The sequence below is a fragment of the Bidens hawaiensis genome, unplaced genomic scaffold (genome assembly GCF_021521415.1).
Source record: "Bidens hawaiensis isolate Kalapana, Puna unplaced genomic scaffold, B.hawaiensis_p1.1 tig00001143_1, whole genome shotgun sequence".
Lineage (NCBI taxonomy): Eukaryota > Viridiplantae > Streptophyta > Magnoliopsida > Asterales > Asteraceae > Bidens > Bidens hawaiensis.
The window spans coordinates 758,544-902,722 of record NW_027491065.1 but is presented as its reverse complement, the minus strand read 5'-3'; the positions used below and the strand labels follow the sequence as shown (position 1 = coordinate 902,722).

Here is a 144,179-nt window from a genome sequence, read left to right as displayed (position 1 = left end):
GAGGAAATGAATATTGTTGAAAGGGTTGGATGAAAAAAGAAATGAAAGGATATGGGAAGCATCCCCATCCGATCAGACTACATGGAGGGGTGGGGTGGGACCCACCTTTTTAATCTTGGCCACTCATTTGGAATTCTGTAATCTGGATAATGTTTTGGATAATCTGGTTCAGTTCGTTTTTCGGTTAAACGTTTAATTCGGCTTAAAACGAGGTTAAAACGGTAGTTTTTCGGCTAAAAAATGAAATTTATATAAAACCGATTTAGAAACTTTAAAAACTTAAACCATGACTTTCATTAACTTAAAACATCATATTATTAATAATTGCGCATCTTTTTCGGCTTGATCGATCGTCTCTTGCTTGGTTTGGTATTAAAGGTTTCGTTTAACGTACCGACGTACCATTAAATCGAAATTCTTTTTCTGTGCTTTAATTCACTTATCCCGAAGCTTTAACACTTCGTAAACATCACTACATATCATATATCTCGTCTATAATGAAATCCTCGATTCATTCGGGCTTCAATAACCGTTAATCGGTTAATCGTATTTCCAATACGATTAGCTGTATAATCGAGTATAATCCGTAATGTGAATCATACATACTCATATAAATGCATTATAATTCATATATTCATTATCAAATACACATAAATAGTATATACCGGCTAGGGTATACCTGAATTTGCCGGAATCGTTACATTTCAGCAGTAGGTTTTGGAGCTGGTTTCGAGAATGGTTCAGATTATGCGATTTCAGGGGATGGAACGGTGTATGGTTCTGGGACTTAGTTTGAGAGAGTAGGTTCAGTTGGTGCTGTAGTAGGTGAAGGATGGATAGGTATGTCTTGTTCAGTCGGCTCAGTTGTGGCAGGGGAAATACGAATGTCAGTATTATTAGTTAGCTCATGAGCTTCTTGACCAATTTCATACACAGTCTCGTCAACTACCACCTGTGCATCAGCAGCATTATCAATAACCATCGCATCTCCTCCATCGGCACCATCATCATCATTATCATCACCATCATCAACTTCCTTATCACTGTTGCCAGGGGTCCTCGGTACATCAATGGCACCCAGTGCAGGTACGAATAACCATGGGAGTACATCCCAGTTATCATTCTCAATGAAGTTACTCTGAGCATCCTTCATACGTTTGCATATGTTTGAGTCTTGCAACTTCAAAACCTGCCATGTTCTTTGAATGTCTGGTAAGGCTCTGTTTATTAATATTTGAAGAAACCTTGGATACATCAAAAATCGTTGAGTAACATTCTTCTCTGCATTGGAGATCATCCCTTGAAAAATAAGTCTTGTAATGTTGAAGGGTTGCTGATAAAGAATGGCGACAGTGAGAGTCCCAAGTTCTCTGCTCAATAAAGTCCAAGTTCCTCTCCGAGGAGATAAGGACTGGATTACGTGATGAATCCAAAATCTGTAGATTAATGGAAAACTTCCCTTTTGGAACTGTCCTTCCTTAACGCCTCCCTGATAGCCCATAGTTTCTTGATAGACTCTAAGTAACCTTGGGACTGAGTAGGACGGTTGATCCTCAAAATTGTCGTGAAGGTCTAGTGCAGCTCTGATTGAGGCTTCGGTTATCTCAATGTCATGATTTAGAATGGACACCTCAATTCTTTCCCCATTTACGTCATTGACATATGTGGCAGACCCCCAAAAATCTGAAATATGATTTCTGTATATTGTGGGGTCGGTAGTTAAAGCCACCCTCAGATTGGAGTTTCTCAAAAAGTTTGTCATTGGCTCCAACTCACGGTTGTCATCAACTATCTCCAATCGAGCACACATATTATGCCGTTTTTCGAATTTGAAGGCCATCAGTTCTGCAAAAACAAGAAGATTTGTCAGTACACAAAGTTGCAAAACTAATATAGGAGAATAGATAGATGATTGATGGCGTCTTCAATTAACATGTTCCGTAGTAATATGCGTACCTGCAAAACAAGTAAACAGTTAGTCAATTTGTTCAATTGGAAACCCTAATTTCAAAATCGGTGCGACGATTATCAAACAGCGATGTCTTACCGAAGTCGAAACAGAGCTAATGGCTATAATCAAAGTGAAATTAATGACTAATAGACCAGCGAGCAAGAGGGAACTAGCACGAGCAAGAGGGTTTTCGTCTAGGTTTAATTAGAGAAAAATGTGTGAAAAACTTTCTAAGTCCCCTTTTTATACCTAACGATTTGGTGGTACAGTACCTTGGATTGTCAACAAGCACACGACAGTTGTCATCTAATTTCAAATTTACATGTACCTCCCTTGCTCGAGTATACAGCCAAAATAAAAGTTGGGTCCCCCTGTACACAAGGACATGGTAGAATGCTTGCTCAAGTATACTTAGAAATATATCATGTTAATTCCCTATGCTCGAGCTGCATTCCCGTGTGCTCGAAGTACAGTGTGCTCGAAAGCCTTAAAATCTTTCCTAATCCCGCACTCGAGCACAGGCATCTGCTACCCTAGTGTGTACTAAACTCAACCATCTCTTACTAAGACACTTAGCACAGACCTTGCTCGAAACACTTAAATGTTTCCTATCATTTAGTACTCGTGCTCATAAACCTGTAATTGTACTTACTCATGCAATCATGCTCGAAGATACTTAGTAAAATAACAGAGTATATCTTCGTGCTCGTAGATCAAAGATAACAAAACACTTCAAAAGCAAGCTTGAAGTACAGTCTAATTCCTAGATCATACTCGAAAATACTTAGAACAAACACAGATAACACTCAATATCATTTGCCTAGAAGTTAAGACAAATATCACACTCAAACTTTGCAATAATTAGGATTACAAGTTAATGAAATCATTCCGTTTGCTTAAGTTTGGGTTTGAGGTGAGTAAGAGATCAAATTCCAGTTCAAAAAATTGTTTCAATTCATTGGAAAGATCTCAACATGGGATCAGATTGTCTAATAACTGTCACACCACTTCATTTTTAGCCATATTATGACTTAAGTCAGGCTGACATTAGGTGTATGCTCTTAGCATGATTCTTATGACTTTTTGTGATATACTTAAGATTCAATTGGTTGCTTGAGTAAGAATGGTCACATTTTAGACTTTAGTTGCTCCTTATCTCTCCTCAAAGCGTATTTAGCTTTCTCCAAATCACCCCGAATTGACTTCAACCCCCTGATGCGTTGGTCAAAAATAATTGTTACTTGTCCGAGCAGTTTATTTAGTAATAAGATACTTAGATATCAGACCATAAGATTGAACGTTGGACTTACAAGCCATCTGGACTTACATGCCTTTCATTCAGAGTGTTTAGGACTTATTTGAATGCCCCACTCTTGTAGTTCTTTTAGATCCCCTTAATATCATGATACATTTATTTCTCATTAATTATTTTGAAGCATATTTCATTTTCTTTTTCAATCTTTTTCACTTGCTTCAGTTGCTGTTTATAAACTTTCAAATATATATATATATATATATATATAGCTATTTAGTAGCTGCTCATAATTTGATAAACTATTTTTGGTAGACCAAAACATCAACAGGCTCGTGTATGATTGGATAATTGCCTTTCTGCCTATCACTAAGAGAGATGTGCAAGAAAACATACCTTAGTTTTCAAATGAATCACCACATCAAACTTTGCATGATTATAGTGTTTGTATCACATAGATCACTACACTCATGAGAAGAAGCTACACAAATTGTCAGTTTACTGAACAGAAATCTTTTAAGCCTATAATCCATGAGTTAGGTGATTAGACAATATACTATCATTTCCCATTTTAGTTGGATTCAATCTCCACTTCAAAAACACGTTTCACTTCTGATTAGGAACTTGGATAATGTTATCATCTCTCTTGTATGATCACCAAAAACCGTGTTGCTTAATCAAAAACTCTTTACCATTTAAAAACCATTTTCCTTTTGAAAATTCAGTTTGAAGAACATTGATTTTAAAGATGGTGTTGTCATTTAAGCATTTGTAATAAAGCACAAACTTTCACAGAATCAAAACACAGACTTTCAGATAACACAGAAACAACAAAGCATCACTTAAGTCTGTCGAGTATGCTCAGAACTTCATCGAGCATGCTCAAAAATCTATCGAGCAACCTTAGAAGTGAATCAGTTTAATGATTGTGCTCGAGAAACTTAACTTTGTGCTCGAGCAGTAAGTTACAAGGAATAAGTTTATCCTAAACTTCCAAGTATGGATTGTTTGTGCTCAAAGAGCATTAAACACCCATCTTCCATAGAAGCATGCTCAAAACACTTGTAAAAGTTTTCAAGACTGCTTCCATGCTCGAGCAGTTGAGCAATGACATCTGTGCTCGAGTGACTTATATTCTCTCACTGAAGCCTATGCTTGTGCTCGAAGAGCAATAAGCACATCATTAAACACAGATTCATGCTCGAAGTACTTAGGATCATAAAAATTCATCATGCAAGCACAGATCAAAATACTAACAGCTGTAATTCTCAAGATTAAAAGAAATTCCACACAAGAACAGTCACAAACATGATTCATGCAATTTGAGTAATCATTTAAGCATAGCAATGTTATCATGCAAACATTCAAAGTGAATAACATAGATCATCAGTAAGCACCTCACTTAAGCACACATTCTAAATTAAACCTCATAAGCATTAATAATTCCTAGGCATTTTAACAAAAAGTGAAACCTGGTTTATCTAATGGTTTGGTGAACAGATCAGCCAAATTATCAGATGTGTCTACCCTTTTCATTTCTATAAGCCCTTTTTCCTAACAATCCCTAATGAAATGATGTCTAATTTCAATGTGCTTAGTTTTAGAATGTTGGACTGGATTCTTAACAATAAACATAGCAGCAGTATTATCAATTAAAATAGGTGTGAGTAAGAAATTCAGACCATAATCCAGCAGTTGGTTTTGAATCCACAGAACCTGTGCACAGCAATCAGATGCAGCAATATACTCCGCTTCAGCAGTAGAGATTGACACTGTGGTTTGTTTCTTGCATTGCCATGACACGAGTCTGTTTCCAAGAAACTGACATCCTCCTGAAGTTGATTTTCAACTCAAGTTGCAACCATCATAGTCACTGTCAGTGTAAGCCATCAAATCAAAGGAAGAGTTCTTTGGATACCAAATTCCCAAGTTTGGTTTTCCTTTCAAGTATCTGAATATTCTTTTCACTGCTAGCATATGTGACACCTTGGGATTTGCTTGAAACCTTGCACAGACACACACAACAAACATAATATCTGGCCTAGATGTTATGTGAGATACATCAATGATCCTATCTTGGCCCTATATTCATGCTGGTCCACTGGCTCCACCTTTTCATCAGGTACCATTTTCTCATGTGTGTCCATTGGAGTTGACACTGTCTTGAAGTCTTGGCACTTGAACTTGGTGAGAATCTCTTGTACATATTTTGATTGATTGATGAAAATTCCATCTGTCTTCTGTTGCACTTGCAGTCCAAGAAAGAAATTCATTTCTCCCATTAAGCTCATTTGGTATTTGGACTTCATCACTTGCTCAAATTCTTTGCACATTTGTTCATTTGTTGAGCCAAAAATGATGTCATCCACATACACTTGTAGCAGTAGCAAATCTTTTCCCTTTCTTTTGTAAAACAAAGTCTTGTCAATGGCCCCTCTACAGAAACCATGTTCTAACAGATGGTTAGAAAGCTCATCATACCATGCTCTTAGTGCTTGATGTAGTCCATAAAGTGCCTTGCTGAGCTTGTAGACTTTGTTTGGATGAATTGGATCTTCAAATCCAGGATGTTGAGTGACATAAACTTCTTCATCTATCTTTCCATTCAGAAATGCAATTTTACAAAGCACAGTTTCATTCTCAGTTGCCTTTGATATAAAGCATGAACCACCTCTTGAAGTTGCAGTATTCATTCTCAGTTCATAGAGGTTGCCATTTCTTGGAGCCATCATCATAATCATTTCAGTTGGAATCACAAACTCTGGCTTCAAAATCAGACAATGTTCATCATTGAAGGCAACCTTGTATCCCTTGTCACACACTTGAGAAATGCTCAACAAATTGTATTGTAGTCCTTCAACATGTAGAACATTCTCAAAAGATACTTTGCCATTTGTGAGTGTTTCCTTTCCAACAATTTTTCCTCCATTTTCATCACTCTCAAATGCAACTGGTCCCTCATATTTCTTCATATAATTAATCAATGCAGACTTGTCACATGTCATGTGCCTTCAACATCCACTGTCCATATACCATAAATCATTGCTACTCATGGTATGTTTCTGCACACACACAAAAGAAATCAGTTTGATTCTGAGCTACAAACTTCATCAGTTTGTAGTTCAAGGATAGTGGAGGATTCATCAGAAGTTTGGATTGGAACTGGTGGTGGATCTTCATATACGACTTCACAATCTTCATCAGTGTCGTATTCTGATCCAATGTGCACTGCAGACACTTTAGTGCAACCATCAACTTCCTCAATCACCTTATCCTTCCCTTCTTCTACTTCCTTCTTTGCCTTCCACTTGAATCCTCTTGGTCCAAATCCTTTCTTCAACAGAAACTTCTCATCACCATTTAGAACACCTGGTCTCCACTTTGCTTTTTCTTCATTTGGTGACCTTTTGTTATTGTCTGTTGTTGTCAGGAGTTGGTCATCTTCTTCGATTTTCAAAATTGTTTGAGCCTTTGTTCCAACATATGCTGATGGTTATTGTCTTCATATGGGTTTTTATTTCCATTCAAGTATCTCTCATACATTTCTTTGTAGCTTTTCATGGCATAGCCACTAACCACATCTGGAATTTCAAAAATATCCTCAAGAACCCAGCAAGAGTCAGTATGATGCCCATATGCATCACATTTCTTGCAGAATACTTTAGCAAAGCTTCCCAAGTCTTCAAGGATTTTCTTCTCCTTGATCTTGTCACTTGGTTTAAGGAAATCAAATCCTAAAGATGTCTTTGGATTCGAAGTGTTGGAAAAATCCATCTTGATTGGCTTGCTGAGATCAATTGCTTGTGGACATTTTTCTTTTACAAAAGCAATTTTCTTCAGCTTGGATGGCAACCTTGAAGAACTTCCATCTTCTTCTTTTGAATGTCTTCTTCTTGGAGAATAATCCACATCACCAACATCAAATAATTCATGATTAGAAAAGACTGGGTAGATTGGTGGATGACTCTGATCATAAGAAGATTTCATTGGTTGTTCAGTTTTCTTCTTTATGACTGGCTGTGGTTCTGTTCTCTTCTTGATGACTGGTTGTGTTCTAGCACATATATCAAATGAAACATGCTCTCTTCTCATTCTTTCGTGGTGCCTTCTTACCTGTGATGTCATAGGTGGAAGAAGAGGAATTTTGTCACTTTTCTTCTTATTTGTTCTTTTCTTCTTCATCCCCTTTGATGACTTAGAGCTTCCACAGCTACAATTGCTTTCTTCAATGGAGTATTCACTCCACTTCTTTTTCACTCCTTAAGGCTGTTCATCAATCACAGTGTCTGACTTATCAGGCTGTTTCATCACAAATTCTCCATCCTGATCTACAGTCACATCATCATATTGCTTGATAAATTCAGGCTTATCATCAAACACATTTTTGAACTGGTTGAGATACTCACTTCTGCTCTCTTTATCAACTTTCAAAGGGTAACTGTCACAGAATGGTGGTGGCACCTTCTTGTACTTCTCTTCCTCTGTCATCCTTTCAACATGACCAATAATGTTTCCTGTAGAAACAAGGTTTTTCAAAAACTCAATTTCAATCAACAATTCTGCATTCTTGAGTTTTTCTTCAGCAAACATCTTCTTTAATCCTTCTATTTCAATTCTCATTCTGGATTGAGCTTGATATGATAACATACAATCATCCTTCAATCCCTTGATTTGACTTTCATATGTAACCTCACTATTCGCATACACATTCAGAAAGACATCCTTCCTTCCACACTCAGTTTTCCATTTTCCAACCTCCTGATTTAATTCATCAATTTTAGCAAGAAGATCAGAAATAGAAGTGTCAGAATTTACCTGAGTGTTGGAAGATTCAGCCTTGTCATTTATTTTGGCCATGAATGCAACATTTGCCCTTTCCAGCTCAGCAGCATGATTACTCCAGTCAAACTCTCCATCCTGAGCCACCCTTGCAACAGCTACATTCCCTTGATCCCTTTGCTGGTTCGCACCATTTTGAGATGGTCTTGTTTTGATTTGTGTGAACCTACATCTGATTATTTCTCTAAGGTTGAAATATTTGTTGCTGGGTTCTATTCTGATTTTGATAGGGATTTTGATTGGGCATTTGATTCCTTTGCTGCTGAAAGTTTTGGTTCTGATTCTGATAGAACTGATTCTGGTTAACTTCATTCCCAGACTGCCTTGGCATGTTGTATTCCCTTGCAAAGTGTCCCGGTTGTTGACAGTTATAACAGATGGCTTTGGATTTGTCAAATCCAATCCTTTCATTTGGTCCATTGAAACTTGTTCTGCCAGTTCTGTTATACAACCTTTTGCTTCTTACTACCAACATAGCCGCTTGCCATTTGATGTCCATATCTTCTAAATCATCAGCATCTATATGTTCTAAGTCTTCTTGCACGATGCTTGTGTTTAACAGATTCTTGGCCACAAAGGCATGGTAAGACTCAATGAACATTGAGAATAATGCCTGGTAATCTGTTCCTTGAGTTGGATTACGTTGTGTGAAAGTAGACTGCCCATTTCCAGTAGATTGATTTTCATCTTCAATCAGCTGCACCATGAATCTTGACTGACTGTTACAAGATGAGTTTGCTTCTGAAGGTTCCTCAATGATAGGCTGTTGATTCTTGACTGAGAGATTACCCATGGGTGCCACAAGAGCATTTTTCATTTGAAAGCTTGGCTTGTCCTCTCGAATCATATGGTTTTCAATCATTTCATGTTCAGCAGCCTTGAGGAAAGCTATCACATCATCTAACTTGAAGTTAGGAAAGTTGGCCTTCTCTTTGATGAACTTGCTGGCAGTATACCACTCGCCAGATAGAGATGACAAAAGCTTCTTGTTAAGATCAAAATCGGAAATCTGCAAATCAGTGGTCCTAATTTCATTTACAATGGTCATGAACCTTTGTAACACTGACTTCAACCTTTCTCCTTCTTTAAACTTAAATCTGTCCAACTGCTGCTTCAGTCGGTCTTTCTTAATGTCTCTCAACTTAGTGTTTCCTTCAAACATTTCAATCACTACATCATACATATCCTTTGCATTTTTATGATGATTTACAGTGATTAAAATTTCCCACGAAAGCCCCAACTTCAGCATTGACAGTGCTTTATCATCCCTCTTTTTCATTCTCAAGTCAACCGCAGCGTTGTTGTTTGGAGCTGCTGAAGGAATATAGTTCCCTTCATTGATAGCCATCCAAAATTCTGGATCGTTATAGTTCATCGCTGCTTCAAATAGTACCTTCCATTTTATGAACATCTCTTGTCCAAGCAACCTTGGAATCTTGTTGGTTGACACTTCCTGGTCTTCCATTTCACCAGATCTGAGTTTTAACTTAGCAAATCACAGTGATTCTTCAAGCTTCTTCACAAACCCTCAGTCCCGTGGTCTTCAGTGAGCTTACTCAAGCTCTGATACCACTTGTCAGGACCGTCCGTCGGGTGAAACCTTAGCAAAGGTTTGACAAGAACACACAGACTCAAATATTCAAAAGACCGATTGAATATCCCGGCGGAATCAAGATATTCAATGATTGAGAATGAGGAATTGTGAACAGATATCAAGCACAAAACAGTAAATGATAATCAGTAAAGGATTATTCAAAGACAAAGATTCACTATATTTAATGATACGTCAAAGGTACAGTGAATGGAATGTCGAGGGTTTTGTGTGACGGCGGCCGTTTTTCCTAATCAGTGAGTGCCCTGCCAATTCCATCTCGAAATCTGTACTCTAAAGGTACCCTAGGACGTCTATTTATAGACTCTAACTTTCCTTATATAAGTCCTAGTCATTACATAATGAAAGATAAATCTAGGTGTGCTCGATAAGTGTCTTCGAGCAGAATTTACTTAGAATATATTCTCTTTCAAAGAATACATATTCCCTTCAAGTAAGCTTCATTCCTCTTGACTTGTCCATGCTTTGCTCGAACTAGTCCATCGAGCAAGCTCATTCTTCTTGATGTCTTCAGCTTTTCTTATTCAGCAATCTTTAGCATTCTCGGATGTAAATCTTGCTCGGTAACTGAACTGTGCTCGAAGTCTTTGCTTAGATTCACGTGACATCCTCTTATTGCATCCATGCTCGTCCCCATGTGCTCGATCATCCTGTGCTAGTAACACTTGGCTGGAACTTGTATGATCAAGCTGTTTGCTCGATTGGCAATCCATGCTCGATAGAAGAATACTCTTGCTCGTTGAAGTGTAGCCTGCTCGAAGCCTTCAACACTTAGAAGAATCAACCATTTAAGGTTCAGAACCTTGCTCGAAGTAGTAAAAACCATGCTTGATCGTCTGGGCTTGCTCGAATTCCATACTTAGCCATTTTTCTGAGGAGGTTGAGAAGATTCCAATCTTCCTTGTAGAAAATCCGACCCAACAGATCTTGTTTGTGGTTGTGCCTTTATGAAGACATGTGTAAATTATACTTTATGCCTTAGGACATTTTAGACTCGTTTAAGATCATATATCCCTTAAGGTTATACATTTTACTTGGGCTCTAAGCCTCGAGGTTGACATTAGGCTTACTATTGAATGCCTTGATTATCCATTATTTATAGATTGAATGTGGTGATATTGTTGGTTGGATGTTCGAATTAGATGTTTGTATGTGTGTATGTGAATGTGTATGTGTTGGTAAAATGTGACCGGGTCAAATATATTACTCGGGGAAGACCTGGGGTGAGGAGGCCCGTGTTGCATGTTTATGACGCGGCTGGGTCAAATATATTACTCGGGGAAGACCCGGGGTGAGGAGGCCCGCCGTTCTATAAACCGTGGTCGGGTCAAATATATTACTTGGGGAAGACCCGGGGTGATGAGGCCCATATCACGTGTTTGGTATGTTAAATTGCGACCAAGTCAAATATATTACTTGGGGATGACCAGGGTGAGGAGGCTCGTGTTGCGTTACGGATGGATGGTGATCTTGGCCGGGCCAAACTATACGACTCAGGTTCTTAAATCCTGTGGCGGGCCCTGAAAAGCCCGTGACGGGGGAGGCACGTGTGGCATGATCATCATCGGATGTTACGTGTTTGGGTTGTACGTGTGCTCGACCCTGAATGTTATACGTGGATGTTATATATATATATATATATATATATATATATATATATATATATATATATATTGTTATATATATAGGGATGTACTTAAAGGATGTTTATATATGTATATTTTGTATATGTACATATGTATGAGAATGTTTAGTCTTCGGTAATGATGACTTAATGAATGTACTCTTTTTATTTTTAAAGTTTTGGTATGACTATCATAATTTCCATTACTGATATTATTTATTTAAAACTTGAACTCACTCAGCTCAAGCTGACTTTGTGTGTATGTTAGTGTGAGTTTCAGGTTTAGAGGAAGATGCTTACCGCTTGGATGTGCTCGAGACTACTCGAAAGGTTGAAGGCATTTCTGGTCGAGAATTTCCAATAAAACGGATATCTTGGTTTATAATTTTATATATGTTAATATATGTTAAAACAATCATGTTGATTGGATTACATCGAAACAGAAGGCAAGCGGGCAACAAGCTGCGCCGCTACCCCTTTTTGAATCGCAAACCCCTTTTTAAATATAACATCGAAACGGATATTATATTTATATTTGATTTTTGGACACTTGTACCCCTGTTTGGGGTTTTCTTTAAATAATTACACTTTTTCCGCTGCTATTTACTCTAAACTTGTTTTAAATAAAAAAAATGAATCGTTTGGTTTTAAATTTTTGTGAAATTGTGGATGTGATTACCAACTGTAGGATTCCCGGGATTTGCGGTCTTACACAATTGGAAGGAAAGAAATTTCCAGGATATATTCAATGCCTACGGCTTTGCACTGGAATGGGAGCTGGAGTTCCCTGCTCCTGGGTCGACGGTTGATAAACCGCCCCAAAGAAAGATTACAGTATATGCCGACTACTTCTCTCTTGGGAATCTCCATTTTCCCATTACCAAATTTATTAGAAATATACTATTGAGGCCTGCAATCCATCTTTCTAACTGCACCTGCTAGGATTGATGAGAATATGCCATTTTGAATTCTGTTGTTGGGCGCACAACGTTGTTCCTACATTAGAGAAATTTTCTTTGTTTCATAAGTTGACCATTTGCAGCTGATGGATCAACTGTGTCCCTTCTGATAAAGGGGTGATTGGGATAGAATCTCTCCGCAGCGATTTGGAATGCTGAACAAAGTTTTCTGGATCCGTGGGGATGTCATCTCCATTTCCATGACCCGCCATTCACCTAATGCAAAGCTGCAGGACCTAACTTTTGCATCTCATGAAGGTTAAGGCTGGTATAATCTCCTAATCCACACGCCAACGCCTATGCGTCCTATTAATGAGGCCGCATTGGTGCGTGCAAGAATGAGCCGTTTGTGGTCTTATCCAGACTTTGTACCTTACTACCGGAAGACCAATGGATGTAAGTGTTTCTTATTGTTCTACTTTGACAAGTCTCCATCTGACTTCTATTTCTTATGTAGCTGAGGGAACAATCCTGGCGGTACTTGTAGATGATGTTCCAGGATGCATGAAGCACCGCCCACGTGATAAGAAGGCTCTTCTATTTCTTGATAATAATTCGGGACTATTTTCTTTTTCCCAAGACTACCCACCCGGAGCCCGTGGTCTCCGAAGCGATGTACATAACGAGTAAGAAATATTTCCATCTTTTGTCTTTATGAGTTTTTATGCCTTTTTCTAACAGTTTATAGATTCTTCGGTAGATGCTGGACGGAAGAGGAACGAAACATCTGTCTCTACTGACCAAAGGCAGCAAGCCAAGCCTAGTGCTAATCCTTCCGCTTCCGCGAAACCACATCATGAAAATCAAAAGGAAAAAGCGGAGACTGACAACCAGGATCCCGATCAATCTTTACCACCTCCGCCCAGGAAGATATAGAAGATCATTCTTCTTGATCGGATAAAAAATGTTTCTTCCCAAACCATTCAAGGTACTTAAATGTTTCAACTGTTTTTTATGTCTTTTGCAGATTTTTACTAACATTCCTTTTAATATTCATGTTAGATCCTGTGCAGAAGCCAACTTCCACTGTTGTCATCCAGGACTCGTTCAACTCAAAGTTTCTATTATTGTTGATTCTTCTTCTGATAAGGGAAGGTTCCAGAAAATACGGCTGAGCAGGTGTCCAACTCTGATCTGAATATCCTTGACATGGATATTCCGGCTTCCCCGCCTCACTCTCCTCCAGTATTAAAAAAGGGTGAAGGCGGGTCTTCACATGCTGCTAGGAACCCCCCTCCCCGGTCTTCTCAATCAAATCCAGAAGAGGAGGTAGGGTCCGGATTTTACGAGGTCTGCAACCCACAGGAGTATTTTCTGGTCCACTAACCTGGGTGGTCGCTTACCCAAGGCTCGAGGTTTACTAACGCTGAAACATGCTACAGCAGCGTTCCTCCTGTGGAGCGGGTCCATCAACGTGGTCACCCCCGCCTTGAACTTGCCCACGCCCATTGCTACCATATGGCTAATGTCGTGTCCACTGGACAAGAGATCTATATTGAATGGATGGAAATGGGTGAAGAATGGGGTGCCAGTGAGGAGAAGATGAAAGTGCTCAAAGAGGACGTTGAACAATACCGCCTGGAAGCCAACACTGCAAAGCGGAAGCTGAAGGACGCCAAAAAAAGTTCTGGAATCTAAGAAAGCAAGGCAGCCAGCGGCTGCAAAGAGTTGGGAAGAGGCGTGCCAACAACGGAACGCTGTCTTAGAAGCCGCCCGCACCCAAACTCGTGCCAAGGAAGCTGACTTCGCCAAGGCGGAAGATGCCAAGGCTGCATTGGAAAAGCAAGTGGCTACATAGGGAAATACAATCAACTCCTTGCAAGCCGAGGCTTCCGAATAAGGCAAACTGATTGAAGAGCTCACTGCACACAACATCAAACTCTTCGTTGAGCAAGGAGAGCTCAATCAGAAGGCCGAGTAGGCCCTTTATGAGAAGAATTGGCTTATGAGCCATGGTCTCCTACTAGTACAGAATAATCCTTACTTTTTCTATTTTTTTCATAAGTTCTAACCATAACTTTTTTGTTATATGCTATCAGACATATCCACGACGGTGCAGAGTTAGGAAACTACCTTGTTGAGCTTTTACACGCTTCGAGACAATCTGGGCGCAAGACTGGTTTCCAGGAAGGAGTTTCCTTCCAGCGGGAGGGACGACCCGTGGAAGAAATCGAGCTACATGGACTGGATTCGGAAGGAGAATACAACGCCAAGCTACAAGCATTCGACGAGCTACACTTCGAAATCCAAGATGTCATTCAAGAGTTTGCCTTGCAAGATAATGGTGTCCAGCAACTCCAAGAATTCTTTCAGGATCAGAATTAGTTTTTAAATTACTATTGTTCTTGCTATGCAATTAACAATTGTAACCTTATCCCTTTTTGTTGATACACGTTTTGTACGTCTCAGTCTTTATCAGGGCATTAATGTAATTGGTTTAAAGTATAGGGATCTAAATGTAAATATGGCTAAATGGGCCATTCGCTCTAATGTAATGTTACATTCGTTACCCCGTAACGAATGTAACACATTCGTCTAATCTGTAAGCTCATTCATTAACCCAGATTAACGAATGAGATAACGAATGAGGGCTATTCGTTATATGTTAAATGTATTAACGAATGAAGAGCTCATTCGTATGGTTTAATGTAACGAATGACACATTCGTTAACTGTTAAGTTAACGAATGTGGTCATCCCCTATATATAGTCTGTAAATTATTCATTAATGTAAGTTTCCAGTTTGTTTTAATCCTCTCTCGTTACTCTGCCAATTCATTCTCTCATATCATTCATATCGATCATAACGTATATCAACTTTAATCATATACCTAAACATCATGTATCGTCGTAATCATAAGGTCTAGATCCTTTCCGTGCTCATCCAAGTACTTACAATTGGTATCAGAGCCATGGAGCTGATCTTCGATACATAATCAAGTTAAAACCATAATCAATTGATCAATTTCGAATATGAATTGATTGATTTTGTGAGTTAATTAAAGTTCAAAACCAGAGACTGGTTATTCGTTAAATTGAACCTGATTGAAGAATGTTTGTGACTTCGGACATGGCTAGATAGGTTCGGATTTGGTATTGGATTGTTTTGATATAAGTTTTAAGTAGTTTCAGTAAGATCGGATGAGTTCGAAGTTGAAATTGGAAGTTTGAATCGTTGAAGACTTATTCGTTAAAATGAAGTCTTATTCGTTAGGATGAAGACTGATTCGTTACACTCATTCGCTAAGACCTAACCGCTCATTCGTTACAATTTCAATCTCATTCGTCACCTTATTCGCTAAGATCAAACCTTATTCGTTTAACCATCTTCGTTAAGCCTGATTCGTTAAGCCATATTCGTTAACTTTCATTCGTTAACGAATATCTTAGACATTCACTAAAGTAATCAACTTTTAATGAATATCCCATTCGTTAAAGTATCTCAGTTTTAACGAATATCCCATTCGTTAAAACCCATTCGTTACTGGTTCATTCGTGTGAACAGTAAACTTTGTTAATCCCTAAAGTTTATCAGTTGGTTTATCATGGCTGCTTAGAATTCATCTTATTATGAGTTAGCGTCACAGAACGTCTTATTGCAACAGATGCTGACGATGGATAACGAGATAGGCAGTCATAATAAATGTCCCAAGTTGTTGAAACTATCGGACTTTGCCCGTTGGGAACCAAGATTCCGTGCACATCTGGGATCCGTGCATCCTAGTAGTGTTCGTTTTCTTGATGATGTTTATGTTGCACCACTGATCAGTAATGACAACACGAGTTGGACTCCGAAACCTTTTAAAGAGTATGAGACACATGAGTTGAAGGACTTTGAAAGTGGGACGAAAGCATATTCAACACTCACTATGGCTTTACCGGAACATATTTTTCATCAATATAGTACGATCAAAGTCTGTGCTTCACTGTTTACTACCTTGAAAACAAGAAGTTTGGGCAATACTCTCGAAAGCAAGAAGACTTTAGTGAAATTCCAATTCAGAAACTTTATTCTGATGAAAAATGAAACTGTAGAATAAATGATCAACCGTTTCAGCCACTTGATTGTTGAGATGTCTTCTGTTGATCTTGAGCCAATAGAACAAGACAAGATTGATACTTTGAAGAATGCTTTACCTACAGACTATTCGACTTTCCTGTTTGTGCTTAAAGAGAACGGATTCTTTCAGAAACCTGAACTGACTGCTATACAATTCATTAACAAGATCGAAGAAAGGGAATTCGATCTTAAATGTCAATCTACTTTGAAAGAAAATCAAAATCAGCAGTCGTCAACTCAAAACCCGTTACTTTATGGTGGTGCATTACCAGCAAATAATGCGACAAGCTCAGTGCCTATTAATGCATTCTTTGCTCAATCCCAAGAGGATCCTAATGTAAACAGTCCCCATAATGTATGTTTCATGGTGAGTGGTGCAACTGGAAACTCAAATGCTCATACATCAAGCTTACCCAAGGTTAATTTACAAGAAGCTGAACAACAGTTCACTTTTGTATGTGCGTTCATGACTTCATATGAACAACTGGTGGGAAGTAAGATTGCTACGAGCGATCTCACAGATGAGGACTACGATCAAATCGACCCAGATGATCTTGAGCTTATGGATTTGAAGTGGAACATGGCAATGATTGTTCGAAAGGTTAAAAGATTCATGCAACGAACGGGAAAAGATCTTCCCACGTTGAATAAAAGGGATGGGTTTGATAAGTTAAAAGTCAAGTGTTATAATTGCAGTGAATTTGGCCACTTTGCCAAAGAGTTTGACAAGCCGAGGAAAGATTATTCTGGCTCACGCAATTCTGACCGTTCTTCTACAAAGTCTTCATCTGGAGGAGATAAAAGTAACACTGCTGGCTCTGGTGATCAAGACAAATCTCCCGTTACTCAAGCTTTATTAGTAAATGACGGAGTTGATTGGTCTTAGCGTTTATTGGGAAACCAGGCAAACGTTGCTATCGTTGAGCCTGTGAAGAATTTTGAGGATGCCAGTAGCGATAATGTATTGGAGAGTAGTGATTCATCTGACTCGGAGACTGACAGTGATCAATCTCTATCATCTCAACCAGAATCAACTCCTGAGAAAACTAAATCTTATGCCTGCATGGCTAAGATTGATGAGGTAGGTCCTATACCTCAAATTAATGTAAATGAACCTGCATCAATAATGGTGGATTGTTCTACGTGTGCTGTGTTAAAAGCCAAACTTGAAACAACATTAACTCAAAACAATACATTTACTAATGATTACTTTACGATCAAGGAATGCTATAAGCAAAAGACAAATTGCTTGAGCAAGCTAATCTGAAAATTCAGAAATTATCAGATAGTAATCATGATTTTAAAGCAAAGGTTCATTGTAAAATTATTGAAGTGGATCAACATTTAAAGAATATTCTTCGTCTCCAAACTTGCATTTCCCATCTCGAACAAGAAAAAACAGAATTAAATCATAAACTTAGTAAATTCATAGATTCTTCTTTTCTGTTGAATGAAATAATCGAGGTTAATCATTCACATAAAAAGAACGGAAAAGCAGGTTTGGGATACGTCGAAATTCCTCCTCCATTTAATCAGGATTACAGTAGCATTCCTAAGGCAAAAAATTCTTTAAATATGCCTACTGATAAACCTAAAAATGTTGATTCATTTGAACCGACTCGTGAACCAGTTAATATTGAAAGCAAAAAGGTATTTACCAAAAATGAAATGGACAGTTCAATCGAGGAGCTGACTGAAACAGATGTGATTGTTAAAAATAAGGACATTCCAATTGACAATCACATTCTATGTGAACCAGAAGATTTTGAAAAAGCTGTTTATGGTGCAAAATCCTCAAGTGTTTCTTCAAACATTACACGTGTTCCTAAGGATATTCCTAAAGTAATTCCAAAGGAACATGTTAATGAAACTTCCACAGACAAGCTTTCAGTGTCTGATGAGGAATTAATGTGATTCATTAATCCTCCACTGAAACCTTCAACTGGAAAAGTATTTAAATTAAAAGGTCTCTCAAAATTGTTCTCAGACAAAGAAGTTCCATTGAATCTTCTTAAACCAGAATTGATTGAAAGTGTATTTCAAGATGAAACTACTAAAATGACTGAACTTGAGAAGAAATTCTTTCAATCAAAAACTAGTAATGTTCAAAAACAAAAAACAAATGTTTTCAAACCTACAAAATTCATAAAATCGTCAGGTTTGGAAAATTCATCGAATTTGACAAATCTTGAATTTTACAAAACGAAGAAGGGTTTAAAACATGAGTCATCGAAGAATGCCACTTTTGAGACAACTAAATATGATGATCTTAAAACTTTGATATCACAACCGACCGGTACATCATCACAACAAAGTTTAGACTTTCGACTGTGTTTCAAGTGTGGTGAACCGGGTCACGTTTTAAGACGATTCAAAGAAAAGATCGACAATATCAAAGATTATTCAACTTGCAAGACTAAATCTTTTTCAAACACAAAGGAAAATCAAGTTGATGATTCTATGATAATGTATTCAAACATCAATCCGAGGAAAGTAATTCGGGTTGATGCACTTAATGTATTGAACACATGTGTTGATCATGCTCAACCCATCTGTTCAAACACAGATTCGGAAAGAATCCGTGATGGTTATCTTAAAAAGAAAACTAAGAAAACTGCCACTTATTCTCAAGTACCGAATACGTGTGTTAAATTATTAAGTTCTTCAAAAGTTTCAAAGGGAGAGCCCAAGACTGAGGCTTAAGCTGCCTTTTTGGACTAATCATTTTACTTGTTTGTGTAGGGTACATCTAGGTCCGTATCAAGTCAAAAATGGATATTGGAAGCGGATGTTCTTGGCATATAACCGGCAACCTAGACCTTCTGAACAACATTAAAGATATTCAAGGGGGTTATCTGGCGTTTGCTGGTAACCAAGGAGGAATGATAACAAAAGAAGGGGAAGTTTCAAACGGTAGAATAACTTTTGAAAATGTTAATTATTGTGAAAAGGTGGATCACAATCTGTTGAGTGTTTCACAGATTTGCGATAAGAAGTTCACGACCATATTCACCGACAAGGAATGTGTTATTCTTCAACCGGGATACACAATTCCAGAAGACATGGTTGTCATGCGATCACCTCGATCAAATGATATTTATGTACTTGACATGAGTTACGATGTCAAAGTTTCGCCCTCATCTACTTGCTTCGTGTCTAAAACAACGGAGAAAGATTATATTCTTTGGCATAAACGCATGGGACACATTCACTTAAGAAAAATGAACTTTTTGATGACAAATGATTTAGTGAATGGAGTGTCCCTCAAGAACTTCAAATTTAATGATCATTGCGTTGCATGCAAGAAGGGGAAACAAAATAAGAAATCACACCCGACCAAATCACTAAACGATATCGTTACTCCTCTTGAACGACTTCATATGGATCTCTTTGGTCCAGTGAACCGTGCTAGCTTTGCTGGAGATTTTTATTGTTTGGTTGTGACGGATGATTTCTCTTGTTACTCGTGGGTGTTATTTATGGGATCGAAAGATCAAACTCCTGTGCTAATTCAGAACCTTATTACAAAGATCGAATCACTTTACAAACGGAAAGTGAGACGAATTCGTAATGACAATGGAACTGAGTTCGGGAATAATGTATTGGATTTCATCTGTATACAGAAAGGAATTCATCAGGAATTCAGTGCACCTTATGTTCCTCAACAGAATGGGGTGTCTGAACGAAAGAACCGTACGCTTATTGAAGCTGCACGTACAATGCTGGCTGATTCAAAGCTACATATTCAATTCTGGAATGAAGCTGTGAATACCGCTTGCTACACATTGAATCGCGTACTAACGGTAAAGAAGCTCAAGAATACTAGTTACGAGCTTCTACATAATTGTAAGCCGAACTTAAAGTATTTGGAAACATTTGGGTGTCCATGTACTGTGTTGAAGAAAGACGTTGGAAAGTTCGATGAGAAAGCTTTTGAGGGTTACTTCTTGGGTTATAACTCTCCGAAGAAGCGGATTTTCAATCTTTCTTCTGGTTGCGTGGAGGAATGGTATCACGTTGATTGTCAAAGTTATACGACTCCACCAACTGGTACAGGTCCCGATTGTATGTTCGACTACGATCGATTATTTAATTCATTTACATAAACAGTTAATGACATACCTGAAGGTTTTCCTCGGTTGATGCAAGTGACTCCCCTAATGTATCTGAAATGTCAAACGATGTTTCTGAATTTTCCGATGATGCTGAGTTTGTTGATTCATCATTTGTAATGGTAGATGAAGCTCAAGAGACTACCGAGCCTATTTTAATCAGTGATGATTCATCATCTGTCTCTTTAGATACTGCGAAGGAGAATATCACCAATTTGGGTGATAATGTATCTGTTCCTACGAATCCTACTTTACGGATTCATTCGCAACATCCACAGGATCAGATAATTGGTGATGTAAACGACGGGGTTCGCACAAGGCACCAATTGGCTAACATATGTGATGATCAATCTGATCATAATGTATCTCCTACTGAGGATTCGATTGTTTGTGCTTATGCGGATTTGCACTCTTCGGGTATCCTTAGTATCGCACAATACACCTGCTTTCTATCACAGATAGAACTGACAAGTGTCGCAATGGCACTCAAGGAACCATCATGGGTTGAAGCTATGCAGGAGGAGCTGTAATAGTTTGTTAGACTGGGTGTATGGGACTTAATCGACAAACCCGATCGCATTAAAAAGGCGATTCCTACAAAATGGGTTTTTAAGTGCAAGAAGGACGACCGTGGGGTTATCATGCGAAATAAGGCGCGATTGGTCGTTCTTGGTTACAATAAACAGGAAGGCATAGATTATACAGAAGTGTATGCTCCGGTGGCACGACTGGAGGCTATACGAATCTTTCTTGCCTATCCAGCCTACAAAAACTTCAAAATTTATCAAATGGATGTGAAATCGGCATTCTTGAACGGAGCAATTCATGTAGAAGTGTACATGAAACAGCCTCCTGGCTTCGAGGATCCAGACTTTCCTGAGCATGTTTACCGTTTAAACAAAGCTCTGTATGGTTTGCATCAGGCCCCGAGAGCCTGGTACAGCACGTTGGCTGACCATCTGATTGAAAGTGGATTCAAGAGGGGAACTGTGGATTGTACGTTATTTTACAAGAATATGGGTGATGATCTGCTCCTCGTCCAAATTTACGTGGACGATATTATTTATGGTTCAACAAACAATAGTTTATGCGAAGAATTCGAGAAAACGATGCAGACAAAATTCGAGATGAGTTCGATGGGAGAAATGAGTTTCTTTCTGGGTTTGCAAGTTCACCAGTCTGACGCCGGGATCTTTATCCATCAGACAAAATATGTGAATGATGTCTTTAGCCGATTCAAGATATTCGATGGCAAAATTCCCTCTACTCCTCTTCCCATGGGTCACAATTTATCACCGAATGATTTAGAGGATACCGTAGATCCGACCCTATATCGAGCTATGATTGGATCATTCATGTATTTGACTGCTTCTCGACCGGACATTATGTTTGCTGTCTGTGTGTGCGCTAGGTATCAATCGAGTCCCCGAGTGACTCACCTGGAGGCAGTAAGGCGTATCTTACAATATCTGAGGGGAACTCCAGACATCAGGTTATGGTACTCCAAAGACGATTAGTTCGATCTCACCGCCTTTACTGACTCAGACTATGGAGGTTGCAAGATCAATTTCAAATCGACAACGGCGGGATGTCAATTCTTAGGAAACCGGCTTGTTTCCTGGCAGTGTAAGAAGCAGACAACGGTCTCAACTTCAACAGCCGAAGCGGAGTATGTGGCAGCCTCGAGTTGTTGTTCACAGGTTCTCTGGATCCAGCAACATTTGCAGGATTATGGTTTGAAGTTTCTTAGTACTCCTATTTTTATTGATAATTCTGCTGCAATCTCTATCACCAAAAATCCGGTTCAACATTCAAAAACAAAACATATTGATATCCGTTATCACTTTATACATGATTGCTATGAAAAGAAATTAATATCAATTGATAAAATTCATACGGATTTTCAAAAGGCTGACCTTTATACCAAAGCTTTTGACAAACGCGTTTTCAATACTTGCTTGGTATAAACGGTTTAAATCTTTCATAGAAATTCAAAAGCTTGGTTAGATCATTTTTTTATGTTATTTCAATTTTTACTGTTTTTAGGGCGGGAAAATAGAAAAATACAAAAATATTGTGTTTTTGTTTGTACAGAAAAATTCTATAAACAACAAAAACATTCAAATGTTGAAAAATCCAAAAACATTTAAAAAAAAAAAAAAAAACAGGATGCCTACACTACAGCCAACGACATCTGTTACTCCTGTTACTCCAACACCGTTTCCGAGGCCTGAGCACTCTTTTATGTCATTCAGTCGTCCTCAGGGTCCTATGCAACCAATGCATCCTAATTTCTATCACATGGCTCCTCATGCTCAATGGTTTCACATGATGAATCTATTGCATTTACAAAACACTCAAATGCAAGCAGACAGAGCTGCAAATGAGCTAGCGCAACGGAATTTGCTGAGGCATCTTCTATCGGCTCAGCGTGATAATAAGGAACTTCGAGCCCTAGTTGCTGCTCAGGGGGAGAGGTTAGACAAACAGTATGAGATTATTCTTCAACTGACATGCAAAGAAAATGAATTAAAGAAGTTGAAGAATAATGAAGACGATCAGGATGGTGCAAGGGGTGGGGTAGATCAGCAACCGGGCGGAAGTTCCACACCATCGGCGGGTAATTAGACTGATGCGAGTGTTGGTGGTGGGTCTGAAGCTAGTAATCTACAGATTGTTCCATATAAAGATTACACGAGAGCAAAGCCAATAGATGTTATTCCGGCTAACATAATTCTGTTTGTAGGAATGGATGGGATTGTATACAGTATGGTGAATGCTGATGAGATTGAAGAAGGTGAATTTGTTGATCATTCTTTAACGAAAGAACAAATTGCCTTGCTTCTGGATCTAAATGATGATGAGATTGAGGAATTGGGTAAGAACGTGGATGTGGAGATGGAAGATAGTACTGATACAGGTATTCCTCACGGGAATGTACCTGATTTTGAAGAAGTGGGAGTGGAAGATGTTACCGCTGAAGAATATCCGGAGTTTTACACAGATAATAACAATGAATCGGGTATTCCGTTCTTTACAACTGAGCATTTCAATGCGGCAGAGCGTCGATTACAGGAAGAAAAAAATAAGTTAAAAGCTCCAGAATCGAGCCATGTGTCCACTATAGAGAAGAAGCGAAAACGTGCTTTAGATGGTATGTTTGAGCATAACGTTGAGAAGATGAATAAGATGATCGAGACTTTCAGATATCATGACCGAGAAGATGTGAAAGTTGAGAAAGCTCGGGAATCTGCATACCAGATGAAGAAGTACAAGCCTACTAAAAACGTTAAAGGTGATATGGTGGCCTGGCAGTACGATTCAGATCTTAAGGTATATATCATTAAGTAGGAGCACGGTATTTATTATTTCAAACGCCCACACGATATTTTATCTATGCCTCGATGGGATGTACAAACCTTAGCTAATCGTCCGTTTGTTAATCGTGGAGACGATAAATGGGCTAGCTAGTTCTACTGGCAGTTATTGCATGAAACCCGCTTTGGTTTCAAATTCTTCCAGCCTCAGGTGCCGACACACAAATATATTGACGAGATAGATGCACGCACGGGATGGAGGAAGTTAATCTTAATAGTGAAGCCGCCGAAGACGATGAAGAGGGTTCCGATGAAGATATTCCCTCAGAGTCTCTTCACCTCACTTAATTATTGGTATTATGATAATCGTACAGGTGAAGAGGTTATTGTTTATGGCCAGGGTTCACGCACGAAGACATTACGTGTAATTGATCCGATGTGGCTGGTCAATCTATCTGAGTCTGACAACGACGCTTTATTCACAAGTCAGATCAGATTCGCTAATGTAAAGGATTATGATCTTGCAATGCAGTTTCAGAGGGTTGTTCGTGTCTACTACGCATACAAGATTCATAGCTGCGTTGATTGGAAGACAAATATGTTTCAACGCTAAAGTATGATAAAGAGCTCGAGACGAGGGGGAGTTTGTTGATACACGTTTTGTACGTCTCAGTCTTTATCAGGGCATTAATGTAATTGGTTTAAAGTATAGGGATCTTAATGTAAATATGGCTAAATGGGCCATTCGCTCTAATGTAATGTTACATTCGTTACCCCGTAACGAATGTAACACATTCGTCTAATCTGTAAGCTCATTCATTAACCCAGATTAACGAATGAGATAACGAATGAGGGCTATTCGTTATATGTTAAATGTATTAACGAATGAAGAGCTCATTCGTATGGTTTAATGTAACGAATGACACATTCGTTAACTGTTAAGTTAACGAATGTGGTCATCCCCTATATATAGTCTGTAAATTATTCATTAATGTAAGTTTCCAGTTTGTTTTAATCCTCTCTCGTTACTCTGCCAATTCATTCTCTCATATCAGTCATATCGATCATAACGTATATCAACTTTAATCATATACCTAAACATCATGTATCGTCGTAATCATAAGGTCTAGATCCTTTCCGTGCTCATCCAAGTACTTTCACTTTTTTGTAAATAAATAACAAGGTTTTAACATTTTGTCTAGCTGTATGAATAACATTATAAATGTTTTAGGTTAAACCCACCATGTATTCAAAACAAAGGATTAGCGTATAGATTGCTGACACGCAGGTGATCATACGCCATGAATATTGCACTCCAAATCCGTAAAAATTTAACATGTATGTTTTCCATGCGTGTGGCACATACGCCATAAAAATTAAAATTTGACACGCAAGTCAGAGTTCCAACTTAATTGAATAACTATCACGCAGGTAGTTATCCATATTGGAAATATGAAAAAACTCATACACGAATAAATGGCACGTGAACTTTTCTTTATATTACACAAGGTGACTTTCATACATAAAACAGAAATTGGCATGCAGACCAAAAACAAAGGCATGCAGGCCAAAAAGACAATTGGCACGCAGGCCTAAAATGAAAATGGTAAACAGACCATCATAAGTAGCACTGTTTAAGTCGTGAAACATTCCAAGTTCTCAGAATCAACGTTTCATCTAACTTCTCTAATTCGTATGCATTTTTTTCTAAAACCGCGTGAATCTTATAGGGTCCTTCCCAATTTGGAGCTAATTTTCCCTGAAGTTCAGCATTTGACGCTTCGTTATTCCAAAATGCATAGTCCCCTATATTACATTTACAAATTTTCACCTGCGAATCATAATATCTTTGGGATTGGCGTTTGTATTTGTTTTCTTTAATTGATGCCAACTCTCTTCTATCCTCTAGGAGGTTTAGATTTAAGCGTAACTCCTTCTCATTCTCGATGGTGAGGAGTGTTCGGATGGGACCCCTATTTCGGTCGGAATCAAGGCCTTAGTACCATAAGTAAGACTGAATGGCATTTCGGAATTACTGGTCTTTTTATGGGTTCTATGAGCCCACAAAACATGCGGAAGCTCATCAACCCACCCGGTCATTTTTGTGCCCAAACGCGCCTTGATTCCGTTTTTAATACTTCAGTTCACTCGATCCACCTACCCATTTGATTGCGGGTGAGCAATTGAAGTAAATATCTGAGTGATATGCAACTCAGTAATCCATTCTTGCAGACCCTTGTCCACGAACTGTGCCCCATTATCACTCACAATGGTTTGTTGAAGGCCAAAATGGCAGATAATAAATTTCCAGGTGAATTTCTTAACACTCACAGCCATAATAGACGCCAAAGATTTGGCTTCCACCCATTTTGTGAAGTAATCAATGGCGACAACTAAATACTTGTCACGCCCATGCACCTCCGGAAATGAGCCCATAATATCGATCGCCATTTCTGAAATGGGCAGGTGAATGATACTGGCACCAATTCATTTTCAGGGCAGAGGACGTTTGACACGTGTCTTTGACAGGAGTCACATTTTCGGATTTCCTTTACTGCATCTACGTGCATACCGGGCCAATAGTAATCGTCATTCATTACTTTCACAACCACCATTCTTGGTCCCGCATGTAGACCACAGATGCCTTCGTGAATTTCTCTAATAAAGTAATTCGTGTCTTCTACGTCTACGCATCTAAGGAGGGGACCAAGAAAGGATCTCCGGTATAAGACTCCATCTTGCATCTAATAATGCAGGGCTTTGTGGTGAATTTTCTATGCCACAACCTTGTCTTCAGGAAGGATTCCATAGGACAAATAGTCTTTGCTGGGTGGCATCCACGAGACCGTCCCTGTCTAAATAACCAACACCTGATGATGGGGGGACAGATGGTCTGTCCAACACTTCAATCCGTACGTCCCTGGCCAAGTGCTCAAAACTTGTGGATGCCAGCTTTCTCAGGGCGTCAGCAGGTCTATTTTCACTTCTTTTTATTTGGATAACTTTACAAGACTGAAACTGATGCATAAATTCGTTTGCTTGGGACAGATATGAGGCCATGGTTTTGTTTTTGGCTTCATATTCCCTAGTGATCTGTCCCGCGATCAGCATTAAATCCACTCGCGCCTCCAAATGGCGCACGCAGAGTTTTTTAGCTATTCGTAATCCAGCCAGAAATGCCTCATATTCAGCTTCATTGTTCGTGCTTTTGAAGTCTAATTTGATGGCATATGTGAACTCATGACCTTCTGGATTTACGATCCTTAGACACGCGCCTGACCCTTCCCCACTTGATGCGGCGTCCATAAACAAAGACCACCCATTTGATCTTGTTCCGACGGTGCGGAAGGCTACTGCTCATTCAAACATTCTTGTTCCTTCTCACTTGGGACTTCAGTAGCAAATTCTTCCAGAGCCTGTCCCTTTATGGCGGGCCTAGGTTTATACTCAATGGTTTGCTCACCTAATTCGATGTCCCACTTTGATAACCTTCTACACAGCTCTGGTCTACCCAACACATTCTTCAACTTATAACCCGTCAACACGTTAATCGGGTGACCTTGAAAATACCTCAGGAGCCTTCTTGATGCATAAACCAAAGCTAACACCAAGTTCTCCAACATGGAGTAGCCAGTTTCTACATCTACCAAAGTTCTACTAACATAGTAGATCGGTGTCCGGGCGGTTTTCCTATCCGTTAGCAGCACTGCGCCTACCGCTATGTCAGATGATGAGAGGTATAGTATTAGCGGCTCACCCGCATGTGGCGCGGTCAATGTCGGAGCCCCATTAAACATTTCTTAACTTCCACAAAAGCTTTTTCCTTTTCTGGCATCCATTTGAAATATGCCTTCTTCAGTCAGTTTCTAAGTGTTAACACAAAAGGGAATGATTTGGACACATGATTAGCCAGGAATCTGTTCAAAGCGACTAGCCTCCCATTTAGAGTCTGAATTTCCGTAAGGGAGAAAGGTGACAACATACGCGTGATTGCTTAAACTTTTTCTGGGTTGGCTTTGAACCCATAATTCGTCACAATGACACCTAAAAATTTTCCCTCTTCCAAGCCAAAGGAACATTTGGCAGGATTAAGTTTCATGTTTATCTTCTTCAGCGTGTCAAAAACATCCTCGATGTCTCATAACATCTGATCCTCCTCTATACTCTTGATCACCAGATCGTCCATATAAACTTCTAGATTGCACCCAATCTCATCCTTAAATGTATTATCCATCAATCTCTAGTTGGTGGCACCCGGCATTTTTCAGCTCAAAGGGCATCATCCTGTGACAGAAGGTTCCTTGATCCGTCCGAAAGACTATTTTGTCCTCATAATGAGCAACCATATGGATCTGATGGTACCGCTTGTACGAATCCAGGAAACATTTAAATTTATACAGTGCCACTGCATCCACCTTTAGATCAATTTCCGGAAACGAATAACAATCCTTTGGGCATGCCTTGTTTAGATCCTTGAAATCAATGCACATCCGCCAGGTTCCATTGCTCTTGGTGACCATAACTGGGTTTGCAACCCAGTTCTGGTATTGAATATCGTAGATGATCCCCGCGTGCAACAAATTTTGAACCCGCTCGTTCATTGCTTTCGTTTGTTCTGGACCCATTTTTCTCTTCTTTTGGGCAATCGGTGTGAACGCCGGGTTAACCGCAGCTTGTGTTCAGAAATCTCCTTTGGCACACCGGTCATATCTGATGGCTGCCACACGAAAACATCTGTATTTCTGATAAGCAGTTATTTCAAAAATGTCCGCACCGTTTCTGAGATCGTGGGCCCAATCATGACTGTCTGTTCTGGGATTTTGGGTTCACCACCCATTTCTCTGGTTCAGTCCTTACAGTTAGCTTTGGTGTTTTCACGGGCTTGGACCCTTCCGTTGCAAAACAATGCTTGTTCACCAGGATGATTGCTACGCTAGTTCTTGTGGGGACCCCCTACTGCCCCATGTGCAGTAGACGGGTTAGAGTTGAAATCACCAATTGCTTCTCGCCCTAGAATGATGTCATGCTTCGACCTTGCGGAAAAACTAAGAATTCCACACCCTCTATTCTTGAATGAATCTCATCACTGAGCATGACCGAGAATGATATTACCCCCCGCGGGTGCATGACCTCGTAGCCAAACCCAGAAACCGGTGCGTGAATAGGCTTGAAGCGCGCCTTATCTTCATCATCAAACTGCTCAAAGCATTAATCATACATTATGTCTGACGTACTTCCGGTATCGAAAAATACGTATTGAGATCTGTCATGCCCAATGAGCACAGTATTGATCAGAGGTTGTTTCATGCAAGGTCCTCCTTTCATTCTTAGGAAGACTGTTGGCTCGCTTTTCCAGTCTTCCTCTTAAATTTCCAATCGTTTGTTCCCATGGTATATTCCCCATTGGATCATATAGACACTTAGGTCCTTGATCTGCATTTTAGGCGGGCCTTTACCCGCTTAGGCGGGATGCTTACGAGTACCTTGACGAACATTCTTCGGTAAGTGTTCCAACTTGCCCGATTTTATCGCGACATCAATCTCGTTCCGCAAGCTCAAACAACCATCTGTGTTGTGACTGATATCTTTATGAAACATGCAATGTTTATTCGGGTTCATGTGAGCCCTGCGAGTCAAAGGTTGTGGCTTCCTGAACTCGATATTTTTGGTCGTCAGGATTTTCGTCGGGGTCTTCTTCAGGGGAGTCCACTTTTGACTCTCCTACCCATGCCCACGGTCCTTATTCTTCTGCCCGATCAAACTTCTTGCATCAAACTGCTTAGAGGATTCAACAGGTGGTTGGATGTGAGACCAGATGGAACCTCGTTCCTCCTTCTTGGGGCGAGCACTTTTGAATTCTGAATTTGTAGTCTGCTTAGGAGCTTCCCGCCCCAAAACTTTTTCCGTGGCCGCAAAAACCTTCGCTGCAGTCATGATGGCATCCCAAGTTTTAGGCATTCCAACATGTCCCGTCAGATAATGAATTAAATCGTTGCTTCGGACGTGCTGCCTAAACGCTCCTCGCAGCATATCTTCGCTAATCCCGCCAATGTTCAAGCTTTCATTATTGAATCTTGTGATAAATTTTTCTATTGACACATTATCCAGGCGGACAAAATTCAATTTTTTGGACGGATCACGCGTGTATTTTCTCTGCTGGCTTAAATGCTGCGAGAACTTGGCCACCAAATCATACCAACTCTTGATTTGACCATCGGACAGTTTTTCGAACCATTCCCGTGTAGGGTCCATTAATGTCAATGCAAACATGTGACACCAATATGGGAGAGTCCATCCGCTGACTCCCCCCACTGCAGTAAAGTTCAGCAAATGATCATTTGGATCAGTCATACCGTTATACTTGGCTAGATTACTCGGGACCTTGACATTCTTTAGGAAAGGGGTCGTGGTGATCCACGGAATAAACTTGGATTTTTCCGCGAACGCTGCCGGGCGGTAAGGCTTTGTAAAGTCTTCCTCAGCATCACTTCGATACTTAGTGTGCTTCATCATCACCCGCGCGCGGCTAGTTCTTTCCTTTCCATGAGTGTAATTGTCATCGACCGCGTATCCCTCACAATCATCAAGATATGAGACATCATGGTACTTCTGGGAAGCGTGACTCTAATCATACGTGACTTTGCGGGCTAAGTTTCTCTCCACCAGATGACCTCTGTCATGACTTCCATCCCTTTGATGGCAACTCGAATACTCCAAAGTCTTCACGCCAGGACTTAACTGACTCTGGCGAATTGTTGATGGAGCATGAGAAGCAGGTGGTGAATCTTCGTAAGTTAATGCTCTCGCCTGGACTTTTTCATTTCTAACCATCCAGGCATATTCATCATTCAACCGTTGCGGCTCCTGGCATAGCCATTCTTCCGGAGTCAGTGTCGCTTTCCTAGATATAGGTTGATGTCGATGAACCCGTTTTCATCACCCCCCCCCCAATATAGGAAAGTCTCCCGATCTGTCTTCCAGATCTGAAGCACTAGCAGTACGACGAGACTCCGTAATTATTCGTCTGGTATCCTCTCGCACAGGACCACCAGAAACATCAGTTTGCCTTACTCTCACCGGAGTAACGATCATAATTTGCTGATTCTGATTCATCGTAACTAAAAACCCCAAAAACCAACTATTCTAGCTTCAAAGTATGGATGGCGCCAATGAAGAAGCACGGGTCTAATCCTGAGAGGATTGGATCTATGTTTCAATCGAGTGCGAACTACAACACGAACCAACAAGTAATATGCAATCAGATCTCAACTAGATTCCTGCAAAACAAACACCGTGAGTCTCGCTACGGGAAGGACAAGAGGGGGGTCTTTCCGTAACCACCCTCCGGTGTGAGAATACGTATTGTTCTTAAGGAGAGAAAGTACAAAGTGATTGATGTAATATATGGGGAGTGAATGAGTACCTCATGATGGTGATGAGGGTATTTATAGCTGAGGATAGAGGAAGATGATTGGTGGAGTTGTCACTGTCTAGAATATTTCTTTCTACCGGAATGGACGCGTGTCGCGCTTTGATAGGGTGTGACAGTCTAGCCATGTGCATGGTTGTTACCAGGTGTCCAGTTGTCCTCTTTCATTGGCTAATGTCCTTGTCAGGGAATGTTATGGTAATCTTCTAGAACTATATCGGTACAACTGCACTTCTTTGCCACCTAAGGAGTCTCTATTGTTTCTTCCTTGTTGTGGGGCTTCTCGCGGTCCGCGGATCTTCATCCGCGGGTATCCTTAATGACCCGTGGGTGCTATTAGTGATCAGCGGATCTCTTTTTTGGGCTTACGGGTCATTTTTGTTACCCTACTAGTATGTGCAGATATCTGAACAAGAAACTGTAGAGAAGAAGAGATGGTCGGGGGTGGGGGTTGCAAATTTCTATATTTATAGTAAACTCTAAGTTTCTTCATGTCCTGAAGGGTCAATTTGTATGGTCGATCATATGATTGTATGCAAAGGGTAAAATTTTCAAAATGTGAAGAAGGAAAGTGGGAGTATCCGTTGGATCCTAGGAGAAGAGAGAGGGTGGAGACAAAATGAAAGTGTTGTAGATGAATGGTTATTAATTAATGTAAGGGTGACTTTGAAAACTTACATGCATAGATGGCTCGTGCCTCGTGGTATAAGATTTATTTTGGCACTTTCCTCTTGTAACTTATGAAGGTTCCAGCTTAATTGTTTCATGTTTTATGATGTTATAGTTATCATGAGATCTTTGTTGCTACTAGTTGATGTTGGGGCTTTTCTTTTATAAGAGTGTACGTGGGATCGGTTTCTCAATTATATATCTGTTCCTCCTAAAATAATAATGTGTCTATTTGTAAATCTAGAATATGGGCTAACATAAACTAATATGGGGTTATAACTAAGGTATAGCCGTATAGTGGTTCTTGAACGTGGTACTCGAATTGATATGAGTTCATGTCACTACTTTTGCTGTTACAAATATAACCAATTAGCCCACCGACTGGTGAAATAACACGTTAAGGTAATGTTGCATAACATATCAGGGTTGTCTATATGCAATTGAGCCTGTACCATCGTGATTTGTATTTTCCTAACATGCCATTTGATAGGATTGTACTCGATGAATTTCATCTCTAGTAGTTGTTTGTTTTCTCCTAAGCTAGACTTTCCACAACTTATCATATTAAATGATCTAGATTCTAATGAATGAGGTCTTAGAAGTGCATATTGTATAGAAGATTAAATAGATATATGACATGATTAATATATACCTTGGGATTTGACGGATTGTCACAAATAATAATAATTAATAACAATAATAATAATTATAATATCATAATATAACAAGCACAATGATATTGAGTTATAATTTACGGGAATGTGAATACGGTGCTGTCATACGCTTAAGCTTATACGCAAAACCTCTCAAAACTACGTCGTTTTGATTAAAAACCCTTGAATTAAACCTAGAAACACAATATAATTACACTCCATCAAAGTAGACATATTTCACATGCTTGTTTTTGCTTGTTGTTTGCCTTGAGATTTGAAAGTTTCATCATATATCTCCATTCATCTTAAATTATTTAGCATTTTTTGTTTCTTTCTTTTTTTGGTCCCGTTGGTAAATCAAAAGTGTTTTGTTCAACCCTTTGTAGATTAAGTAGTGAAACGTAAATTCAGATAAAAGAAAACAATTAATTCAAAAATCTGCAAGCGAATATTGTAGGAGCAGCACCCAAAATATCAAAAATTGGAAAAAAAAAAACATATAATTTATGAATCTGCAAACCATTAGTATAGGAGCATCACACAGAAATACTAGAATGAAAATTAAATTATGATTGGTAATCGAATTGGGGTGTAAAATCTTGACGACAAAATGGATGTGAATTTGGGTGGATTGTAAATAAGGAGAAGCAGTTAATCAAAAAAATAGAGTAAAAAAGTGCTTTAGGTTAAATATAAAGGTTTTTAATCAAAACGACGTAGTTTTGAGGAGTTTTGCGTATAAGCTTAGGTGCATGACAGCACCGTATTCACTTTCTCCTATAATTATTTATAACACATATAAATTATAACAAACATATTAAAGTTTAAAATAAATGAATTTTAATACAATTAATGTCTTCAGGTCAAAATGTTTAATAGGAGTTTTAGACAAAATTGTTTAACCGGTTTACTTAAAGAAAAAAAAAATCTTTTGTAATCCACAAGACACAAAAGAAAGTTATTATTTGATGGTTAATACCTTTACTGGGTTCATATTATTCTAAAACACTCATTTACGACCTATGACACATATCATTGAACAACTGAGATAATCTTCATTTAGATATATATGCAAGCTCAAACCAAAGGTGCAGTGATTATCCTATTCTATAAGATGCTACATTAATGCAGACATAATATAACTTTATATAGCTTGATGTGTGGATAATATATATGATGAATATTATAAGCAAACTTCATTTATAAATAAAATAAAAGAGTTTAATTTAAAGTGTCATTGTAACACAAATTCAAAATGTAACTATGGATATATTTGAACCGATTTTAAACAAGTTAAATTCTCATTTAAATTTATTAAATGATATTCTTGAACCGGTTTTGAACATGTTAATTTCTCATTTAAAATTATTAAATGAGTTGTATTATAATTGGAAGCTTCAACCGTTGATGTAGACAATAATTGCAGACGTTTAAATTGGAGCTCCATTGACTACTTGATTTGGTTGTCTTCTCGAATCATTGAGCACCACTTAAGTAAAATTCTAAATTCACAGCAGGTTACTAATTAATTTGCAATAACATCTTCCGGCCATTTAAAATTCTTTTATATGTTGTTTTGAGAAAACATATCAAAATGTAACAAAGGGTGTATATGTTGCGATGGAGAATCAAAACATCAACTTTTAACTGAGTCCTTTCTGGGCCATGGTACATAAACAAAGGGTGTATATGTTGGTGTCTTGTAGCGACGTGGGCTAATAGTGGCGCCAAGGTCTTCCGTGATAGATAAGGAGGCCATTGCTAATCAAATAATATGTGTTGATAGAAAATTTTGAATGCCCTTTGTAGAGTAAGCGCGCTAATAACATGTTATAAATTAGAGAAAATAAAAAGGAGAAAGACATCCTATTCATGTGCAAATACAAATGAACATATACATGTATATATATTCGGTAATAGAGTTGAAACGGTAATATAAATAATAAGAACATCATGATCATAATGTATGTATTTATAATGATTTATAACAACTTGAAGAATGAAAATAGCTAAATAAATACTAATTTTGTTTTGAGCATTAGCGTACAATGATGGTCTGTTAATAATGTATGAAAAAATTTATTGTTTTTCGTATTTCGCATTGCTAAAGATTATTTATTTTTTCACAAATATCCACGGTCTCAAGCTAAAAACATAATATATATACATACTATTATAGTTATTATATATAATTACAATATTTATATATCTTTACATACATAATACCATACATACAGGACCAGAGACCGGGTATCTTTCGATCTCTTATTAATAATCCATTTTATAAAATTTTAAAAATTTATAATTGTCTTGATTTTCTAAAAATATATATGAATAGGCCATATGGATGTTTTACCCATACTTAACTGTCATCATTGAATAGTATATGGTCAGTACAGGCCACGCCCTAAAAACGCCTTCAATCATCAAAACGGCTAAAACGGGCTACCATAATTCGACCACTACACATATTCACATGCCTGTTTAGTATGGAACCAGCCCAAAATTACTCATAAATATTTCGAAAATTTCAGACTTTTTTTTTTTTTTTTTTTTTTTTTGAGACATGGATTATAACTAGGTCATGGTGTGAATCAACACTTTAGAAGTTTAGCCTTGCATTAGGCTAAAACTACAAAAATAAAATAGTTAGGAAGTAAAGAATTGTACCTGAAATATGAAGGACTTTAAAACTTCAAAGATTTTTATTATCGAAGAAAATATTTTACAAGTGAAAGAGGGTTTTTGATCAGTTGGTCTATCATAATAATATAACTGATTCATAAGGATATTTTCCCAATCTTCTAAGGATATTATCCTTTTGATAATTATTTTGCTATAGGTAAAAACCTTAGCATTTCCAGAATTATGATGAAAAATTTGAGCAGATTCGGTTGCTCTTAAAATTGATTCATAAACGAATCTTGATTTATAAATTCCAGCTGGATATGATCCAGTATCAAAAAACCTTTCCATTAAGGTCCATGGATTATCTTTCCATTTAAGATGTTTATTATCAAGGAGTAAAATTATTTCCTTATAAGGATTTTGATCATAAGAACCTTCATCAGATTCTTCTGGTTGAGTAACAATTGAATAGGAAGTATTGCTTCCTTTTTCCTTAGCTGCTTTGAAAGCTAGGAATTCCTGATATTCAGGATCATTAAATCGATTTTTTCTAGTATTACTGGATGAATTTGCTATATTAGCAATATTGGAAGCTATTAGCTTCTTTTGACCAAATTGTCCAATAATTGTTTCAGAATTATTATGAGAATTTCTGCCTTTTCCTCTATTGGAGGATCGGCCTTTTCCTCGCCATGGAGGATCCATCCCTGCAAATAAAAATTAAGCACAAGAGATTATTATCTCTTTTTCTTGAAGAATCTTCATTCGATTCTTAAAAATATAATATTGATGCCATTCACTATTTATAAGAAAATTTTTTTCTTGAGGATATAAAGAATAATCCATATTATATTCGGCTATTCTTAAGGCATGTCTCATCCTCATTCTGTATTCAAAATCAATTTGTCTTTGAATTTTTCCAATTGCAATTTTCAATGGTCCTTTAATTCCCATTAATTCTGCAAAATAGAATCGAGAAATTCTCTCGTCAAGAAATCTAGTAAACTATTATCAGATCCTTTTTTGTAGATTATCTCAAAATCAAAAGGGGCTAAATGAGCTTGCCACCTTGCAAACATTTGTTTAGAAACATTATGTTTAAAATCTTTGTCAAACATAAATTTAGCTGCTTGACAATCAGTTTTTATTATAAATTTTTGATTATATAAATCATCTTGAAATTTTAAAACACCTTTTACTATTGCTAAAACTTCTTTTGCAATAGTTGCGTAATTTTTTTGACTATTATTCCATTTTCCAGAATGGAATCTAACCAAATATTCTTGTTTATTATCTGGAGAAACTTGTTTAAGAATTCCTCCATAACCAATGTCACTGGCATCAGTTTCAACTATTTTTTTCCAATTTGGGTTAGCAAGATTTAAACATGGAAGATTTTGAACCTTCTGTTTAATTTTTTGAATTGCCTTAGTGTGATCATCTGACCAACACTTAGGATTTTTCTTTAACCTATCATATAAGATGGCTGTATCTTTTGCAAGATTTTTATAATAAGGAGAAATATAATTTAAACTCCCAAGAAACCTTTGTAATTGAGTTTTATCTAAAATTCTATCAGGAAATTTAGAAGCAAATTCAATACTTCTATGTATTGGAATTATAACTCCTTTGTCAATGTTATGACCAAGGAATCTAACATTGGTTTGAAAAAGCATCATTTTAGGTCTAGAAATTACTAAACCATTCTTTATAATAATATTTTTAAAGATTTCTAAATGCTGAAAATGCATTTCTATATTTTTTGAAAATATTAAAATATCATCGATATATACAATGATAAAATTTGAATAAGGAATGAATATATCATTCATAATATTTTGAAATTCACTGGGTGCATTTTTTAACCCAAAAGGCATTACATTCCATTCATAATGTCCAAATGGAACTGTAAATGCTGTCTTATATCTGTCAGATTCATCAATTTGAATCTGCCAATATCCAGATTTTAGATCAAATTTAGAAAATATAACTGCATCATGCAGCCTATCCAATAAATCCTTTTTATTAGGTATTGGGTATCTAATCCATTTTAACACTTTATTAAGTGGTTTATAATTTATAACCAATCTAGGAACTCCTCTTTCCTGCTCAGCATGTTTATTAACATAAAACGCTGTACATGACCAAGGAGACTTAGATTTTCTAATTAATCCTTTGTTTATTAAGGATTCTATTTCTTTCTTACATAATTCTAAATATTCAGAATTCATTTGACAAGGTCTAGCCTTGGTAGGAATTTGTCTTTCCTTAAAATCTTCCTCATAAGGAAGTGAAACAATATGTTTCTTTCTATCCCAAAAAGCATTTGGGTGATCACTACATATTTGTAAAGAAAACTTATTTTGAATCAATTTTATTTTATCCTGTAATTTAGGATTTTTTAATTTTTCTGAAATAGTTAATTCATTTATTTCTTGTTTTAAAAATTCTATTTGGTTTATTTTTGCTTTAATTAAATCATCAATCATATTATTGATGATTCTAGTGATTGGTTCAGAAATAAATTCAAAGGATATTTCTTCACCTTGAAATGTTCCTTTTAAAATTTTTTCATCCACTTTTGTTAAAGGAAATATTTTTCTAAAAAATGGTGATCCAAGTATTACTTGACTTGTTAGATCTTTAACAAGGATAAAACTATTAGGAATACATTTATTATTTTTACAGATATAAGCTTTGGAAAGCTTATAACTTATCTGTAATGGTTTTCCACCAGCAGACCCTAATTTCTGGGTGGTTTTATGAAAATATCTTGAAGGAATTAATCCTTCTTGAATACAATTTAAATCTGCTCCACTATCTAAAAGAGCAGTAAATTCTTTGGAAAATTGTTTATCAATCATCAATTTGATTCTAATATGCCATTTCTGAGAAGTTATTTCTTCTACTTGTTTTAAATAATTTTCTAATTGAAGTTTTGGAAAATTTACATCATTAATTTCCAATCTTCTTTCTTCTAAATTAATAATTCTTTTTTCTAAATTATTATTATTATTTTTAAGATTATTAATTTCTATTTTTAGATTATTAATCTCAATTTTTAATTCTTCAATACCAACCTGTTTATTTTGTTGATTTCTTTTATTTAACTGATTCTTAACCTCTGCAAAAGTATAAGGTTGAAAATTTTCATTAGATGAAGATGATTCACCTTTATTATTTCTTATTAAGTCTAAAATCATTTCTTTCTTGATTTTTTCATCTTGAATATTTTTTAATAAATCTAAAAATTCATTTGTTATTACATTTAATTCCATATTTTGGAATTGAGATATAATATCATAAATTGAATCATTATTTATCTCATTGTTACAACATTCTTCATTACATTCTTTATTATCATCTGAAGAAGATGAGATAAAGCTTTCATTTTCTAAACCATTTATATCTTCATATGAAGATTCTGCTTCTGATTCATCAGAAGTATTACTAGAATCTATGATAATCTTTTCTAAAGTTTCTCTAAGATTATCATCTTTTATTTCATTCAATTTTTTCTTCACCCAGCAGGTTGCTGCTTTATGACCTGGACGGCCACATTTTCTGCAAATTATAAAAGATTTTTTATAAAATTTTTCAAAGGGTTTAATTTCCCTTTTCTTATCTCTATCTATTTTTCTCTCTTCTCTTTTCCTTTTTCTTTTAAAATATTTTTTTGGTTTTTGAGAAGAAAAATCTTTTCTTTTATTATTTTGGGGAGTAATTTTCTCCATGCCAAATTGATCACAAAATTGGCCTAGCTGTCTCTTTTCCATTAAAGACTGTCTTTTAATTTGCTGATTTAGCTTTATTTCATTACATAAAGCTAATCCTTCATTTTTACATATACCTATTAAACTACCATAGGTATATTCATCATAATTAATATGAATATTATCTTTTCTCAATTTCTGTTTAACTCTTTCTGAAAAGAAATGAGGTAAACCGTCTATAAATTTAGACTTCCAATGAGTACTATTACTCTCTGGTAATTCCATTACTCTGCATAAAAATGTATCCTTATACCATCTAAATGATGTAAGGGTTTTACATTTTAGATTTTGCAAAAGAGTTCTAATATTTTCAGAATTATCAGACCATCTGCCTGTAAAATGTTCCATTATATTGATAGCAAGAGTATACACACTATTTTCTTGACTAATATCATTTTCTTCTTTTACAGAAGAGTAAATTTGTTCTCTATCTTGGAGGGTTAAATAATTATCCCACCATCCTTTTAATTGACCAGTAAATCCTGCTACTATCATTTTCGCAATAGATCTATCTGTATTTCCATTTGCTTTACATATCGTAGAATACATCATCATTCGATGTATAGTATTAGCTATTTGGGTGTCAGTTTGACCATCTATATTCCATTCATAGATGTTTTTCCCACTATAAGAATTATTTATTATGTACTCATGTTCTTCTATTAAGACATCTTGAGGAGTTGGTCTATCATAATAATATTTATTCATGCTAGGTTTATTAGCATATTTATTCTGTAACTTAGCAATTTCTAAGTTTATTTGTTCTTTATAATTTTCTTTATTTGTGGATTTAGAAAATTCTTTTGAAAGAGTATTTATATTTAAACCTTTCATTTTTTCTGAAATAAATTCTAATTTAGTATCTAATAATTTAGATATTTCAGAATTAGATTTTAATTTAAAATCTCTTATTTCAGGAGGGGGTTGAATAGCTGGAACGGCTATAACTTCTCCTGTTTCAAAAACTTTTTTATTTTTTATTAAAGAGGTTATTTCCTCAATTTTTTCTTGAATAGAACCTAGTTGTTCTCCTAATATAATTAAACATAAATTTGTATAATTTATATGTTTAAATAATTTATTTAGGTGAAAAATTGTTACTGGTAAAGTATCACCTTCCAGTAATTTTTGAAAAGCTTGGTAATACATTGTTACCTTTTCTTTTTCAATTTTAAAACCTGTTTGAGGAGGGAAAATAGATTTTATTTTTTTCTCTCCTAAATCATATTCTCTGTAAATAGTAGAAATTATACTATTCACATACTTATTAAAGAACCATGGAACAAAATAAATTCTGAATTCCAATATCCTAAATGGGAGGAATTTAGAAAATGGTATTTGGAAAATTTTGAAATAAAACAATTACTATATTTTCGAGATGAATTTTATAAAGAATTAGAAGAACAAAATTATATTATTTAGGACCAGAGACCGGGTATCTTTCGATCTCTTATTAATAATCCATTTTATAAAATTTTAAAAATTTATAATTGTCTTGATTTTCTAAAAATATATATGAATAGGCCATATGGATGTTTTACCCATACTTAACTGTCATCATTGAATAGTATATGGTCAGTACAGGCCACGCCCTAAAAACGCCTTCAATCATCAAAACGGCTAAAACGGGCTACCATAATTCGACCACTACACATATTCACATGCCTGTTTAGTATGGAACCAGCCCAAAATTACTCATAAATATTTCGAAAATTTCAGACTTTTTTTTTTTTTTTTTTTTTTTTTTTTTTTGAGACATGGATTATAACTAGGTCATGGTGTGAATCAACACTTTAGAAGTTTAGCCTTGCATTAGGCTAAAACTACAAAAATAAAATAGTTAGGAAGTAAAGAATTGTACCTGAAATATGAAGGACTTTAAAACTTCAAAAATTTTTATTATCGAAGAAAATATTTTACAAGTGAAAGAGGGTTTTTGAAAGAGAATATGATTTAGGAGAGAAAAAAATAAAATCTATTTTCCCTCCTCAAACAGGTTTTAAAATTGAAAAAGAAAAGGTAACAATGTATTACCAAGCTTTTCAAAAATTACTGGAAGGTGATACTTTACCAGTAACAATTTTTCACCTAAATAAATTATTTAAACATATAAATTATACAAATTTATGTTTAATTATATTAGGAGAACAACTAGGTTCTATTCAAGAAAAAATTGAGGAAATAACCTCTTTAATAAAAAATAAAAAAGTTTTTGAAACAGGAGAAGTTATAGCCGTTCCAGCTATTCAACCCCCTCCTGAAATAAGAGATTTTAAATTAAAATCTAATTCTGAAATATCTAAATTATTAGATACTAAATTAGAATTTATTTCAGAAAAAATGAAAGGTTTAAATATAAATACTCTTTCAAAAGAATTTTCTAAATCCACAAATAAAGAAAATTATAAAGAACAAATAAACTTAGAAATTGCTAAGTTACAGAATAAATATGCTAATAAACCTAGCATGAATAAATATTATTATGATAGACCAACTCCTCAAGATGTCTTAATAGAAGAACAGGAGTACATAATAAATAATTCTTATAGTGGGAAAAACATCTATGAATGGAATATAGATGGTCAAAAACCCTCTTTCACTTACAAGAAAATATAATCTGCAGAAATGTGGCCGTCCAGGTCATAAAGCAGCAACCTGCTGGGTGAAGAAAAAATCGAATGAAATAAAAGATGATAATCTTAGAGAAACTTTAGAAAAGATTATCATAGATTCTAGTAATACTTATGATTTAGAGTCAATATCGTCTAAAGGGTTTTTGTCGTGATGGTATCAGAGCCATGGTGAATAGTTAGTGTCGTTGGGGAATCAACACTTTAAGTTTGTTAATGAATATTATTAAAAATAAAGATACAATTAAAAATAGTATTGAGGAAGAATATGATATTCCTCATAATCTTGATTTATTAAATCAATGGACAATTCCAAAAATTAATTATAACCAAATTTATAAATATGGTTATATGGAAAAATTAAGTTTCAAACAAGTAGTTAGAACTACTGAATCAACAATCTCTCTTAATAAAGAGGAAATGATAATGAAACTCTTAAATAATAGAGAAATAATAAGATATAAGAATAATGAATATAAATTCATTCATATTGGTTTATTGCAAATCGCCTTTAAACCATTAACATTAGAAGGTCTTCCAGAAAGCTTTATAGCAGTTCTAAGAGATGGAAGAAATTTAGATTGGAAACAATCCCTAATAGGTATTGTTCAATCTAGTCTGGCACATGGTCCAGTCTATTTTAATGTCTATCCAAATTTACAATTATCTTTAACAGATGTGGATATCACAGATGCTTTAACATTAAATGTTAAAACTAATGGTTATAATTATACTCCAGGTTCAGAAGTTATATGTGTTTGTTATAGAATTTATTACAAGCCATTATATACTTTGAATCCTAGATGCAAAATGGTTGATAAACCATTAAATGAAACAATAGTTATAGAAACTAATTTTGGTAAGTCAAATATTACCACAAGAAGAAAAATTAAATGGGAAGAAATAAATTTTCCTGATAATTGGGTATTAAAAGAAAATACCCCATCTCAATCTTATATTGATAACAATCCTTTAGAAATTTTACAAACAACTGAAGGAAATGTTCAAATACAATTTGAAAAAGTTACACCTAGAATAACTAGGTCCTTATCTTCATCAAATTTTCATATATCTCCTTTAGCATATACTGTTAGAAGTCCTTCTAGAGCTTCAACTTCTCAAATAAGAGAAAAATATCCTGAAAATAATAATAGAGTTAATGAATTAAGAATTAATTCTGATAATATAGTTAGGGGAATTAATAGACACCAACAAGACCCGGAATTAACCGAGTCAGAAATGGATTTCTCTATATCATGAATAATATAGAAAAAATTGATTTTAGACCAGGTTCCCTGGTAAGAGACAAAATAAATTCTGAATTCCAAGATCCTAAATGGGAGGAATTTAGAAAATGGTATTTGGAAAATTTTGAAATAAAACAATTACTATATTTTCGAGATGAATTTTATAAAGAATTAGAAGAACAAAATTATATTATTTATTTTGTTCCATGGTTCTTTAATAAGTATGTGAATAGTATAATTTCTACTATTTACAGAGAATATGATTTAGGAGAGAAAAAAATAAAATCTATTTTCCCTCCTCAAACAGGTTTTAAAATTGAAAAAGAAAAGGTAACAATGTATTACCAAGCTTTTCAAAAATTACTGGAAGGTGATACTTTACCAGTAACAATTTTTCACCTAAATAAATTATTTAAACATATAAATTATACAAATTTATGTTTAATTATATTAGGAGAACAACTAGGTTCTATTCAAGAAAAAATTGAGGAAATAACCTCTTTAATAAAAAATAAAAAAGTTTTTGAAACAGGAGAAGTTATAGCCGTTCCAGCTATTCAACCCCCTCCTGAAATAAGAGATTTTAAATTAAAATCTAATTCTGAAATATCTAAATTATTAGATACTAAATTAGAATTTATTTCAGAAAAAATGAAAGGTTTAAATATAAATACTCTTTCAAAAGAATTTTCTAAATCCACAAATAAAGAAAATTATAAAGAACAAATAAACTTAGAAATTGCTAAGTTACAGAATAAATATGCTAATAAACCTAGCATGAATAAATATTATTATGATAGACCAACTCCTCAAGATGTCTTAATAGAAGAACATGAGTACATAATAAATAATTCTTATAGTGGGAAAAACATCTATGAATGGAATATAGATGGTCAAACTGACACCCAAATAGCTAATACTATACATCGAATGATGATGTATTCTACGATATGTAAAGCAAATGGAAATACAGATAGATCTATTGCGAAAATGATAGTAGCAGGATTTACTGGTCAATTAAAAGGATGGTGGGATAATTATTTAACCCTCCATGATAGAAAACAAATTTACTCTTCTGTAAAAGAAGAAAATGATATTAGTCAAGAAAATAGTGTGTATACTCTTGCTATCAATATAATGGAACATTTTACAGGCAGATGGTCTGATAATTCTGAAAATATTAGAACTCTTTTGCAAAATCTAAAATGTAAAACCCTTACATCATTTAGATGGTATAAGGATACATTTTTATGCAGAGTAATGGAATTACCAGAGAGTAATAGTACTCATTGGAAGTCTAAATTTATAGACGGTTTACCTCATTTCTTTTTAGAAAGAGTTAAACAGAAATTGAGAAAAGATAATATTCATATTAATTATGATGAATATACCTATGGTAGTTTAATAGGTATATGCAAAAATGAAGGATTAGCTTTATGTAATGAAATAAAGCTAAATCAGCAAATTAAAAGACAGTCTTTAATGGAAAAGAGACAGTTAGGCCAATTTTGTGATCAATTTGGCATGGAGAAAATTACTCCCCAAAATAATAAAAGAAAAGATTTTTCTTCTCAAAAACCAAAAAAATATTTTAAAAGAAAAAGGAAAAGAGAAGAGAGAAAAATAGATAGAGATAAGAAAAGGGAAATTAAACCCTTTGAAAAATTTTATAAAAAATCTTTTATAATTTGCAGAAAATGTGGCCGTCCAGGTCATAAAGCAGCAACCTGCTGGGTGAAGAAAAAATTGAATGAAATAAAAGATGATAATCTTAGAGAAACTTTAGAAAAGATTATCATAGATCCTAATAATACTTCTGATGAATCAGAAGCAGAATCTTCATATGAAGATATAAATGGTTTAGAAAATGAAAGCTTTATCTCATCTTCTTCAGATAATAATAAAGAATGTAATGAAGAATGTTGTAACAATGAGATAAATAATGATTCAATTTATGATATTATATCTCAATTCCAAAATATGGAATTAAATGTAATAACAAATGAATTTTTAGATTTATTAAAAAATATTCAAGATGAAAAAATTAAGAAAGAAATGATTTTAGACTTAATAAGAAATAATAAAGGTGAATCATCTTCATCTAATGAAATTTTTCAACCTTATACCTTTGCAGAGGTTAAGAATCAATTAAATAAAAGAAATCAACAAAATAAACAGGTTGGTATTGAAGAATTAAAAATTGAGATTAATAATCTAAAAATAGAAATTAATAATTTAAAAATAATAATAATAATTTAGAAAAAAGAATTATTAATTTAGAAGAAAGAAGATTGGAAATTAATGATGTAAATTTTCCAAAACTTCAATTAGAAAATTATTTAAAACAAGTAGAAGAAATAACTTCTCAGAAATGGCATATTAGAATCAAATTGATGATTGATAAACAATTTTCCAAAGAATTTACTGCTCTTTTAGATAGTGGAGCAGATTTAAATTGTATTCAAGAAGGATTAATTCCTTCAAGATATTTTCATAAAACCACCCAGAAATTAGGGTCTGCTGGTGGAAAACCATTACAGATAAGTTATAAGCTTCCCAAAGCTTATATCTGTAAAAATAATAAATGTATTCCTAATAGTTTTATCCTTGTTAAAGATCTAACAAGTCAAGTAATACTTGGATCACCATTTTTTAGAAAAATATTTCCTTTAACAAAAGTGGATGAAAAAATTTTAAAAGGAACATTTCAAGGTGAAGAAATATCCTTTGAATTTATTTCTGAACCAATCACTAGAATCATCAATAATATGATTGATGATTTAATTAAAGCAAAAATAAACCAAATAGAATTTTTAAAACAAGAAATAAATGAATTAACTATTTCAGAAAAATTAAAAAATCCTAAATTACAGGATAAAATAAAATTGATTCAAAATAAGTTTTCTTTACAAATATGTAATGATCACCCAAATGCTTTTTGGGATAGAAAGAAACATATTGTTTCACTTCCTTATGAGGAAGATTTTAAGGAAAGACAAATTCCTACCAAGGCTAGACCTTGTCAAATGAATTCTGAATATTTAGAATTATGTAAGAAAGAAATAGAATCCTTAATAAACAAAGGATTAATTAGAAAATCTAAGTCTCCCTGGTCATGTACAGCGTTTTATGTTAATAAACATGCTGAGCAGGAAAGAGGAGTTCCTAGATTGGTTATAAATTATAAACCACTTAATAAAGTGTTAAAATGGATTAGATACCCAATACCTAATAAAAAGGATTTATTGGATAGGCTGCATGATGCAGTTATATTTTCTAAATTTGATCTAAAATCTGGATATTGACAGATTCAAATTGATGAATCTGACAGATATAAGACAGCATTTACAGTTCCATTTGGACATTATGAATGGAATGTAATGCCTTTTGGGTTAAAAAATGCACCCAGTGAATTTCAAAATATTATGAATGATATATTCATTCCTTATTCAAATTTTATCATTGTATATATCGATGATATTTTAATATTTTCAAAAAATATAGAAATGCATTTTCAGCATTTAGAAATCTTTAAAAATATTATTATAAAGAATGGTTTAGTAATTTCTAGACCTAAAATGATGCTTTTTCAAACCAATGTTAGATTCCTTGGTCATAACATTGACAAAGGAGTTATAATTCCAATACATAGAAGTATTGAATTTGCTTCTAAATTTCCTGATAGAATTTTAGATAAAACTCAATTACAAAGGTTTCTTGGGAGTTTAAATTATATTTCTCCTTATTATAAAAATCTTGCAAAAGATACAGCCATCTTATATGATAGGTTAAAGAAAAATCCTAAGTGTTGGTCAGATGATCACACTAAGGCAATTCAAAAAATTAAACAGAAGGTTCAAAATCTTCCATGTTTAAATCTTGCTAACCCAAATTGGAAAAAAATAGTTGAAACTGATGCCAGTGACATTGGTTATGGAGGAATTCTTAAACAAGTTTCTCCAGATAATAAACAAGAATATTTGGTTAGATTCCATTCTGGAAAATGGAATAATAGTCAAAAAAATTACGCAACTATTGCAAAAGAAGTTTTAGCAATAGTAAAAGGTGTTTTAAAATTTCAAGATGATTTATATAATCAAAAATTTATAATAAAAACTGATTGTCAAGCAGCTAAATTTATGTTTGACAAAGATTTTAAACATAATGTTTCTAAACAAATGTTTGCAAGGTGGCAAGCTCATTTAGCCCCTTTTGATTTTGAGATAATCTACAAAAAAGGATCTGATAATAGTTTACCAGATTTCTTGACGAGAGAATTTCTCGATTCTATTTTGCAGAATTAATGGGAATTAAAGGACCATTGAAAATTGCAATTGGAAAAATTCAAAGACAAATTGATTTTGAATACAGAATGAGGATGAGACATGCCTTAAGAATAGCCGAATATAATATGGATTATTCTTTATATCCTCAAGAAAAAAATTTTCTTATAAATAGTGAATGGCATCAATATTATATTTTTAAGAATCGAATGAAAATTCTTCAAGAAAAAGAGATAATAATCTCTTGTGCTTAATTTTTATTTGCAGGGATGGATCCTCCATGGCGAGGAAGAGGCCGATCCTCCAATAGAGGAAAAGGCAGAAATTCTCATAATAATTCTGAAACAATTATTGGACAATTTGGTCAAAAGAAGCTAATAGCTTCCAATATTGCTAATATAGCAAATTCATCCAGTAATACTGGAAAAAATCGATCTAATGATCCTGAATATCAGGAATTCCTAGCTTTCAAAGCAGCTAAGGAAAAAGGAAGTAATACTTCCTATTCAATTGTTACTCAATCAGAAGAATCTGATGAAGGTTCTTATGATCAAAATCCTTATAAGGAGATAATTTTACTCCTTGATAATAAACATCTTAAATGGAAAGATAATCCATGGACCTTAATGGAAAGGTATTTTGATACTGGATCATATCCAGCTGGAATTTATAAATCAAGATTCGTTTATGAATCAATTTTAAGAGCAACCGAATCTGCTCAAATTTTTCATCATAATTCTGGAAATGCTAAGGTTTTTACCTATAGCAAAATAATTATCAAAAGGATAATATCCTTAGAAGATTGGGGAAATTCTCCATTAAAAGAAAAAGAGATGAGTCATCCAGAATCTGGTGCTCTCATCAAATTTAATTATTGGGATTATATTGAAGCTTTCAATAAAGCTTTTCTATATCAAAATCCGATGAAGAAACATTCTTGGTTCTTCAAGATATGTCCTCAGGTTTATAACCAGGATATACCTAATTGGTTTTTAAAATGGTGGATTTCCTATGGAACATCTATAAAAATTTTACCAGAATCCTTTAAAGGATACTATAATAAATGGGTTGAATTATCTCCCAGAATAATTGAAGCTACTCATAATAATGAGTTAATTGAAGGAATGCCTTCTCTATTTTTCTTTACGGAATTTGGAATTCCATGGATATGGAGATGGTCTTCAGAAGTTGGTTATACCACTCAAAATATTCCATGTTTAAGAAGAATTTTCTATACAAAATTTTGGAAGAAATTGACTTCAAAAAATAAAGAAGGAGTCATAGAGGGTCAAGAGACCATTGATCAAATTGAATCAACTCTGGATTTGTATCAAAAACAAATTCAGGTTCAATCTCAAAGAGAATCTCCTAGCCCATTTCAACAAATTGCTAGGAAAATATCAATTAAAGAAGGAAAGGATCTTTCCAGAAAAGATTTACTGGAAAAATACTTTGCAGCCATGGAAGAAGATTTAATGAATAATTTTCAACCAGGACAATCTTCATACTCTTCAAATCCATCTTCTAATCAAGAAGAAGAAGAAGATACAATGTTAGCAGGTTATTCTCAGAATCCAGAAGACGATGTCATGGATGAGGTCACAATGAAGGCCAAGACAAAATTGGAAAAGTTAAAGAAGAAAATAATTGAATCAATTGATGATGAGGACGAAATCATGGGTCCCCGATCACATGCGTCTGAATAAAGGAGAATCAATAATTCAAAAAGTTGGGTAGAGGTACAATAATTACAGCCAGCTGCCCAGACAAATGGAATCTCTTTTGGACACAATTGTCAAGATAATTGATGTATAATTATTACTTTTACTGTTGTTCTTTTGTTTGTATTTTTAGAACTCCCATTATAAAAGGAGTAGTAGGTTTTTGTAAGAGGAAGAGATCAGAAGACTACTGATCAAAAACCCTCTTTCACTTGTAAAATATTTTCTTCGATAATAAAAATCTTTGAAGTTTTAAAGTCCTTCATATTTCAGGTACAATTCTTTACTTCCTAACTATTTTATTTTTGTAGTTTTAGCCTAATGCAAGGCTAAACTTCTAAAGTGTTGATTCACACCATGACCTAGTTATAATCCATGTCTCATAAAAAAAAAAAAAAAAAAAAAAAAAGTCTGAAATTTTCGAAATATTTATGATTAATTGGGCTGGTTCCATACTAAACAGGCATGTGAATATGTGTAGTGGTCGAATTATGGTAGCCCGTTTTAGCCGTTTTGATGATTGAAGGCGTTTTTAGGGCGTGGCCTGTACTGACCATATACTATTCAATGATGACAGTTAAGTATGGGTAAAACATCCATATGGCCTATTCATATATATTTTAGAAAATCAAGACAATTATAAATTTTTTAAAAACTTATAAAATGGATTATTAATAAGAGATCGAAAGATACCCGGTCCAGGTCATAAAGCAGCAACCTGCTGGGTGAAGAAAAAATTGAATGAAATAAAAGATGATAATCTTAGAGAAACTTTAGAAAAGATTATCATAGATTCTAGTAATACTTCTGATGAATCAGAAGCAGAATCTTCATATGAAGATATAAATGGTTTAGAAAATGAAAGCTTTATCTCATCTTCTTCTTGATTAGAAGATGGATTTGAAGAGTATGAAGATTGTCCTGGTTGAAAATTATTCATTAAATCTTCTTCCATGGCTGCAAAGTATTTTTCCAGTAAATCTTTTCTGGAAAGATCCTTTCCTTCTTTAATTGATATTTTCCTAGCAATTTGTTGAAATGGGCTAGGAGATTCTCTTTGAGATTGAACCTGAATTTGTTTTTGATACAAATCCAGAGTTGATTCAATTTGATCAATGGTCTCTTGACCCTCTATGACTCCTTCTTTATTTTTTGAAGTCAATTTCTTCCAAAATTTTGTATAGAAAATTCTTCTTAAACATGGAATATTTTGAGTGGTATAACCAACTTCTGAAGACCATCTCCATATCCATGGAATTCCAAATTCCGAAAAGAAAAATAAAGAAGGCATTCCTTCAATTAACTCATTATTATGAGTAGCTTCAATTATTCTGGGAGATAATTCAACCCATTTATTATAGTATCCTTTAAAGGATTCTGGTAAAATTTTTATAGATGTTCCATAGGGAATCCACCATTTTAAAAACCAATTAGGTATATCCTGGTTATAAACCTGAGGACATATCTTGAAGAACCAAGAATGTTTCTTCATCGGATTTTGATATAGAAAAGCTTTATTGAAAGCTTCAATATAATCCCAATAATTAAATTTGATGAGAGCACCAGATTCTGGATGACTCATCTCTTTTTCTTTTAATGGAGAATTTCCCCAATCTTCTAAGGATATTATCCTTTTGATAATTATTTTGCTATAGGTAAAAACCTTAGCATTTCCAGAATTATGATGAAAAATTTGAGCAGATTCGGTTGCTCTTAAAATTGATTCATAAACGAATCTTGATTTATAAATTCCAGCTGGATATGATCCAGTATCAAAAAACCTTTCCATTAAGGTCCATGGATTATCTTTCCATTTAAGATGTTTATTATCAAGGAGTAAAATTATTTCCTTATAAGGATTTTGATCATAAGAACCTTCATCAGATTCTTCTGGTTGAGTAACAATTGAATAGGAAGTATTGCTTCCTTTTTCCTTAGCTGCTTTGAAAGCTAGGAATTCCTGATATTCAGGATCATTAGATCGATTTTTTCCAGTATTACTGGATGAATTTGCTATATTAGCAATATTGGAAGCTATTAGCTTCTTTTGACCAAATTGTCCAATAATTGTTTCAGAATTATTATGAGAATTTCTGCCTTTTCCTCTATTGGAGGATCGGCCTCTTCCTCGCCATGGAGGATCCATCCCTGCAAATAAAAATTAAGCACAAGAGATTATTATCTCTTTTTCTTGAAGAATCTTCATTCGATTCTTAAAAATATAATATTGATGCCATTCACTATTTATAAGAAAATTTTTTTCTTGAGGATATAAAGAATAATCCATATTATATTCGGCTATTCTTAAGGCATGTCTCATCCTCATTCTGTATTCAAAATCAATTTGTCTTTGAATTTTTCCAATTGCAATTTTCAATGGTCCTTTAATTCCCATTAATTCTGCAAAATAGAATCGAGAAATTCTCTCGTCAAGAAATCTGGTAAACTATTATCAGATCCTTTTTTGTAGATTATCTCAAAATCAAAAGGGGCTAAATGAGCTTGCCACCTTGCAAACATTTGTTTAGAAACATTATGTTTAAAATCTTTGTCAAACATAAATTTAGCTGCTTGACAATCAGTTTTTATTATAAATTTTTGATTATATAAATCATCTTGAAATTTTAAAACACTTTTTACTATTGCTAAAACTTCTTTTGCAATAGTTGCGTAATTTTTTTGACTATTATTCCATTTTCCAGAATGGAATCTAACCAAATATTCTTGTTTATTATCTGGAGAAACTTGTTTAAGAATTCCTCCATAACCAATGTCACTGGCATCAGTTTCAACTATTTTTTTCCAATTTGGGTTAGCAAGATTTAAACATGGAAGATTTTGAACCTTCTGTTTAATTTTTTGAATTGCCTTAGTGTGATCATCTGACCAACACTTAGGATTTTTCTTTAACCTATCATATAAGATGGCTGTATCTTTTGCAAGATTTTTATAATAAGGAGAAATATAATTTAAACTCCCAAGAAACCTTTGTAATTGAGTTTTATCTAAAATTCTATCAGAAAATTTAGAAGCAAATTCAATACTTCTATGTATTGGAATTATAACTCCTTTGTCAATGTTATGACCAAGGAATCTAACATTGGTTTGAAAAAGCATCATTTTAGGTCTAGAAATTACTAAACCATTCTTTATAATAATATTTTTAAAGATTTCTAAATGTTGAAAATGCATTTCTATATTTTTTGAAAATATTAAAATATCATCGATATATACAATGATAAAATTTGAATAAGGAATGAATATATCATTCATAATATTTTGAAATTCACTGGGTGCATTTTTTAACCCAAAAGGCATTACATTCCATTCATAATGTCCAAATGGAACTGTAAATGCTGTCTTATATCTGTCAGATTCATCAATTTGAATCTGCCAATATCCAGATTTTAGATCAAATTTAGAAAATATAACTGCATCATGCAGCCTATCCAATAAATCCTTTTTATTAGGTATTGGGTATCTAATCCATTTTAACACTTTATTAAGTGGTTTATAATTTATAACCAATCTAGGAACTCCTCTTTCCTGCTCAGCATGTTTATTAACATAAAACGCTGTACATGACCAAGGAGACTTAGATTTTCTAATTAATCCTTTGTTTATTAAGGATTCTATTTCTTTCTTACATAATTCTAAATATTCAGAATTCATTTGACAAGGTCTAGCCTTGGTAGGAATTTGTCTTTCCTTAAAATCTTCCTCATAAGGAAGTGAAACAATATGTTTCTTTCTATCCCAAAAAGCATTTGGGTGATCACTACATATTTGTAAAGAAAACTTATTTTGAATCAATTTTATTTTATCCTGTAATTTAGGATTTTTTAATTTTTCTGAAATAGTTAATTCATTTATTTCTTGTTTTAAAAATTCTATTTGGTTTATTTTTGCTTTAATTAAATCATCAATCATATTATTGATGATTCTAGTGATTGGTTCAGAAATAAATTTAAAGGATATTTCTTCACCTTGAAATGTTCCTTTTAAAATTTTTTCATCCACTTTTGTTAAAGGAAATATTTTTCTAAAAAATGGTGATCCAAGTATTACTTGACTTGTTAGATCTTTAACAAGGATAAAACTATTAGGAATACATTTATTATTTTTACAGATTTAAGCTTTGGGAAGCTTATAACTTATCTGTAATGGTTTTCCACCAGCAGACCCTAATTTTTGGGTGGTTTTATGAAAATATCTTGAAGGAATTAATCCTTCTTGAATACAATTTAAATCTGCTCCACTATCTAAAAGAGCAGTAAATTCTTTGGAAAATTGTTTATCAATCATCAATTTGATTCTAATATGCCATTTCTGAGAAGTTATTTCTTCTACTTGTTTTAAATAATTTTCTAATTGAAGTTTTGGAAAATTTACATCATTAATTTCCAATCTTCTTTCTTCTAAATTAATAATTCTTTTTTCTAAATTATTATTATTATTTTTAAGATTATTAATTTCTATTTTTAGATTATTAATCTCAATTTTTAATTCTTCAATACCAACCTGTTTATTTTGTTGATTTCTTTTATTTAATTGATTCTTAACCTCTGCAAAAGTATAAGGTTGAAAAATTTCATTAGATGAAGATGATTCACCTTTATTATTTCTTATTAAGTCTAAAATCATTTCTTTCTTGATTTTTTCATCTTGAATATTTTTTAATAAATCTAAAAATTCATTTGTTATTACATTTAATTCCATATTTTGGAATTGAGATATAATATCATAAATTGAATCATTATTTATCTCATTGTTACAACATTCTTCATTACATTCTTTATTATCATCTGAAGAAGATGAGATAAAGCTTTCATTTTCTAAACCATTTATATCTTCATATGAAGATTCTGCTTCTGATTCATCAGAAGTATTACTAGAATCTATGATAATCTTTTCTAAAGTTTCTCTAAGATTATCATCTTTTATTTCATTCAATTTTTTCTTCACCCAGCAGGTTGCTGCTTTATGACCTGGACGGCCACATTTTCTGCAAATTATAAAAGATTTTTTATAAAATTTTTCAAAGGGTTTAATTTCCCTTTTCTTATCTCTAAAATATTTTCTTCATATATATTATTCAATGATGACAGTTAAGTATGGGTAAAACATCCATATGGCCTATTCATATATATATTTTTTATTATAGTTATTATATATAATTACAATATTTATATATCTTTACATACATAATATTATATCTATTATTGTAATAAAACAAGATTTTTCTACAGCTGTCATTCTCACAATAGCCCTCGCTTTTATTTCCACTTATTATTATACTAACACATGGCTTCACCACAATGGAGAATTCGACTGACAGTTGAATTGAGTATTACGGTTTTAAGCTTTTAGCAATTACGTAACCCTCCAACTCCCCCTTCTTCCCACTCCCACCCCATCCCAGTATCTTCCCACAACCTGCAATCAATGTTTTCAGACCTGGCCCGGCCGGTCGGACCTTATTTGCTAGGGTTGCTTGCGCCGCCATCGGCTTTTGTGATGAGGCCTCGCTTTTCTTGATAGGGTTTCCATTTCTATTTGTCGCTGTCTTGATGGCCATTAAGATCTTTTCCGGTATCTACATTCGTTCATACAACCTGATTTTTGAAATCAATGCAATCGATTCGTACGTAGTTTCTAAATTTATATCTATTGTTGTGGATTTGTTCGTTAACCACTTACTGAAACCCTAATTTTGTTCATGGTTTGCTTTGTAACTGCAAAGACATAGTTTTATGATTAGGATAATTGATTATTCAATACTGAACCAATTTTGGATTGTTTCTAAACTCTGAACCTTAACAATAACTAGAGTAGTAAACTGAAAAGTTGTAAGTATTTAGGATCCATAACAAACTTTTTGTTAGCTTTAGGGTGATGAAGCATACATCATATAAACAAACTGAAAAGTTGTTTCATGTCAACTTTGGCTTCACTTCACTTTCGCCTGATTTTATTTTTATTTTTATTTTTATTCACATCTCTGTTGTTCTAAAAAATCAAAAAGTCTACTATATCTACTATACGTAGTATCAATTGAGCATGTGCATTCTTTTGATTGTGAGATATGCTAACTTTGAATAGCAATGACATTTGTCTATGATATTGAGCACAGGTTTCTTTCATTTTCAAATAGAGAAATCAATACATGACCTCAAGTTACAAATAAAGATGATCAACTTTTTCAAGAAACAAGTTAAACATTCTATAATTCATTTTAAATTTCATGTTTACTTTCGTCTTTAATGTTCAAAGTTGACCATGCCATTGTGTTGCCAACGGGTTTGATGTTGAACACAGGATTATTTTCATTTTGGAAAATATGAAGTGAAAAAATCAAAGAAGTTATAGTCAATCTAAATCCCTACTGCTAAAGTTGATGTAATGGAGTTGGATCTTAGCTCTTTGGCAACCGCAAGGAAATTTGTAGCTGAATTCGTTTCTTCAAATCTTCCTTTAAATATTCTGATGTAAGAAAGTAAGAAACAATATATGATTATGATAATTATTGTGATGAGTTAAGTGCCATTTTAGTACCTGTGGTTTGTCCAACTACGCAAATTTAGTACCGTTTTTAAATTTATTGCAAATGACTACCTCACTTTTCTAAAACTTGCAATTTAAGTACTTTTTTTATAACCCTGTCTATTTTGTCCGTTAAGTCAAGGCCAAATTAGTAATTTCGATTATTTTATTTATTATCTCTTTTGAATTAAATGTCATTTTCATACCTGTAGTTTGCTCAATTATACAACTTTAGTACCTTTTTTTTAATTTATTGTAACTGGATACTTTGATTAGTTTTTGATAGATAGACAAACCAAAAGAGACATTACATATTACGTATTGCAATTAAAAGGTAATTAAAATACATGATAAAATACGAAAAACAACCATGAAATGTATAACATATGTTTTAGCCTTTTGTTCTTGATTGCCAATTTACTTCCAGTAGCTCAAGATCCGAGTTCATCTTAGCCATTTTTCTTGCATATTTTTATGTGCATTGATTTTTTTTCGAAAGTTTAGGCATGATAATAGTAGCTCTTTAACACATCGGATAATCAAGCCAAATAACAATAACACAACTTCACACCTCTTAGTCTAACATCAATTGAACTTGTGGATGAACGACGGTTGACGAATCACAAAGGCAAAACACCATATCATAATTCATTGAACTTGAAGATGAATAACGGTTAAGGTTTGAAGGATCAATGAGCGCGACCGGGGGGGTTATTTTCTTCATTTAGGGTTAAAGATGATTTATTAATTGTAATATGTAATATCTCTTTTGGTTTGTTTATATATCCAAAGCTAATCAAAGTATCCAGTTACAAAAATTTCAAAAAAATGTACCAAAGTTACATAATTGAACAAACCATAGGTACAAAAATGGCACGTAGCTCAGAAGAGAAAATAAATAAATAAAATAATCGAAATTACTAATTTGCCCCTGACTTAACGGACAAAATAGACAGGGTTAGAAAAAAGTACTAAAATTGCAAGTTTTAGAAAAGTGAGGTAGTCGTTTGCAATAAATTCAAAAACGGTGCTAAAGCTGCGTAATTGGACAAAACACGGGTACTAAAATGACACTTAACTCTTATTGTGATTATTATATTATAATTGTTTTGTATTGTTGGAAGCAATAACGCAGGGATTATGGCCTCACCATTCATGCTTTTAAATGACGATATTAAACCACAATTTGCGACGAACCATTTGGATTCTGTCGACACAGCTTTTAGTCGAGACCATGAAGCGGAGGTCACATTAACGGAATAAGGAAGGAAGAATACTCTACAAAGGAATTTATTTTGACCAGTTGAACAATGAATCAAGGCATGCTATAATATTAATTAATCATATCTTTTTTTTATTAGTCAATATATAAACAATTTGAAGTACGCATAAGCAAATTCTGTTATGCAGTTACACCCGGTGCACGTACGAACAGTCAAACTCAAAGCTTGCCAACATACTGCATGCTAAAGAATTAACAAAACACTTCAAGGTGAAACTTGTGATGCTTAAGCTTTAATGATTTAATTATTTATTAATTAAGTGTGAAACACATTTTCGTATCCAAATCAAGAAAATGGAGTGGAATACAACTGCAAAAACGCTTCTTATGGGGTCTGCTGCAACTAATCTTCTACGTTACCACAATCTAACTAATATATTAAAGCATCATAATTTTGTCCACATGTCCTTCATCTAGGTTGTTCACATAGGCTTCCATGTCATCAACATTCCATAAATCTAATTTCCACATATTCACAATAAAATTTTAATCAATGATATTTACTTTTATATTTTTGTAACTTATTAATGTAATTATGATATTAATTATTCTGATTATTGTTAAAATTAAAAAACTTATTAAATTTACTAGGTTTAAATTGTTCATCGTTTCTTCTTTAAAAGACGCATGCTTCGTTCAAAATTTTTTTGTTTGTAACCAGATTCTTCGCCTCATCTATAACCGACATTTTTTTGTTTCAAAAGGTTTTTGAACAAAAACTCTACACGGGTGAAAATATAAGTTTAAACCTGGTATGTATTTTTAAGCTTAGTTTTCAAATAATATTACAAAATCTGTTACTAATGTGTTTTTTTATTTTTTTCAAGTATAATGGTTCATTTATGTTATATTATTCCTTATTTACTGAATTATTTATTTATAATGTATTTTCTTTTTATGTTATAGACATAGTTTAACATCTTTTGTAATATCTGCTTGTAAAAAACTTATGTCAAATATTTGGGTTGATTGAATAAGTTTTTTATATTTTATATTGTTTCTTGATATATTTTCCACCCGTGTGTAACACGGGTTATTATCCTAGTATAGTTAATATGGTAAAATTCAAACCCTTTAAAGATATTAGTTCTACATCATTTTGTACAATCTTTTGTTCAAAGTGTTGTTTTGCTTTTTATTCAGGTGTGGTTGAATGGGTTTGGAAATACTTTTTGAAAAACATTCTACATGTTAGATAAAATCCTTAACCACTATAATCTATTTGTTATGTTTTATTTTTGGTAGAAGGACATTGCCCTTGGTAAAACATATTAAAAAAACTCAAAAAGTGATTACAAACAAGTACACCTCCCCCTTTCTGGACATAAAACCATGGAAGGAAAGAGGCCACAAAACAGAACAAGCCAAACTAAAACAAACCAAATGGAAAGAACAAACATACAAAACCTAAAGTTTAAGTTTCCTCTCTTTGTTGCCCTTTCTTTTTATGCTTGTTCTTCTTCAAGTATACCGAGTTTACCAAAAGCATACTTTTGCCTTAAGCAAAATTAGTTCAAAACCGTAAAACAACCAACTAAACCAAACCATAAAACCGGCAAAACCGTTCCAACCGATGAAAAAAAATTTAGTGAAAGCAATGAAGAATCAATGTTCACAAGAAAAGTGGTGTCTTATTAACAATATAGTCTTAAAATAATAATAAATAATCAAGTAATCTTACAAACAAAAATAGTGTATACAAATTAAAAATTAAACAATTAATACCCATTAGGTCATGCCATATATTTTTACATATTTCCCCTTCCTAACCTTTGAAATTACATATTTCCCTAAAATACAAATTTTTAATGCAAAATATACTGCCCCGATATTTAAAAATGAAAAAAATGTGATAATAAATGTTTTCACATTCATTAAATTTTGATATTCAACTCGCGTAGTACACGGGTTTATAACCGAGTTGTAACAATAAAACAAAATTTAGTAGTTTATTATTATTACTAGGATGTAGCCCGTGTAATACACAGGTGGTCAAAAAATAAAAAATAAAAAATAAAAAATTAAATTTAATAATATACGTAATAGCATACATTGCCGTCTCAAAAGCATATTAAAATATATTTATATGTCTAAAAATATGTTTAATATAACATATTTTTATCTTGTGGATTCATAAAAATATACCTTATGGAAGAATGATTTTGTTTTAATAATATAAATAAAAAGATTAAAATTAAATAGCGTATTAAGTGTAAATTATAATTTTGAAAATTATTGAGGTGGAATCTTATGTAAATAGCTTAACTAAAGGCCATGTGGAAACCATGTTGCTTTAATATAATAGTTAGATTAGATTATTATTATTATTATTATTATTATTTTGTTTTAATTTGGGGGCTTTTTGTTTATCAAAGCAAGGTTTGAGGGACCAAATATAAATAAATCTAACTCCGTATCAACTGGTTACGTTTATGGTTTAACATGCGTCGTATTATTATTATGAGGTTAGCTTCCCCATTTTGCTCTGTCGAATTTCCCCGTTGACAAATTTCTGTGCAAATCAAATTTTCTAGATTGAATAATTGAATACAGTAAGAACATTTTGTGTAGATTATTTTTTCCTACTTATTTAATTTGCATTATTATTTTTTTAATGCATGCGTAACGATGGTCATGATTTAGGTAAATATGGGAGATCCGGCCGTCCAAGATAACAAAGCTGTGGCTGCAGTGGAACAGTCGGTTTCAGGACGTCGACATCTCTTTGGTCGCTGGAAACCTCTCCACGATGCCCTTGGTTCCGGCAAAAGTAAATCTCTTTAATATGTTTTTCATTCTTGATTAAATTGTATTTGTTCATAGCTAATGTGATCTGATCCCGTTGCATGCTAGTAAGATATATCAATTTGTTGTCCATGCCAAATATTTGTATAATTAGAAATGTGTGGTTAGTACGCTAAACAAACCTAAGGAAATTTCGTTTATGTTCGCTAAATTAATAAATGAATTAACACAAACAAAACCCTTTATTCGCTTAATTAAATATACTGATATGATCATATTAACACATGCCTCATTTGTTCATTCATGTTGTTTTAGAATATTAAACTAGCATAACACGAACAAGTTTATTTTTTTAACAAATGAGTAAGAACGAGAAAATATGTTCGAGTCATTTCTGAACAAGTAGATATGAAGTTCTCTTTTTATGTGTTCAATGGTGATGTGGTTTTTTTCAATGTATTCCCTTGTGAAATGATAACCGGTGTCAATATGTTTGCTTCTTACATTAAACACCGAGTTTATTCATTAACGTGATAGCTGATATGTTGTCAACGTACAAGGTGATCTTTTCTTTCTTCCAACCGGTCAGTTAAATGAGTAGTCTTTTTGGCCATAAGGGTTGATATATATATATATGTGTGTGTGTGTGTGTGTTTGTTGCAGTTGTGTCGCACAATGCTTGATATCAAGTAGAAACAATTCCTTGCTCATGTTTTTTCATTCGATAAATTTGTCGTACCATAACTTGATTGATTATGATTCAGAAGGCTTGCAGAAACTGGTTCTATTTTGGTTCGAAACTATAACTGGTTTTTGCTATATGTCCTCGATAACAATCAGACTCTAGAAAGCAACTTGTATGCATTTCTCACATTTTTTGATCTTTACAGAAAAATTAGATAAACATCTGTTGTGCTTATTACTCTTGGTTTGTGACTATTTTACCCCTAACACGATTTTTTTTTTGGGCAAATTAGGCCAAAATCCGGTCATTTGCATTTGCTTGTGTGTTGGTTAGTAAAAAAATATATGTTATTTGTTGTTAAAGAGAAAATTTTGATTCTTTTTTATAAAGGTTAAGTTTAATTACTTGAAATCTTATTGTACTTTATGTATAAGGTTTACTCTTAAGTGGTGATCATGCCAGAAACACCAAAAGATAATAATGGTGTTGTGACTTATAGAGAGTCGTTTCTATCCTTTTCGAATTTTTAATGCCCTATGTTAAAATCTACTAAATGTACAATGTGGGCAATTCGAAGGAAAATCATGCTAGATGCAAACGGTCTTTAGGGAGATGATAGAACCCACTATAGAAATAAATGCAGATGTCAAGAAAAACAAGTGTGCAATTGCTTGTTTGTTTCAAACTCTACCCGAAGATCCACTTCTGCAAGTGGTAGATTGGAAAATTGCAAGATAAGTGTGAGATACATTAAAAACAACATTGGTTCTACAAATGGGCAACAAGCACGTTTACAAAGCATCAAGTCTAAGTTTGACAAACTACAAATGAAAGAAGATGAGTCTGTTAATTCTTTCACATCAAGACTAGCAAATGTTGTTAGTAAATCAACTAGTTGTGGTGCAAAGATTGATCAACCCACACTAGATTTATACATAGAACTGCTTCAATTGAGTAATTCACTAATCTAGACAAAGTAACTCTAGATGCACTATTTGTAGCAGAATTAAAACTGTGAAGAAAGGATTAAGTCTAGAAGAGAAGATTTAAGTGATGCTCAAGAGAAATTATTTTTCACGCGATATGACAAAAAAGAAAGTCATAGGAAACGTTTTGGAAACCAGGGACCAAAAAGGTTTTATGATAGAACCCCTAAACTTAAACAAGAAATTAAAGGATAGTTGACCCGATTCGAGATGGGCTAGTATCCGGTTAGCCGATTCGAGATGGCAATTCTCCAAATACAAGGTTAACAAACCCTAATATTTTTAATATATAAAATATGGATATCATGTAAACTAGAACACAAACATATAAATAAGCCTAATTGTAGTAGTAAATGTTGCGGTTATTTGGACTCTTCAGCATTCCCAACCCTTTAGTCTCCTTTGGACCCTTCAACTTATGACGGGTTCATATCAATACATCCCGCCGGGTAAAACGACTTGTCCTCAAGTCGACAACCTGATGTTTGTTGACCATTGTGCCAAGCGATAAGCCATTCAATCATGGGCTGCCCCTCTACATGAACCAAATGATGTGTCAATTCCCCAACATTTTGTGATAGGCGTATGAGCTACAGGTATGGTGCTCAACTGGCCTACACCCACCAAACTTGTATCACAGAGATTAGATGGGATCTCGAGGCTGTTTTCTGGATAGCACCCCATTATTACAACCAATACTTTATGATTATTATTATATTTTGGAGAAGGCATTTTCGCCAACTGCTCCACACCAAAAACAGTCTCGGATCCCGCGTATTTATCACTAGATCTGACCCACTTCAACTTTTCCTTGCACATGACTTCTTGTACGTCACTTTTTCCTTGAATTTCTCCAGCCCGTATCTCATCAGTTACTATAGAATCATAGATCTCGGGAACTCCTAAAACTCCAGACATAGAACTCAGAACTGTCGACCTCCTTGACCCGATTTGTCAATGGACCTTGAGGAACATCCGCAGGCTTATTGTCATCTCTGATATCACCAACATGTGGTTGAATTTCATAATCACCACTTTCATTGTTACACCTGACAGGTGTTCCATATAACAAAGTCTTGAGCATTTCCACATCATCATTCAAGGATACCAGGATGTCTAATTGAACTTCAATGGCCTCCAAATGAGTAGTGAAAACATCATTCTGTATAGGTGATGGTGCGTGACTTTTACCGTGGGTCAGATGAGAGGATCTCCAGGTATTCCAAATCATCTTCTATTTGATTTCCCAGCAATGGAACCAAATGATAGAACCCTAAACTTAAACAAGAAATTAAAGGATAGTTGACCCGATTCGAGATGGGCTAGTCTCCGGTTAGCCGACTCGAGATGGAAATTCTCCAAATACAAGGTTAACAAACCCTAATATTTTTAATATATAAAATATGGATGTCATGTAAACTAGAACACAAACATATAAATAAGCCTAATTGTAGTAGTAAATGTTGCAGTTATTTGGACTCTTCGGCATTCCCAACCCTTTAGTCTCCCTTAGACCCTTCAACTTATGACGGGTTCATATCATTTTAATTCGTCATGAAGGAATTGGCGTGATGACAAGGGAAAACAAGATGATAAGGATGAAAAGTCCTCTCAAACTTCCCATCACAATAAACCTAAGAAAATTCATAAAGATGTGAATAAGATTAAATGCTATATGTGTAAAAGGCCTCGTTACGCCACGACATGTCCTTAGAATGAACAAGAACATGAACAATCGAATTTAGTGGACGGGATGATGAGCCAACTTTGTTAATGGACGTTCTAAGTGAACAAGATACTGATCAAGAAACTTTACTAAACGAAAAGGAAATTCAGTCTAACATACTTATGACCACCAATGAGAGTCTATGGTTGTAACACCCCAACCCAGAACAGGCTGACGTGTCACTATTACAGATATCATAAACCAACACAATCTATTTAAAAGGAATAAAAATAATCCAAGTGCAACCAACAAGTTAAAACCTAACCGAAAGAAAATCCTAAGTCCAATTTATTAAATGTGAAAATAAATAAAAGTCTTTATTCTTGAGCTTCATTTTACTCTTATCCCTGATTTCCCTGATTTCCCGGATTACCTGTTAACAAATAAGACAAACAAAAACACGAAAATGCGGCTGAGCCAAAAATCTGCCCAGTAACGGAAAGAACAATAGTACATGCTAAGACGGAAATGTGTAAAGCAAAATGAATACAGACCTGTAACTGAAACTAAAACTGTTGCGAATATAAATTCGCGTTTAATACCAAAATATAACCAGCTACTAGATCAGAACAAAATCAAAGTATACCAAACGTATCCAGAAGCACCTATCAAGTAGACCGAAAATATAACCAGATATTTATAATTACTAAACTACACGACCGTGATGTAATAATAAATAGGTCGTGTAAATACGGAAGCACCCAGAGCCTAAACAGAGGGGTACACAGCTAGCTAGTCCATGCACCAAGGAGACGGTGTGGGTGGCGTGCACACATTATTCCATCTCAAACAGAAGTCAGGAGTCGGAGCTAAGATCGATCTATACGCCTCTAAGTGGCCAAGGTACTTCATAAGTATAGTCAGAGACGCCGTGAACTTTGATTACGCACTGTCACGACAAGTGTCATGTCATTGACGCCCCAAATGACAAGTCAGAAATGCTCGGGTAACAGAGTACTGAGCTAAAACCAGATAATTAAAAATATTCAAATAGAAACATGCAACAAAGAGTACAAAATATATAATTATTGTATGCGACAAAAATATATTATATAAACTAACTGAACTCAAAAGTTACTGAGGCATACGAAAATCCGTACTACAAAGTAACGGACTAGAGTAAATACTATGAGTAAGCAAAAACAGAATCCGCACTACGAAGTAACGGAATATATAATACTAAGAGTACACGAAAACAGATTCCGTACCTTAATTAATAAGTAGAAGTAAACAAGTTGGCTCGTCTTCAATAATTATTAGAACCTACGTTTTATTTACATTTTATTTTAGATATACTCACGTAATTACGATGGATGATTCGTTGATTTTTCCCGGGAGGACACTTTAAGAATCCCTAAAAATGTGTGTAGTAATATGCTCGTTTTGGTGGCTATTTAAAATCATTAAGCTTCCAAAATAAGTACTAATATGTAAATTTCGAATTTTAAATCCCCACTTCATTATAAGAGAATGTTATGAAATAAAGCAGCTGATCTGAAATATTATTTACCTATAATCACAAAACCTTTCACAATTTAATTTATTATTTTAAATTTCTAAATTTTCAGATTGATTTTTTTTTAAGTGATACGTAGTGGCTGTAAAGCCACTCATATTTATATTATTATGGTGCTTTATTTAACTTTAGCCAATATGCACTAACATGCACATGAATACAGAACACACCGAAACTCTTGTCCTCCTTTAATGACATGCATGCATTATAAATACCAAGTTTCAAATAGAGTTTCTAATTAAACAACGTTATCCATCACTGGAACGAATCAACGATCACTTCCGAACGACTTAATTAGGTGTACGAACCAGAAAAAAAAAAAAGAGCGGGCATCACCTTAGTTATCGAAACAAGTCGGTGACGTATGTAAATGTGACAACGACCTAATCGGTTTCTCACAACAAAATGGATCGGATGCGGAACTTGAACGGTGGTGGTACGTAATGCGTGACGGCGACTGTATGACATTGGAATGAATTAATAAACTTGAAATTCACATAATTGAATAGAAAGGAAATCGGGATCAATTTTTGATACCTTACTCGAAGAGGAAAACGGCGGTCAGTTCCTGAGGGAAAAACAGAAACTAGTGGCAGTGCACGGCGTATGTCACCGGAACTGTGATTGAATTAAAATTAATAACCGACATCGGATTTTTAACCAACAGTACCATGAGCTAATTTATGACAAGAGATCCAAAAGATTTTGGAGTTTACCTAAATGCAAAACTAACGAAGACGTCAGCGGCGTCTGACTTGTAGCGGTCGTTGGTGGTACAATGGCTACAGATAATCTTTGTAGTGAGGCTAATTTAGGGTAGTGGTGTGAGGCGATGGTTTTCTTGGCGGCTTAACTGATCCAGCAGAGCACTGGTGGTGGCATCAATGAATGGGGTTGTGTAGTTGTTATGAGCAAGGAGGGTTTTTAAAGGAATATATATTGCCGATTAGAATTAGAATTAAAGGGTTCGTCATCCAGATTTTTAGACTAGTTTGTTGAAACAATATAGACTTAGCAATGAACAAAAGATTTGGTCAAGGTATTCAAATTAATTTGGCATGAAATCAGTTAAAACACGTGCTGATAGAATATCAGATTATATCCATATTTCTATATGACTTGCCTTATTAAATTATTAATTTCTTCCTCATAGGAGTTTCTAACTGAAATATAAAATGTCAAAATGTAAATATAGACATTTGTATACGATTTCTACAAATCTAGAGTTATTATATTATTATAATTATTATCTGAAGGATTTCGGGTTATTATAATGGTAATGGGGCAATGGTTATGTTAAGATGTCTACTCTTTGAAGTTCTCCAGTTATGTATTAAGCAGGGATGTAATTGTTTTCAACGCATTCCCTTATGAAATCATAACGGGTGTCAATATGTTTTCATTAACGCGATAACTTGTATGTTGTCAACATACAAGGTGATCTTTTCTTCCTTCCAACCGGTTAGTTCACTGAATAGTTAATCAATTGTATGCTTATTTGTTCAGTTTCTTCTCAGCCTCAAATATCAATTGCAATTCAATCAGTATGTATGTCTGGTGTATGTTCTTATAGATCATGAAACCACAATCAAACAAAAAGAAGACGATCTTGGAGATATCACTTTCTAAGAGTGGTATCACAGCATAGGCAAAGAGGAAGCGATTATGCGATTGTAATGCTAATAAAGGAAAATTTAAATTTCAAAGTTTTTCCCTAGGCATCGAACGTCGATGTTCAGCCAATGATTTGAAACCAAATTTTGGAAATAAAGTAATCACGTGCCTGGCAAAATTAAGGTTGGATTCAAACCAAAGGAAGACATGAAAAAGAAGCAAAACAATGACTCTGGAAAACTGAAGTTCATGGCAACTCCTAAGGCAATCGCCAAGAAAAAGGCCTTTAAGTGAAACTTTAATCGCAGCCAGGCCTGCAGAAAAGAGCGATTCGGATGTCAAGCAAATGAAAAATGTACGATGTTTTAAATGCCGTACCATGGTTACATGGCAGTCAATTGCCCAAGTAAATACAAAAAAAACCCCTCTTATGAAAAGTCAGTCTTAATAATTTTCTGGTTAAGGGACTGAATATGGAAATTGGGACAAGATGTGGGTTGTTGATGTTTCGTTTAGAAAAACACATGACGTGTGATGAATCCATGTTCAAAAGGCTAGAAATTTGTTTGTTTCTCTAGAGAAACAAGAACCAAAGAGAATTATATCTTGTTCTCCTGTGGAATAGGTGTGGTTGAGATCATTATGAATGGAAAGACATGAATAATACCAAGTGTTAAATTCGGACTAGCCTTATAAGAAAAATGTGTTGAGTTTAACACAACTAGATGATCAAGGCTATGATGTAACACTCAAGGGAGGTGTGAGTTACGTAGACGGCATGTTTGACAAAGTGGTAAATTCTTGTGATGATGAAGAAAGCAATTATGTTAATCTTGAAAATGTTACACTAGTATTATTTTGACGCTTTGGAAGATCAAACCCTACTTGAAATTGAAACAAAGAAAGGAAAATTAGAATCCTATCTTAAGGGTTATTATGATTCCAAAGATACTTTTGGTTCTTGAAGAAGGTCGAGGATGTTAAACCAAACTCATCAACTCAAGAGGTTTAGGTCACATTCATGGATACCTTACACATACCAGGTTATGTGATGAAATGAAAAGAGTCCCTAAGAGAGGAATTATGGTTCTACAAAGAAGATTGTGAAATTGGATTACTCGACTTATATTTATATATTGAAGAAGACGGATGGTATAAGCAAGCATCAAAGAACATCCAGTGGTCCAAAATAGCCACAAAATTGGGTTTGCAAGAAACTTGTGGCACAAATCTAATGGTTATCTATATGGGTTACTTGGATCTATTAGTAGCAGAGACTAGGTTTGGGTCGCATTTTTCTTGAGTGTTACATCATAACCTTGATCATTTAGTTGTGTTAAACTCAACAAGTTTTTCTTTTAAGGCTGGTACGAATTTGACACTTGGTATTTATTCTTGTTCTTCCATTCATAAAGATCTCAACCTCTCCTATTCTGCGAGAGAACAAGATCTCATGTTCTTTGGCTCTTGTTTCTACAGAGACATTATGCGTTTCTTAAACGAAAGATCAACAACGCCCACATCTTGTCCCAACTTCTATATTCAGTTCCCTTGACCAGATAATCATTGGGACAAGATTTTTTTGTAAGAGGGGTTTTATTTGTACTTACTTGGGCAATTGGTAGCCATGTATGTAGGACCTAGAAGACACGATTCAACCAACAATCAAGAACATAACAAAGAAGAAGAAGAAGAAGAAGAAGAAGAAGAAGAAGAAGAAGAAGAAGGGATTAACCTGAAACACACTTTATTGATCGAACAAAACACGATCTTTATTATATGAACAATGTTGTTACTATTAACGTTTTGAATATGAAACCAGAAATTGTACAACTACAATGAGAAATATATATACAATATAATGACTAATATCTAGGGATATTATTAAATTATATGCAAGCTAATTGTGTGGAGACAATCACTCCAACATATTGACCAAGCATGATTTACTCTTTCATAATCAATTGATTTGATCACATTCCTTGATATGCTCCCGCAAGATAGAGACCACAGGATAAGTCCAATCTTGGATAAAAGTGGAAGATATATTATGGTATTTAAGAAATAAAAGAAGATAAAGTTGAAGATGTAAATGGAGATAAAGAAAAAATAAGATATATATATATATATATATATATGGAGGGTGAATGAAACAGAAGATAATAAATAAAAGGTAGCAGAAGATGATGGTTGTGGCGGTGATAGGATAATAGGTTTTGCAAAACCTAACTGATATAGACAGAGAAGTAGTTGTGTTTGAAGGAGTAATCATTGCAATGGTGATGTAGGTAGATGTGTTTTTTTTTAAAGGGATTTCATTAGAGATGATGGGATCATAGTGCCCGGAAAAGAAATATATAGAGGTGATCGGAAAAGAAATTTAGGGGTGGCGGACGGTGGTTTGCAGGCTACTATGATCAAAAGTTTTCTCGTTGGAGATATGAGTTGTGATACCATATTAACGTTTTGAATATATTATGAAACCACAAATTGTACAATTACAATAAGAAATATAAATACAATACAATGATTAATATCTAGGGATACTATTAGAAATAAATTATATGCAAGCTAATTGTGTGGAGACAATCACTCCAACATATTGACCAAACATGATTTGCTCTTTCATAATCAATTGATTTGATCACATTCCTTGATAGTTTACAAGACACTTACATCGAACATCTATTTATAGGCATCATCATGGTGGTTAATTAACCATCTTTGACGGTTATAACTACCACGACGGTTGTATAACTACATGATAGTTATATAACTAACTTTATAAACACCAATGACTGCCTAATATTTACATCAAGACCCCCTAACTTACAAATGTTGCATGAAGCACCCTAAACTATACTTTATACTAATTACAAAATTGCTCCGCAACATTTTATCAAACTTAATCACACAATTAAGGCCAACATTCACCCTCTAATTATTGGTCCAAGTTTGAGTCTTCTTCACTTGGTCTTGCTCTATCTTTTCTTGTATTTCTCGTATTTTAATGGTTCTATTTCTGTAAATGGCCTTCCTTCTCACTCTTCGCTTTCCTTGCGAACACCTTGTGCAACCCTCTACCAAAACGCTTTCTAATCGGATTCCCTTCAGCCTCATGCTGAACTTCAATTCTCCCTAGTTAGATTGCATGTGGAAGTGCTACTGCCTTAATTAACGACCGAACGCCACTCGGTCACCCCCGAACCATTGTCTTCCTGTGTTTCTAATACCTTTGGATTCAAACAGCCCTTTGGACACCTCTTGTGCGGTTAGGACAAAACACCGAGATTCCAACCACCCTTAATGTTGATATATTTCACAAACCTGATGCACATCAATACATGCAGCCTCCTGTCGCTTTTGAGGTTACCACACTGTTGTTGTTTCCTGACCGCCATCAATGACCACCGAGTAAGCCTCTCCCTACCCTGATTCGGTTCCAACGAACAAACCTATGTCGTTCTCATTGCCGCTGCATATTTTTCTTCAGATCACACCGCAGCCTCCACAACAAGTCACACCCGACTCGTTAAAACTTGAAAAGATTATAACTGTCACCGAACTATCACAACTATCCCATTCTTCTTTATTGTTTCGCCCTAACACCAAAATTTTTTGATGTACAATACTCGCATCAAACCTCGCCACTCGGTTTTCGGTTCTTCAAGAACCCCAGTAATTGCCACTGAATTCTTGATTGATGATTGAATATAATGATCTTGATCTTTGAACCTTTTTCAACTTTTCCCAAACTAAGCATTCCGGTAACCGATCTTCCACCTTTGAACCCTAATGAGTTTTCTTCCACGGCATAGGCAACACCCTTGCCTTTCCTCGCGACCTATTCCTCCGTAATGCCCGATTCACTCCTGGATGATCCCTTATAACCATCAACCAAAGCATCCTCTGGTTGAAACCCTTTCGGTCTACCACCGAATTTCGGCCCTGTCGACTTTCTTACTCCACCGGAATTTGCACCGCTTGACATGTGGGAAACTTCATAAAACCATGTGGCTCTTATACCAATGTAGGACCCAGGAGATCACGATTCAACCAACAATCAAGAAGAAGAAGAAGAAGAAGAAGAAGAAGAAGAAGAACAACAACAACAACAAGGGATTAACCCGAAACACACTTTATTGATCGAACAAGACACCATCTTTATTATATGAACAACGTTGTTACAAGACACTTACATCGAACATCTATTTATAGGCATCATCATGGCGGTTAATTAACCACCTCTGGCAGTTATAACTACCATGACGGTTATATAACTACCTGGTTTCCAAAAAACATTGTGATTACTTCGTTTCCAAAGTTTGGTTTCGAATCATTGCCTGAACATCGACGTTTGAGGCCTAGGGCGGAACTTTGAAATTTGGATTTTCCTTTGTTGGCATAACAATCGCATAATCACTTCCCCTTTCCTCGCTTGGCTTTGATACCACTGTTAGAAAGTGGTACCTCCCTGATCGTCTTCTTGTTTGATTGTGGTTTCATGATTGATAAGAACATACAACACACGTACTGCTTGAATTGCAATTGATATTTGAAGTTGAGAAGAAATAGAGCACAAAGATATATGCATACTATCCATTAACTACAAAATGTTTACAAGCGATACATATATAGAAGCTGAACCGGCATCTTGGATGCCATGCATCAATTAATGTTTGCCTGTTATAAGCAACCATTGCATGGCATCCAACCTATAGCCGTCCCATTTCTATTTGCAATAATAAGCATACAAAATACAAGTTTTAAACCCAATACTTAACATAATGTTTAAACTCAAACTAAACAAGATAGCAGCCCATTAAACGAGTTGCAGCCAAGTCCAAACTATAATGGCTTAAAATCTCACAAACTGATCCTGTTGCAAACGAAGCGAAGGAAATTTTGTTTATATGTTCGTTAAATAAATGAATATAATTAAAACCCTTTATTCATTTAATTACATGTACTAATATGATCATATGAACACGTGTCCCATTTGTTCGTTGAAGTTACTTTCTAATATTAATAACATAAACAGGCACGATGAACAAGTTTATTTTTTTAAGGAACGGATAAGAACGAGAAAATATGTTTGTTTAAGCTGGCATTATAGAAGCACACATTGTATGAGTTGATAACATGTTCGATCATAGTTTAAAGATGCTGTTATATTAATTCTCAGCTGCTGATATATTACTATGGAGACAAAAGCAGATGTCTGGTGCCATTTTTGTGTCTGCAACTGTGATATGGCTTCTGTTTGAATGGATAGACTACCATCTTCTTCCATTTTTGTGCCACTTTCTAATACTTGCTCTCGCAATATTGTTCCTGTGGTCCAATCTTTCTTCCTTTGTTAACAAGTGAGCCTTTTTTTTTACAGTTGATTTTCTTGTTGAAATTTTGGGCATGTTATCTATCTTCTTATAGGAAATGCATGCTCACCTTTTTTTGCTCAAAAAGCATAGTGCAGTAGTTAGGGGACAAGGGGTGGTCAAACTTAACATGAACACGAAACTTTAACGTGAACCTGAATCTAAGCACAACACGGATTGCACGAATATTAGAAGGTGGACAAGAACGCATTAGCCTGAAATTTTTATTTTTTTTAATTACTCTAAATTTTACAAATTTAAAACAAAAGAAAATACTAGCATGTATCAAATTACGTTTAAACTATAAAACTTGATATTTAATTTCTTTTTGAACTTTTAAATTTTACCGTAAAATGCTTAACCTGTTTAAATTACGACATATAACTAAAAAGTATACTGGCCAACCCGTGTATCCGTAAGGTTCCCGATCCTTTTAGCTAACTATGTTTGCAGGTTCAATCAAAAATTGACCTTAAACCGTTTATGCTAAACTCAAACCCTTGAATTTCGTGCTAGGTTCGTGTCATATCAGAAATTCACAGTATGTGTAATACTGCAAAAAATAATTTGAGCCGTATATCAAATAAGGTCTCATACATTTTCACGTCATTTCTCATCTTTTCGGTTTTAAAAATTGCTGATAAAGACATTCTGAAGCAAATTCTTTAACAAGTTCTAAGGATCACCAAACGTAAAACCAAGATCTTGCATGTTAATATAGTAAAATAAACATATCTGTTGTTAGGTCTCCTCCAAAGTTCCCTGACATAAGATTGTCACAAGAAATGTGTGAGTGTATTGCTGTCCTTCTGAAAGATCAGATCAATGAAGGCTGCTTGTACTTGAGGGACATGACTACAAGGAGGGACATCAAAAGTTTTTTGAGTGTATGTATCTTCCAACATTCATTAAATTCCTCACCTTAATGCAACACTTTATACTAACTTAAACTTTATATAAAAATTGTGGGAATGCAGGTGATATTCGCTTTGTGGGTGGTCTCCGTCATTGGTGGCTGGTTCAAGTTTTTGACCCTTGTGTATATCTGTGAGTTCATTTGTTTCGAAACCTAAACAGTTCAGTTTCAGTGCATATTTTTGTATCGTTTGGTTGAACTTAGGCTAGGCTGCAACTTGAAGTTAAAAGCGCTAACTTGGCTCGGCCCGTTTATCTTAATTAATGAAAAAAAAATGTTAAGCTCGAGTTTGGCTCATAACAAGCTCGGGCTAGCTCGTTTATTTTTACAACTTTGTAAACTTTTTACATATTGATATATGTGTAAAAACAAAAAAAGTTGATTTTTAACTCACACAACAAAAATTATAAGCTATAGAATAACTAACCTACATATATTAAATGTGGGTTATAGTTTAAACAAGTTAAATTTTGGTCGTCAGATTTTAACGAGGCAGCTTAACTTCTCGTTTACAAAGTAATCGATTTCAAGAAAGCTTTTAAGAGCGAGGTTCGAGCTGGGAGCTTTGAACAGCCATAATAACTCTTGAGACGACTTTTGACCCATTTAGCTATCTTTCTCTTTTTGTTAAATCATTTAGCTTAACTTAACTCATTTTGACCCGTAAAGTTAAACGACCTATTCATATGTAAATGGCTCAGTGTTTGTGGTGCTGTTGACTGCACCACTGTTGTATGAGCGGAATGAAAGTCTGGTGGATGCTTATGGCGAAAAGGCGGGTAATGAAATCATGGAGGCTCTCCAGAAACTTCCACTGCCATTTTTGAAGAACAACAAACAGCATTGAATTGATTGTTTTTTAGGATTTTGTCCGCACCTTATTTGGCTAATTAGTTGTAACTTGTAACTAAACTTTTCATGAGGTTACATTTTGATTCTAAAGGTAGAGACCTAATTTCTAAGTTCCAACTTTTAGCATTTATGTAAAAAAAGTGTAATTAAATCTTTTAGTTTGATTAGTCTTCACACAGAACTTAAATACAGATTGGGTTTAGAATTACTAGGATTAATGCAGTTCAATCTTGTTGCCCCAATGTGAGTTTATTATTATTAGAACATGAGAAAGAACCATACAAATATGACTATGAGGATACATACAAACCAGGGATGACAGGATAGAATATGAGATGGTTTTTCATACCTGCTACTTGTAAACTTATTAGTACGCTTTCCGCATGTATCAAGTATATCCTTTTATGCGGCTTGGATTCTTATCACCCAAAACTTGAACTTAAGCCCACCATGAGCATTGAAATTGATTCGTTGTGGGTAAAAGGTGTTAACGCGATTCACATGTCTACTCGGTATGTGGATGGTAGGATGACTAGGAATTCGATCTATGGTGCCTGGCAGAAGATCTATAAAATTGGTAAAAGTTTCACCTCTTTAGGCTTTGACTTGGCTGGTTCGTTTATAAGACAAGTGGGTGTTGGTAACAAAACTAGATTTTGGTTAGACGTTTGGTTGGGCAGATTCGCGCTTAAAGATTTGTTCCCTATTTTGTATAAGCGTGAAGTGAAAAAAAATTGTTTTGTGTGTGATAGGGTTAAGTTGTTCTGGTCAGAGGTGACTCAATTAGAGTGGGCTTGGTCTACTTCTTCTCTTCCGTTTGATGCTCGTATGGATATTGAAGACTTAACAGAAATTGTGTCACTATACTTGTTTCATTTTGGGAAGGATGACACTTGGAGATGGGGTGGCGATGCATCGGAAAAATTCTCTGTTCAATCCTTGAGACGTGTTGTAGCTGCAAAGGTTTATGGGATGGCTTCGGTTACTCCGATTACTTGGGAAGGTTGGATTCCGATTAAAATAAACGGTTTCATTTGGAGAGTTTTACTAAACAAAATTCCGGTGGCGGTTATTCTAATCGCTAGAGGTTTGGCTTCAATCACTCCGGGTTGCTCGGGGTGTTCGTTATCGCATGAATCGTCACTCCATGTTTTTCTTGATGGTGTTCGGGCGAAATAGGCGTGGAGGGCAGTTTCTATATGGTGTGGTTGGGACCTGACAGGTATTTGACTCGTTCAACCATTTGCTCGAGGTTGGTTCACAGCCGTCTTCTTTTTCTGAAAAGAGGATTCTTTTGGCAATTATTTATTCTACGATTTGGTTCATTTTTAAGCAAAGGAATGTGAAGATTTTCAAAAATACGACTCTCTCTACAGACATAGTTTTCGAGGAGATTAAAACTAACTTGTTTGGTTGGAATAAGTCTCGCTCGCTGCACAAAGAGATGGCTTGGAGAGTTTGGATGGAATCTCCTCTCTCTAGTTTAAGGCTTTAATTTTGTTTGTTTGTTGTCTGATGCTTTTTCATTTCTAGCTGTAGTACTATTTGGCTGTCCTCCAGCTTCTAGCTGGAGGTTACATGCCCTTTATATCTATCCTTTGCTTTGCCAAAAACACCATGAGCAATAGGTATCACTTAAATCTCATATCCATCCTAAACCCGTGAATAATATCATATCTGTCCTAGATTGTGCTGGCTGTACTTGTGCCGTTTTAAAGTTGTAATAATCAGACCGATGTGTGCATGCTTAACAAATTATGAACAAGAAGCGGCTATATAAATAACCAAAAAAAAATGCATTATGTGACATTTCTGCTATATCCGTATGATTAAAATATTACCAGGAGGTTTCTTGCTGGATTTTGGGAGGTTTACATACACACAAAAAGAATTTCCATACTTCAATCATCATTCACGTATAAAATCATAATAATAATAATTAGAATCTTACTCTATAATCATCAACAAATACTTTCCCGCCTTCCACACCCCGCTTACCCCATCACCGCTACCTCTCAACCTCACACAAAGGTCAAATCTATCTTTGCTTCGAGGCGCATAAATACAGATCCCAACACCCTTTGCGTATGTTTTTCTTTGTAGATATATAGGTGGATTCAAAGAATCATCGTCACATCACTTAAAAGAGCTCCTCTGAATTAAACTTGTTCCAAGCTTCCTATTAATCAAACTCAAAATTGTGATACACGCTTTAACAGTGATAGTTATCTACGCATTATAGTAATTGTTTTGAAAATTAGTAACGTATCTAAAATAACTAAAACTTTGGATTGAATATATGTTGAATGACTGGTTGCTTCAATGATTAAATCTTGGTATATAATAATAGAATGTGTGTATTTACCTTAAGTAAATCGAACACCTTTTCTGCTACGTATTTCTGTTGAAGATTAGCTCCTTTCTGTTGCACCTTGTCGGGATGGATGCACAAAGTTGCCTTTCTATACGACTTTTTGACGTTAGCACCCGTTATTAAATCAGTCAATGAAACAGGCTGCCAACCGCACCCCGGCCATAAAACCTAATAATCAGCCAAGAAAACAAGAGCTAGGATGAAAAAATTAATAATTTTACACAGAACATAACATTCATGAATTATAATAGTTTTGGTATCCCATTAGTACCCGTTAATCATTACACATCAAGTTTATGGGTATTGAGTATACCTGTTTTTAATTTTAGGCAATGTTGTAAAAGTAGGTTTATAAGGCCGAGTACTCCCCGAGTACTCGCTACAAGGTATGTCGCCGAGGGGAGTTTCTTTCACTCCGCCTAGTTATTAAGAATCGATCAAAGGTGGTTAACCTCAGTCGATTTTGACTTGAAAAATACAAACATAATTCGTATTTCTATAATATTAAAGAACAAATATCATTTTTTCAATTAGTTATTAGCAATTTTTAGAATAATTTATTACTTAAAAATGTATTTCTCTTATTTATATTGATATTCACATGTTTTGTTATAAATATTAGTAAACAAATGATATTTGACATATATATAATATCCAAAAATTAATTTTCATTATATTTACCATGTCTGGATACACTCCGAGTACTCCCCGAGTACACCCAACTCCCTAGTCAGCCGCCTAGGATCCGCCTAGCGACTTTTGCAACATTGATTTTATGTGGTTAAAAGTTTTGGTATCCCATCGGGTACCTGTTAATCATTGCACATCGAGTTTATGGGTATTGAGTATACCAGTTTATGATTTTTACGTGGTTAAAAGTTACCCATCGAGATGCCCGCTACCCAAAACACAATCTTAAACTCACCTAGAAACCAACTTGAAATATCAAATACTCAACCACACTCTTTAACGTTTCTATAACTTTAATACTTTCAAGTTTCTAACTTCAACATACGGTTTATTATATATTTTAAAATTATGTAATATGTGAATATATTCAGGTAAACAGGTTCGGGTAATCAGACAGGTATCATCTAATATCACACCCACCCCAAACCTGTTAAAATGTTTACAACTAATCTCATACTCAATCCCATTACTCACTCTGCCAGGTTTTGCTACAACTACATGAATAAATAATGAGAAATACGTACATATTGTAATGTTGATAGCAATGCGCGTAAATTTCCTTCTTTCCCTGCAGCCCAACGCTTGATCTCAATATCTAGAGTTTCCGAAATCCTCTGAAATAAAAACAGAAATATTTTATGACGTTTAGCTGGAAAGAAGTTGTAGTCTTATGGTGCACAAAAGGAAAAGAAACTTGATTAATACTCACATTTCTTTCTTCTTGTTCCCTCTGAGATTGGAGATCACGTTGATTCTTTTCTGCCAGTGCTTTAGTCTACTCATGAAAGAGTCAATGGTAAGAACTAAAATCTGTGAATATTTTCGTTTTGGGCAATATCTTAAACTAAAAATAAGAGATTCCAAAATCACATACCGCGCGTTCTTGAGTGCGTTGTTGTCTTTCGAGCCTAGCTCTTCGTCTTTCCTCTGTTTCACCTTCAACATCTTGGAACTCTCCAGCAGATGAAGGGGCAGCTTTTAAAAAAAAAAGAAAGAAAGAAACGTATATAAAAGAGAACTGGGAATTTCTCCCACGCAATGCAGTGGGCAACTCGTAAATTACAAAACTATTAGATAGTGAACATTAATAAAAAAAACATAGATAGTGAACATATGTATGGTATTAAAACTATTAGATAGTGAACATTAATAAAAAAACATAAAAAAAACAGCAAGAAAATAGTACAGAGTAACTTAAGAAACTGAATTAAAAGCATTATGTATCGTAATAAAAAAGTACAATTAAATCATTAGAAAATAAAGTTTATTCATTAAATAACAATAATAAATAAATATGTTATATTATTAAAACCTTTATTTTAGAGTAAATATAAATATCAATAAAAATGCATTATTGTTTATTAATTGTTTAATACTAATATATTATAGTTCAATAACAAAAATAATAATAGTAGCAAAATACATTGATGATCTAATAGAAGTAAAAGAAGAAAAAACAAAAACTTTAAAAAATAACAGGTCTAGTGGGCGTCAATCTCACAAGCAAATTTCTAAAATTCAGGTGTCTTATCCATTAGGCCATGGACACCCTTTGTTCTTCTAATACAAATACAAAAGTCGAACAAAAAACTGGCAATAAAAAAGTATACAAAAAGGCCGCAGCTCTAACCAGCTGTGCTGGTTACCTTTCATCAAGAGGTTGCGCTAAGATCGTCCAAATATTGAGCTAACTATTGGTTATCCTATGGCACCGACGTTGGTAATTGAAGTATTCACAATAACTCCGATTATATCTAAACCAAACTAAATATAAATAAAAGTATACCTCCAAATATTGAGCTAAGATCGTCAGCAATGTTAGTGGTGGAAGATGCTTTCCTCATATTTGAGGATACTCCAGATGATGAGGAAGTCCTCTGCGGTCCTTCCTGTCCTCGTCTGCTTTGGAACAGTAGATCAGGAGCGGGGTCCTGCAATGCCAGATAAAACATTGTCCAAACAATTTAGTAATAGAAACTTTCTAAGCTATATCTAAAACATGTACACACGCACACACATATATATATAGGTGGTTCGTTACATAAGACTAAATTATTGCGAAAACAAAAAGAACAAACCTAAATCAGTTAATATTTTCTACATACAAGTGCCAATTTTATCTACATAAAAACAATAAACGAATTTGTTCATGTGTCTTTTTTCAACTTAATGGGTTATTGACACATCTCTAGGTTATGCGTAGGAATATAGCCTACACATATTTATACATGTGTATGTTGTATAAATAAACGAATTTTGTTTACATATTTTTTTTTTTAAATATTTATCATATTTTAGGATGTCCACATTATTATTCTCTCTAAAAGTTCTCTCCGTACGTTTTCAACAACGGTAACCCGACGCCGGCAACCAGGTAAGTCCTCCGACGCCGGCAACCAGGAACTCTCCGACACCGACTCTTTTGCCCATTCACAGTTCTCCTCCGAGGACGCCAGTAACTCTCCGACGCCGGCAACCAAGTAAGTTCTCCGCCGTCGGCAACCAGGTAACTTCTCCGACAGTAACCTGCAACTCTCCGTACGTCCGCGTCCAACCAGGTAACCTGCAACTCTCCGACGGTAAGTTCCCCGACTCTTTTGCCCTCGTCACAGCTCTCCCCAAACCTCCGTCACGCCGGAAACCGGTCGTCTTTTGGTCAAGCTGCTAGCTTCAACCTATCAAGAGCTCGATTTCTGGCCACTGTTAGCTTCTACCTTCCCTCAGTTTCCGGCCACAAACACGCCACCGTTTTCCGGCCACTGCTAGCTTTAGCACACCGCGCATTCTTTTTTAAAAAACCAATTAACTGTTAGATGTGTTAAGTAAATACTTTCTAAATTTAAAGATAAAATAGTATTTTTGTGTGACAAACTTTTAATAAAATTTATCCACTTTGATTAACATAAACTCCCAATATTATTTATTAGCACATACTACCACTTAGGGGGTCGTTTGTGTTTTTTGGGTGTGAGGTTTGGCGTGTGACCTACATTTTTTGTGGCTATTGCTTGGCATTGTGTGGTTAGCGACAATCATAGACCATAGAAGCCATAATTATTACTTGAGACCATGTCCGGAAAGGAGGGGTGTAGGTAAGGAAAAAGATAGGGGACATTCATTGTGTTTGGTTTCCTAGAATGTAGGAACTCTAAGTGGTAAGTTGTTGGAGTCGGTAGATGTGCTTAAACGGCGTAGGGTTCAGATAGCATGCCTTCAAGAGACTAGATGGAAAGGGCATAAAGGGGCCGAGTGTAATGGATACAAATTGTTGTACTCGGGGTCTGATGGGGCTAAGAATGGTGTAGGGTTCCTAGTGGCTAAGGAACTAAACAATAGTGTGGTGGAGGTGATAAGGCATAATGATAGGATTATGGTGTTAAGACTAGTCATAGGTGAGGAAGTAGTGACAGTAGTTTGCGCTTACACACCACATGTTGGACTAGGAGATCGGGAAAAAATAGATTTCTGGGATTGCTTAGACTCGATGGTAAGGTCCATACCTAGGGATGAGAGGATGTGCATAGGAGGTGATTTTAATGGCCATATCGGTAAGGATAGCGATGGTTTCCAAGCTGTCCACGGCGGTTTTGGGTTTGGTGATAGGAATGAATCTGGCACAGATCTCCTGGACTTTGCAGTGGCCCATGACCTAGGTAATTTAAACTCGTTCTTTAAGAAAAGAGAATCACATTTGATTACCTTTAGCAGCGGGGGGACGAAACACACAGATCGACTACATATTGACGAGGCAAGGAGACCGACGTTGGTGGAGGGATTGTAAGGTGATACCGGGGGAGACGGTTGTGGCTCAACATCGATTGCTGGTAGCTGATATAGACTTTAGACATAAGTTGATGAGCGAGAGAGAAAAGGTACACCTAGGATTCGACGGGGAAATCTAAAGGATGACAAGTTGTCACTATTTAAGGATAAGCTTATATCGATGACCTTGGTTAGAGCAGAAGAGGACTCATGCCATATGTGGGAAGCAATGGCGACAAAGATTAACCAAGTAGCGAAGGACACTCTCGGGGTTACGACTGGAAACACGGGGAGGCACGTGGTGGTGGAATGAGGTCGTCCAAGAAAAGATACGGGACAAACAAGGAAGTTTTAGGAAGCTTATGAGGTGCACGAATGAGGAAGAGCGACTAAGATTGAAGGAGTCATACAAAAAGGCTAAAAGGGAGGCGAAGAAGGCAGTGTCGGAGGCAAAGAACACTGCCTATAAACGGATGTATGAACATTTAGAAACACAAGAGGGGTAACATGATATGTTCAAGATTGCCAAAGCAAGGGAGCGTAGAAGGAAAGACCTAGGGGCTGTGAAGTTTATAATGAGTGAGGATGGACAGGTACTAGTTAAAGAGCAGGACATCAGAGCAAGATGGAAAACCTATTTTCAGAACCTTTTCAACAGCGAGAGGGCCTACCAAGAAGAAAACGACAACACACGCTTACGACAACAACGGAATAATTGCTTTTGCCGACGTATTACGCAGGAGGAGGTGAGGAACGCACTAAGGAGGATGGGAAGGGCTAAGGCAGTTGGCCCAGACAACATACCTATCGAGGTGTGGATGTGCCTAGGGGAGGAAGGAGTTTTATGGTTAACTACTCTATTCAATAGTATCTTCAAGTCCGGTAAGATGCCAGATCAATGGAGGAGCAGCGTCGTAGTACCTATTTATAAAAACAAAGGAGACGCCCAATGTTGTGGGAATTACAGAGGCATCAAGCTACTAAGCCATACTATGAAGCTATGGGAAAAAGTTATAGAGACTAGAATAGACGGGAAGCCCAAGTTAAAGTGAACCAATTTGGTTTCATGCCGAGGCGGTCCACTACAGAGGCAATACACCTCCTAAGAAGACTCATGGAAAAGTATAGGGAGAAGAAGCGTGGTCTACATATGGTGTTCATTGACCTAGAAAATGCGTACGACAATGTGCCACGTAGACTGCTTTGGGATAGCCTTGAGGGCAGAGGGGTCCAATGGAAATATATAGAGATGATTAGGGATATGTATGCCAACACTACAACAAGGATGTGTGCGCCCTTGGGGGATACTGACTTATTCCCTGTGGAGGTAGGCCTTCATCAGGGCTCAGCACTGAGCTCGTTCCTTTTCGCAATAATCTTGGACGAGTTGTCAAAGCCAATTCAGGAGACAGTCCCTTGGTGCATGATGTTCGTAGACGATATTGTCTTAGTGGCTGAGACAAAACAAGATCTGAACATGAGGTTAGAGGAGTGGCGAGCAGCTTTAGAAAATAAAGCTTTAAGGATTAGTCGCTCAAAGACCGAGTATCTCCATTGTAACTTTGGCGGGATAAACAATGACGAGGAGATCCATATCACCATCGAAGATCAAGTGGTTCCGCGGGTAACGAAGTTCAAATATCTAGGATCGTTTGTCCAGAGTGACGGGGAAACAGATAGTGACGTGGCGCACCGTGTCCAAGTTGGATGGAGTAAATGGAGGGCAGCTACAGGAATTTTGTGCGACAAGAGATTCCCAAACAAGCTAAAGGGTAACTTTTGTAGGGTCGCGGTTAGACCGGCAATGTTATATAGAACAGACTGCTGGGCCATCAAGAAGTCACATGCGCGTAAGCTAAAGGTAGCAGAAATGAGAATGCTAAGGTGGATGTGTGGGCACACGATTGGACTGAATAAGAAATGATGTTTTTCGAGAGAGATTAGGGGTTGCTAACATTTCAAATAAGATAACAAAAGGGAGATTGAGATGGTTTGGACATGTGAAGAGAAGAGAGACGACGGCTCCTGTCCGATCTATAGAAACTATTAGTATAGAGGGGAGGAGGGATAGAGGACATCCCAAATTAACTTGGGCCGAGAGGATTAAGCATGATTTTCTAGATTTGCACCTCTCCGAGGACATGGTTGAGGATAGAAATTCTTGGAGACGTAGGATTAAGGCTAAGAACTTTTAGGAAAAACGTAGAGTTTTTTTATTATAATCCTATCACAGGGGGCGTTTCCTTACCTTATCTCGAGTGTAAAATGATATATTACTATAATACACTATCCTCAAATTAGTATTTATAACACATATTTAGTATTCATAACTAATATCACTATTATTATTGATATATTCACATGTTTAGTACAACTATTATTACTATAACGCATATTTAGTGTTCATTACTAATATCATTACTATTACTATAACGCATATTTAGTAGTGATCTACTCATTATAATATCACTATTATTGATCTATTTGGGAACCCGTGGTGATCTATTCATTACTAATATCACTATTATTACTATAACACATATTTGGTATTCATTACTAATATCACTATTATTATTGATCCCATGCATATGGTTTTCGAGCCGGGGGTCTCTCTGGAAGCAACCTCTCTATCCTTTGGGACGGAGTTATGGTTTGCCTACATCCCACCCACCCCAGACCCTGCTAACAGCTTTGCTATTGGTGGGATTTATACTGGGTTTGGTGGTTGTTGTTGTTTACATATTTTTTTAGAATATTAGAAGAGATGGATAACTTATTGGTTTTTTCTGTTGTCACAAAAAAATGCCTTCTGTATAGAACCCTCCCTACATGTGTGTATATATATAAATGGATATACAACCACACCCAGTGAATCCCACCCATAGCGAAGCTATTGGTAGGGTCTGGGGATATACATATGGATATGTGTGTGTGCGAAAATGTTTATAAATATTAAAGTATAAAACACCATATTACTCACAGAAGAAGTCGCCCTAGGTCTCGGAGCACTGCTTGGTCGGGAACTAAAGAATGATTCAAGATCATTATCATTCTTTTGTTGGTTCACCTTGGCGGCGGCCGCCGCCACTGCCGCCCTATCACGAGCCTCAGCAGCTGCCCTCTGTCTAGCCTCAGCAGCAACCCATTCAACAGCAACCCGTTCCGCTCTGCGTCTGGCCTCCGCCTCAGCCCTTGCAACTGCAGCCTTCTCCCTTGCTGCTTTCTCTCTGGCTTCTGCAGCCACCTTTTCAGCAGCTTCAACTGAAGCCCGTTCCCTGGCTTCTGCAGCAGCTCGTTCTGCTTTTCCCTTCGCATCCATAGCCGCCCTCTCACGGGCCTCCGCCTGTGCTCTTTGAACTGCAGCCCGTTCAGCTTTTAAACGGGCTTCAGCAGCTGCTTTCTCATGGGCCTCAGCTGCTGCTCTTTCACGGGCTTCTCGTGTAGCCCTCTCTACAGCTTGTCTAGCTTTTTCCCGTTCAATCTCTCTCATCCTCTCTTTTTCAAGTCTGGTTTTCTCTCTCTCTTGTTCTTCCCTCTCTCTCTCCTCTTCTTTAGACAAGTTGCCATTATTAAGATTCATGGATTCTTTGTATCTAGAAGCTTTTGCATGTTCTCTTTCCCTTAATTCCTTTGCTTGCCTAAATTTAGCCTCGGCCCGATCCATAGCATCCTTCATTGCAGCAGAAGCCGAGTTTGAATCCGTCTCTTCACCATTGCCCGTTGAAAAGTTCTCAAACTCGTGTTGGAATGGGTTAAAGCTTGAGTATTTAGGAGAATCAGAGTAATTGTTACCAAGCGTTTTAGTGTTTGATGCAAATGAAGTTCTTACAGACTTTGAAGCGCGCCTAGGTTTTGGAGGGGGTGGTCTTGAAGGTGGTGGGGCCTGGGTAGGTTGTGTAAAAAGAGGTATTTCAGACACGGTGAGCCATATATCATCAACCGCCTGCACATTTTCTTCTGATGAGGGAGACATGTCTGCCTGAGAATTTGTCTCGGTGTATGCAGGTGGAGATGTAGCCCGATCAACACGTCTCTGAGAGAAACTTTTGAAAGGTGGAATGTCAAAGACGGGTTTCTGAAACTCTTGAAAATCTTCTACTGGCACCTTCTGTGATTCATTTTCAGAATACTTAAAACCTGATTCTTGTTTAGAATCAGTTGGGAATGCGGGTGCAGGCTTACCAAACCCATGAAGGGGGTCTATGTCATCAAACATATTGCTATTTACAGATCTTGCAGCATTTGTGTTATCAGATTTACTAATCTTGTGAATGTTTTCTAGTGGATCAACGAAATCATCCCGGGACGAAGTGACAGGGGTTGATGTAGACTCTAGAACCACAAAAGGATCATCCATTGCATTCGAAGTTGCCTTTGTGTTGTTGCCAGCTGATGCTGGTACCGACTCTGAATTGAATCTGTGAGAAAAAAAAGGTGATATTATGAACAAGTAGTTAAGTGAGTTTCAGAAGAAAAAAAGAAGAACCATATACTTGAATATGAGAATTAGAAAACTGTCACACAATTGCCACTATGAATTAGCTTACATGCCGATCATGCTTGAATATGAGAAAACGATTAGTTTTATTACAAATATAACAAAAGCATACCGAACTACCTAGGGCAGCAATCAACATAAAGATAACATGCAAACTTCATTTAGTAGTTCTAGCGACACTTTCTAAACAACAAAAGTCAGACCTGTTTAGTTTAACTGTTTTAACAACTATGCCTTGGAGTTTGCTTTCTGGGCAACAATCAACATAAAGATAGCATGCAAACAATCACGATTCACATTAACTTATACTAACGCATCTGGTTTCCCTAAAGCCAACGCCTTCAAATGAATTGTCTTGATCTATACACCCAAAACCACTAAATTACTGATCATACTTCTTTTGCTCAAAATTAAACAAATTGAAACAAAACAACTAAACCGCAGCTATAACAAATCACGCACCTGCTACCGGATGCAAGACCGCCACTTCCAAACCCCGGAAGCAAATCATCGAAACCCCTCGGACTCCTCACAGCCTTGTGCTTCTCCGTTCGACCTAAATTCCCCAACAGATGATCAAAATCATCACTCCGTTGACTCGGAGAACCAGCCACGGAGGCGAAAACATTATCATCAAATCCCCCAGAACCCGAATACATGGATTTAGTCTTCATACCCGACAACCCTTCAAAAATATCATCATCGTACACAGGCAAACTCGAAAACCCAGATTTGCTTTTGACTTGAGCATTATTATTATTATTGGAATTGTTGAAAATGGAATCGTAATCAATATCATTGGGCATGGTTGATCTGGGGTTAGTGTCGGATTTCATGGGAGCGGATTTACCTTGCGGCTTGAAGCCGAAATCTTGAGCTAAAATGCCGAAATCGTCCATTGTATTCACCAGATCTGACTGAGAATAGATGTATGGTGGTTGCTGCAGGGTATATTGCAAGATTTTGATCAAAGTGATCGATGGGTTTAGGGTTGAAGACCACAGAGGTGGCAGTTGACGGCACGGCGTCGTTGTTTAGACTCAACACTCTGTTTAATTTCAGTTTTATTGTCTAAAATTAAATATTAATATATTTTTTTAACGGAGCTGCCGAGTGTATTAACCGTCATAACCGTTAACGGAATCATACTTTTTCTTTTTTCTAAATATTTTATACCAAGTTTTAGGTCCAATTATATTTGTTTTGGTCATGAGAACCAATCCATAACTAACTCGATATAACGTTCAAAATCGTCAAGATCAGTTATCTTATCTATTAATCGACATATCTGTTATCGTTATGGGTTTGTTTAAAAGCCGCCCCAGACTGACCCATGCACGCGCACCTAGCTATGTGGATTACTAATCAGTCACTGACTCGTCTGATCATCTCCATATCACATTTAGAAGGAAGCTCATCATATATGAGAAAACCCTTAGTGTAACCCGAAACTTCCTTTGCTTTTTTTTTCACAACTAGAAATGTAACAATTGATAGAGTAATTGTGTCAAGTTGTGTTATAGTTCGTATATTAAAAAGGTTAGGTTACAAGTATTTTCTTTTCCCGTGTTCGTTTCGATATTAGAGTTTAATTAATGTTAATTTCATTCGGTTTATATGAGATTAAAGGCAAGGAGGGTAAGTGACAAATAGGGAAATACAAAGCTTACATTTAAATACTAATCCAGTGGTGATTGGTTTACCAGCAACAAATATGACTTGTATTATGGGTTTTTAGTTCTAATTAGTCAAAAAGAGTGTCACAACCTTGACGAATATGGGGAAAGGCTAATGTGTATGTTTAATTAATCTTGGTCAAGTGAGGCTACGTCTGGATTCATCAAAGACTTCTCGAGACAAAGAATAAAGTAATATACAGTGATAGAATCGAGAGGGTTGGCGGTGATCGTGTGAGTCATAAGTAGGATGGGGCTCTCCTTATATAGCATGAGGCATAATGGGACTACTAAATATTTTAAAAAGTACAGTAATATAAAAAAGTAAGATTTTAATAATAAGTTTTTGACAAAATATTACAAATTTAAAAGTTAGTCTTAGTAAAAGGGTGATATTATTAAACGCGAACCAAACTCAAATCTCTAGCATAAGCATAAACTATAAGAGAAGCTAAATTTGATACTAAATGTATACTGAGAGTTAAAACACATTGCTTAAATAGGATATCTCTACTATATATAATATACGAGTTAGGGACCTCTTAAATTTTAAAAGGTATCTAACTTGTTGCCACAAGTACAAGTTGTATAGCATTATTTTTTGAATTTTAAGGGTTATATTGGTCTTTTCATCAACCAACACAACGTAACAATTGATTTCCTATGAATATAATTACAGCATTTACCCCTTATCTTTCATTTCCTTATTGTAAATTTTAGCAATACTTGCTTTTCAACCCCTTATTTTTCTCTATATATTCCTCAAATCTTTTTTTCTTACTATTTCTTTTACATCTTTGAGTATATTGTGTTTTTTAAAAAATTCAAACATATCGTTGCGACGTTCTTATTTTTATCCACGTTTTGATATAAATTTCATTCAAAACCGAGATGCAAATTATAAAATACAAGTCATAATTGCATCTATTTACGAGTCTTTAAAGCTTCTGAAACAGTTAATAAAGAAGTTATGAAACTCTCACAACCGAAATTCCTTATTAATCTCTCCCACCACCGTCTTCTGATTATTCTTTATTTCGACGCTCCTATCCTCACCACTTCAAACATGGATTAGCACTAATCTCTTCTTCATCAGGTTATGTTCATCTCTAAGAGTTCTTCACTCTTTTCTTTTATATCTAAGGCCGCTTCATGAGTGATGGTAGACACAAAACCCAGATTCTATCTGATTTTGTTGTTGAATTGTGAAATTAATGATGTGAAAGAAACCATTTAAGAATCAAGTTCAGTTAGAATAAAATTCACTCACAATCCTACCTTGGCATAAAGGTTCGACTTTTAGGGCCTATTTAACCGTTCCTAATTTTAGGTGTTACAAAAATTAAGTTATTTTGCTGGATCAATTCATCTTCATATTAATTCCTATGATTATTAATCGTTCATTATATGTTCAAGTAAGTTTTCATCGAAATTGTTATAATCACAAGCTATGTCACTGCGATAAAACAATATAGAATTCAAATGTTGATTTGTGATTTTGTGGTTAGTAATTGATCTTATTTTACTCCTCAGTGATCACATTGTCTCAAGGTTGCTACATAAATCCTTAGAACTTCATATAAGTTAAATTTGTTTATGTTGTGCATTAAAAATACAGTTTGAGTTCATTTTATTTTATTTCCTTCGTGTGATTTTGGCCTGTTCAGCAGCTAAAGAGGAAACTGAACTGCAAGCGTTTTAATCTATTGTCATGAAAATGGTAGCTTGTTAAGTTTTAACTTTTAATTCAAGATTTTAGTTGGAAACCAAAAGTCAACAAAAAGGCATTTTTGGAGTTTCTCAAAGAATTGAGATATATATATATATATATATATATATATGCTTGCAAATTGATTTGGAATAGTTTGTGCAGATTTATTTGAGATTTGAGTAGCAGGGGCAAATTGGGAATTTTTCAGATTTCAAAGCTGCATAATATGGATCAAAGTAAATGGGTCGTTTCATAGGGATCAAAGTTTTCATACTTCAAATTTGCAAGGTTTATTAGATTTTGAACCTCAAATAAGAAGTGACTCTGTTGTAACGGTTCGAAATTTTAAAAGCCTCGATCTCAAGCTTGGGGTTTGAGGTATATGTTCTTACTTTTTGTTAGTTTTGGCGTGTTGTAAGTTCTTTTAACACTTTAATATAGGCTGTATGTTTTGGTTTGCTTAAAGTTTGATATGCAGGTGTATATATATATATAGCATCAGGATCATGTGAGAACTTTTTAGGAATTGAGAACTATGAGAACCATTTTGGACCACTAAAAAACCCAAAAATAAAAAAAATCATAAAACAAAAAAAAACACAAAAATAAAAAAAGTAAAAAGACCAAAGTTCTTATTTATCATCCCGGTTTCTAAAAAAAACATAAAAAAAATTCTCGGTTTAGCTAAATTATACATATACATATATGTATAATATGTACATATATGTACACACATGTTTTTTTCCTATACACATATGTATAATTTAAAGTAAATGATAATGTACATATGTGTACATTACATAACTAGAGATTAAATGAAAGTATACATATGTGTATAGGTATAATACGAATTAAAAAGAAAAAAAATCGGTTTTTTTTATTATACATATATGTATAATATGTACACACATGTTTTTTCCTATACACATATGTATAATTTAAGGTAAATGATAATGTACATATGTGTATATTACGTAACTAGAGATTAAATGAAAGTATACATATGTGTATAGGTATAATACGAATTAAAAAGAAAAAAAAATTTCGGTTTTTTTTTAATGAAACCGGAATGAAATATAAGAATTTTAGTTTTTTTACTTTTTTAAAATTTTCGGTTTTGTTTGTTTTATAATTTTTTTAATATTTTTTTAGAGGGTTTTTTTAGTGGTCCAAAATGATTTTCAAAGTTCTCAATTTGCCAATGGTTCTCTTAGGATCCTTACCCTATATATATATATATATGCACGATCTGTATAAAATTTAATTATCGACGATCATTTGATTCAAATAAAGACAAATGTCACATTGCATATTGGCAAACTTTAAGCTGAGCTGATACTTAAGATTAACAGTGCAGGTTGTGGTGATTTGTATCAGTTGAAAACACTTGATTCGAGCTGGAGCTGTTATAGGTTGTTTGGTACAACTTCATGATCTCAACGTGCGGGAAGTGTAACGACTCTGCTGAGGCAACACAGGTATGTATTTATTTTTTGCATCTTTTTCATACCTTGGCAACCAGTAGCAAGAAATGGCTTATATATATATGATATTATTATACACTTTTAATCATTTGTCGTTTCTGTAAATGAAGATTGTTTCTGTTATTTCTGATACGCGATTATTCATGATATGATTGCGTCTGGTCTCGATTTAAACAAGTTTTTCGAAGCGGATAACAAAGTTGCACATAAAAACTAGAAGCCCTTAGCTAACGGCACATTTGCAAAGGTAATTTCAAGAAACTAATTTTGTTGTATTCCGTGTTTACATTAACAATGAAATAATGTTGATGTTTACATTTATTTGAAAAGATTCTGGAGCTTATTGATCAGTCCAAATGGTGGTCTTCAATATAACAAACAAGGGATTGCAATTGTAAAAGATTGGAAGAAGTTAAAGATGCAAATGATGATTTCAGTTTACAGTTGGTTTCTGTTGATTGTGCACCGTTGGATGATAATATCTCTACACAAAGGCTGAGGTATGCATGCATAATATTTTCTTTGTATTTTTTATACATCACTAAAAAATGTGATCTTTATGTAAGCCTGAAAAGCATTTTTATTGGGTGTTTTTAAATTTCAAATGGGTTGAATTGGTCAAATGGGTAGAAAACAACCACACATATGTTTTTAATGCATACAACCTTCTAAAGCGTCTTGTTTAGTTGATTTAGATAAGGTTTGTAAAGGAACCGAACGAACACGAACGGGTCATGTTTGTGATATTATATTTTTTAAAGTGACCCATATTGGCCAAACTCATTTGCACATAACCCATATTGGCCAAACTATTTATTTTTACAACTGGTCTGTTTTGTAAAAAAAGAAAAAAAAAACACACTTTGCTAAGACTTATATTATGTTTATGCAGGGTCCCAAACTGTTTTAACAACATGCAGCATATGTCATAACTCCAGATTATGGGTAGGGTCGCAGGTTGTTGGGCATACTTGGTTTTGGAATCGATTGCTGCATGTAGTTTACTACTTGTTACATCAAGGGTTTAGTTTACTTAAGATTTTGAGGTGCTTAGAAGCTATCATATAGTAGTTTTGGGTGTGTTTTTTACCCGGTCTGAAATTATGATAGTCTAGATGAAATTTTTGTTGAATTTCTTTTTGGAGAAACAATAGATGCTTAAAGTTTTGCTTCACAAGATGTAGGACCAATTGTTTTGCTTTTGCTTACGTTTAATACTTCAATAGCCACATAAATGTCGAGCTTGAGTATAAAATTCATGAAATATCTATTCAAATAATTTTACAAGAATATGACAAAGAGGTTATTCAAATCGATCAAGACTAGCAAGAGGTTGTTATAACAAGAAAATGAACATAAGTACCATATTATATATCACGAGATGAGTGATAAACAAAAAAAAAATGAGTTCCGCATTGTAAATTGTCGCCGCCGCCGCATCGCACGGGTTTACTACTAGTTATTGTAAGTATAAAACTGAAAGTGGCAAAATGTAAAAAAATGGAGATTTAAAGAAAATACCAACAATTAAAATGTGATTTTGCCTAAGTAAAAATGCGGCAAACTTTGAACACATACAACTCGGATGAAACAACTACTTTATAAAATAACTAGGTTAGATACCCATGTCATACATGGACTTGACAACTTAAATTTTGTAAGTGATAACTTTTGATAAATAAAGGTGAGTAATACATTATAAGTATGAAGTTAAATTACAACTACTATTCACAATCTTAAAATATATGGTAACAACTAAAGTAAAATAGAGCTATGAGAGCATAAATGATACAATCGGAACAATACAAACCAGTCATTAATAGAAGAAAGTTTTCAGTTAGTCGAAATGTGCAGTAAAAGAGAATCAATAAGATTTTGATCGACAATATATTGATAGAAAGAAAGAGATTACGGTTATAGGGGAAAAGAAGGCGGGCTGGGTTCAATTAAAGATCCACGTATTTTTAACAATGAACCCACTAAGTAAGTTTTAGGAGCTAAAATGTTTCATATACATGTAAATATTTTCTTACATATAAAAACGATATAATTTATATTAGCCAAATTAAATAATGAAAATGTTCAGTTTATAAAAATGTTTTATAAACAAACCTAACGTTTTTAAAAAATAAAATACGTTTTGTAAAAGCAATCAGAGAAACTATTGAACAAAAATATATAAAAAGAACTTTAAAAAATTTATAATTAATAGGAGAGAGAGGCAAGAAAAAATAGTAAGAATGCATACGAGAATGATATGTGACAAGATAAAACTTTTATTTATTATATAGTATAGATATAGACTAGGTTAGTATCTCGTGTGATACACGGGTTTGATAGATAATATTTTGATTTTAATAAATAAATATAAAGATTTATAAAATCGAATAAATTACAAATTACAGAAGAAAAAAATCATGATGAAGTTATCATAAATCTAAAAAAATGTTTATATATGATTGTGCATGCCTAGATGGTAACACTTGAATTATTTAAGAAAAGAATATCATTAATCAAATATTTTGATTCATAAATAGTATTAAAAACATATGTATTAACATGTTTTTCACATAAAGTCTTTCGAAATACATCATAAATTCACAACTCTAAAGAAACTTGATTCCATTGAAAAAGTCCGTAGAGGTGTATCTGCTTATGCTAGTAACATTAAATTATATATGCTTGATTTACAAATAAAGTATGAGAAACTATCAAAAAGATAATCAATTGATTATGATAAATGGACAAACCAATATAATCTTAACAAAAAATTGTTCATGCAAAACTATGAAATACATATGGATTATCCATAAATGAATAAATCTATTTATTACTTATATATTCCTTAAAAGAAATAACGTACGTTAACTTTGCAGATAAGTTAGTTACGCAAATAAGAAATAATATATATATATGTAACACCATTTCATTTATGATATAAAAAGACATTATTACACAGCTCATCAATTATATCAACAAAGTAGACATGTTCTACAAATGCATCATTATCGGTTCTCAAAATTAGTCATAAGCGTAACATTTACATCAAATTTATTAAGTTTGTAAAATCTAATCAGCTTTTTTCCTAATTTGAAAATTACATGGGAATCCTATGGGAACAAACATTTGAGTAGATGTAGCATAATCATCAATAAAAACACACATATATATGGTGATAGAAATTAGAAACTACTATTTAACAAATTCAAAAGTATTTTAAAAAATTTAAGACGCTAACATAGATTATCATAAATTTAACCAAAATCAAACATGTAAACAAATCGTAAACCTTAGAGGTTTATTATAAAATTTTGAAGAAATCACGAAAGTATTTTACAGATAAATCGACACAACTGAAATTTGATAGACGAATAGCATGATATTACGTGATTGATTTTTATTCTCTAGATAAGATTTTAAACTGGAATTTTTTGTGTATGATATCATTTAGGGAGAAAGTCAATTGCGTCAAATATGATTTAGGGAGGCACGAAAAGTCAGCATGTGTGTTATAAATAGAAAGTAATATAATTTTTTTATAACAAAGGGTTAGATACGGGATACCCATTTATCAATTTTGATTATTTTTTTTAAAGAAAAAGAGTTTTAATGATTGAAAATAAAAACTTGCTAAATGACACAAATATAGACATGTGTACTCTCTTTCACTACATGTGATTATATTGTTAATGCATAACGTATAAGTGTTTATGCGATTCTCACAATTTTCTACTTCAAGTTAGTTTTGAACTGGACACTTGTATATATAATATGATTAATTAATTATAAAGATTACATTAATATTTTATTCTTTAAGCTAACACCTTTAGTTTTGTTTTTTTAAATTAAATAACAATGATGATGATTCATGGAAGAATAATATGCACTCATGTGAGTCATGCCTATCCGGTGGAGTCGTGGAGATACTTCCATTCGTGGGGTCTCATAAATTACAATAGCATTGCCTCACAATGCTACGCCACTATTATTAGTTATTATAATTAATTACTAAATAATTAACTCATAATAAGGGGGAAATATTTAAAGAAATGGTCGGTTATGGAACAATTTACCAATTTTGATTTTCTTTTATTTAAATAAAGAAAAAAAGGTTTTAATAATTGAAAAAAAAAAACTTACCAAATAGCACAAATATGGTGTAATTAGACGCCAAATAACAAAAATGGATTTTGTTTATTATAATAATAGATTTTATACAAATGCTTAATTTTTTTCTCCTCAGAATGTAAAGTTAATGTCACCCTCTACGGGACACTCATATGGCACATGCACATCCTTGTTTGAATGCTGTTGGCCAAGGACCAGACTGACTTGTTAGGTCATAGAACACGTTAGCCTTAAAGTTGGAGGACTTAAAATTTGACCGTATAGTCAACGATTAATCACTTGTAAGAAACTTCTTTCAAAATCCATTAACACTATCTCTGAGTTGGTTGGCATCAAAGTGTGTTTGTTTATTAAAAGGAAACCTTTGAATCAGTCATGAAACCTCTTACCATATTAGATTTAAAAAGATCTTAAATGAAACCTATGAGTTAGTCAGCCCTCCTCTTAATGATTCAAGTAAGGGGTTCCACGCAACCCCTAAGACTATCATATATATATTTATATATATATACACACTCCAATCATTTGGTGATGTTTGGGATTCCTTATTTTAGCCTCTTATAACTTATTGTTATAAGTCATAAGTTACAAAAGTGTAACTTATGACTTATTGCTTTCACAATATTGAACTCATTTAAGCACCTTATGACTTTTTGGACAAGTTATAAGTCATGAGGAGGCTAAAATAAGGAATCCAAACGCCCCTAGTGTAACATGAAATGGTCATGTGACTTTGGTTGATGACAACCAAATCAAACACGTTTCTAAAACCAAGTCAGTGAAATGAATACAAGTTAGGAAGTTAAAACTAAGTCACTAATATGAAACATTTTTAAATAATTTCAAGTTTTTAAGTACCAAAATATGTTTCCTTATTGTAACTAGCCTTTGTAGTTTAGGCCTGTGTATCATCATCACCTTTTATTGTATTTCTTACGGGGTGTTTTCCTCTATCAGTGTATTCCTTTTCATGGCCGCTATGCTAAAAACAAAGACCGTGCACTCTAGGGATAACCGTAAACAGTTAGATTATCAAGATTGTTACTAGATTATAGTTTAGTTAGCATGCTTTAGCCTTACAATTATGGAGGCATATCAGTCTTTTTAGGTTGAGATTTTACATGCCTATGTGGTGTTTATATATTAGGGGTTTCATAATCTTTATAAAATACAAGTAACATCTTTTATCTGCATGCAACCTAAATCGTAGCGTGAAGATTTATTTATTTTTCTTTTTAAGAAACTGTTTTCCAAAAACTTTGATATGAAGGACTTGTGAGAAGTAAATGCCATGCTTGGCATCAAGAAACATAAAGAAACTTTTGTTATCCCACATAAGCTTGATTGTTTATTAATAAAGCACTCTATTTGAAATAGGTTCCAAATAAATTAAGAACACCGGTAGGGATGTAAATCAATATGAACCAACGGACAAGCCGCACCTTGTGGCGAGGACAACAAGGAGATTCAGTTAGTATTTGTTTGGTTTGTTTTAATACTAACATTTTCTATAGCAAAGTTTATGTTCAGTGTAGTTTACGATACAAAATATATAATAATGGTGTAGTTTACGATACAAAATATAATAGTGAATTAGTAACGTAGGTTGAAATTTCAAAAAACATATTTGAAATTTCAAAAAGTATAACGTAGATGTAATACAAAAAATATTTAATAGGTTATAAAACTTTAATTTATGTATTTGAAGAGATAAAAAGAAAGCTAGTTTTAAATAGTTTAAAACTTCTATAAGGAAATCTTATCTTACTATACTAATAAACAAACATAATAATGCTTAGTTGTCCTAACCACATTCAATACTAGCATAAACTTTCTTAATCTATCTTCTCCTTAATCCATGTTATCCATGGGTCATGGATGAAAATGGTTAACCCATGAATTACAACATTTTTAATATATTTCAAAATATTATGCACACATTAATAACCATTTACAACAATTTAATGCATAAAATATAATTATGCTTAATCTATAACTTACTTTTTATTAACGAAGTCAACATTGTTTTACAATTAGGGCTCATGAATTCACTTTGAATTATGCAAAGCTTCCCATTTCATATACGTAAAGTTTAATTATGCTATTTAATTTAATTTTCAGTTAATGCGATTATTTAATTTTGAATCTTTAATTTAATTTCAAACATAATCATTCAAAATTCAAGATGTTTGTTTTTAGGAAACCGTCAATTCCCGCTTTTTTTTAATTTCATAAAAATTTATCACATAATCAATTTTATCAAAAGCAATAGGATTATATACAATTTCATCAAAAGAATGAGATTATATACAAAAACAAGCAGTTACTTTCGTATGACATATACCAAATCATTTTAACTACTTTTAATATTTTGCTTTTATTATTGTTGTGAATCTGTTTTTACTGCTTCTTCGAACTCATAGCAATATTTAATCCATTTCTATGTTTTCCATATGAATGAAAATTCAAGATTCTACACTTCTTATTGTTTGTAATGTATATTTTATTTATTTTTTACCTTTAATTTTGTGTCTTTATTTCAAATAATGAACTTTATTAATATTTTTTAATTTGGCAAATCTCGTACAATACACGGTAGTCCAAAATATATAGTTTTGTGGTATGTTATAAATTTATTGGTTATAGTTGCAAAACTAATAATAATTGTTAGGGCACGGATTTTTAGTATCCTCAGCAAAGATTATATTCAGGACGAATCCAGGATGCGGTATCCTTTAAGGTAACTAGTATCCTAATTACATTATATAACTAACGCGATGTTTGCTACCTTCCATGATTACCAGGTCAATGTCCGTTGCTTGATCTCCTAAGAACTCGCATTTACTGTTATTGGAGCATGGCAACTAAGGAAACGTGCTTATTAGAAGGATTAACGGCTAATTGGACTCTTTCTAAAGTTTCCTTAAATATAGGGCATATTGTTAGACTTTGCTTATTATAAATAGAGCTCTAAACAAATGATCAAACACACACTCTAGCACTGGAGAACTTACTAGTACTCGCATTCATTGTAATCACCTTTATTATTAATAAACCGGTGGTGATAGTTTTCATCGCCCGGGGTTTTTTGCTTGTTATCCTAAGGATAACGGGTTTTTTTCTCGCAACAAATCCTTGTGTTCAAGCACTTTTACGTTCATTTCATACAAGCACCTAGTCCCGATTGCTAATTTGGTTACGAAATCATTGTTGTTAATTTTTTACTAAAACAATTTGGCGCCCACCGTGGGGCTAACGGTGCTTTAATCCATTAAATCCGTTTATTTCATTCACCTTCATTCTCTTTACAATGGCCTCACAACCAAAAACCAGTTTGGTCTTTGCTCTAGTGGTCACTACTGCTTCAAGTGTCAACCCAGGACCTCCACCACTGCCGAAGAAAAATACTCTGCCCAGATGAGAACTTCCACCATTCGCGGGATCCTCTACACGGGTAGACCCGGTTATTTCTAACAATGATATTTTTGCTTTGATAAAACAGGTCAAAACGCACATAGAGCAGCAAGAGAAGACCAACTCAAGGCTATTCAAGGAGATTGAAGGAATCAAAAAGAAACCAGGGCAGGAGGCCACTCCAATCATGCCCAGGGTCCTTGATTTTGATTCTCCAGGATCATCTATCCTTCAGAATCCCGGATCCTTGGGGACACAATCAGCAAGGATTCCATCGCAGCAGCAATCAGGATACTAGGGAGCTTTTCCTTCGGTATCCTCGGAGTTACCCGGACCAACGAGGCCAGGGTCCATCAACATGCAGCCTCGCTCAACCGTGCATGCCGTCATATTCTCATCAGGATCCCCTGTGATGTCCTCGGAAGTGCATGTTGGAAATGACATCCCTATGCAGGCACCGCCTTATCCTGGGGATGCCATCAATGGAGGAATTAACCACCCAAGCTCAGGATACCAAAAACCTAACCAAGATCCTGGTAACAGTTTACTTAATTCTAATTTATACACTAACCGTGGATCTGTGCAGGACAAGGGGATATCCCCCGATATAGCCAGGGAATTACAGAAGATGAAAGATATGATTTCCAGTATCCCCGGGATAATCCGTCCCATAGCTGAAGTTCCAGTGGGCAGTCACAAACTTTCTAGATTCACTTGGCCTATATGCGACGTGGAGATCCCCAGGAAATTCCAAACGCCCAGCATGAAACTTTATAACGGCACTACGGATCTTGAGGAGCATGTAGCTCAATACTGAGAAAGGATGGAGGTCAACCCTATCCCCGCAGAAATCAAAGAAGCCTGTCTATGTAAAGGGTTTGGTTCAACACTAACGGGGCCGGCCCTCAAATGGTTATTAAGTATTCCTTCCAATACTATCACTTCCTTTGCTCATTTAATTAACTTATTTAATAATCAGTTTTCTTGTAGTAGATCTTTTGAGAAAATGACAGGTGATTTATATAGAATCGTTCAGCATAACAGTGAATCCATAAGGGATTACATAATCAGATTTAGCAGGGAAGCTTTGGAAATCCCTAATCTTGATATGGCAGCTGCTGTTGAAGCCTTCAAGATGGGACTTAGGAAGGATTCTCCATTCTATGAAGACCTCGTCATGACTCCATGCAGGAATCTTGATGAAGTCAGAAACAGGGCATTGAGATACATTCGGCTGGAAGATGATAAGAAGGCTCATGGAGATTTGGTTGTCCCGAAATATGAGCCTACCAACAGGAAATCAGACTCTCCCCAAAAGTTCTTTAGGCCAAAGCCTTATTCCAAGCAGGATAATCCCAAGATCAACGCAGTGGAAGAAGACGAAGAATATCCTAAAATATTCGAATATTGCTTTAACTTAGATATTGGTGGTATAATTTGTGCCATGCAGGATCTAGGTGACAAGGCTAGATGGCCTAAGAAAAATGAGAAGCCCGGATCCAACAAAGACAAGTCAAAATGGTGTGCATTCCATGAAGACTTTGGCCATCGGACAGACGATTGTATAGCACTCCGGAAAGAGATAGGATACCTTCTCAGTAAGGGACACCTGAAGGAACTATTTGGAAGAAATAAGAACAAGAGTCAGGATCCTGTCAAGATACCTGAAAGGGTACCTTCTCCACCACCTGAGGCTAAGGTGGTCTCCTTTATCTCGGGAGGATCTGACATCTGTGGGACCTCGTATTCAGCAGCCAAGAAACGTTCTAGAGAGACGAAGATGGACAACAGAGAAAGACCTCTCCGTACTTCCACATTGACAACTCAAAGAATCATATCCTTCGATGAGGAGGATAGATGTGACCTTGTGGATCCCAACCACGACGGTTTGGTAATCACTTTATATATATCTAACTGTTTTGTGCACAGGATACTCGTTGATGGAGGAAGCTCTGTAAACATTATCCAGATGGATGCATTGAAGAAAATGGATATCCCAGAAACAGAGATTATCCTGAAATCCTCAGTTCTTATCGGATTCAGTGGCAAAACCAAGAACACCTTGGGAGAAATAAAACTTCCAATATATATTGAGGAAACTAACTCCCTACAAAAGTTTTGTGTTATTGACTCTTTATCTTGTTGTAAGTGATTTTAGGCAGGCCCTGGATCCACAGCATGAAGGCAGTACCCTCAACCTACCATTAGTGTGTGAAACTCCCAAGTCCTTGGGAAGTCATCAAAATTGAGAGTGATCAACAAGATGCCAAGGAATGTTATGATTCATCAATGAAGTGGACTACAAAGCCTACTCAAGCATAGCAATTACAGCAACAACCAGGGAAGGTCCTGCAAGCAAGAGAGCAGGATGTAAAGGAAGTATCTTTGGATCCTCAGGATACTGAAGTCAAAGTATTGTTAGGATCAAGTATTCCTGAGGATATTGAGATGAAATTGATATCCTTTATAAAGAAAAGAGCTTCTACCTTCTCCTGGAATCATGAAGATATGATAGGTATATCTAAATCTATAATCACTAATAAACTTGGTATAAACAAATCTTTCAGGCCAGTACATCAAAAGCGACGGAAGTTTGCTCCTGAGAGAAACGCTATCATACAAGAAGAGGTGTAGAAGCTGCTCAAAACCAAGATGATAAGAGAAGTCCAATATCCTAGATGGTTAGCCAATCTAGTTGTTGTCCAGAAGCAAAATGGGAAATGGAGAGTGTGTGTGGACTTCATATACCTGAATAAGGCCTGTCCAAAAGACCCATTCCCACTCCCGCACATTGACTCAATGGTGGATGCAACTGCTGGCCACGAGCTGCTAACATTCATGGACGCATCCTCAGGATTTCAACAGATTCAAATGGGGCCTTCAGATCAAGAAGACACGGCCTTCATGACTCCCGCAGGTATATACTGTTACACTGCAATGCCTTTCGGACTTAAAAATGCAGGTGCGACATACCAAAGGCTCGTCAACATGATGTTCAAAGACCAACTGGGGGACACGATGGAAGTCTACATAGATGACATGGTTGTGAAGTCAAAAAAGGCCGAGGATCATCTTAAAGACTTGGCAACAACATCAACATGAAATTGAATCCAGCCAAGTGTCACTTTAGGGTCAAAGCAGGAAAATTCCTGGGATACATGGTCACCAAGAGAGGAATAGAAGCAAGCCCAGAGTAGATCAAGGCTATCCTGGATATCAAATCACCAAAAAATGTCAAAGATGTCCAAAGGTTGACCGGAATAATAGCCGCTCTCAACAGATTCATCTCAAGATCTTCAGAGAAGTGTAAAGACTTCTATGATATCCTGAGGAAGAATCAAAAGTTCGAATGAGGAAAAAAGAAAGAAAGGGCATTGGTATCCCTGAAGGAATACTTATCCTCAGCACCACTTCTAATGAAGCCAGTTGATGGTGAGCCTCTATCCCTGTACTTAGCCGTTTCTGGGAGTGCAATCAGTGCCGTCTTGGTCAAGGATCATGAAGGTCAACAACATCCAATATATTATGTAAGTAAAAGTATGCTAGATGCTGAATCCAGGTATTCTTATCTTGAAAAGTTAATTTTAGCATTTATAATGGCTTCCACTAAACTAAGGCATTACTTTGAAACTCATGCTATACATGTTAAAGACTAACTATCCTATTAAAGTTGTTTAGTGCATACGATATCTTGTATGAGCCAAGAACAGCCATCAAATCTCAGGCACTTGCCGACTTTGTGGCTGATTTTAGCCAGGATATACTTGAAGAAGTTGAAAAGTAAGTTCAACAATTGAACGTCAAGGAAAGTTGGACTTTGCATACCGATGGTGCCTCCAACATAAGAGGAGCAGGTCTATGTATCCTGCTAAAATCGCCACAGGGGGACATAATACCTCTATCTATATCTTGTGAATTTCAGGCTACTAATAATGAGGCTGAATGTGAGGCCTTAATAGCTGGTTTGCAATTAGCTAAGGATATGAAGGTCAAGTATCTTCAAGTTTACATTGATTCTTTGTTATTAGCTAACCATTTCAATGGCTCTTATGCAGCGAATGCAGAACACTTAGCGAAATATTTAGAAATAGTTAAGCAATTAGCTATGTGTTTCGAAACATTTGACATAGTGCAGGTACCAAGGGAAGAGAACACTGAAGCAGATGCCTTAGCAAACTTGGCATCAGCTCTCAAGATACCAAGAGATGTCAAGATACCTATCGTGCATATCTTGACTCCAGCAACAAAGGAGAACCTCGAAATCTTAGAAACTTCAAATTCTAAGGATAATCCAACATCTTGGACCAATCCCATAATACGGTATCTTCAGGATAACGAGATCCCAGAAGGAGAAAATCCCAGAGCATTCCGAATGAAGGTAACCCAGTATATTATCCTAAATAATGTATTATATAGAAAATCACTTGCAGGTCCATACTTGAGATGCTTGGAATATCAAGAAGCACAAGAAGTTCTCGAAGACATACATGAAGCGATTGTGGAAACCACACCGGGGCAGAGCCTTAGCATCCAAGATACTAAGGACAGGCTACTTCTGGCCAACAATGAAGAGAGATGCAATGGATTTCTCCAAGAAGTGTGATGCTTGCCAAAGACACAGCAACATATTACATCAACTAGCTGAACCATTATATCCTATCATCTCCCCATGGCCATTTATGAAATGGGGAATGGATATTGTGGGAAAGCTACCCAAGGCTCCTGGTGGAAAAGTCTTTATGCTGGCCATGATAGATTACTTCTCCAACTGGATCAAAGCAGAGGCATTCGCTCAAATTAAAGAAAAGGATGTGATCTCATTCATCAAACGTAATATCCTGACAAGATTTGGTATCCCGGCGAAGATTGTTTGTGATAATGGCTCACAGTTCATCGGTAGTAGAACAACCAACTTTTGTGAAAGTTGGGGAATCAAGATGGTGACTTCAACTCCAGTACATCATCAAGCTATCGGTCAAGCAGAATCCAGTAACAAGATCATCATCAACAATCTGAAAAAGAAATTGGGATCCAAAAAAGAAAATGGGCATAAGAACTACCATTTGTTCTTTGGGCTGATAGAACCACTTCAAAAAATGCAACAGGACAATCACCTTTCTCCTTGGTGTTTGGGGCCGAAGCTGTTATCCTTACAGAGATGGTGATCCCCACAACAAGAACCAGCATCCAGGTTACTGAGTCCAACAAACAAAATCTTACCGAAGACCTGGATACCATCGATGAACTTAGGGATCTCGCTAGGATTAGAATGGCAACATACCAACAAAGAATATCCAAGTCCTACAACAAGAATATAAGGATTCGAAGATTCCAAATAGGTGACATGATGCTAAGAAAAGCATTTCAGGATACCACTAACCCAGCAGATGGAAAGCTAGCTCCGAAGTGGGAAGGTCCTTACCTGATAGATTTGGAGGCAGGAAAATGGGCCTACAGATTAATCACTATGGAAGGTGTTCCTATACCAAGAGCTTGGAATGCTATCCACCTCATGGCATATTTTTGTTAGCATACTTAACTGGTATATTGGTATCCTCAAGATGAAGGTACGTTTCCTTATCTATTCTTACATTTTTTAACTTTATTATCCCTAAATCAAGTTTACTGACTTAAGCATCGAAGGGGTGTTAGCCAGGCACCCACCCCTCATCAAGAGCGTAGTGTTTTGCAGTTATCCTAAGGATACGTTATCTCGACAACAGTCAGAAGCTGATCACCTCCCACACGAATATGATATCCCTGATATCCCCTAAGGTTTAAAGGTCTTCACCTTTCCAACGAATGCCAGGGGCGCACGAATATGATATCCCGGATATCTCAAAAGGTTTAAAGGTCTTCACCTTTCTAACGATGCCTAGAGCGCACGATGATTCGGGTATAGTTCGAGGCAGGCTGACCAGACCAGCTGACAATCCTTCTGTTGTTGGCTATATACCGAATCCTTATGATAAGTGGCAGACGTGTCACACAAATGGTTTATAACATTTTCATGTTATCTAAGGTTTATAACACGTCCGTGTTATCTAAAGTCTTGGCATAATCATGCCCATGCATTTGGGACCTTCCCCAGTTTTATCTCAAGTTTAGACATTTTTATGTCTTTAAAGTAAAGGCCTAGTCGCCAGTAAAAAGGCTTTATCGCCAGTTAATGGGCTCTGTCGCCAGAATTATCTAACTTTGCTTTGACAGATCGCTAATCTAAGAAGGTTACTAAGTTATCTTTAACTTAGCAAAATCCCAGAAGCTTGATAAGATCAACAATGGGGGACATCACATGTAAGCCCATTAGATTTATAAATAATCTCCACGATTTATATTACTCTTTATTACTCGATTTATATTTGAAAGTATGATCTTTTGGTTTGATTGTGATGACTCACACAAGGCATAATGATTTATTGTCTTTAAGATATTTTCAAATCCTAACAAGTCTTTTGATTATGTTTGCTGAAAACATAAAAGTATTTCATGTTTAGGATATATGATCCTCAAGATATCTTGACAAAATGTCTTAAAGATATATTTTCTAAAACTATAAATATTCAAGAAAATGTTTTCAAGATACATTATCCTCGACATAACTTATTTCAGAAAATTAAAGACATGTAATATTCCAACCAAAACTTACAAGTTACTAGACACGATACTTAAAGCCAAAAGATCATATCATTACTAATCATAAGTGCAGGAAATTAAAAGGGCAACACCCGGGTTTCGTCTTGAAAAGCCAAGATCTCTCCACCCGTATACTGCCAGATGTCCAAAAGTCAAGATAACATGGGCTTCGTTTTGGAAAGTCAAGATCCCTCCACCCATGTATCCTAATATCCTAAGCATACTATTGTTCAAACCAGAAAAAAGTAAATTGTTCAACAAACCATTACAACCCAACATCACAAACCATAAACACATAAAAATTGGGCTCAAGCTTTTTCTTTACCGCCATCACTGCCAATTGCACCTCATCACCAACAGGCTTCACCGCTCCCTTGATCGCCACGTCCACTGCCTCCTCAACAACCTTCTCCGCTTCGCTCGGACCAGCCTCCTCTACCGCTTCCCCATTCAGCTCAGCCAGTATCTTCTCCCAACCGGCTACATCCCAGAAAGAGTATCCAGACCAGCATCCTTCGCCTCTTTAGCCATCTTGAGCCGAGATTGAAACACCGAAACAGCAGCAGATTTTTTCGCCCCTTCCATGGCCTCGTAAACCTTTACCTAGCATGCAGCTTCTTGATGAACCAACTCCTTCTTGGCCAGTGACAGCTCCAGTTTCGCATCTTCCAGCTCTTTGGTCTTCTTATCAAGGAGACTAGTCTTTGTGACTCCTATCTTCATCAGTTTGGAGATGCGAGTGTTGGCTTCATGGAGTTCGAGGCTCATAGTGGCGAACCGGGAGGAAAGATACTCGAGGCCCTGTAAGGATAAAGGATCCTCAATATAAATTATCCTCAAGATATAAGAAATCATGACAAATTAAAAAGATACATGCTGAGTCTTGTTCATGGCATCGTGGAAATCAACATCGTGCACGGGAATGGATTCACTGGTCTCTTGACTCTTCCGCTTCTTAGAGCCCTTTGCGCGGCTGCCTTCAGGTCGAGGGATAGAGCTGGGGACATGTTCCTTCTTGATAGTGCTTCGGGTGGATACCATGCTGTCAATATCTTCAAGAGCAAAAGCAGAAGCAGACTTGCCTACAAAATACACAGGTTAGTATCTCTGATCCTTAAAAATTCTGATAAAATCTCGAATGTTTCTTACCAGACATAACGGAGCTCACGGACGGAGACGGATCTTGAAAGCTCGACTGGAAATGAAACGTCCTCTCTTCCTCGTCAATGAGAAAGAAAGAGGCAAGCTTATCTTCGGTTTCTCTGGTGGGAGGAGCAATCTCAAAGAACTTCAAAGCTGCAGAAACAAAAGAAAACACATCAGTCACAAAAGATATCGATATATATTCAAGATACAATATCCTACTTTTGGAAACCCAGAGATAAGGAAGAGTATCAGGTTGTGGAAGAGAATCTCTCCTAACAAAGAAATATTGTCTCTTCCACTGGTCGTTATTCTGGGTATTTTTTAGAACCAATGGAGATCAACCAGATTTAATTTTGAGAAGATATCTTGAAGACCCATGGTTACGAAGGTCATATACAGAAGCAATCTCCAATAGGGTAAGATCTAGGGCATGGTCAGCAATTAGTCTCTCCAAAACAAACAAAGTCCTCCAAACCATGGGCATGGTTTAGGCATAACTGAGACCAGTTCTTGAAAAAAACTCGGTGGTAAAGGCAGGAAATGGATAGGAAAAACCGATTTTAAATGGCAGAAACGGAAAACAGATCCAGGTTTTTGAAACACAATCGGAAGAAAGGGCCGTCAAATGGTCTGAAAAGAGTTTCAGCGGAAAAACAACCCCGAGACTGAAGATTCGCGATATCAGTATTGCCAAAAATGCATATCTCACTCGCTGGACTAGCAAAGAGATTTTGTGATTTAAAATCCTCAATACCGGAAGGACGAAGCTTTGGACTCATGATTTGAGAAGAGAGAATAAAGAAAAGTTACCTGAATAATGGAAGAAGATGGATGGAAATATTATTTATCCAAGTAATTATAAAGCCGGCCTAGGGTTTACCCAAAGAACGGATGGTTGACACGTGTATCAACAATCTACCACACATGCAAAGATTTGAAATTTAAAATTCAAAAATTTTACAGCTGTAATGCCTATCTACAACTGTTAAAATTTGGGGACAATTGTTAGGGCACGGATTTTCAGTATCTTCAGCAAAGATTATATTCAGGACGAATCCAGGATGCGGAATCCTCTAAGGTAACTGGTATCCTAATTACATTATATAACTAACGCGATGTTTGCTACCTTCCATAATTACCAGGTCAAAGTTTGTTGCTTGATCTCCTAAGAACTCGCATTTACTGTTATTGGAGCATGGCAACTAAGGGAACGTGCTGATTAGAAGGACAAACGGCTAATTGGACTCTTTCTAAAGTTTCCTTAAATATAGGGCATATTGTTAGACTTTGCTTATTATAAATAGAGCTCTAAACAAATGATCAAACACACACTCTAGCACTCGAGAACTTACTAGTACTCGCATTCTTTGTAATCACGATCAAGTTTGAGCTCCATCATTGTAATCACCTTTATTATTAATAAATCGGTGGTGATAGTTTTCATCGCCCGAGGTTTTTTGCTTGTTATCCTAAGGATAACGGGTTTTTTCCTCGCAACAAATCTTTGTGTTCAGGTACTTTTAAGTTCATTTCATACAAGCACCTAGTCCCGATTACTAATTTGGTTACGAAATCATTGTTGTTAATTTTTGATCAAAACAATAATAATAATAATAATAAATAATAGGATTTTGAGTGAGAGAGGATACTTTCATTTTCGTTGTCAACTATTTTATACGAAAATTGAGTTACATAAGAAATAAACTAAAGCTGAAAAAAATTGAAAAGAAAAGAAAGGAAGTAACAAATGGTAAAATGCTATCTTATCCAATAAAAAAGGTATATTGCAATTGTAAAGGTAGGGTATAAAAAAATTAACATATTAAACATAAAAAGAACTAGGATAATTATAATTTTAATTAAACTAGAATAATTATATTATAAAAAATAAAATATAATAATAATTACTCTATTTTAAAAGTTATAGAGTAATTATAGTTAAATAAAATAATAAAATAATAATTGCGGTGCGCGCATATAATGTATATATGTGTGAACCCTCGGGTGGGCAAAAGTAAAATTGCACTAATTTTGACGTTATTTTACTAATCTCGTGAAAATAACGTTAAAAGTGGCGGAAGGTTAATCAGGCATCATGTGGTGACGTTGATAGCCGAAAGACAATGGCACATGCACCGATCAGCCGGTGTCCCGATGATTGAGTGCTATGTGCCTTATGTCCAAGGCTTGATGCAAAACTACTATCGAGCCGGGGGTCTCACCGGAAGCAGCCTCTCTATCCCTATGGGATAGAGGTAAGGCTGTCTACATCTTACCCTCCTCAGACCCTACCATAGCATTGCTATTGATAGGATATACTGAGTACGATGATGATGATGAGAGTAATAATAGTTAAACTAATGTTCATATATGTTTATGTTGATTTCTAAATTTTACATGTGCAAAATTCAATGCAATTTTTATGTTGAAATGTGCTTCCGTAGATATTGGAGTTGTTATCGTTAACAACATATTTCATTTTGATAAATTCATACAACAGATAATCTATTTCCGAAATTTGGTACGGATAATCACCTTATATATTAATTAAAGATTTTAATAACATAATCAAACCGCTTCTAACCAAAACTAATTGGTTTTTAAAGATAACTGAATATTTCAGTTATGGTTTTCATTACGCCTCCACTTTATAGAGTATATGGTCCCTTCACTTTTGTTTCTTCATCAATATGTGACAAAGAAACAATGAAATGGATGAATTTTTTGGATAAGACAAGGGCTTTTTTATAGTTATTTGTTTCATCCAAATTTGTTTTCTAATCCGATGTGAAATGGGCAAAAATGCAAAAACTCCAATAAATTTGGGTTTTGAAGGGTTATGAAGGCGAGGCTGTTTGGTAGCCTCTTAACAGTTATTAAGATGCTACATCTTAATGACTCATAATATCTGAATAGTTAAGAAGTGGCCTTAAGTTTGAATGGTTAAGAGGTAACCATTAAAATGCAGTTTCTTAATCACTCAGACTTAAGCCTACTTCTTAATCATTAAGAGGTTATGAGCCATTAAGAGGTAGCCTCTTAATGACGGTTAAAAGACTGCCAATTGAATCATATTCTTTTCTTTTTTGACATGCATTTCTTAAATGACAGATGCAATTTATGATCAACAATCTGCTTGTTGCTTATGGTGAGTTATTTGAATCATTAATCGCCTTTAGTCAACCAAGTGTTTTTTGTTTAATGTAGGATTGGTCTTTCGACTAATCCATTAGACACTACTAAACAAATCCCAACATAAAAATTTAGCAAATCTAATAAGCAAACAAACAAAACACCTCAGTATTAGTATGTTATAGAATGACCGTTTAAAATGTGCATAAACCTAAGCTAACAGTTATTCGTTAACATTTTTTTTTTGTTCTTGTTAACTAAATTAAGTTGAAATAAAATTTTAAAACTCCAAACCAGGTTGATTTTTGCATAAATTGTTAATCAATTCTTCATGTTAGTAATGAAAAAAACATGATGATGCGATTAAACCTATGATAACATGTGTACCCTTGGTTTTAAAAGGCGAGAGGCGAAGAAAAGCGACGAGGTTTAAAACATAAGCGTAAAGCGCCAGGCGCAAAAGTGAAAGCTTTTTGTACACGAGGCGAACATACTTATATAATTTTTATGTATGTATATATCATGGGTTTTTAGCATCCCGACCCATAATGTAGCTATATTTAACCATTAAATATGACTTAATATATAAACTACCTATGCATACAACCTAAAAAGCATATTGTACGACATTCAGAAGCTTAAAAACCACTTGTGTACAAAAGGCAAGCGCCTCAACTTCGCCTTAGGTCGCTTTTTGCCTAAAAATCTCACCTCAGGCTCGCCTTTTAAACATTGCTCGCCTTGACTAGTCTAAAGCGAAGAGGCCCTCGCCTTAGGTCGCCTCTCGCCTCAGGCGCGCTTTTTTAAACCAAGTGTGTACCTGTTACAACAGAGGGGTAGCCACTGGCAGAGGAGTATGATCCAAACGGTATGATTGTCAGCTTGTTCGAGTTCCCATTTTGGATGTATAGTTACAGATGAGGTTTATGATTTCTTGGCGAAACCAATTATGGAGAGAGGACCACGAAAACTATGTGTTTGTGTGATTAGGCTATGATGTTATACTTAATCTTTTCCTTATATACCAAAGGGGAAACCTTTTATTAGTAAGGGTAATATGGTCGATTAACAATTACCAAGCTAATATATAATAAGGCATAATTAATTATATAGATCTATTATTATTATAATATAAATGATAATGATGGTCATATAAATAAATATACATAACATCTATTTATTCTTACATTCTCTCACTTGGCCGAGTAATCATTTATTATGAGTATTAGATAAGTCTGATCTGGAGTTAATACTTATTTTAGTTTTTTAAACTTAAAATGGAGCAGAGAAATACAGTCATTGAATTGAGCATCAGCTCAAGACCCCATTAATCATACTGCAGTCCTTATTTAAAACCCAAGTAGTTATGATCAAAATTTTCAAGTAAGGCATTCAGAACGTTTGATTTGTACAGTAATTTGTCTATATGTCATTATGCATGAAGAACATACTAAGAGACATACAAAATCAAAACCGATGAGAAAAAAATAATAGTTAATCATTCATAGTACGATATGCAATTGTACATGATCATCATAAACCCGTCATGATTATAAGTGCTTTCATAATACTTATGGGCAATATACCTTTAGTTATAGGATCCATAAGCATATCATGAATGTATTCGATATGGAATTTAGTTTCCTCGATTCGTTCATAAACGAATAGTTAATTTCATATCGAATTTTAATGCAACACCTCTCAAGCTATTACTGTTTGAGAAAACTGGTAGCTGACTTTATTACAGTAAGTCTTCGATATATAATTTATATGGTGTGAATAAACTTATGAGTCCATTGATAAATTTTTCAACATCATTTATTGACATTTACATTTTGATTAATCAACATATTATGTCGTTATAACTTAGGTTGTTGTTATCAGTTCATTATAATTTCTCCATTAGATAGATTTATCTGCTAGCATAAGAATATATCCCGTCATGATAGTTAATCATGACGATATGCAATTGTACATGATCATCATAAACCCGTCATGATTATAAGTGCTTTCATAATACTTATGGGCAATATACCTTTAGTTATAGGATCCATAAGCATATCATGAATGTATTCGATATGGAATTTAGTTTCCTCGATTCGTTCATAAACGAATAGTTAATTTCATATCGAATTTTAATGCAACACCTCTCAAGCTATTACTATTTGAGAAAACTGGTAGCTGACTTTATTACAGTAAGTCTTCGATATATAATTTATATGGTGTGAATAAACTTATGAGTCCATTGATAAATTTTTCAACATCATTTATTGACATTTACATTTTGATTAATCAACATATTATGTCGTTATAACTTAGGTTGTTGTTATCAGTTCATTATAATTTCTCAATTAGATAGATTTATCTGCTAGCATAAGAATATATCCCGAAAATTACATTTTGTTATCTTTGAATATGACAAAGTCTAGAGTAATCAACCAATTTAAATTATCACTTCTTCTTTTAAATTATACTCTCATTTTCCTTTAAAGATATATTAATACTCTTTTAGATGCTTCACATTAATCTAGACATTTCTAGTGTGTTGAACGAGTATAAACTTGGACCTATATAAGGCTTCCACTTGATAAAGCATAAGGAAATTATCTTAGTGATCCTATTATCCTCTAAAGGAGAGAAATATTGTTTGTTACATGTGTAAGGACCCATTTAAGGTAAAACTTATGGAACAAAACTAACGTCCCTTTGGGTCTATCTCAGAATGTGTTGGGGTTCCTATGGATAAAAAGTAGGGATCGCAACTGGAGTCTATCGTGGAAGGATTGGTGCTCCTTTAGATTATAACAGGGTGTTCGGGTGGGTGCTTGGGAGTGCTTTTTTGGTTTTGTTCGTTGGGTTTTGTGTACAGGTGGTGTGTTGGTGTATTTTTTGTTGGAGGTTTCCTAGCGTCTTGCTAGTTTTGCTTTAATAATTTTCTTTTTTTGATCGTTCAAAAAAAAGAAGAAATATTGAAGGCATTAATCCCGATGGAAATATTGAAGTCGCTAATCTCGATGAAACTGGTCGAGATAAGCTAGTTTGAGAATAAGGTTAAACTTTAAAGTTAGTTGGAAGTTTGATTTAATTGTGAGGTTTATATGTTTAAGTCATCTGTTTAACAACTTAGTTGTCGAGTCATGGTAGTTAGGATAGGTCAAGTTTAAATACCGAGATATGTTTATTTGTTCAGATGTCGAGTCTTGTGAGTGAGTTTGATTCATATAAGAAAAGAGTCGTCGAGCGTTTACCACAGAACCTTGTTGTGTACCTACTATTTATTGATTTGCTTGTTCGTGTGTATGATCTTGGCCAACAGATGCATGTATATGAAAGCTAAAGGATATTCTTATATATTATTACAAGTATATTGATCATGGATCAATATATTTATTTCATGCGACACACATATATAAAATAACTTAATAGTATATAACACTACTGCTTATTTATTTAACAACTTGCAAGTTGAACAGATGCTTTGATGTCACGAAGGGAATCTTCAAGATCGTTGCAAAGCTTATGAGGGTCTGGTATGGTTTCTTCATCAGCTGATAAGATGAATATTACTTTGTCCATGTAACTCACCACATGAATCATGAGTGCCTTGAAAGAATTACGAACGTTGATTAGAAATTAAATAATTGAGTTCTCCATATTACACACATATAATTGTTAATAATACGATGGAACTTACATTTGGTTGGCCGTAACAACTAGGAGCAATGTATGCAACTTTATGTCCAAAAAAAGTGATTTCTTCTTGTGGTCCGGGGACATCAGAGAACCATAGTGTTGTGTTGTAGAAAACTTTATGATTCAATTTCCCTGCAGCCTGTTTTTCATGGTTTGTTGTTGTTTTAATCAAAAGTTAGTATATCTACTATATTGAACCAAATGAAATTATGGTGCTTTAAAAAGTATAATTTTCTTTAAAATGTAGATTCCATTAATCTAAATAGTTTGAAAAGTGTTACAGTATGGTATTAGCATAAGAAGTCAATAAAAATAATAAAATGTAAAGTAAAAAAATATATTAATTGTAAAAATTCCTCAAATGTGTAGATATATATATATATATATTTCGTTTTAGGATTTGTAATAGATTAAATTAATGCGAAATTGATTTTTTTCAAAACCATGTTGATCTCAGCAATTTATTATCCATCTACTAGAAGTTACGAATATAGCTAGGTTTTGCCTCTATATATTAGACATTCAATTAAGGATTTTACAAAACTTCAAAAGTATGCATTTGATCGAAGGTCATAGGAATTTTTAAGTACCTTTATGCCAAACAACATTATGAGTAACTTAGTAAAGAAGTAAGTGAACAAAGGCTCCAAAGAAGCCTTCTTGTGTTCTACTATGGCCTTTGCATCTCGAACATAATCTAAAGGATTTTTTTTGAATCGGATGTCAAATGGAAGTAATGAATAGCCTATCTTATTTCCCCATGTCCCAACCGCGTCCGTATCAGTGAAATCCTAATAACACATAAGCAAGTTATCAGAACTTGTACAAAGATTGTGTTGTGTAATTACTAGAAATGAACTAGGGTGCATGCATGACTGCATATATACTAACATCGATCCTTGTTGTGGCTCGAAGGTTGAAGAAAAAGGTTGCACGAAAGCGCATGTTATCCGGAATATCATCACTTTGATTATCTAGTTCATCTGTGATATCATGGTTAAAAATAGATGAATCTTGAAGCTAAGAGCTAGCTAGACATATATTTCAAAGATGTTTTGAGGTTTCATATACAAAAACATACTATATCTCCCACGTAGGTAGCGATAGAATCCAGCTTGTGTGACTCTAAGTACTACATCATTCAACGTCTACAAACAGATAAATCAAAACATGTGAATAAAATCTATACAATCAGGGGCAAAACGGTAAAACTTTCTAACCAAATTTGTAAAACGATGTGTGCACATACACACATACACAAAGTTAGAAAATGCAAATAAATAATTTTGTTTGGAGGTTCAATTAAACAAACTGGATTGGATGCAGGTCAACCCTATATAAAGTGTGACCCTAGTCACTATTTACTATTTTCTGCAAATAGTCTACTTTTATATTTCTATAAACAGTCAAATCACGGTTACAATTTGCTACTATATATAAAGTAGTATTTATTTCATTCATGTAATTTTCAAGTTTCCATAGTTTCATTCATCAGTATTTTCTTCTGGTAATTAATACCTTATCCCGATTAGCTTCTCTTACCGGCCTAATACTTTCTCCCACAGTTAATACACACTACTAATAACCTGAAATTGATTATCTTTTGTTTATTATCTAGTATGGAATAAAAACTTACCACGTTCATAGCTCTTTTTACGAACTTAATGTCATCAAGGCTTACACTTCTAACGACAAATCGCCTAGCCCTATGCTCCACACCTTTTGAGCCTTTCATTGGTGTTTTTGTGTCTTGTAGGTACATTGCAGTCAACACAAACGTCAATAGAGCAACAAAAGAGTTCCAAAGAACCCTAAGTCTTGACCAAAGGCTAGCAACTTTAGCCACACCCGACTTGTTGTTCCTTGGAAGGGTCGGTAGAGCCTTTGGGTCGGAAACTTTACGTGTGCAAGCAAGTAGGAGATTCATCAAGGACATGCCGTCACCAAGAGAATGATGAAAACGAAAGACACATGTTCCTTCTGTTTCTAGCGTTTTAATATCGAGGATATGGAGATCCCACAAGGGTTTTGTGTTTTCAATATGTGATTTGCTGAGGTTGGAGATGTAATCTTCAATGAACTTTTCGGGTGATTCCATGTTTGGATTAAGTTCCGGTATAATCACATGGTCATCTGAAGAAACACTAAGTTACCCCGGCAGATTACGGATAATCTTAGGGTCAAGTAGATGTTTCCCACGAGGGTTAGGTCCGGCAAAGATGGTTATTCTTCTGATGACCTGCAAAACAGACACCGTGAGCTCGTCACTGAGAAGGGGGGGGGGTACCTCCTTGTGACCACACCCTCCGGCGTGAGAATCAGACTAGATTGCTCTGAATACAAGTGTATATTAAGAGAAATAGCTAGAGCAGATAAGATATGTGATGGTATAAGATGTTATATGAGAGTATATGATAATGTAAGATAATGATACCGTTCCAAGGTGTTGGAGTATTTATAGCCGAAGGTAGGTTTCCAAGCAGGTACAGCCAGCTGTATAATATTCCTTTTCTACCAACTGTGAGCTACGCACGTGCCATGCTGGTGGTTGGTGGGTAGGCAGCGGCTGATAGTGACATGGCCTGCTGTGTACTATTTCTTTTCCACCAACTGCAGGCTATGTACGTGCCACGATGAGGGTTGGTGAGTAAGCAGCGGCTGATAGTGACATTTTGTACTAGAGCGTGCTCCTCGTCGTACTGTTGTCAGTGAGCTGTCACCCTGTGGTTGGTTCATGGGCTGCTTTGATCAGATCTTGTCTATTTTGTCCATACCTTGGCAGGTATAGTACAAAAGATCCTCCAGAAGCGTACGGACTGGCTCATTTGGGCGGGAGTATTCCCGCCTTGCTCATTCCTTCTTCAGGTGACATTACTGAATTATTGAGAGTTAGTGCCTTGTGCGTGTAGCCTTGCTATTAGTGCGGGTAGCCTTCCCTGATGGCTTGTATCCGCAGCTGCGGGAACAGGCGGGGTACTTCACAATTGGGAGGCTTTTCCTGCGGGAACAGCTGGCGTACTGCGCGTAAGGTCTTCATCTCTCTGAGCATGGTGGGTCCTGCGGAACCAGTTGGTCTTTGCGCAGACGTCCCTCTTCAAGGTGAGTCTTGCGGGTCCAACTGGGCTCTGCTGGGACCTACCTCTTCAAGTCCCCCCAGTCCAATGTTCTTCTCATGAATTGTTAGTAAGTGAGGTGAACTTTTGGACTTAAGCAAGGGGTTTTGAAAAGGGTTTTTAGTTTTAAGGTTTTCCATGGGGATTCTTCCCGCGGTTTCCCTAATGTCACGTGCAGAAATTCCCGACTTTTCTGCTTGATCTTTGGGTATGATGCGGGTAGGTGTGTAACCTCCTCGCAAGTCAGGAGCGTTGAGTTTCACTTGTGTAGATACTCCACGAGGTTTTGGTAGTTTTAGACATAGTGATCAATTATGTTAAACGACCAATTCCATCTTGGAGCTTCAAACAATCTAGTTCTCAACGTTCCCGCTATGCGGGGATGTTATTTCCCTTTCCACAAGCATGGCCTAGAAGATCCTTCTTGGTTTTAATTCCCTGTAAGTGCTAAGTATGTGAAGGGTTTCGCCTTGACACTGTACCCGCACTCGTCTTATAGTTACTTGACTTCCAAGGTATTCTTGGCTTCAATTCTCTGCAGGTGCTAAGTATGTGAAGGGTTTCGCCTTGACACTGTACCCGCACTTGTCTTACGGTTTCTTGGTTACCAATGTATTCTTGGCTTCAATTCCCTGCAGGTGCTAAGTATGTGAAGGGTTTCGCCTTGATACTGTACCCGCACTTGTCTTACGGTTTCTTGGTTACCAAGGTAAGGGGGTGTATTCCCTCTTATTTTTGAATCTTTGAATCTTTTTGAATCTTTTTGACTTGCTTTATAAACGTTATATGACTTGCTCATGCATATTATAGTTTAATTTGGCACTTGTTTTGCCTCATAAACAATATATGATTCGCTCGTGCATACTTTAGTTTAACTTAGCAATTTTCCAAGTGTTTTGGATAAGTTAACCTTTCGACGCGTGGTTGTCAATAAGTTAGTGTTCAGTTTCCTCTATCATGATTGTGCGGGTAGGACCGTCACTTTCATTTAGTGGGATGACCAATCTTCACCTATAACTGACCTGCGTGAAGGTTTTCCTCATCTTTTCCTTAGAAATTTTTGTCGTTTTGTGTTTATGCGGGTTTTGCCGCCTTCCACACGCAACGACTTACTTCCCCACTTATTTATGCGGTGAATACCGGCATATCAGTGTTTTGAATAAGTTAACCTTTCGACGCGCGGTTGTCAATAGGTTAATGTTCAGTTTCCTCTATTATGGTTGTGCGGGTAGGACCGTCACTTTCATTTAGTGGGATGACCAAACTTCACCTATAACTGACCTGCGTGAAGGTTTTCCTCATCTTTTCCTTAGAAAATTTTGCCGTTTTTTGTGTTTATGCGGGTTTTGCCGCCTTCCACACGCAACGACTTACTTCCCCACTTATTTATGCGCTGAATACCGGCATATCAGTGTGGTCAGATCATAAGTATAAATGTAAGACCATCAGCGTCAATGTGATAAGGAGAATCATTTCCATTAGAAGTGGCTCTAGGCATTTTCTTTATAAGTTTGGAATTGATCTACATGCAGCCTGTGTAATTGAGCTCCCTTCCATGTTCTTGGGATGGGGGTGCCATTGAGCCTTTCGAGCCGGTATGCACCTGGTTCGGAATCTCGTTGTTTACGCAGTATGTAGTCTCCAACATTGAAGCTGCAGTTTCATCTGTGTTTTCCCCAACTGGGGTTCTACACGCATTAGCCTACTTAACGTCCATTACGCCACGAGGTGAGTGAGTTTCCCATTTCTGACGAATGCTTCGACGACGTCCTTCAAGGCTACACATTCCTCCGTGGTGTGGCCTTTTGTCCTGTGGAAGTCACAGGATTTGCTTTGATCAGCGTTTGGACGCTGTCGGATTATTGGAGCCTCTGGCCATGGGAGCCTCTCGGTGGCAAATATCTCGGTGACGCTTTTGGTGAGTGGCGTCCATCTGGAGTTCCGGTTCGACGACTGCATGTTATCCTTTCCGCCTAACCGAGGTGCGAGCCAGATGAGGTGCCAAAGTTTACCCTTGACTGCCAAACACCAAGCTTCCTCTTTTTGTTTTGTCAGGCGGTAAGGACGTTGTTTTCTCTTGTTTTTTGAGTGTAGAGGTTTGTACTCTGGGGAAGATCTCTACCCAGTTGCTTTTCCGTTTCCGCGAAGCGTTTAGCTGCTGTCATGATGGCATCCCACGTGGATGGCATGCCATCTTTACCCGTTAAGGTGCGGATGAGCTCTGGGTCTTCCGCGCCCTGGATGAAAGCAGCGCGGACAAGATCTTCGCTAATAGTGCCCGGACTTAGCTTCTTTGAATTGAAGCGCGTGATGAAGTCTAGTAAAGACTCATCTTCCTCTCGGATGCAGTTGAGGATCGTCTATTGCTCTTCGGTATACTTTCTTTGTTGACTGAAGTGTTGGCTGAACTTTTGCTGGAAGTCTGCCCAATCGTAGATGTGGTGGACCGGTAGACGGTCGAACCACGCTCTGGCTGCCCCAACAAGCGTCATTTGGAACATGTAACACCACGTGGGTTCCGTCCAATTGCTGACGGTTGCCCCCGCTATGAATCTGTTCAAATGATCGTCTGGGTCAGATATACCATCATATGTGCCTATGTTGGACATTTGTTTGGCACTCTTCGGGGCAATTGCTTCCGCAATGTCCCTTGCAAATTTGGACGTTCCCGCATTTGCAACAGTTGGTCTGAAGGTTTTAGAGAAGTCACGTGGGTTTCCACTCGCGTTTTTTGGTTTAAAGGTTTCTCCAAAATTTCTTCTGTGGAAATCTGCTTGTTTACGCTTCCCTTTCGCCCTATGGCGCGGGTTTGCATCACTGTCAGATTCTTCCCAATCTTTATCATACTCGCACTCATTACTCATGTTGAGCTGTTGTCGAGTGCTTCCGAATTCGTCAGCCTGTTGGAGTGAACGTAAGCGTTCATCCAACTCAGCTTGGAATTCCTTCTGACGTGCTTCCGCCCACGCTTTAACTTGATAAAGTGTTTGGCGGGGGAGCCTCGTCTGTTGTCTCTCCAACTGGGTATCGGTGAATCCCAGGGGAGGATTATTTGCTGCACTTGCCCCCGCTTGGGTAACCGGGGTAGTGTTCGTAAAAATTGTGTACTCGCCGGTGTTCCCTCCAGTAGCTGGGGTTGTGCTTACCGGAGTTTCTTGGTCACTCGTTGGCCTTGGCACCGGAGTAACCTTAACCTTCTTTCCAGAGGTTTTGAAAAAACTGAAAATTAGTTCTAGCTTTTATGCACGGATGGCGCCAATGAAGAAACACTAAGTTACCCCGGCAGATTAAGGATAATCTTAGGGTCAAGTAGATGTTTCCCACGAGGGTTAGGTCCGGCAAAGATGGTTATTCTTCTGATAACCTGCAAAACAGACACCGTGAGCTCGTCACTGAGAAGGGGGGGTACCTCCTTGTGACCACCCTCCGGCGTGAGAATCATACTAGATTGCTCTGAATACAAGTGTATATTAAGAGAAATAGCTAGAGCAGATAAGATATGTGATGGTATAAGATGTTATATGAGAGTATATGATAATGTAAGATAATGATACCGTTCCAAGGTGTTGGAGTATTTATAGCCGAAGGTAGGTTTCCAAGCAGGTACAGCCAGCTGTATAATATTCCTTTTCTACCAACTGTGGGCTACGCACGTGCCATGCTGGTGGTTGGTGGGTAGGCAGCGGCTGATAGTGACATGGCCGGCTATGTACTATTCCTTTTCCACCAACTGCAGGCTATGTACGTGCCACGATGAGGGTTGGTGAGTAGGCAGCGGCTGATAGTGACATTTTGTACTAGAGCGTGCTCCTCGTCGTACTGTTGTCAGTGAGCTGTCACCCTGTGGTTGGTTCATGGGCTGCTTTGGTCAGATCTTGTCTATTTTGTCCATACCTTGGCAGGTATAGTACAAAAGATCCTCCAGAAGCGTACGGACTGGCTCATTTGGGCGGGAGTATTCCCGCCTTGCTCATTCCTTCTTCAGGTGACATTACTGAATTATTGAGAGTTAGTGCCTTGTGCGTGTAGCCTTGCTATTAGTGCGGGTAGCCTTCCCTGATGGCTTGTATCCGCAGCTGCGGGAACAGGCGGGGTACTTCACCATTGGGAGGCTTTTCCTGCGGGAACAGCTGGCGTACTGCCCTTAAGGTCTTCATCTCTCTGAGCATGGTGGGTCCTGCGGAACCAGTTGGTTTTTGCGCAGACGTCCCTCTTCAAGGTGAGTCTTGCGGGTCCAACTGGGCTCTGCTGGGACCTACCTCTTCATCATCTATGTTTACATGTGTTGGAATCCATTTCATGCACCCGTTGTCTTTGTCCATCACCTATATTTTGAAGCATAAGAATTAAAACTGATAATATATAACGAAAAGATGATCATAGCATGCACAAATAATGTACTTCACCTGCAAGCTTGAAAAGCGGCGATTTTTTAAAAAAGTATGAACCAAATTTTCTTTGAAAACATCGGGACGAATTTTTGTTTTTGTGCCCAAAATGCCAATGATATAGACATTAGAACCAGGCTCGTGAAACAACTGAGCCATAGGACTTAATGGTTGGTCATGGTCCTCTCCGTTCTTAAAACCCTCAAACGTTTCTCTATTTTTGGTGGTTTTAATACTTGTAAGAGTGTTCAAATTTGGAATGCTATCCATGATCTTATTTGGAAGACTAAATTTGTGTATTTTGTTACCGAATAAACCCCTTTAAATAGATGGACATGGCTGCAATGTTTCAGCCCAAAAATTGGTGGTGCTAATTCGTCCACATGGAAATTGACAGGGAAAACATTCATTTCCTAAATTGGGAATTATTATTATTTTTCAAATCTCCTGGTTTTCACTTTCAAATTTCTTAAACGTTAAATAGAAAGCACAAACCTAATAGAGGTTACATACATGTGTATAAATATAATTTGGGATGAGCGTTCCGGAACCAGTATCGAATTCGGTACCGATTTGGTACCGCCAGTACCGAATCAGTACCAAGCTTTAAATTTTCAGTACTGGTACCACCCGCCCACACCATCACTACCCAACCACCATCACCCTAGCCACCGCCAACCATCCCCACAGCCACCACCACTCTCTTACCAATTGTCTAGCTTTTGCTACCTACCAATAACACAACGTAACGATTCATTTCATTTCCACATGATAACCAAACATTTCAATGAAATGATGATGATTAATTAAATTCCTTTGTCTATTCTATTGTTTCTTCCATATCATTGCTTCACCTATTCTATTACCCAACTAAACAAACCTTAGTGAAAATCATGTTGGGAATAATTTATGGCCCGAAATCCGTGAAATTCGAATAAAGATGATAAAGATAATTCCACAAGTATCCAAGAGTTTAAATTACTATGTTATATATTTTAGTTTAATAATAATGAAAATATAAAATTAGGCCACTAGTTATACGTTTTACTTTAAAAATGTAATAACTGCTTTTCAGTTTTATAATATAAACGTTGTACCATTAATTCATTATCACCATCTCCCTTTATACTCACATTATCACCATCTCCCTTTGTACTCACCTTTTGATTTTCTAATAATATTTGTTTAATAAGAGTTAAGTGTGATTTTATTACCTTTGATTTGTTCAATTATGCAATTTTAGTACCGTCTTTAAATTTATTACAAATGGCTACCTTACTTTTCTAAAACTTGCAATTTTAGTACCTTTTTTTTCTAATCCCGTTTATTTTGTCCATTAAGTCAGGGGCAAATTAGTAATTTCGATTATTTTATTTATTTTCTCTTTTAGCTAAGTGTCATTTTCATACCTGTGGTTTGTTCAATTACGCAACTTTAGTACATTTTTTTAAAATTTATTGCAACTAGATACTTTGATTAGTTTTGGATAGACAGGCAAACCAAGAGAAACATTACATATTGCAACTAAAAGATCATCATTAACTCTAAATGAACAGATCAGCCCCCCTCCCTACGCTCATTGATCCTTCAAACCCTAATCATTGTTCATCTTCAAGTTCAATGAATTGCGATATATTGTTTTGTCCATGTGATTTGTCATTCATCTATAAGTTCAATTGATGTTATACTAAGAGGTGCGAAGTTGTGTGATTGTTATTTGGCTTGATCCTCCGATGTGTTAAAAAGCTATTGCTATCATACCTGAACTTTTGAAAAAAAAAATCAATGCACATAAAGAAAATGCAAGAAAAATGGCTAAGATGAACTAGGATCTTGAGCTACTAGAAGTAAATTGGCAATCAAGAACAAAAAATATGTTATGCATTTCATCATGTATTTAGTTATCTTTTAATTGTAAGATGTAATATGTAACGTCTCTTTTGGTTTGTCTATCTATCCAAAACTAATCAAAGTATCAAGTTGCATTAAATTTAAAAAAAATGTACTAAAGTTGCATAATTGAACAAACCACAGGTATGAAAATGACACTTAGCTCAAAACAAAATATAAATAAAATAATCAAAATTACTAATTTACCCTTGACTTAACGAAAAAAATAGAAGGGGTTAGAAAAAGTACTAAAATTGCAAGTTTTAGAAAAGTGAGGTAGTCATTTGCAATAAATTTAAAGATGGTACTAAAGTTGCGTAATTTGACAAAACACATGTACTAAAATGGCACTTAACTCGTTTAATAAAAAGAACAATATGTAAAATATAAGATGTACAACTCAAGATGAAGATGCATCAAGTACAACACACAAGATATCTTCATCTCGAATATCATCATCACTTTGGAAGGGACACCACCAAGTTAGGCTGTCCTGCGTGGTGTTCCTTGCAGCCCTGCAATTCACATAGAAAGCCACTGACGACATGCGACCTCAAAACTTCAAAGTGAAATCTCACACCTACAATACAAAGCAACCAACAACAATTGGAGTAGGCTAGTCAGTAATTGAAGTCGTCCAAATTCCAACATGAGTCGAGGTTAACTTTTTTCTTGTTCTTCAAGCTTGAAACTTGAAATTAGAAGTATTTTTGTGAATAACGATGTTGAAAAAACATATGTTTTTGTTAAATATGCGTTTAGATACAATGGGTATTTTACAAAGGCCAATAAAAAATAATAAATGTGAAAAACCATAATTAGTTGGCATGCGTCAAGTTTGGACCATAGGAAAAAGAGTATAAAAGTAACACTACATATTTTCTCTTTTAACATCAACTTGCATGTCAATTCCCCCATCATTTTAAAACGTCTATAGCTTTTTCATATGATATATATAAATCACCATAATAATAAGCAATTTTTTATCTTTAATATGAGTATGACTTTGCTATATAAAAATTAAAACAAAAATTACGTCATTTTGTCTTTTTGTTTGTCATTGTGTCTTTTTTCGTTGTCGTGTCTTTCTACTTGCCATTGTGTATTTTTTTCATCATTGTGTCTTTCAAAGAATCATTGCGTTTATTTTAAATGTTAATAACACCGTTGTGTAATAATAATACGTAAATATAATGATAAAATATCAACAAATTATCTAATACATAAAACACAATGATTAATACATATTACACAATAACCTGAAACGTAAAACACAATGATAAATACATATAACACAACGACCTGAAACGCAAAACACAATGGTGAATGCATATTACACAATGACCTAAAACGTAAAACACAATGAAAACTACATATTACACAATGAGATGAACGTAATACTCTTTTTCTCAAATTAAGTGAATGTAACATGTCAATCCCGAACAAAAAAGAAATGAACGTATTACACAATGACTAAAACACAATGATAAGTAGAAAGACAAATGATGAGCACAAAATGACAAACAAAAAGACACGATGACGTAATCTTTGTTTTAATTTTTATTTTTAATATGAGTACCAATTGATAACACAATGACCAAAAATCTATAACACAATGCATAGAAAAACCCAATTAAAGAACACAATGAACAACCAATAACACAATATAAAAAACCCATTAAAAGATGCTTGTTATTATGGTGACATTTAAAAAAAAAAGAATGTTGCATAAAAAAGTTATGAACGTTTTAAAATGATTGAAAAATTGACATGTATCTTGTATGTGGAAAGAAAAAGTCAACAGTGGGTTATTACCTTTATGTCTTCCCATCAATTTATTTTCTCAAATTAATCTGCACAATTCAAATCAAAAATCAATGGATTAGATTCATTTTCACACTTCTCATTTTTGTTGTGTTTTGTATTTTAACTTTAACCTAGATATGATTAAACTAGATTATTTCGTTTATTTAAACTTTAGTGAAACTTGAAAATTTAGTTAGTTTAATTGTTAGCCTATTAATTATTAGGGGCAATTGCATGCATCTCGTTATTAAGTTCAGATATTACATACATGCTCAACCCTAAACCTTAATTTACATATATTCCCTTTGTTGAAGCTAAAAATATCACATAATTTTGATTTATTTTGTTATAAATTAATAATAAGTTAGACCATTTTACTCTTTCTCGTTTTCCTTTAGAGCTTGATTCCATATTTCTATCATTTCAATTAAAACAAATATATAAAATAAGAGTAAAGTGTCAAAAACGTTCTTGAGGTTTGTTCACTTTTGCGACTTTTGTTCAAAAAGTTTATTTTTGCAATTGAACCCTTCAGGTTTCCTAGATGTTATCAATATCGTCCAAATCACTAACTCCGCCTATTTTTTAACGTTAAGTTAAGGGCAATTTTGTCATTCTATAATTTGTTTATTGCATTACTATTTTAAATATTAATAAACCTAACAAAACAATAAACAAATACCTATTTCTCCAATTTCTTTTTCTCTTCCGGTATTCCACAACCATCTTCACACCCTCAAAGGCTCAAACCATTAAATCACAGCCGTCGATTGAAACCTCTATCATCGCCACCGCTTGAACCATCATTACTGCCGGTGCAAAAAAACACCATCACCGCCTAATTCCGACACGAATGCCGTTCATCGTTACGATCGGTTGCACCGTCTCCATCTTCCCAGCCTCATTCCATTCTAGAGAGAGGTTGCACCACCATCGAACATGATTTCTTCATCAAGATTTGGATATGGATTTTGATTTTGGGTTTGGGGTTTGACGGAAATTGTGTAGAAATGGCCGGAGTTATTGGTCGTGATAGCGAGGGAGGTTGGTGGTTCCAGCGGCAATGGCCATTTCTTCCATCTCTTGTTCTGACTAATTGGATTTAATAGCACAAAGTTAGAGTTTGAAAACAAGTTCGTCTTGTTCGCTTTGCGGTTACGAGTTGATTGGGATCATTAATTTGGTTGTTTTGGTTTGTCGGAAACGCCCAAGAGGTCGCCAGACTTGGAGCAGGAAAAACGACAATAGGAGGCGCAAGAGTAAAATAAATTTTAAAAACATTTCCTTCTGGCCCCTCTACATTCAAATATTATAAGTTAACACCTTTTGACTTCTATTTCAGACAATTTTTGCACAATTGTCCCTAACTTAACGTTAAGAATATATCAAGTTAGTGATTTGGACGATATTGGCAACATTTTGGAAACCTGAAGGGTCTAGTTGCAAAAAATAAACTTTTTGAATGAAAATCGCAAAATTGACCAAACCACAGGGACGATTTTGGTACTTTACTCGATAAAAATAATGAACATAATCAAATTCGTGGAAAGCAAGGTGAGACGTAGATAGAGGGGTGTCATGACAGAGAGACGATGCGGCGATGGTGGCCGGTTCATGAACTCAATGGCAACTGCAAAATAGGTGGTAGGGGCGGCTGCTAGGGTTCCGCCGCTTCACAATGATGAAGGTGGGCGCGGATTCAACAACGCAGATAATCTCGTGCTCATATAAAAGCATAAACGAGTTCCATGATGGATTGGATGCTGCATATTCAATAACCGGTGACCCAAAGCTGCTTTTTTGGCGAAGTACGACTTTCTGGCGTAGGTTCACAGCGGCGGCATAAGACTTTCCAACGATAACTGACAGACACGGCAAGGGTTTCATTTTGTCAGCAGGTCTATGGTGGCTGGTGAAGGAGAGAGGGTAGGGAGGAGAGGTGCGGTGGTGGTCTGGAGACGTCACCGACGGGAGATGTTACTGGAGATGTTTAGATGTGATGAAGATGAGGGTTTTGGATGAGGATGAGTGAAGATGAAAAGTATTTTATAATAAGTTTATAAGGCGGGTATTTTTGTCTTAATGCATAGTTTCATGAAAAAGAAGATATATGTAATTTTAAGTTTTGAGTTGGATTTATATCTAATGAGAATATAAGATTACTTAATAAGGGGATATATGTAATTCTCCCTAATTATTATTGTTTTTGTTGAAATTTAAGTTTTAGGGTAATGATAATATGAATGTTTCTTGTATTTATTATAGTTAAAAAGGGTTCTTTACGAAAGTTGTGATGAAGACGTAATGGATCATTTTCAAAACATAATAACTCGTATAGAATAACTATAAATGTATGTATTTATTTTCTTAATGATGTTTTTATTTTTATTATGGTTTTTTAATCACGTGATTTTATTATGACATTGTCTTTTATCATGTGGTTTAACATAATCCGACTAAAAAAAATTCTTAATATCATGTTATAACTCAATTAACTAAAAATATCTAACAATATAGAAAAACTATTCTACTTACATCAGTGCGCGTTGTTTTAAGACCCTCCGTAGTGGGCGCTATGCCCACATATAACGCCCTATAGCACCAGGCACACCACCCCTCAGGGCGCTATCCGGGAATTTTTAGGTTTGGGCGATTTGCCCCCCACCCCACCCCAAATCCACTCGAACCAATCATCTTTTTTCTCCTACATTTATATCTTATATTTATATTAAAATAATTAAACAAATAATAATTATGTAATGATTGAAAGACTACTGGGTATGATTGTTGTTATTGATTGAAAAGGGTGGTTATGAGGCTTTATACCACTATACCATTTTTTGTCATAACTTCCCTTTTTTGACGTGGTTGACACATGCCACATAACGCTCCATAAGGGGGTTATACTATAAACATGATTTGAAGAGATAACCCTTAATCAGTTTGTAAATCCCACACTTTAGCCTGGCCCATGAAGATCTCCTTCTGAGTATTTGAATAACAAATTATTCCCGATACAAGTAAGCCCAAGTGGAGCCAACTGATTAAGGTCAAGGCTCCACTCATATTTCATAAATAGAGGTCTCCCACCTTTATTAAGAAGACTCCTCAATCCCTCATTTTTTCTGGACTTCTCTCTCTCTCTCTCTCTCTAGATCTCCTTCTAACTTAAGATTTTTCTTGTATACGCATTATATTTATGCACACGGAAAAAACGATGATGGCTATGATGAAGACGGACCTGAGCTGGAGGATTCTCCCGCTTCACAATAAAACCCGAGTCCATCTCAAACACAAGATAGAATGCGTCTAAAACATGGTCCAAGGAGAATAATAAGACATTATGGGCCATTGTCATTAATATTGATGAAGAGAGAGACTATGATTTGTTTTTCTCCATATTCTTTGTATCAGAACATGTGTGGCCCTTGTTTAATTATCCTATTATTAATATTAATGCTTTTCTATTCATGTCGATGCAAATTCTGCTTGAGAAATTTCCAAAAAACACTCTATTCAAAACCATTGTTACATCAATCAATCAATCAATTCATTAATATATATGTTATAATATATTTCTTGATTTACCTATAAAATTCATTTTCATATTAAGTTTGTATATTTATTTTAATAACAAAATGCTTTTAAAAGGATACGAGGGTATACAAGTTTTATTTTTTTTTTTTGTAATTTCTTAAAATTATTTAAAATACTGTTTAATAACTTATTGAACAATTTTCTTTCTATTATTTATAAAAATATTTTAAAGAAGGATAGTTTTAGATTAAAATTTTTGTTTTAACCTTTTATATTTGTAAAGAGCTAGAACTCCATCGAACCATTACTAACCCTAACAATAATCCACAAATCTTAATAACTAAACTGTAAACCTAAATCATAAACTATATATGACCGTAATAACAACCTAAAAGCTAAGCCCTATAAAAAAATCTATACTTAAAGAGTTAATTGCCACTTTCGTACATATGGTTTGTCCAATTACGTGACTTTAGTACCATCTTTGAATTTATTGTAAATGACTACCTCACTTTTTTAAAACTTGCAAGTTTAGTAATTTCGATTATTTTATTTATTTTTTCTTTTAGCTAAGTGTCATTTTCATACCTGTGGTTTGTGTAATTACGCAACCTTAGTACCTTTTTCTGAATTTATTGCAACTTAATACTTTGATTAGTTTTGGATAGACAGACAAACCAAGAAAGGCATTACATATTACAATTAAAAAATCATCTCTAACCCTAAATGAACAGATCAACCCCCTCCCCGTGCTCATTGATCCCTCAAACCCTAACCATTGTTCATCTTCAAGTTCAATGAATTACTATATTGTTTTGTCCATGTGATTCGTCAACCGTCATTCATCTACCAGCTCAATTGATGTTATACTAAGAGGTGCGAAGTTGTGTGATTGTTATTTGGCTTGATCCTCCGATGTGTTAAAGAGCTACTGTTATCATACCCGAACTTTTGAAAAAAAAACAATCAATGCATATAAAGAAAATGCAAGAAAAATGGCTAAGATGATCCCGGATCTTGAGCTACTAAAAGTAAATTAGCAATAAAAAACAAAAGGCTAAAAAATATGTTATACATATCCTGGTTGTTTTTCATCTTTATCATGTATTTAGTTATCTTTTAATTGTAAAATGCAATATATAATGTCTCTTTTTGTTTGTCTATCTAGCCAAAACTAATCAACGTATCAAGTTGCAATAAATTCAAAAAAAAGGTACTAAAGTTGCATAATTGAACAAACTACATGTATGAAAATGACACTTAGCTCAAATGGACAAAAACCATGAATGAAGAAAATTCATGGTTTACATCAGCAACAAACCTGGGATCTTGTTCCGCGACCGGCTTTCTCAAACATTGTGGGTTCCAAATGGGTCTTCTGTACCAAGTATAACGCTGGTGGTACCGTTGACCATTTATAAGCTCGGCTGGTTGCACAAGGTTTTAACCAAATAACGGGATTTGATTTTTCTCATACTTTTAGCCCGGTCATAACTTCAACTGTTCGCATCGTCTTATCTATTGTAGTGACCCGCAAGTGGCATCTTCATCAACTAGATGTTAAAAATGCATTCCTAAATGGATTTATATCTGAAACTGTTTATATGGAACAACCCCCGGGGTTTAAAGATCTGAGATTTCCCGATCATGTATTCCGTCTCAAAAAGGCTTTATACGGATTAAAGCAAGCGCCTCGTGCCTGGTTTCAACGGTTGAGATCCTTTCTTCTCGCCCAAGGCTTCACATGCAGTCAATTGGATACATCTCTCTTTGTGTTTTACAAAGGTTCTTGTGTCCTCTATTTGCTTGTTTATGTTGATGATATTATTTAAACGGGAAATGATGAAGCATCCATCAAAGGCTTCATTAACCGTCTTCACGTTGAGTTTGCTATTAAAGACCTGGGTACACTAAGTTAGTTTTTGGGCCTTGAAGTTTCTCATACGTATACCGCCATGTTTCTAAATCAATCCAAATATGCCCATGATATCTTACAACGTGTCGGGCTTCTAGATTCGAAACCTATTGCCACACTGCTGAGTACGGATGACATGTTTCTTACAGCTGACACTCCATATCATGATCCCACCCAATATCGTTCCTTAGCGGGGCCTTGCAGTATTTAACCATTACGCGCCCTAATTTATCTTATGCTATAAATCAGGCTAGTCAGTTCTTACATGCTCCTATTGCTGACCACTTCAGCTTGTTAAAAGAATTCTTCGATATGTTAAGGGAACGATTGATTATGGTCTCAACTTCTCTAATTTTCCAACGGGTTCTTTGGTGGGCTATTCTGATGCTGATTGGGCTCGTTGTATTGAGACTCGATGCTCCACATATGGCTATTCTATTTTTCTTGGTGGCAATCTTGTATCCTGTAGTGCAAAGAAGCAGCCAACAGTTTCCCGTTCTAGTTGTGAGTCAGAGTATCGGGCTATGGCCAACACTGCAGTAGAGCTTATTTGGGTCACTCATCTTCTTTGTGATCTGCATGCTTTACCGATTGGTTGTCCGACTTTGTTATGTGCCAATTTAAGTGCTATCTTTATAAACCAAAACCCGGTCTCCCATATACGTGCAAAACATATCAACATTGATAATCACTTTGTTCGCGAGCTCGTTTTATTTGGAAAACTTCATACGCGTTTTGTTCCTACCAAGCTTCAGGTGGCAGATATTTTTACGAAGCCGTTACCCAGACCGCTTTTCCAAGACTTTCGAAACAAACTTCAGGTGTCTTCTCCACCGGTTCGCTTGAGAGGGGGTGCCAACGATATGGGATGATTTCCCAAATCCTCTTTTATTATATATTGATTTTATTTTTATTCTCTTTAATGTAGTTTCTATATTTATCCTAAACTTATTTGTATTTGTAGTTGTAATTATTCATTGCAAAACATTCATTGGAAATACATAGTTTATACATTATATATATATATCTCTCTCTCTAGATCTCGTTCTAACTTAAGATTTTCATTACATACACATTATATTATGCACACGGAGAAAACGATGATGGCTATGATGAAGACGGATATGAGATGGCTGATTCTCCGGCTTCACAATAAAACTCAAGTCCATCTCAAATACAAGGTGAATTCATCTCCAACATGGCCAGGGGCGGATCTACGGTATAAACGGGTGGTTCACCGGAACCACCCGAGTTTCGAAATAATAGTGTAAAGGTATATAGAAAATAATAGAGTGAACCATCTTATAAATTAGAAGGGAACCATGCTATTCATAAATTAGATGATTGGTGTAGTGGTAAAGGTCTGCTTTGTGAAACTAAGGTCGCGGGTTCAAATCTACGGATTCTGGTTTTAGTCTTTTTCTTTTCTTCTTTTTCTTTTAAACAGTCTTTTAAAAATTTTAAAACTCATTCATTAGGGTTTTATTTTTGTTTTACCTCTCCACAGTCACAAACACAAACAAGCGTCGGCTTGTTTCTGCCTCACCACCCTTCCGCCCTTCGGAGTCCGGCCAGTCAGCCACCGCCGCCCGTCGGCCACCTCCCACCTGAGTCCCGACTAACCCTAACTGTTTCTTCTCTGGTTCTTCGTCAAACCTCCGGTAAGTTTATGTTAATTTGTTAATTGTTCTTCAATTCATATTGTTAATTGTTAGGTTATTCACTTATGTGTTAAATTTTAGTTTATAGTTATTGTTAACTAACTAAACATAAATTTTTGTTTATAATTAACAAATTAAACATATTCTATGTGTGAACAATTTGTAATTTGTTAGTTTGTTAGTTTTTATTTGTTAGTTTGCTAGTTTTTTAATTTGTTAGTTTGTAAGACTCGTAGAGAACAATTATGAATATTTTTTTAATTTGTAAAAACCATTGTTATATTAGGTGTTTTTTAATTTCCAATGACGGTGTCCTTTTATTTTATCGTATTTTTATTATGTATCGAAACGACCCGAACCGTCGAATCGACCCGAACATTTTTATATCCAACTCCGGGAAATTAAAGCTTCTAAAAGCAGTGCACCACCTGAAAAAAAATCCTGGATCCGCCACTGAACATGGCCTAAAAAGAATAATAAAACATCACGGGCCATAGTCATTAATAATGAGAAGAGGGAGACTATGATTTGTTTTTCTCCGTATCCTTTGCATCATAATATGTGTGACCCTTGTTTAATTATTATATTACTAGGATAAAGCACGTGTAATACAAGGGTGGTTAAAAAAATAAAATAAAATGGAATATTGTGAGTATATAACAATTAAGTAAAAAAAAAGGTTAACATCAATTCATCCTAGTTGAGTTGGTAAGCATTTTAAAAGCAATGTAGTGAGTTCGATTCCCACCAACAACATATCTTTCATTTTATCATTCATGTAGGGGAAGTTATAAAAATAGAAACTTGTACACTTGACAGCCTATGTGAAAGGTTTAATTGAATGACATATGAAAACATTGTGTTTTTTTAATAATATAGATAGATTAATATTAATGGCTTTCTATTTATGTGGATGCAAATTTTGCTTGAGGAATTTCCAAAAACACTCTTTACTATTCAAAACCATTGTTTCATCAATCAATCTATTCATTATGTTATAATTATAATATATTTCTTAATTTAATTATAAAAATTCATTTTCATATTAAATTTTTTATATTTATTTTAATAACAAAATGCTTTTAAAAGGATAAGATGCTGTACATTTTTTTTTTAATTTCTTAAAACTATTTAAAATACTGCTTAATAACTTATTGAACTATTATCTTTCTATTATTTATAAAAATAGTTTAAAAAAGGAAAGTTTTACATTAAAATTTTTGTTTTTTCCTTTTATCTTTGTAAACTATCGAGAACTCTGTCTAACCATTACTAAACCCTAACAATAATCCACATACCTTAAGAGGGGAAGGGGCACTCACGGGTACTATTCATGCACCGGCCAATCATACACCGTTATTTTATTTTTACCCTTAAGTACCTACAAACCTGAAAATAACTAGAAACACCTATTCACAAGTACCCCAAAACTTTTTTTTGTTTTTTGTTAAAATTTAGAAACAAATAAAACAATTAAATGTAATTAAAGTTGAAATTTCATTAAAAATATTACATAATTGAAAACCAAAAAAATAAATTATGACAATCAAAACAAAAAAAAAATAAAACACGAACATCTAAACTAGATGATCCTTTGGTCAATTAAATTTTTCTGTAATTTCTCGTTTGCGGGTTATAGCGATTTTCTTCACCTCGTCCTCTAGATGATCGTGTGGCCGAGTATATGCCTTAAAGTCTCTGTTATACATCCCTTTGGCTACACTCTCGCGTTGTTCCGTATCAACGCTCTAGAATCCTTCACTTGTTGTTTTTTAGCATTTACCAAATCTTGAAGCGTTGCTTCCTTTCTTAACGTGTACGCATCTTGTTTGTCACCCAATCCAATTTGGTTTGACGAACAAAAGGACTTTTTACCCTTTTTCTTCGGTTACATAGGACCGATTTCATCGTTCAAGTCTGGCATCGACACGTCCGTTGTGTAAAAATCATCGAATGCACCTTGTGTGTAGTTGGTAGAATTCGATGATTTTCTCTTGCCTGAACATCCAACGGATACCTCTCCCAACAACGGGATATTGGTCCATTTCTCATGGTCTTTAACAACCTTCCATGCATCAATGTGCTTGAAACCTTGGTTTAATTGCTCTCGGTAATCTCGAAGTGCGTTTGAACCGCCCCCTCGTGTGTTCGAACCGCCACCTTGTGTGGTCGAACGACCCCTTGGGATTTTTTGCTTGAACCACCGATAATTGTATCTTCTATTGTGCTTCCACATCACTAACAATTTTTAAGAACAACCGTTTTGACATACGAAACCAGTAATAGAAAACATCGTCATTGTATTTTGGTTCCCACAAAATAACATTCATAAGAACTTCGTTACCTTTTTCGCAATCACGTCGAACGATTTTTTTAGAAATGCGCGATGAAGTTACCGTGTCTTCCCATTCGGCTTGCTCGATGAGATCTTTGAAAAAGCGTATGCTACTATCATTTGAAAAAAATATTGTTATCATAATCGTTCGACGATATAAATAACCCGAGATCATCGTTTGAGAAATTAGCCATCGGGGGTTTGAGTTAATAGAAATGGTGAAGGTTGAGTGAATGAAAATGATGAAATGTTTGAGTGAATAAAAATAAAGAAGAGTTAGTGGTATTTATATGTAATAAATTGATTATTAATGGGTGTTTTAATTTCTTCAAAAATCTCCAATGGGTCCTATAAACACACGGTAAACTTTTGCCACAAATTGTAATTTGTGACAATCTATCTATAAACCTTACCCACACTAGTGTCCCTTCCCCTTTAATAACTAAACTGTAAACCTAAATCATAAACTATAAATATTAGACCGTAAACCTTGAACAACCTAAAAGCTAAGACCTATAAAAAATCTATAGTTAAATTAATGGTTAGCCCAAAATATTAAACACAGAATTCGATTCGTAACACAGATCGATTCATCAATCCAAAATCACAACCATCCCAAAACATTAAAAAAAAAAGTAAACATAATTGTGTTTCAACAAAGCCGTCTGATGGAAGGTGGGCATGAATAAATGAAGGATAGAGTAACTAGAAAAAAGAAAAAAAATCATGTTCGTTCAAGTTCGTCAGCAAAACTCATACGTAAGCATCAAGATGTCATTTGGTTGAGGTAGTTGTCGCTCTCAATTTTCAAAAACAGTTACCCTATTATACATTCCTATTGACTATTATTTAATTCAAATACTAGAACACCATGGACCCCAAATTTGGCTAATTTGTCTTCATTTATTTTGTGAACAACTATAAAAACGTGAAAGATTCAAGTGTAACATATTCTACTCTTCACATGTTCTTATTATATCCTATTCACATAAGATTCCATGTAATTACATTTCCATATCAATAATTTCCACATATTCAAAATTATTTTTAATCCACTAAATTAAAATAAGCATTCCAATTTAATTCAATTAATTCTACAATTAAATCTATTTATTCAAATGAATGCAATAACTCCATGATTAAGTCTATTTATTCCAATTAATAACCACATTGTCAATGATTTAATTTACTCTTGAGGAAAGAAGAAGAGCCGGCGAATGGTGATCAAACCGAATGTTCTTTAAGTTTTATTTATTTATTTATTTATTAAGAAATGACATGAAAAATGCTATAAAAATATAAATATCTCTGAAAATTATTTATAAAAAATACTCTAAAAGAAAAAAAGAAAAAAAAAACGTTCTTTAGAACAATTAGGAACATCTTACTAATATATTAAAGCAAGATGATTCTCTTCACATGTCCTTATTCTAGCATATCTACATAGGATTGCATGTAATCACATTTCCATATCAATAATTTCCACATATTCACAATTATTTTTAATCCACTAAATTAAAATAAGCATTCCAATTTAATTCAATTACTTCTATAATTAAATCTATTTATTCAAATTAATGCAATTAACTCCATGATTAAGTCTATTTATTCCAATTAATAACCACCTTGTCAATGATTTAATTTACTCTTGAGTAAAAAAGAAGAGCCGGTAAATGGTGATCAAACCGAATGTTCTTTAAGTTTTATTTATTTATTTATTTATTAAGAAATGACATGAAAAATGCTATAAAAATATAGATATCTCTGAAATTATTTATAAAAAACACTCTAAAAGAAAAAAGAAAAAACTTTCTTTAGAACAATTAGGAACATTTAAAAAAATAAAATAAAGCTGTTTACAAAGAGATTTTCGAAAACTTAATGTGATACAGTTTAAAGTTGGTATGTATTTGTTAACTTAGTTTTCAACTAATATTACAAAATCTTTTACTAATATGTGTTTTTTATTTTTTTTAGGTCTAACGGTTCATTTATGTTATATTATTTCTTGTTCATTGCATTGTTTATTTATAAAGTATTTTCTTTTTATGTTATAGATATAGTTTAACATCTTTTGTAGCATCTGAGGGTAAAAAACTTATGTTAAATATTTGTGTTGACTGAATGCGTAGTTCATATTTTATATTATTTGTTGATATGTTTTCCACCCGTGTGTAATATATGTTATTATCCTAGTAGCTTGAATAAAGTTGTCTGTGCGTTTTTAAAACGTGAACGAAACATGGTGGCCCAAGAACCATATGAGCCTACTATGATTCAACACGTTAGACATCCTGTAAAAAATTACAGGCCCACGTGTCATGTGATAAAAATAGTTTAAGAATTGTTTACGTGTTATTTAATCTGAGGCATAATCGATGTGATAAGTTTTAAACCAATCAAATATCAAGACTAGTAATCAATATAATCTCAAGAATCATGGCTAGTCAAAGATGGAGAAATTTTCTCCATAAGTTATGCATTGCATATATTTGTAATTAGATGTATTTCTAGAGTTAGCTTTCAATTCTTGTATATACATATATATATATATATATATATATATATATATATATATATATATATATATATATATGTCTATTGTAATATACATAGTATGTTTGATTAAACTCTTCTTCTAATATTGTGGTTGTTTAATATATTCTTGTTATGGTATCACGGCTCATATCTCCAATGAGAAGCTCATATCTCCAAAGCGAAGCTCTTGATCCTACGACCATCAATCTCTTTTCTTCTTTCTCTATTCTAGTAATATCCCATACTATCACAATATTACTCCTTCAAACATCACCACCACCATCAGCCACCTACAATCAATTTTCCACCCTTCTTCTTCTTCTTAAGAAAAAAAAAAGAAAGAGAAACACTCCACCTACATTGCCATTGCAATGGTTACTTATACAAACACAACTACTTCTCCATCTGTGCCAGTTAGGTTTTGCAAAACCTATAACCCTATCACTGTCGCAACCATCAATTTTTTCGGCAAAATATACATTTGATCTTCTATCTTCTGTTTCATTAATCTTCGAAAAAAAAACAAACACAAAATATATCTTCTTTTGCTTCATTTACGATTACATCTTCAACTTCATCAAATTTTTTTGTTTCTAAAACACCGCAATCATCCGCTTTTATCCAAGATTAGACTTATCCTACGTTCGTCCATCTTGCGGGGGCATATCAAGACTAGTAATCAATGTAATCCCAAGAATCATGGCTAGTCAAAGATAGAGAAATTCTCTCCATAAGTTATACATTGCATATATTTGTAATTAGATGTATTTCTAGAGTTAACTTTTAATTCTTGTATATATATATGTCTATTGTAACAGACAAAATGTGTTTGATTCTATTCTTCTTCTAATATTGTGATTGTTCATGTTCTTCATATAATCGTAGTTTCATAATATATTCAAAACTTTTAATGTCAAATACAAGATGTCACCATCAAAGATGACTACTCTTAACAGAATGAGTTCACTTGATAAGAGTGGCCTTTACCAACATCAATTGTAAATAAAAGGTCTCATATCGAGGTATGATCATCTTCACACTCAACGCTTTACTTTCACACGATACTCAACTTCAAGATCGATTTGTTGTTTCTCATGCCAAATGTTGGTCACAGAGAGAATCCCCAGCACGTGATGAGATAAACAGTGGATGGTTTTGCTTGTAAAAAGTGTCTTGTCGGATACAAACTTCACCATCTTGTCGGATACAAACTTCACCATCCCCAATAGAACCCCGACCAAATAACTTATCCTTATAGCTAGTTCGGTTCGGCGTTTCTTCATTGGTTGGTCGCAGAGAGAACCCACGACCATGTAAGTTTGAATAAAGTTGTAATCAATAACAATTAGCACGTATTTGAACATATGCAGATCTAAGGACATTTGTAACTGAAACCTTTGATGCCGCTTTTTTGAAAACATTTAGCATGCTGTTTTTTTGTTGGTGACAAACAATAACATAAACTAATTATATATTATATATAACTCGTAGGAAAACCACAAGATGTTGAGGGGGGGGGGGGGGGGGGGGGGGGGGTTGACGAATTGCAATGTGATACACGTTTATGTTAGTTTATCAATAAGCTCGTGATATATTGTATAGAACTTTTATTAGTTTTCTTATTAGTACAAATACATTATGAAATTTTATTATCTCATATCTCCTTGGCATAGAGAATATACTAATATTAACACATTTGTAGTTAGTGGCGGATCCTGAAAATTTTCTTGCAGGGGTTGGAAAACTTTTGGGTCAGTACTCAGTTTTCTTCGGTCTGGTCTGGTTGTAGTCGGGTCAAATCGGTATATAATTTCTTTTTCGATCCGCTTTGGTCGTTTAAGTCGGGTTAAATCGGGCTAGGTCATATGAAAAAAAGACAATCACACAACATATCATATTACCATATAACCAAAAAAAAATACATGAAACGTCATTAGTTATGCATAATTAAAATACAATACATTTATAGTTGTTTTCTACGGGTTTTTATTTTTGGTATCTAATCATAACACCATTCGTTCGATATTCATATATTAAAAGAAATACAAAAGCAAAACAAATGTTTATTAAAAGTTAAAAAGTTAATTAATCATATGCGAAATAAATGGGTAAATAATTTTGGGCAAAAATAACATACTGACTATTATTATGTATTAGATTATAAGTAAACTAACTCAGAAATAACTACATGTTTTGTTGATATTATCTTTATTTTTACATGTCCTATTAAATTTTGGTAAAATAATGGGCTGTGAAAGAGAGTTAATAAAGGCCCATTACATCCTTAAAATGTTAAATTAGGTAATCTTCCTTCTTTTCTTCTTTAACTGCAACAAGAGAATACTTCTTTGCGCCGGCTGCCGGAAAATATGGTTGGTTTACTCTTTTTTTCATCTCAAGTTCTCTCTGTTGGTGGTTGTTCTCAAATCCATAGGGGTCGGTGTCAAAATTTCATAGGGGTCGACCGGAATTTTAACACATATATGCCACTAAATTTTTTTTTCACAGGGGTCGGCCGACCCCCCTACCACTAAGGTGGCTACGCCACTGTTTGTAGTCCTTTAAAGATGTTACCTCGTTGTAATGTTCTCCAATATTAACCACTTAGAGGCCTACATGTTCAAAAAAGCTTATGGTTTGCTCGATATCAAATTAACCAAGCTGAGCTGGCAAGATATATAAACGAGATGAACCCACGAATGAACATCGTCTTGGCTCATGTAGCATCCCAAAAATTTTGGTTCAAATTTGACAACTTAGGAAAGATAAGGACAAAAAATAATCCCAAAATATATGAAGAATATGAAATAAGAAAATGGGAATATTCCACTTTGAAGAAACAAGAAGGCGAGTATGTCCCACATTTGTGAAAGAAAAAAGTAAAGTTATCCCACATGGATATAAATAAAAAAGAGAACTTGTCCCAAATCGCTAGAGAGAAATACTTGTAACCTTTTTATGAAGAAAAGATTAGATGTGTTTTTGTGAATACGATGTTGAAAATATATATGTTTATGTTAATTTTGTGGTTTAGATTTGATTAAGCTAGATGATTTTTTTTATTTAAACTTTAGGGAAACTTAAAATTTTAGTTGGTTTAATTGTTACCCTATTAATTATTACTGTTTTCGTTGAAATTTAAGTTTTAGGGTAATGCTTATATAAATGTTTCTTTTATCTACTATTATAATAAACAATACTATTATAATAAACAAAAATAATGTTTGTGCCGCATTGTATCTAATTACCTTATTTTTTTGTGCCAAATGGCATCCTTGTCTTGCAACATTTAATTCATAATTTTTCTGATTAAAATATATCAATTAAAACATTCCTTAACAAGCCCTAATAAAATAGAAATCACCGTTCAACATTGTTTGTACATCAAATTTGGATGTTCAAATCGGTACGTTTTCAAACCCGTGTATGTTTATATTGTTTTCATACCCAAATCTCTATTTTCATACCCCAACTCCCTATTCTATTATGCATTTTTTGATTGTATGCAAATTTCATACCCCAAATCATATTCCAATCAGTTATCAAATCTTTATTTTTCCCCAAATCCCTATTCTGATTGTATACAAACACTAATAATACCCCAAATATATATTTTCCGATTGAAGCATATGATAAAAACCGATTAATTATTCGATTAACACCTCCATATGTCGATTGATTATATGTTTCGATTACGTTGTCCACTTTTCTTTTCTCTTTGCATCCATTTATTGTATGTACACTTTAGAATGTGATGGTTTTTTCAAAAACTTATTGGAATAGGCGTATGCGTATGTTCATTTTTTATTAGCCAACATACATTAGGTTGTTTTTACTTCAATTATTGGATCGATTGGTTCCATTTACTAGATCGTCAACTACGTGAATAGTGAAATATAATTTAATCTTACTATCATATGCAGATACACATTTTTGATCGATCGATGGGGTCAAGTTTCTTTAGAGTTGTTCTCCATCCTACACAAAAATTACATGGTAAACATCTTTTTTTTAATTATTATTTATTTAGATAATTTCTTAATATGAATGAAAACTAGGATTAGTTATACTTATTTATATTTAATTTATGTGTTATAGACTAGATATGCACACTTATATAATCAATATAACAATTTTTCAAAATAATTGTTATTCTATTTGTTAATTTATCAACAACTTCCAATTGATATGTACTCAGAGTATGTTGATATGTACTCAGAGTATGTTGATAGAAGTTTTTCAATTGTTAAGTCTGGGAAAATTTGAGAAAAAAAATTCACGACTTCATTGGGTCTAAGTTTTTTGACAAAAAGAAGGTTTTGATTTCTATTGAGTGACTCATGTTCATACAATCAACTATAGCAGTGAAGTGTGCTTGTGTTTTATTTTCTTGAATTATTAAATTAGGATTATATTTATAAAATAGACGATTGCAGAAAAGTATCTTGAAGCTTGGTGTTAATAAATCAAACTAATAAGTTATTTATTGCAATGTGAGCCAAATTTATTTATATGGAGTTATTTTTGCATAAGCGCGATTGTTGGTAGGGCTTTTAAGTCAGTGTTTCAAGGCATCCTACATTCTTTTGAGAGGTAAATGAGCAATTTATTTTCTACACATAATATTTTATCTTTGTATATGCAAAGACATAAGTTGTAATTTGTTATGATTGATTTGATGTATACTAGGATAGAGCCCGTGTGATACACAGGTGGTTAAAAACAACAAAAAAGTTAAATTTTGCAATATACATGATAACATACGTTATAGATTCATATGATATTAATAGTGATAAACAAAATTTTACAATTCATAAATCTCTAAAAGCCTCTTTGAATACAACATTGGATGTTAACTTAATTGTTTTGATGATTTTCTTGTATTAATTATAAGTGAATTAACAATATATCATTTATAAGTCAAGAAAACCAACACAATAACTACTTAAGTGGAGTTGGTAAGCATATTTAGTTTGAAACATGAGGTCTTGGGTTCGAGACTTGTATCACACAATAATTTATTTTTCAAAATTTTACAAAGTGTTATCTTCATATGTAGATAGTTGTATTTGAAGAGAAACCGGGGTCATAGGTTATAACATAACTAAACCTCCATATTGCGTTTAGAAGAAGAGATGATAAAATAGGAAACTACTCACATGGCATCTATGTGACATCATATGTGGAGGCCCTAAAATGATGCCATGTAGAAAAATCATGTTGCTTTAATATATAGTTAGATTAGATTAGATTTGTAGAGAAAATCTGAATGCTACTGTTTCTGTTGTATTGGAGCATTGATTCATCTGGGTATTGCTTTTGATTAATTCAATTATGGCTTATGCAACTAAGTTGACCATATCTAACCATCTTGATATTCTTTTCCGCATCATCTGTTTCATACTTCACGAGTCGTTGGCCAAAACAGGTATTTCATAGTTCACGGGTCAACAAGTCAAGTATGTTTGATTGAACAAGTGATGTATTTTTAAAGTCAAAACAAGTTAGGTATGTTTGATTGAACAACTAATGTATTTCTAAAAATAATTAATTCATTTATTATATATGTGAATTGTGGTAAGAAAGTAGAATCTACCTAGTGTGTTATAGTGAATTGGTAAATTGTCATTAGGTTTATTTTAGACAAATGAAATGTCACTCAAAGTACAAATATAACTTTTTTTTAAATTTACGCTGTTATTGTATATTTGAGTTACATACCCAAGTTTCTTAAATATATTTTATGTTTTTATTAGTATTGTCAACCTTCATGGGTGATGAGAAACCATAGTCTATTATGTATCGGAGATTATTTTGAAGAAAAGAAAAACGAGAACCGGGCAATTAGAAGTTGAAAAATTGGAACAACGGGTTAAGAAGTCAAAAGGTGATAATTTTGTTTTTCAAGAATTCTAAACAATATATAAATTTTAGTATTTTAATTTTCTAACCTGTGTAATACACGGTTTGTAATGGATCATTTTCAAAACATAGTAACTCGTAGAGAACAACTGTCAATGTATGTATTTATTTTCTTAATGATGTTTTTATTTTTATTCTGTTTTTTAAATGACGTGATTTTATTATGACGCTGTCTTTTATCACGTGGTTTGACATGACCCGACTAAAAAATTCTTAACATCATGCTATTATAATTCAATCAACTAAGAATGCCAACATTATAGAAAAACATTCTATCTCCATCATGAACGTGTTTTTAAGACCCTCCATAGTGGGGGCTATGCCCACATATAATGCCGCTATAGCACCTGGAATACCACATCTCGGGGCGCCCCCCCCCCCCCCCCAAGCCACTCCAACCAAGCATCTTTTTTCTCCCACATTTATATCTTATATTTATATTGAAAAAATTAAACAAATAATAATTATGTAATGATTGAAAGATTATTGGGTGATTGTTGTTATTAATTGAAAATGTGGTTATGCGGTTTCATACCACTATGCTATTTTTTGTCATAACATCCACTTGCTGACGTGGTTGACGCGTGTCACATAATGCTCCACAAGGGTGTTATGACTATGCACATGGTTTGAAAAGATAACTCTTAATCAATTGTAAATCCCACACTTTAGCAAGAAGATCTTCTTTTGGGTATTTGACCAACGAATTTGGCCCTATACAAGTAAGCCCAAGTGGAGCCAGCTGATTAAGGTTAAAGCTCCACTCGTATTCCATAAATAGAGGTCTCCCACCTCTATCAAGAAGACCCCTTATTCTCTTCGAGACTTATACTCTCTCTCTCTCTAGTTATCCTTCTAACTTAAGATTTTCATTGTATACATATTACATTTATGCACACAGAGAAAACGATGATGGCTATGATGAAGATGAGTCAGAGCTGGAGGATTCTCCTGCTTCAAAATAAAACCCGAGTCCATCTCAAACACAAGATGAATGTGTTTTAATAAAAAGACATTATGGGCCATAGTCATTAATATTGATGAAGAGGGGGGCTACGATTTGTTTTTCTCCGTATCCTTTGCATCATAAGTTCATAACATGTGTGACTTGTTAATTATTATATTATTAATATTAATTAATGCTTTTCCACTTAGGCTGAGGGGTGTGGGGGGCTCTAATGGGGGCGCGAGTGGGGGCTCCAGCCAATAATATTATGACGTGTGGCAGAGAGAGAAACTGGATAAGGGGGGTGTTGGAGCCCCCGTTGGAGCCCCTGGCCCTGGTGTGGAGGGGCTCCAGCAGGGGCTCCAGCGGATTTTTTTTTTATTTTTTTATAAATATATTCAAAAAACGTATTATTAAAAAAACTCATAAATTATTAAAAAAAACACACATTAATGAAAAACACATTAATATCTAAAAATAAAATAAAAATAAAAGTACTAAAAAAACATTATTCTTATTCTTCGGCTTGGTCTGATTTTGGGTTTTTTTTTGAAGTTGTGGTAATTGTTTTATATGAAATGGGTTATATATAGGAAGAAAAAACTTTTTTTTTTATTAAATAAGAGCCCAACGGCTCATTTTAAATGTCCAACGGCTAGATCACACATTCCCATGCATCTTTACGCCCATCCTCAGCCGCTAAGGGGCTTGCGCCTGCTTTGTTTTTCGTGCTCGCGCCCCTCTCGCGCCCCTCTCGCGCCCCGGGGGTGTGGTGCTAGCGCCTGGGGGCGCGAGCGGAGGGGCTCTAGCGCCCCCGTTAAAGCCCCACACCCCTCAGCCTTATGTGGATCCAAATTTTGCTTGAGGAATTTCTAAAAACACTTTACTATTCAAAACGATTGTTACATCAATCAATCGATTCATTAATATGTTACAACTATAATATATTTCTTAATTTAATTATAAAATTCATTTTCATATTAAATTTGTATATTTATTTTAATAACAAAACACTTTTAAAAGGATAAGATGCAATACAATTTTTATTTTTTTACTTTTTTTTAGTTTCTTAAAACTATTTATAATTTATATGGGAGATATGAGGGATGACCTTGGCTTGTCAGGGTTCGAGTCCTGATCTCACCCGGTTTTACCGGCTCCTCGCTGTCGTGCCATTTGGCGGGCGTGGGGGTCGGGTTTTATCCGGGGAGCCCCTCAATAGGTGGACCGCTAGGGGCTCCGTCCGTCCGGACTCGTGTCCGGCTCGGGCTATCTTTAGCCATTGGGGGCCGTACCCGGTGTTACTTAGTTGGTCGTTCCAAAAATAATAATAATAATAATAAGTAATAAGTTATTGAACTATTATCTTTCTATTTCTATTATATAAAAATATTTTAAAAAAGGAAAGTTTTACATTAAAATTTTTGTTTTTACCTTTTATTTATTTTTGTAGGATAAGATAAAAATACAAAATACAATAAAAACAAGAAGGATGAGAATGAATCTAATTCATTGATCTTAGATTTGAATGATGAATATTAATTTAAGAATAAAAGTTGATGAGAAGGGCATTAAGGTAATAGCCACTTATGAATATTAATTTAAGAATAAAAGTTATTTTTAATCATTTTGCAGTTATATTTTTCTATTTAATTGTTTTATTTTTCAACCGATTTTTGTTTTGATTTAATACGTATATATTTGTTTGTTACGTTAATTATATTGTTTTTATACGTTTAGGCTAATTCAATTGAGATTAATAGGTTTATAGTTGGCTGGAGTTGAAGTTTATAGCTTGGGTCTTTGGATTGAGGTAAGTATGTTTGTAGTTGGAGTTTAATTGAATCTAACCTTGCTGATTGTCGATGAAGATGTGTTATCCACTCAATAGATGTTTTGAAAGGGTTTAGTGAATCACACAAACGGTGTAATTTACTACTAAATACTTGTAAGACCCAAGAAGAATCAGAAGGGACAGAGTAGTATTCAAATCCTAATCCACAAAATCAATTTCTTCATATACAGATAGAGATTGACAAACAAATTCATCCATAAAGGCAAGTAGGATTAATTGATAAAGAGCCCTAACACATTTTTCTTGTTCATGTTCTTGAACATAAACAAAACTCCATCAGCAAACAAAAACAAAAACTATAGTAAGAATATTACTACAAATTCAGTGATCTTTTGTAACCTCCATCAATCTCATCACATCTATATATATATATATATATATATATATAGTTAGTATCTTTTAAGAACTCTATTTTTTTAAGAACTCGAAGAACTAATGGTAGCCTTTGATCTTAATAATCAATTGATGTGATTAAACAAGGGTATGATTGTAATTTATGGGATATTTAATTGAAAAATAAAGGAAAAAAAGGGTAAAATGGTAAGAAGGTATGTTTTGGGTATTGAAATTAACTACTCCGATAATCACTTCCTAGTTTCAATCCTATTTTTACTCATAATATGCACGTGATCTCTTTGTTGTTTTTTCTTTCTTTCTTTTTTTTTTCTTTTTCTTTGGAATTTATCATTGGATAATAAAATTTCTTTTCTTGGAATATTTTTGTGTTTTGTTGCAAGAAGAAAATATTATCGATATTAAGGAACAACATATTATCAAACTTTTAGTTAATCCTTGTCTAATAATGTATGGTTCATAAACTTTAGACACTGTTAACAAATTTACACGTTTAATTTAGATTACATGCTAAATAATATATTGGTATAAGTACATACATGCTCATGTTTTTTTTACTCAAACATATATATAA

At 34.9% G+C, this 144,179-nt stretch overlaps 3 protein-coding genes across 3 annotated transcripts; 1 reads left to right on the top strand and 2 right to left on the bottom strand.

Moving 5' to 3' along the window:
- Nucleotides 1–59,232: 59,232 nt before the first annotated feature.
- On the top strand, nt 59,233–72,996 carry LOC143560721 (reticulon-like protein B2). The gene is made up of 5 exons (XM_077048965.1): nt 59,233–59,353; nt 71,041–71,221; nt 71,979–72,120; nt 72,211–72,280; nt 72,851–72,996. The coding sequence occupies exons 1-5, from the start codon at nt 59,233–59,235 to the stop codon at nt 72,994–72,996; spliced, it is 660 nt and encodes a 219-aa protein (XP_076905080.1).
- A 1,869-nt stretch (nt 72,997–74,865) lies between these two features.
- On the bottom strand, nt 74,866–85,239 carry LOC143561172 (auxilin-related protein 1-like). The gene is made up of 8 exons (XM_077049299.1): nt 84,788–85,239; nt 82,808–84,245; nt 77,852–77,996; nt 76,940–77,040; nt 76,775–76,840; nt 76,590–76,679; nt 75,367–75,543; nt 74,866–75,180 (listed from the first exon to the last, which is right to left on the bottom strand). The coding sequence occupies exons 1-8, from the start codon at nt 85,222–85,224 to the stop codon at nt 75,142–75,144; spliced, it is 2,493 nt and encodes an 830-aa protein (XP_076905414.1). The 5' UTR covers nt 85,225–85,239; the 3' UTR covers nt 74,866–75,141.
- Nucleotides 85,240–111,102: 25,863 nt separating this feature from the next.
- Nucleotides 111,103–119,116, bottom strand: LOC143560711 (wax ester synthase/diacylglycerol acyltransferase 11-like). The gene is made up of 8 exons (XM_077048955.1): nt 118,865–119,116; nt 118,714–118,783; nt 112,982–113,478; nt 112,427–112,493; nt 112,237–112,328; nt 111,936–112,136; nt 111,347–111,484; nt 111,103–111,255 (listed from the first exon to the last, which is right to left on the bottom strand). The coding sequence occupies exons 1-8, from the start codon at nt 119,114–119,116 to the stop codon at nt 111,103–111,105; spliced, it is 1,470 nt and encodes a 489-aa protein (XP_076905070.1).
- Nucleotides 119,117–144,179: the final 25,063 nt, after the last annotated feature.

Coding starts and splice junctions, on each gene's coding strand:
- LOC143560721 (XM_077048965.1), top strand. CDS start 59,233: ATGGGAGATCCGGCCGTCCAAGATAACAAAGCTGTGGCTGCAGTGGAA. Junction 59,354..71,040: donor TGCCCTTGGTTCCGGCAAAA/GTAAATCTCTTT, acceptor ATTAATTCTCAG/CTGCTGATATATTACTATGG. Junction 72,281..72,850: donor TTTGACCCTTGTGTATATCT/GTGAGTTCATTT, acceptor TAAATGGCTCAG/TGTTTGTGGTGCTGTTGACT.
- LOC143560711 (XM_077048955.1), bottom strand. CDS start 119,116: ATGGATAGCATTCCAAATTTGAACACTCTTACAAGTATTAAAACCACC. Junction 113,479..118,713: donor CATAGATGATGAAGAGGTAG/GTCCCAGCAGAG, acceptor GTGTTTCTTCAG/ATGACCATGTGATTATACCG. Junction 112,329..112,426: donor CTACCTACGTGGGAGATATA/GTATGTTTTTGT, acceptor ATGATATCACAG/ATGAACTAGATAATCAAAGT.
- LOC143561172 (XM_077049299.1), bottom strand. CDS start 85,224: ATGGACGATTTCGGCATTTTAGCTCAAGATTTCGGCTTCAAGCCGCAA. Junction 77,997..82,807: donor GACCTAGGGCGACTTCTTCT/GTGAGTAATATG, acceptor CTGGCATTGCAG/GACCCCGCTCCTGATCTACT. Junction 75,544..76,589: donor TGCTATCAACATTACAATAT/GTACGTATTTCT, acceptor GCTGATTATTAG/GTTTTATGGCCGGGGTGCGG.